Source organism: Brassica napus, chromosome A7 (genome assembly GCF_020379485.1).
Source record: "Brassica napus cultivar Da-Ae chromosome A7, Da-Ae, whole genome shotgun sequence".
NCBI classification, from domain to species: domain Eukaryota; kingdom Viridiplantae; phylum Streptophyta; class Magnoliopsida; order Brassicales; family Brassicaceae; genus Brassica; species Brassica napus.
In genome coordinates, this window is record NC_063440.1 from 16,028,916 (window position 1) to 16,150,735 (window position 121,820).

General features: G+C 36.2%; 23 protein-coding genes, 1 long non-coding RNA gene and 2 pseudogenes across 28 annotated transcripts; 19 read left to right on the plus strand and 7 right to left on the minus strand.

Moving 5' to 3' along the window:
- The first annotated feature begins 2,475 nt into the window (after positions 1–2,475).
- Positions 2,476–13,133, plus strand: LOC106352690 (nuclear pore complex protein GP210-like). Of its 2 annotated transcripts, XM_013792324.2 has the most exons (36): positions 2,476–2,831; positions 2,960–3,225; positions 3,295–3,464; positions 3,875–4,091; positions 4,345–4,691; positions 5,103–5,282; positions 5,359–5,494; positions 5,582–5,730; positions 5,888–5,999; positions 6,108–6,679; positions 6,779–6,902; positions 6,991–7,268; positions 7,353–7,463; positions 7,581–7,643; positions 7,797–7,988; positions 8,105–8,164; positions 8,268–8,336; positions 8,592–8,738; positions 8,823–8,942; positions 9,039–9,155; positions 9,283–9,438; positions 9,506–9,568; positions 9,669–9,739; positions 9,999–10,410; positions 10,519–10,621; positions 10,708–10,817; positions 10,939–11,010; positions 11,107–11,182; positions 11,264–11,371; positions 11,453–11,594; positions 11,678–11,743; positions 11,833–12,049; positions 12,123–12,177; positions 12,260–12,351; positions 12,447–12,510; positions 12,606–13,133. In XM_013792324.2, the coding sequence occupies exons 1-36, from the start codon at positions 2,656–2,658 to the stop codon at positions 12,974–12,976; spliced, it is 5,784 nt and encodes a 1,927-aa protein (XP_013647778.2). In that variant the 5' UTR covers positions 2,476–2,655; the 3' UTR covers positions 12,977–13,133. The 2 variants fall into 2 exon arrangements, with proteins under 2 accessions (XP_013647778.2, XP_013647776.2); XM_013792322.3 differs by having other exon boundaries at positions 11,107–11,371.
- Positions 13,134–13,349: 216 nt separating this feature from the next.
- LOC106356663 (probable ribosome biogenesis protein RLP24) lies at positions 13,350–14,573 on the plus strand. The gene is made up of 5 exons (XM_013796400.3): positions 13,350–13,459; positions 13,554–13,663; positions 13,795–13,908; positions 13,996–14,132; positions 14,227–14,573. Exons 2-5 carry the CDS (start codon positions 13,583–13,585, stop codon positions 14,387–14,389), a joined length of 495 nt encoding a protein of 164 aa, XP_013651854.2. The 5' UTR covers positions 13,350–13,459; positions 13,554–13,582; the 3' UTR covers positions 14,390–14,573.
- A 283-nt stretch (positions 14,574–14,856) lies between these two features.
- LOC106402457 (putative pentatricopeptide repeat-containing protein At2g01510) lies at positions 14,857–18,302 on the plus strand. Its single transcript, XM_022705135.2, has one exon. The coding sequence runs from the start codon at positions 15,864–15,866 to the stop codon at positions 18,300–18,302; it is 2,439 nt and encodes an 812-aa protein (XP_022560856.2). The 5' UTR covers positions 14,857–15,863.
- Positions 18,303–18,418: 116 nt separating this feature from the next.
- Positions 18,419–19,733, plus strand: LOC125576566. The gene is made up of 5 exons (XM_048736939.1): positions 18,419–18,725; positions 18,976–19,073; positions 19,185–19,352; positions 19,437–19,479; positions 19,581–19,733. Exons 1-5 carry the CDS (start codon positions 18,517–18,519, stop codon positions 19,663–19,665), a joined length of 603 nt encoding a protein of 200 aa, XP_048592896.1. The 5' UTR covers positions 18,419–18,516; the 3' UTR covers positions 19,666–19,733.
- A 5,955-nt stretch (positions 19,734–25,688) lies between these two features.
- On the plus strand, positions 25,689–27,819 carry LOC106356665. The gene has a single exon (XM_013796402.3). It carries the CDS (start codon positions 25,906–25,908, stop codon positions 27,514–27,516), a length of 1,611 nt encoding a protein of 536 aa, XP_013651856.2. The 5' UTR covers positions 25,689–25,905; the 3' UTR covers positions 27,517–27,819.
- A 5,817-nt stretch (positions 27,820–33,636) lies between these two features.
- Positions 33,637–37,440, minus strand: LOC106356667. The gene has a single exon (XM_048736940.1). It carries the CDS (start codon positions 36,347–36,349, stop codon positions 35,648–35,650), a length of 702 nt encoding a protein of 233 aa, XP_048592897.1. The 5' UTR covers positions 36,350–37,440; the 3' UTR covers positions 33,637–35,647.
- Positions 37,441–42,665: 5,225 nt separating this feature from the next.
- Positions 42,666–45,076, minus strand: LOC106352694 (glycerol-3-phosphate dehydrogenase [NAD(+)] 1, chloroplastic). The gene is made up of 10 exons (XM_013792327.3): positions 44,628–45,076; positions 44,484–44,560; positions 44,327–44,399; positions 44,039–44,256; positions 43,848–43,955; positions 43,675–43,776; positions 43,487–43,607; positions 43,357–43,411; positions 43,213–43,261; positions 42,666–43,120 (listed from the first exon to the last, which is right to left on the minus strand). Exons 1-10 carry the CDS (start codon positions 44,869–44,871, stop codon positions 42,974–42,976), a joined length of 1,194 nt encoding a protein of 397 aa, XP_013647781.2. The 5' UTR covers positions 44,872–45,076; the 3' UTR covers positions 42,666–42,973.
- Positions 45,077–45,196: 120 nt separating this feature from the next.
- On the plus strand, positions 45,197–53,849 carry LOC106431928. 2 transcript variants are annotated; one of them, XM_048736941.1, is made up of 8 exons: positions 45,197–48,118; positions 48,207–48,303; positions 48,418–48,542; positions 48,645–48,729; positions 48,843–49,462; positions 49,549–49,728; positions 49,799–49,852; positions 49,941–51,693. In XM_048736941.1, exons 1-5 carry the CDS (start codon positions 47,857–47,859, stop codon positions 49,033–49,035), a joined length of 762 nt encoding a protein of 253 aa, XP_048592898.1. In that variant the 5' UTR covers positions 45,197–47,856; the 3' UTR covers positions 49,036–49,462; positions 49,549–49,728; positions 49,799–49,852; positions 49,941–51,693. The 2 variants fall into 2 exon arrangements, with proteins under 2 accessions (XP_048592898.1, XP_048592899.1); XM_048736942.1 differs by lacking the exons at positions 45,197–48,118; positions 48,207–48,303; positions 48,418–48,542; positions 48,645–48,729 and adding exons at positions 52,128–52,224; positions 52,361–52,485; positions 52,588–53,405; positions 53,492–53,849 and having other exon boundaries at positions 49,045–49,462; positions 49,941–52,039.
- LOC125576151 lies at positions 49,049–50,117 on the plus strand. Its single transcript, XM_048735541.1, has 5 exons — positions 49,049–49,251; positions 49,339–49,462; positions 49,549–49,728; positions 49,799–49,852; positions 49,941–50,117. The coding sequence occupies exons 1-5, from the start codon at positions 49,049–49,051 to the stop codon at positions 50,115–50,117; spliced, it is 738 nt and encodes a 245-aa protein (XP_048591498.1).
- LOC125576152 lies at positions 52,802–54,060 on the plus strand. Its single transcript, XM_048735542.1, has 6 exons — positions 52,802–52,921; positions 53,001–53,194; positions 53,282–53,405; positions 53,492–53,671; positions 53,742–53,795; positions 53,884–54,060. The coding sequence occupies exons 1-6, from the start codon at positions 52,802–52,804 to the stop codon at positions 54,058–54,060; spliced, it is 849 nt and encodes a 282-aa protein (XP_048591499.1).
- A 1,302-nt stretch (positions 54,061–55,362) lies between these two features.
- On the plus strand, positions 55,363–60,016 carry LOC106431909. Its single transcript, XM_048735543.1, has 9 exons — positions 55,363–55,642; positions 56,075–56,350; positions 56,495–56,608; positions 56,727–56,939; positions 57,046–57,246; positions 57,343–57,484; positions 57,579–58,504; positions 58,618–59,245; positions 59,329–60,016. The coding sequence occupies exons 1-9, from the start codon at positions 55,363–55,365 to the stop codon at positions 60,014–60,016; spliced, it is 3,468 nt and encodes a 1,155-aa protein (XP_048591500.1).
- A 64-nt stretch (positions 60,017–60,080) lies between these two features.
- LOC125576567 (ATP-dependent DNA helicase PIF2-like) lies at positions 60,081–61,205 on the plus strand. The gene has a single exon (XM_048736943.1). It carries the CDS (start codon positions 60,081–60,083, stop codon positions 61,203–61,205), a length of 1,125 nt encoding a protein of 374 aa, XP_048592900.1.
- Positions 61,206–68,151: 6,946 nt separating this feature from the next.
- Positions 68,152–72,239, minus strand: LOC125576568. Its single transcript, XR_007315003.1, has 3 exons — positions 71,877–72,239; positions 71,705–71,803; positions 68,152–69,063 (listed from the first exon to the last, which is right to left on the minus strand). It is a non-coding gene; the product is annotated as an uncharacterized LOC125576568 (long non-coding RNA).
- LOC106352695 (germin-like protein subfamily 1 member 13) lies at positions 68,271–69,283 on the plus strand. Its single transcript, XM_013792330.3, has 2 exons — positions 68,271–68,422; positions 68,523–69,283. The coding sequence occupies exons 1-2, from the start codon at positions 68,308–68,310 to the stop codon at positions 69,065–69,067; spliced, it is 660 nt and encodes a 219-aa protein (XP_013647784.2). The 5' UTR covers positions 68,271–68,307; the 3' UTR covers positions 69,068–69,283.
- A 1,086-nt stretch (positions 72,240–73,325) lies between the features above and the next one.
- LOC106352696 (uncharacterized membrane protein At3g27390-like) lies at positions 73,326–76,416 on the plus strand. The gene is made up of 9 exons (XM_013792331.3): positions 73,326–73,614; positions 74,132–74,240; positions 74,314–74,506; positions 74,583–74,716; positions 74,787–75,182; positions 75,259–75,385; positions 75,463–75,658; positions 75,739–75,988; positions 76,068–76,416. Exons 1-9 carry the CDS (start codon positions 73,521–73,523, stop codon positions 76,318–76,320), a joined length of 1,752 nt encoding a protein of 583 aa, XP_013647785.2. The 5' UTR covers positions 73,326–73,520; the 3' UTR covers positions 76,321–76,416.
- Positions 76,281–77,058, minus strand: LOC106355459 (protein NOI4-like). The gene is made up of 3 exons (XM_013795405.3): positions 76,931–77,058; positions 76,639–76,827; positions 76,281–76,508 (listed from the first exon to the last, which is right to left on the minus strand). The coding sequence occupies exons 1-3, from the start codon at positions 76,937–76,939 to the stop codon at positions 76,485–76,487; spliced, it is 222 nt and encodes a 73-aa protein (XP_013650859.2). The 5' UTR covers positions 76,940–77,058; the 3' UTR covers positions 76,281–76,484.
- A 339-nt stretch (positions 77,059–77,397) lies between these two features.
- Positions 77,398–79,083, plus strand: LOC106356668 (succinate dehydrogenase [ubiquinone] iron-sulfur subunit 2, mitochondrial). The gene is made up of 2 exons (XM_013796404.3): positions 77,398–78,462; positions 78,689–79,083. Exons 1-2 carry the CDS (start codon positions 77,825–77,827, stop codon positions 78,852–78,854), a joined length of 804 nt encoding a protein of 267 aa, XP_013651858.2. The 5' UTR covers positions 77,398–77,824; the 3' UTR covers positions 78,855–79,083.
- Positions 79,084–80,036: 953 nt separating this feature from the next.
- Positions 80,037–83,139, plus strand: LOC125576569 (uncharacterized protein At2g29880-like). The gene is made up of 4 exons (XM_048736945.1): positions 80,037–81,106; positions 81,338–81,511; positions 81,977–82,332; positions 82,413–83,139. The coding sequence occupies exons 2-4, from the start codon at positions 81,472–81,474 to the stop codon at positions 82,980–82,982; spliced, it is 966 nt and encodes a 321-aa protein (XP_048592902.1). The 5' UTR covers positions 80,037–81,106; positions 81,338–81,471; the 3' UTR covers positions 82,983–83,139.
- A 618-nt stretch (positions 83,140–83,757) lies between these two features.
- On the plus strand, positions 83,758–84,879 carry LOC106355461 (putative nuclease HARBI1). Its single transcript, XM_013795407.1, has 3 exons — positions 83,758–84,006; positions 84,079–84,307; positions 84,392–84,879. The coding sequence occupies exons 1-3, from the start codon at positions 83,758–83,760 to the stop codon at positions 84,877–84,879; spliced, it is 966 nt and encodes a 321-aa protein (XP_013650861.1).
- Positions 84,880–85,623: 744 nt separating this feature from the next.
- Positions 85,624–87,423, minus strand: BNAA07G15110D (protein WVD2-like 7). Its single transcript, XM_013796408.3, has 5 exons — positions 87,145–87,423; positions 86,333–86,973; positions 86,201–86,254; positions 86,064–86,106; positions 85,624–85,970 (listed from the first exon to the last, which is right to left on the minus strand). Exons 1-5 carry the CDS (start codon positions 87,214–87,216, stop codon positions 85,863–85,865), a joined length of 918 nt encoding a protein of 305 aa, XP_013651862.1. The 5' UTR covers positions 87,217–87,423; the 3' UTR covers positions 85,624–85,862.
- A 2,488-nt stretch (positions 87,424–89,911) lies between these two features.
- LOC106356672 (uncharacterized protein At4g26485-like) lies at positions 89,912–91,008 on the plus strand. The gene is made up of 3 exons (XM_048735544.1): positions 89,912–90,062; positions 90,133–90,346; positions 90,445–91,008. Exons 1-3 carry the CDS (start codon positions 89,912–89,914, stop codon positions 90,716–90,718), a joined length of 639 nt encoding a protein of 212 aa, XP_048591501.1. The 3' UTR covers positions 90,719–91,008.
- A 484-nt stretch (positions 91,009–91,492) lies between these two features.
- On the plus strand, positions 91,493–94,204 carry LOC106352698 (annotated as a pseudogene).
- On the plus strand, positions 94,094–97,496 carry LOC106355462 (annotated as a pseudogene).
- An 817-nt stretch (positions 97,497–98,313) lies between these two features.
- Positions 98,314–102,459, minus strand: LOC106352697 (AUGMIN subunit 6-like). Of its 2 annotated transcripts, XR_007315004.1 has the most exons (14): positions 102,182–102,459; positions 102,062–102,118; positions 101,907–102,001; positions 101,671–101,821; positions 101,446–101,571; positions 101,182–101,338; positions 101,002–101,062; positions 100,603–100,918; positions 100,318–100,443; positions 99,797–99,940; positions 99,443–99,692; positions 98,857–99,321; positions 98,579–98,687; positions 98,314–98,536 (listed from the first exon to the last, which is right to left on the minus strand). XR_007315004.1 is itself a non-coding variant. In XM_048736946.1 (13 exons), the coding sequence occupies exons 1-13, from the start codon at positions 102,395–102,397 to the stop codon at positions 98,647–98,649; spliced, it is 2,205 nt and encodes a 734-aa protein (XP_048592903.1). In that variant the 5' UTR covers positions 102,398–102,459; the 3' UTR covers positions 98,314–98,646. The 2 variants fall into 2 exon arrangements, 1 of the variants encoding a protein (XP_048592903.1); XM_048736946.1 differs by having other exon boundaries at positions 98,314–98,687.
- Positions 102,460–115,129: 12,670 nt separating this feature from the next.
- LOC106352699 (glucose-6-phosphate 1-dehydrogenase 6, cytoplasmic-like) lies at positions 115,130–118,779 on the plus strand. Of its 2 annotated transcripts, none has more exons than XM_013792334.3 (15): positions 115,130–115,314; positions 115,634–115,912; positions 115,991–116,042; positions 116,111–116,297; positions 116,373–116,530; positions 116,595–116,663; positions 116,740–116,798; positions 116,880–116,916; positions 117,019–117,090; positions 117,245–117,392; positions 117,663–117,758; positions 117,860–117,930; positions 118,030–118,145; positions 118,228–118,273; positions 118,394–118,779. In XM_013792334.3, exons 2-15 carry the CDS (start codon positions 115,653–115,655, stop codon positions 118,559–118,561), a joined length of 1,539 nt encoding a protein of 512 aa, XP_013647788.2. In that variant the 5' UTR covers positions 115,130–115,314; positions 115,634–115,652; the 3' UTR covers positions 118,562–118,779. The 2 variants fall into 2 exon arrangements, with proteins under 2 accessions (XP_013647788.2, XP_022553095.2); XM_022697374.2 differs by having other exon boundaries at positions 115,146–115,314; positions 115,639–115,912.
- Positions 118,780–120,084: 1,305 nt separating this feature from the next.
- On the minus strand, positions 120,085–121,613 carry LOC106352700 (prohibitin-3, mitochondrial-like). The gene is made up of 2 exons (XM_013792337.3): positions 121,003–121,613; positions 120,085–120,776 (listed from the first exon to the last, which is right to left on the minus strand). Exons 1-2 carry the CDS (start codon positions 121,312–121,314, stop codon positions 120,255–120,257), a joined length of 834 nt encoding a protein of 277 aa, XP_013647791.2. The 5' UTR covers positions 121,315–121,613; the 3' UTR covers positions 120,085–120,254.
- Positions 121,614–121,820: the final 207 nt, after the last annotated feature.

Consider the following 121,820-nt stretch of genomic DNA (forward strand, 5'->3'; position numbering starts at 1 on the left):
ACAATGATATCCTCAGAATACAATGATATAATCAAATTTCGATCGACAAATATAGACTTTTATTATTATGTGATCAAGGTATAACATGGATTTACAAGGAATGATTGCAACAATGAACCAAATCTAAAGTGAAAATACAGAGAGAATGAGATCGAGATCGAGGTCAAATGTATTGAGTGTAGTCACGCGGATTTGACATGACATGATTTCAGAACTGGGTCAGCGGGTCGATCCGCCCCGCTTGATCCGCTATCACACAGGTCGATTCATTTTTTTTACTGAAAATTTTGACCCACATGACCCGCGAAGAAAGAATCATATTCCCGCACCTGTCCCGCTTAGATTTGCACGTAACCCGGTAATAAAAATTTATATAAAATAAATATTTTAATTATTTTATATAAAAAATTAAATAAATATTTATAATTAAAATTATATAATTTAAAATATTTTATATATTTTTACAAAATATTTTATATATTTATACGAAATATTTTTTACAGATTTTTTTTGCAGGTTGGTCGGTACCCGCGATTCAAATTCAGCCGACCTGCCCTCATCCCACTTAAAACATACTTAACCCGCATCTGCACCCGCACCCGCATGTTAAATCTTTTGAATTGGCCGATCCGCATCCACCCTGCGACAGGTCAAACGTGGCAGGACCCACGGGTTAAGAGTTAAACTCCCAGCTCTACATGACCTCCACTTCCTTATCGTGTGGATGAGAGTAACTAGGTCAAAATTCGGTCATCATTACATCTATTCGAGATCCCTTTTGAGCCGTTGGCGAGTTCTTTATAAATCGAAGCATAAGCAAAATTCAACGTGGTTAAGAGATTAGCGGTGGCGAGAACGACGGAAAAATAGAGAAAGAAAAGAGATTCGTCGTTGAAATCACCTCAAATAAAAAATGTTAGGGTTCTGTACTTTGATCAACAAATAGTGAAAAAATACTATTTATATGTCCGGTAAAAATTTTGGTTAGGTTTAACGTAATTTGGTAAACTTTAAGGTTCAGTACCATTTGGAAAGTAAAAAACAGAAGAAGACTTCCATAAAGTCTTTTAACCGATAAAATATTCTCTAACCCTTAAATAAACCATAAACTCAAGTAATTTACTAAATCACTTCATTAAACTTAAAATAACATAAAAATGTCTAATATACCCAAAACTAAACACATATAAGTCAAATTTAAATTTTTCAAAAAAAGAAGTTAAGCTTCCAAAATCTAAACCTAAAATACAAACAATACTACAACATATGTTACCAAAACCCTAAGCAAAAGAACACCATTACACACTACATTCACTCATCTATGTTGAAAACAATTCAATTTTACTAGATATTTTTTTTTTATCATTTACAAATGTTTATAATTACATGATTTCAAATTTCCCCCCATTAAAATATTTTTTATAAAACTTATAAATTATTTTTAAGATCTACTTCTCGAGAAGACTTATAAACTCGGGGTTATATTCGTAATGATGCATTCTGGATTTTTGTTTTGTCATAATGAGCTGGTTGTAATTTTACAAAGCCTTTGAATTACTTTTGTATTTGATTGAAGTTTGAGTATATTTTTGAATTTAAAATCAAGTTTTGAGTCATTTTTTGCAAATTCTCCATTTTTTATTTATTAAATACATATATTAGTTATAAGAATTTAAAAAGTAGTATTTTTATTTTGATAATAATATCTAAGATTATTTAAATTTTTTTATTTGTACGGATCAAATCAAATATTCATTTAAAACTTTAATTTTTTTCGGATATCCGAGACACCGAATATCTAGATGGCTACATATCGAATAGAACCATATTGTTGATTATTCAGACAAAATGGATCATATCTCAAATATCTCCTGAAACCCGAATATTCGATCTGTGCCTACCCTTAAATATTACTCTCTCTATTTCCAAATATAAGTAGTTTACATATTTCAATTTACCTTTTCTTTTGTGTGACCAACAAAATAATGTTAAGGTTTTTATAATTGATTGAATTAATTAATTAAATGATAATTTTTTTAAATAATAACTTTCTAAATATTTGTGCTTTTAAGTAAAACTACTTATAATTAAAAACAGAGGGAGTATCAAATATAATTTCATCAGATGACAAAAGAAAAATTTTGTTGCATCAAAAATGTAAATCAAACATAACCAAAGCGTAAAATCTCATATACCGAAGGTTGACTGGATAGTCTTGTTGTGAATCGAGAAAGCATGAGAATCTAATGACCACTCCAAAAAGATTTAAAAGTCCCAAAAGCCCAAAACGCGAAGCAGCTTTATTCAAAAAACATAAAAATAACACGATGCTTCCTCGCACGCACGTGGCACCTGAAAAAATCAAAAACCCTCTGCGCGTGACGAACACTCGCTAACGAAAATACTAACATGACAGCCAATCTTCCGTCACCACCAATATAACTCCGCCACGTATTACAATTTCGCCGTCGTCTCCCTCAACTTTCTTCCCCCTTTCCATAAACCCTCTCTTTAGGGTTTCTTCTCCAAGCTCTCTCACTCACACCATCGATTCTACTCTCACTCTTCACTATCCAAAGCACAGATTCGAATTCAGCTTAAGCTCCTTCTTCTTCAAGCTCTGCTATGCGTTGATGTAGCAAACCAAAAACAAAAATGGTTCGTATCTCATCGTGCTTCTTCGTCGTGGTTCTGATTGTGCTCTCGATTCGAGAAGCTTCTTCGCAGTTAGGTACTGGTCCGCACATTACTGATGTCAATATACTATTGCCTCCGAGGATGAAGAATCCAGTAGAGTATCGCCTTCAAGGAAGCGATGGCTGCTTCAAATGGTACTTCTTTAGCTCAGCTTAGATATGTAGTTAGTTAGCACGAACTTAGTTAAGGAATCATTGCCTTTTTTTTAGCTATGTAAGTTCACTTTGGTTAGGGATGGTGTTGATGTTGTGTTGATTTGCAGGTCATGGGATCATCATGATATACTCTCGGTTACGCCTGAGTTTAATTCGAGCAGTCACTGCTCCACCAGCGCTCGCCTAAAATCGATTTCGCCTTATAGCGGAAGGAAGGAGACTGCAGTTTACGCCACCGATATACAGACGGGGATGGTGATTCGCTGCAAGGTGTTTATTGACATCTTCTCACGGATTCAGATTTTTCATAACTCTATCAAGCTTGATCTTGATGGACTTTCCATGCTTAGAGTCCGCGCTTTTGATAATGAAGGTAAGTGGTTTATATAGATATAGACTGTGTCCTTTTTTTTTCTTCAGTTTCTGAAATCTTCTTATGCAGATAACGAGTTCTCCTCACTGGTGGGTCTACAGTTCATGTGGAAGCTAATGCCTGAAAGTGGCGGAGGAACAACGCATCATCTTGCTCATGTCCCTTTGAAGGAATCTCCGTTGACTGACTGTGGGGGACTGTGTGGCTACTTGGATATCCAGAAAAAGCTTGAGGATAGTGTACGTATGTCTATTGAGTGTGTGGATTACAAATTGTTAAACTTTCTGATACAGAGAATCTGTATTGGAGAAGATGATGAATAGTAACTTTGGAATCACGTTCATAAAACGCCAAACCAACTCTCAATGTGTGAAGAACTTAGAAGAAGAAACAGTTCTAGAACAACAATTGAGGGATTTTCCTAGAAAATTCACAGGAAAATCATAGTAACCACAGAGAAAAGGAAGAAGAAGACTCTAACAAACTTTTTGATCTTTTTCGATAATTCTCCAAGTGAAAGCTTCTTCTGTTTTTATACTTCTTGTTGCTCTCTTTCATTTAGCTGACGTGTCCAGTGACGTGTCTTACTTATAGCATTCCCTGTATCACTTTCATGGATGAGAAATCTAATGTGGCATGGTAAATGCAGGGGGTGTTTGCAGATTTGTTTGTGGTGAAGGGAACCAAAATTGGACATGAGAAGGTTTCAGTTCATCTGTTGGAGGCTCCCCTTACCCATGTAGCCGATGAAATAGTACTAACCGTAGCAGAGGCCATGTCACTTGAACCTCGTTCACCAGTCTATGTCCTAATGGGTGCTTCTTTTGGTTACACTTTAAAGGTCATGCGTGGGAATGTTCCTCAAGGTTTGTCTGCATCTTGAAGATTAATTTTATCTTTTTTATTAAGCAATGTTTGAGTTATGATTAAAAACTCAGGTTGTTTGATACACGTGTCATATGGCATACCTTAGTTCTTGCTCGTAGTTAACTATCAGGATTATTTGCTTTAGGATATCTCAGTGGTGTTGATTCATAGTCTAATATATTACTTGTCTTTGTTGCTCGAGTGGCACGCTATGTCTCGTTCTTATCGGTTTACTTTTTATTCTATTTGCAGCCGTGCATCTACCATCATCACATCACAGATGGTCTGCGTTGAACTCTTCGGTTGTTCAAGTAGATTCTTTGATAGGTCTGACTAAAGCATTAAGCTTGGGGGTAACAACAGTTGTTGTTGAAGATACCCGGGTTGCTGGCCACATTCAAGGATCATCTATTAATGTTGTCACTCCAGATACTTTTATCTTGTACATATCACCTTGGTCAACGTCAGGGGATCCTACTACAGAATCGAAATCTTTTCCGTCATCTATGCATTGGTATGTTGTCTCTGGTCGTCAATATCTGATTCAGATGAAGATTTTCTCTGGAAGACCTGATGCACATGAAATCTATATAACTGAGGTATTTCCCTTTTTCTTTACCTTCTTTGCATTGACAGGAAAAACATTGCATGCTCAATGTTTCCTTTTTACTTTCTTAACTATAGAATGTGGTGCGTAGCTTCTTTATCTCTAGGTTGTCATATTTTTATATACTTGTAGGAGTAAACCCAGTGTCTTCGGTGATTTCCTTTCCTCTGATGCGGTCATATGACTCTGTTCATGCTGAACATGCGGCTATACAGGATTATGACCTTTAAAGGAGAATTGGAAAGCTTGATAATATGACTTTTGTAGCTGTTTTTTCACTGTTTATCTTTTTGCTTTAGTTTCTCTTTCCTTTGCCCAGTCATGTCCGAATGATCTATTGTAGATAATATTCCTCATGTTCTTGGGATGTTCAACATAATAAGTTCATTTTTCTTGTCCGCAGACGGATGATATCAAACTGTACGGAGAAGAGACAGATTATTGGAAAATCGTTTCAGTGCCAGATGATCTTTCCTCTGAATATGGTTGGCGAAATTCTAGAATTTTGAAAGCATTCTCACCAGGATTAGGAGAGCTGACAGCTGCATTGACTTACTTCAATGGACATCAGAATTCAAAAGAGGTGAGAGAACTATATTTCCTCTCTTTAAAGACCTTTTTGTCTCTTTCCGTTACCTCAACAACTTCTTCTCTGACAGGTTCTCAAGGTTGTCCAAGACATTGTGGTTTGTGAAAAGGTGCAGTTCACATTGAACAGTGAAGATGACGCACCTAAGATTCTACTTCCTTGGACCCCTGCTGTATATCAAGAGATGGAGCTAATTGTGACAGGAGGTCAGCTCCCTAGCTATGGTTCTCGTGAGTTGTTCTTTTCCAGTTTAAAAACCCATGTTGACTTGACGTTTGTTCACTTCAATGTAGGTTGTGCGAAAGCATCGAGTGACTACAAGTGGTTTACTTCAGATATGAGCATTTTGTCTGTGTCAGCTTATGGAATTATCCAGGCAAAGAGGCCTGGAATAGCCACTGTAAAGGTGGTGTCGACTTTCGATTCACAAAATTTCGATGAGGTACAATTACATCTACTGATCATACAAATAGAGAAAATATATTCATTTTACATTCAAAGAGAGATGGGTCAAAATGGTCAAACTTTTTCTTGCGACTTATCATCTATGGTTCTACTCTTTATTATGGTGCTTGAAATGATTATATTATTCTTCGTAGGTTATTGTTGAAGTTTCCATTCCATCCTCTATGGTTATGTTGCAAAACTTCCCAGTAGAGACAGTGGTTGGATCACACCTGCAAGCAGCTGTCACAATGAAGGCTTTAAATGGTGCCGAAATTTTTCTTTAGTTACTTCTGGGGTTTATTAATCATCTCTTTTTATGTTTTGCTTTGTTTTCTTCTATATTTTTGTTAACTTGGAGATCTTATATATCAGGTGCCTCATTCTCTAGATGTGATGCTTTCAACTCATTGATAAAGTGGAAGACAGAGAGTGACTCTTTTGTTATAGTTAATGCAACAGCCGAGATGATGATGATGGAAGAATTAAGAAGCACGGAGTCCAGTCCTCCTTGTTCTCGGGCTTATATATATACTTCTTCTCCTGGCCGCACAGTGCTACAAGCAACTCTAGCAAAAGAGTTCCATTATTTTGATAAGTCGTTAAGCGAATCAATTGATTTGAAAGCAACTTTAAGTATCGGGGCCTATCTGCCACTTACTATCCGACAAGATAGTGATGGGAATCATCATGGTGGATATTGGTTTGATAAGACACAAGAAGAAACTGATATTGGTGTAAGTAACCTCTATCTTGTACCTGGGACATATGTTGATGTGATGCTTCTGGGGGGACCTGAAAGATGGGATGACAATGTTGAGTTCACCGAGACTGTGACTAAAGTGAATGAAGATGAGGAGGACCTTACAAATGGAGATAACATCCATCACAACTTTGACCACCATGCTAACATGTTTAGAGTTTCGTGCCAGACGCTTGGTTCTTATGTAAGTTTCAAGCGTCCTACGCGATTATTTTTGTTCTTACTTTTTGTAGCTACTGTGAAAGATAACATTGTAATCTCTTCCCCAATTGTATTCATCCAGAAACTGATATTCCAGCGTGGAAATCTGGTCGGGGTGGACCATCCTTTACCTGCAGTGGCAGAAGCTTTCTTATCTGTTCAATGCAGCTTACCATCCTCTGTTGTGCTCATTGTTGATGAACCTGGTATGTTCAATATCTCCTACAGTTTTGGATCTTTCAAAATTTCTCATTTTACAGTTAACAACTTAATGTTATACATGTTATTTTACAGTTAACAAGCTTAGTGTGATTAGAGCTGCTAGTCAAGCTGAGAGGGCACCAGGACGACTTCGTGTAACTCCTGTGACTGTAGCAAATGGGCAAATAATTCGAGTGGCTGCTGTTGGTATTAGCGACTCTGGAGAAGCTTTTTCAAACTCATCAACTCTTTCACTCAGGTGGGAACTGAGTAGTTGCGACAATTTGGCTTCTTGGGACGATGATTATAATTCAAAAATGACAAAGACTAGCTGGGAGAGATTTCTAGCTCTTCGTAATGAATCTGGATTGGTAAAGACATAAACCAATTCCTTCGTCATTATTTTATTCTTCAGATGTCGAGTCAGTTTGCTTTAATGTAAATTGTTTTGACAGTGCACTGTACGGGCTACAGTTTCTGGTATTGATCATTCTGGAAAAACCCAATACTCATCTCTGCTTCCAGAAGTGTCCGAAAGTACTCTCACAGATGCTGTACGCTTACAGGTATGCAATTACAACAATAGTTTTGTTCATTGCTTAAAAAAAGTCAATTAGTTTTCGTTTTAGTTATCTGGTAATCCTTGTTACATTTCCAATTGTTTACCATTTCTGTCATTACAGTTGGTTTCTACACTAAGAGTCACGCCAGAGTTCAACCTGGTTTTTTTCAATCCTAATGCCAAGGTAACTCCCATTCTGTAACAAGTGCGTCCTTTTAAATCATGAACGGATTGCACTGAGTATTTGCATTTTCCAATATTTTTAAGTCTCTGGTTTTACTTGGTTTGAGAGGACTAGAGCTAGATTTGCAATGTTTCAGAATTTTTTTTATTGTAGGTTAATTTGTCAATGACTGGAGGAAGCTGTTTGTGGGAAGCAGTTGTGAATGATTCTCGTGTAGCAGAAGTGATTAGACCCCCATCTGGCCTGCAATGCTCGCAAATGACCCTGTGTCCAAAAGGGTTAGGGACTACACTTGTGACGGTATATGATATTGGGGTCTCTCCTCCACTTTCAGCTCTTGCGGTGGTAAGTTGTTACGCTGAACATGTATACACTTGTGGAAATTCATAAATTTTCTTATTCACGTTGAACATGACCATGCGTTTAATGAATCACGAGTCGCTCATTCTATTTTATCACAGATTAAAGTTGCAGACATAGACTGGATAAAAATTGCATCTGGGGATGAGATAAGTATAATGGTATTTCCCTTTCTTTAGTTTATTACAAATTCTTTTTTGGTTTCGCATTGCTTTCTGTTATCTTTGGTATATGATATTATCATCCTTAATTTAAATGTGGCAGGAAGGAAGTACACACTCCTTTGATCTACTGACTGGCATTGACGATGGGACGACCTTTGATTCTTCCCAGGTTTAAGAAGAAACTTTTATAGATATTGTAATTTATACGTTCTTATTTTTGTTGTGTTATGGAAATATTCTATGAGCATTGGTTATCTAGCTTCACCAATCTAACGCACCTGAATGTTGGATATATATATATATATATATATAAAGAGGATCAACAGAACAAAATAATCTTCTGTACTACAATGTATCCTTATTACTTATTCTCTATAAGCTGTTCATACAAGTGGTTGATTTGCTGAAATGTCGATAAGTGCAGTACCCGCTAATGGATATTATGGTGCATATTGAGGATGATCTGGCGGAGCATGTTTCTGTCGATGGTAATCCACTTTCTGTTGGTGAACACGTGGCAACTTCTTCATTCAAAGTAGCTGCTAGACGCCTGGGAATCACAACACTATATGTGGGGTTTATTTCTTGACCCTTTCATTGCTATCATAATTAAGTTCTGGAACTAGATACATATGAAGCAATGATATTTTAATAGGTTAGCGCGAGACAACAATCAGGAGATAAAGTGGTGAGCCAAACTATTAAAGTGGAAGTTTATGCCCCACCAAGACTTCACCCACAAGGAATATTTCTTGTTCCTGGTGCTTCTTACGTGGTATGATGGAAATGTTATATATTTCTTGGGTAACCACAATCTTAATTATGTTTCTCTCTACATGTTTGTATTGATCACCTTATTTGTGTTATATAGCTCACTGTTGAAGGAGGCCCAACCATGAATGTTTCTGTTGACTACACCACTGTAGATAACCAAGTTGCAAAGATCGAGAAATCAGGACGCCTCTATGCAACATCACCTGGCAACACGGTGCGGACAAAATTATCTGACTATGCATTTCTCAGTGTTTAAACAAAGTAGAACAGGGTTTGGCTATTAAATTACTTAACTCTACCCTAAAGATATAGCATCTTGATCTGGATTCTCTTATGACCAGACAATCTATGCAACAATATATGGGAGTGAAGGTACTGTAGTTTGTGAAGCAGTTGGAAATGCGGAAGTTGGACTTCCTGCTGCTGCAACGCTGATAGCTCAAAGTGATACTGTGGCTGTTGGCCGTGAAATGCCTATATTTCCATCATTTTCTCAGGTGAGAATTTAAGCCACAAAAAACTCCTCTGAGTCTGTTCTATACTCACTTTTGGTTACATTATCAGGGAGATCTTTTGTCTTTCTATGAGCTCTGCAGAGCATACCGATGGACTATCGAAGATGAGGAGGTTCAATTCTGTGTTTCTTCCTATTGTGGATAATTATAATCTAGTTTCCGATTCCCATGTGGCCATGTTTGTGATAGAAAGCTATATTTTTCCATGTTAGGTGTTGAGTTTCCATGTACCGTCTATTGACGTGGAAGAGAATGCTGGCTTTGTCAATGTCGTCCATGGAAGGTAATCTGCATGAGCTCTCTAGCACATATGCAATAACGGATAACAGAATACAAACCATTGTCCAGTTATGGTAGATAAGTATTTTCAGGTCGGGGTAGCCCCTTAAGTTAGTACTCTTATAAGTTGCTTTTTAATAACTTGACCTTTTGTATTCGTATATTCTGTTCAGCTGAGGTCTATGCAGAGTAAGATTTGGTAGCACATAATATTAGACGAGTCATCAAATTTCTAATGAGCAGTTTTATCTTCTCAATTTCAGATCTGCTGGGAAAACCAGAGTCACCATTGCGTTCTCATGTGATTTCGTGTCTCCTGGCTTCTACTCCGAATCTAGAACATATGAAGCATCAATAGTTTTATCCGTTGTGCCTGATCTCCCTCTTTCTCTCGGGATTCCTATGACCTGGGTTCTTCCGCCATTTTATACGTCATCTAGTCTATTGCCATCATCTCCTGAGACACCAAAGCACAAGGATGGTCAAAGTCACAGAGGCAATGTAGTCTATTCCCTATTGAAAGACTGTAGTTCTCGGGCTGACGTCGAACGAGATACTATATCAATTAACGGCGGCAGCGTCAAAACTACAGAAATCAACAATGTTGCATGTATTCAAGCCAAAGACCGCACAAGTGGAAGGATCGAGATTGCTGCTTGTGTGAGGGTTGCAGAGGTATCCTGAACGTGGAAGTTTGTAGCCACTCAATTCGCTATTCTTTTAGTTTATTGCATCATTTATCTTCTATTTGTCTACTTTGTTGGTAACATAGAATTCTATCAGGTTGCTCAAATAAGAATGAAGAGTGAAATGATCCCTTTCCACGTGGTGGATCTTGCTGTTGGTGGTGAACTTGAACTTCCAATAAATTACTATGACACTTTAGGTAACGCTCTGTTACATTTATGTGCATGCTTCATTTTCTTGATGTATTTTTCTTGTAAATATCATTTGTTGTTCTGTGTTGAAAAGGAATCGGTTTTCTAGAAGCACATGGTGTTACTACATACAACGTTGAAACCAATCATCGTGATGTTGTGTCTATTAAGACTGTCAATGACCAAACAAGTGTCTACATTAAGGTACGTGTTCATCCTTGTAATCAACTTTTGCTGATACATGTGTTTATCTTTTGTCTATTCTGATGGTTACTAAATGTACGCTTCTCTGCTCCTCTCTAATCTCGTTCTCCTTATAATGAAGGGAATAAAACATGGTAAAGCTTTAATTCGGGTCTCCATTGGCGGTAATCTGAGGAAAGCAGACTACGTTCTGGTATGGGCTACTATCATGAATATTGTTGTCACTTTCTACTACAACATCTGTTATGATTGCTACGAGCTTATATTAAACGTGTTTCGCTTTTCTCAGGTTTCAGTTGGGGCACATATCCATCCTCAAAAACCTGTCATTCACACTGGAAATATGCTGAATTTCAGCGTTACAGGTAAAATGTCAAATCAAATCTACATGACAAATACAATTATAATGCCCGTCCTGCTAAACAGAAACTTGCAATGTGATTTAGGGGCTGATCATCAAGTCTCTGGTCAATGGGTTTCATCGAACAGGAGTGTCCTGTCCGTCAATGCAGTATCCGGCCAAGCTAAAGCAATCTGCCAAGGGTCAGCTCACGGTACTAACTGTTTATGTTTTGATGCTTTTTCTGTGATTTCTAGAGAACAACTATCACTATGAGATGTTATTTTTGTTGCAGTTACATTTGAAGGTCATGGTTTGAAGCTGCAAACAAAAGTCACAGTGCTACTTGGAAACACCATATATGTTGACTCTCCTAGAGAAACACTAACAAATGTCCACGTCCCTACAGAAGGATATAGCTTTCCTGTAAAATTCAGGTCAGTAAGCTTTTAATGTTGCATTTAAAGAAAAAAAAAGAAATATATAGGCAACAACGTAGTCATCAATGGTACTGCAACAGGGAGAATACGTTTGTGAACGGAAACAGGAACACATTCAACTGCCAAGTAGACCCTCCATTTATAGGGTATGATGGTACTTTCTTTCAGTGAATATACATGCGCGTTTATATATATGCATTAACTGGCTTTGACTCTTACATATGTTGCATTCAAGATATGCAAAGCCATGGGTGGATCTTGACAGTGGAGACACTCGTTGTCTTTTCTTCCCATACTCACCGGAGCATCTGGTTCACTCAATGTCTAGATCAAAAGACACAAAATCGCATGTGTCCTTCTCCATTAATGCTTCAGTTAAAGAAGGTCGACAGGTGTCGGGATCTGCGTCTGCACTTCTTATTGGAGGGTTTTCTGTAGCATGGCCAAACAAGGTTATTAAGTTCTTAAACAATCGCTAATCAAAGCTTTCATCTATGGGAGTTTGACTAGTTAAATATCTTGCAGTTGAATATAAACCCGGATTCAAACAAGACTACAATTTCAGTACAAGGGAACACCGGTAAGATCCATATATCAATTGTTAGTTCATTTTATTTCGTTATACAAGAAATGCAAAGGATACTTAAAACTACTCATTGCAGATGTTCAAATTCACTGGCAAAACAAAGCAAGGTTATCGATCAGCTTGATCAAGAGAGAAGATTATGGTATCGCAGGGCGTGCACTATACGAGGTGATTTTTCTCGTGAAAAACCTAATCATATTCTCGGTACGATAAAAAACCATCAACAGTTTAGTAAGCTATCAATATTCATCAACAATTTTCAGGTGAATGTGCTTAATAGATCAGAGCAATTCACAGATATAATATTCATCACTCTCCCTGCTACTGGTGAGCTTATAGAATTTGCTCTGTTTAATACTGTAGAAAAGGCTTTGTTTCTCTCACTTGCCATATTGATGCGATTATATAAACTCTTTTTTCAGGCCAAAGTGTAGAAATCGATTTCTCTTATGATACGGGTGAATCCTTAGTAGCGCCATCTGTGAGAAAAGATGGATACCTGTTTACGATACTATGGGGTGTTTTAGTGGTGATTGTATCGGTGGTCATCTTGATGAAAGTGATAGATAGACCAATTGGTCCAGCTGGGGCCACTAGAGTTGCAACAAACGGTGTTGCAGCAACAGCAGGAGCACCGGGAACACCAGAAAGAAGAAGTGGTGCAGTGATATACCATGAGGAATCTCCAAGAACACCATCACCATTTATGGAGTATGTCAAGAGGACTGTGGATGAGACTCCTTACTACAGAAGAGAAGGGAGGAGGAGGTTTAATCCTCAAAACACTATGTAGAATATGTTTGTTATGAGTAGTAAACTCTGTTTTTGTTTGTAAACCACCAAACCTTGAAAACTGTTTATATCATTTGTGCATTGTTGTTTCTTGCTCACTTCAGTTTGAACTGGATACGTTATTTTCCAAACCAGTTATTTGGGTTTTTGTTTGATCAGTTTTTATCTTATGATTTTGGATAAACTTATTTTTTTAAAAAAGTTATGATTTATCAGCTCGCTTGAATTCATGAAAAAAAATTGATTGGGGTTAACAAAAGTCTCTGAATTTTGACAATAATGGGCCAATATACACAATAAAGAGTTTGCATCACTATCGGGCCTATTAAAATGTAGTTGAACTTATATTACTACGGTCCAAATACAAAAACAGCATCGTTTTAGGCTTTTAAGTTTTAACGTAAACCCTAGTGAGAGAGTCTCTCAATCTCAATCATCATCGTCGTTTCTGAGCGAAACCCTAATAATTTACTTGCAGTTGCAGGTTTGTTTCCGTCTCGTGACGAATGCATTGAAATAGCGAAACCAATAATTAGATTAAAAATTGAAACTTTTCTCTGTCTTCCTCGGTCTTGTAGGGAACTTTTAAGGAGGAGAAGGAGACAAGATGAGATTGGTCAAGTGTTGGTTCTGCTCTTCGACGATATATCCAGGACATGGTATTCAGTTTGTCCGCAATGATGCTAAGGTACATCAAGAATCACATTACTTTTGTATTTTTCAAAATTTGATGTCTTTCTTTAGCTTTGAATTTGTCTTTTTTATTTATTTTTTGCTCATATTTGTGACTCAGTTACAAGTCTTCTTGTCCTTTTGCAGATTTTCCGGTTCTGTAGGTCTAAATGCCACAAGAACTTCAAGATGAAGAGGAACCCTCGTAAAGTCAAGTGGACTAAAGCATACAGAGCTGCACACGGAAAGGACATGACTCAGGTACTTAAAATACTCTTTCAATGAACGAAACCATAATAGATATGGTCTCTCACCCTCATCACCCTTCTCTTCCTTTCCACGAAAAAGGATAAATCTTTTGAGTTTGAGAAGAAGAGAAACAGACCTGAGAGGTATGATAGGAACGTTACTGAGGATACTCTCAAGGCCATTAAGAAGATTGATAAGATCAGAAGTTCAAGAGAAGCTCAACACATCAATAAGAGGTATATGCATTTATATTTCTCGTACATATCCTTGGGATAAATTAGACTTGTGATTTTTGATTATGATTGGTCTTAATTCTTGTGTGGGACTTAGGTTGAAGCCGAACAAACAGAAGATATTCAAGAGTGAAGTCAAAGAGATAGATCAGAACATTAGTTTGATCAAGGCACCAGGTTCTTACCAACAAGACTCAGAGAAGATGAAAGTTGCGGTCTCCACAAACAAGTCTGTTCAGAACGAAGCCATGGAAGAGTGATTCTGTGGAAGCACTTTAATAGATATTTTTTTCACTCAACTCTGATGCTGGTGTCGTTGTCCTTTCAAAACAAAGAAAAGAGAGTTTTAGAGTTGTTTACATTTTGCAATGTATTATTTATTACCTGGAATGGATCCACAAGAAGGTTTTGGTTTTCGGAGCTAAGCTTCCACATTCGCTGATTCATTTCTTACCAAGTGGAATACTATTAAAGTATAAACACCAACACTTTACTTATAAACAACTTATTTTCCGTTAGAAATTTGAATATTGCATTGATTTCCAATGGAAGTTAGAGCTGAAGTTTTGTTAAGAATTGAATCCGTTAGAAGATTTGTAGATGTATATAAAAGGAATTAAATATGGATAAAAGACTAGTTTCATTTTTTCTTGTGGCAAACGTGAAACAATCATTATTTGCAAAGTGATACATGGCTTTTGAAAAATGTGGCATGTTTTTTTTTTTTTTTTTTTTTTTGATAATCCAGGTATCCGTACTTCTCACTTAGTCCGATTATCCCACCGCGTCCAACCGGAACTGGCGAAGAAGATCCTGGAGACCAAACGGAAACCATGTTAAATCCGCTGTGACCGGGACTCGAACTCGTGATGGCGGGCACCTCAGCCGAGGTTCCTTTACCACTAGACCACTAGGCCCGGTTAACGTGGCATGTTTTACTAGATGATCTTATATATTGAGTACCTTGTATATACTAATATAGGAGAAGTGTAGTTATTATTCTTTGATACCTCAAGGATGTCCACTGTGTTGGAGCCGGATTTTACCCCGGTCCAGACCTGGTTTGAGATCTGAATACTGAAAAGTCCAAAATCCAGCACTATCAAGATCCAAGAATGAAACATAGGTTCGCGAAGATCAAAATCCACCCCGAGCTCAAGGAGTCTAACCCACTCGGCAAGTCAACACATAACGTAAATGAATCAAATAAATTAAAGAGTATTATAAAAGTACTTCTCATATAGCTAAACTATACTCTGTTGATATTTATACTCCATTATTGTCAAGCACCCTATGTACTGTTATCAAATCATCAATAAACCATATATTTTCCATGATTGATTTTAATCTAGTAGAGAAGAGCCTAAAGAGACACCCAAAAATCAAAATAACGACAAAAAATGTGATAAAAAAATCCATGTAGAATCTTTAGCTTCGTCCAAATGTTAGGAAATGTTAATGAAAATTCTCGCCGTTGCCTGTGATCGAACCCGAGTCACCCACGTGACAGGCGGGAATAAACAGAGTTTTTGTTTTTAAAAGTTAGACCGGGCTAAACCAATCTTATTACATATAAATTTGAGATGACAATTCGAATTCGTTTCAAACACACAACAGAGAAGCTTCAAACACAAAGCTTCTTCCGTCGTTAAACTTCATCAATCTGAATCCTAAGCTCTCGTCATCAAAACCAACACCTTTGATTCTTACAATTCCCTCACATTCGTTTGTGTTATGAAACTTCATCGCGTCTGCTCAAAAAGAACACTTGCTGCCTCTTTACAACACCTCCGCTTCCTCCAAACACCTCGTATCGATGCTCGCATCATCAAAACCGGTTTCAACACAGACACTTGCCGTTCCAATTTCATCCTCGAGGACTTTCTCCGTGGAGGTCAAGTTTCCTCTGCACGCAAGGTGTACGACGAAATGCCTCACAAGAACACCGTCTCCACAAACACCATGATCTCCGGCTACGTCAAGTCCGGTGACGTTTCCTCCGCTAGAGATCTCTTTGACGCCATGGTGGATCGAACCGTGGTCACTTGGACTATCTTGATGGGGCTGTACGCTAGGAACAACCGGTTCGACGAAGCCTTCGAGCTTTTCAGACAGATGTGCAGGTCTTGTACCTTGCCTGATCATGTCACCTTTACTACTCTTTTACCAGGGTGTGATGACGCGGTTGCGGTGGCGCAAGTTCATGCCTTTGCCGTCAAGTTAGGGTTTGATAGGAACCCTTTTCTCACTGTTTGCAATGTCTTTGTTAAGTCTTATTGCGAGATAGGGAGGCGTGATTTGGCACGTGTGGTGTTTGAGCAGATTAGAGATAAGGACTCTGTCACGTTCAACACGCTTATTACAGGGTACGAGAAGGATGGTTTGTACGTTGAGGCGGTTCGTCTCTTTGTCGAAATGCAGCAGTTGGGTCACAAGCCTTCGGATTTCACGTTTTCTGGTGTTCTCAAGGCCGTTGTTGGGCTTCATGATTATGTTCTTGGTCAGCAACTCCATGGTTTAGCGGTTTCTACTGGATTCTCCAGGGATGTGGCTGTTGGGAATCAGATTCTTGATTTCTACTCGAAGCATGATTGTGTTGTAGAGACTAGGAAGCTTTTCAACGAGATGCCTGAGTTGGATTTTGTTTCTTACAATGTGGTCATCTCAGGGTATTCACAGGCTGAGCAATACGAGGAATCCTTGGGACTGTTCAGAGAGATGCAGTCCATGGGGTTTGATCGGAGAAACTACCCTTTCGCGACGGTGCTGAGTATTGCAGCTAACTTGTCTTTGTTGCAGATGGGTCGACAAGTGCACTGCCAGGCCATCGTTGTGACTGCTGATTCAATCCCTCATGTCGGAAACTCTTTAGTGGATATGTACGCGAAGTGTGAGATGTTTGAGGAAGCTGAGTTGATATTCGAGAGTCTATCACAACAGAGCACTGTTTCATGGACTGCGTTGATCTCAGGTTATGTTCAGAAAGGGCTTCATGGAGATGGTCTTAAACTGTTCACCAAGATGCGAGGAGCGAACCTACGAGCAGACCAGTCCACTTTCGCTACTGTACTGAGAGCTTCGGCTGGTTTCGCTTCTTTGTCGCTGGGGAGACAACTCCACGGGTTCATAATAAGGTCAGGGAACTCAGAGAACGTCTTCTCCGGTTCTGGACTTGTTGATATGTACGCCAAGTGTGGTTCTATCAAAGACGCGGTACAAGTGTTCCAAGAGATGCCTGACAGGAATGGAGTTTCTTGGAATGCTTTGATCTCAGCTTACGCTGACAACGGAGACGGAGAAGCAGCGATTGATGCGTTTGAGAGAATGATTCACTCAGGTCTCCAGCCAGATTCAGTCAGCGTCTTGAGCGTCTTGACTGCATGTAGTCACTCTGGATTCGTTGAACAAGGAACCGAATATTTCGAAGCAATGTCTCGGATCTACGGGATCACTCCAGGAAGGAAACACTACGCCTGCATGCTGGATCTGCTGTGCAGGAACGGGAGATTTGAAGAAGCAGAGAAGCTGATGGAGGAAATGCCCTTTGAGCCAGATGAGATAATGTGGTCATCAGTGCTGAACGCATGCCGGATTCACAAGAACCAAAGCCTTGCTGAGAGAGCAGCAGAGAAGCTCTTTAGCATGGAGAAGCTCAGAGACGCTGCTGCTTACGTAAGCATGTCAAATATCTATGCAACAGCAGGGGAATGGGAAAACGTTAGTCTTGTCAAGAAAGCGATGCGTGAACGCGGCATCAAGAAAGTTACTGCGTCTAGCTGGGTTGAAGTGAGCCACAAGATTCACGACTTCTCATCGAATGACCAGAGACACCCGAGGGGAGATGAGATTGTGAGAAAGGTCAATGAACTGACAGCCGAGATTGAAAGACTAGGGTACAAGCCTGACACGAGTTGTGTAGGACAAGACGTAGATGAGCAGATGAAGATCGAGTCGCTTAAGTTCCACAGTGAGCGTTTAGCGGTTGCGTTTGCTCTTATCAGCACACCAGAAGGGTCTCCGATCCTTGTGATGAAGAACTTGAGAGCATGCAGGGATTGCCACGCTGCGATAAAACTGATATCGAAGGTTGTAAAGAGGGAGATAACTATAAGGGACTCAAGAAGATTCCATCACTTTAGAGATGGGCTCTGTTCTTGTGGGGATTACTGGTGAAACCTCAGAGAACAAATGTAAAAACATTTGAATCTTTGTTCTGATGTATGAAGTGGATTTTAGACTTAAACCGTGTCGTGTTTTACAATGTAATTTGAATTGGTTTTCTTTTTCAGTTCGGTTCAGTTCCGGTTTAAGTGAAGTAGTTACGCTTCTATGCTTTTGCTGAACCGTAGACGAGCGAGAGAGCAATTGGATCCAGAGAGGAGGAAGAATGAAGAAGGCGGAGAATCTGCTTGGCTCACCTACTTTCGTGGATCTAGGAAACGGACGGCTCAGATGCGTGGAGACTGGTCACGAAGTTGTAGCTGGAGACGAAGAAGCATACGCTCGTAACAAACGGTGTCGTCTGGGACTCATCGATCACGCTCTATCTCATGGGAAATCTCCTCTCAACATGTTCTCCCAGTGCCTAATTTCTCGGTTAGCACAAGATTGAAACCTTTGTAGTTGTATTATGCTAGCTTAAGTTGTCTATGAGGTGGTCATAGGTTAGTTTTTTTCTTTTTCTTGAAACCGTTGAGGACCATTGGTTTACTTGTTTAAGTTGTGTATTTACTGCCAGTGCAAGCTCGTGTGCATAAAAGTCTTAAAGCTTTTAAGTTATATCCTCAGCATATAAGTATGGCTAAAGTATTTACCTTTCTTCTTGTGTTTTTGGCTATGTTCTTAGTTCGAAGCTCGTGTGCAAGCTTACTGGGGATACTGTGAACAAGAACGAGCAACATATCTGGAAACACGTGAACGGGAAGAGATTTCTACTCAGATTAGGTTAGTGAACTTGATATCAGATTCATTAACATCTTGTAATGATTCTAATTTTGTCTCTTGCTTGTTATTCCTGGCTTGTATTTAATGTTTTTGTGTTGATGTATCTGATAGAGCAAGTGGAAAGAGGAGCTGGAACAAGCGGAAAGACCGAGAAAATACAAGTAAGCAAACACAGACGCGTTAAGGAAGATACTGATTCCGATGATTCAGAGTTTTGGATGCTTAAGTCAAGTTCTGGTTCAGAGTCAGAGCTGGAGAGTGATGAAGAAAACTGCAAAGGTGCCTCTTTTTGTTTTTTTTGTTGGTTCTACTTTCATCTTTGTATCGGAACTTAAACGAGATTTGCATCTGGTTTTGGTACAGATTCTCATTGTGATGCCAAAGAATCTGAGGAGCTCTCAGAAAGGTAAATGTATTCATTTAGTCTTATTTCTGTGTATTACTTATATTCAAAAAATTGCGGTTTGGTTTTGTTGTTCACCTCTAGTTATTTTGTGTCTTCAACAGAACAAAGAGAATGTCAATAGAGATTGGACCAAGTAGCTTTGCTTCGAGGAAGAAAAAGATTAGGAATAGTAATGAGTCATGTTAAGAAAATATTTGTTGCAATAAGCAGATACAGTTTTGTTTATAAAAATTAAAAAAGAAGCCTTTATCGAATGATGTTTGGTATACCTCAGGGCTTTGTCGTCAAGAAACAACACAGGCCTGCACGCAGACATCATCTCATAAGTTATGAAATGGTATGTATAGAGAGGCGAAGAGCTAATAAGAAGGAACAACAATTCATATATCATGTTTCCACCAAAAGTTTTCACAATAATTAGAGCAATCCAACTGTTACCTGAAGCTTAAATGGAGAGAGAAGCTGAGATGTTGTATATTAAAGACCAACAATTAATCGTTTTCTTTTTCTGGTATATCAAAGATTAGGCCTTAAAGCTTCTTGTTTAACTAATCATCACCAAAAGTTTGCATTTAACATCTCTGTTAAGCGCAAGAAGAATATTGTTACACAAGCAAGTAATATTGTTCCACAACTCCATCAGGGTAAAGAGAATATAAGGAGTAAGTTTTTTGATTGATTATGTCATTTTCTATGCATTTAAGATTCATCAAAACCACATTATGTCACAAGGAACTATTTTCATAGTCCTCTCAATTTGACTTATAATATAACTTGTATGATGTGAATTTTTCAAGAACATATTCTTATTTCTTGGTAAATACTCTCTCACGAGATATTATATGTAGTATCCAAACAATCATTTTATTTGGTTTCTTCTTAACCATATTTACTTTAAATCTACAATAATCATGTCAGTGTTTAATCAAAACTAGTATGAGATTCCTCATTGTTTTTGCATTGGCAATCTTTTTATGACGCGTTATATATTGACGGAATATGAATATTTTGACCAATATCAATCAACAAGCATTTTATTTTCTATGGCAAACGATTCATAGGTGGCAGAATTCTCCAAAATTTAATTTGGGGCATTGACAATCCGTTTCCATTCATTCCACTTGATCTCTTAAGGGTAATAGTGTTGTTTATAATGTTGATAGATCGGCAGACTGGAACATGCTTTAGAATCTGAATCCGAAAAAAATGGTGATGACTGATGACAGGCGAGCATGCTCCAGTCTCTGACACTGAAATTGAGGCCTGCAGCGAAGACCAGTGAAATTGGGAAAGTAAACTAAACTAATTAGTGTTTTGATTTCGGTAAAATGCAAAATATTGAAAAGCAGTTGTATATACGAAGAGGCAAAGGATAATAAAGAAGAGAAATTACATAACTAGGAGACAGCCTTTAACGTAACCATCGCCAAACCACAGCCACAATCTTCATGCGATTATTTGAGGAGAGCGAACACCAGGAGGGCCACTTCAGTGGAACCACTGGAAAACGATGGAGGCAAAAACGCAACTGAGCTGAAACGGAAGCTCCCAGCCGCAACCAAACACCCTGACACACCTAACCTCGCACCGAAAACGAAAATTATGTTAACAGCTTACAATAATATGTTCTTATAATAATTATTAACTAGATTATAACCAATTCGGGGTGAGTTTTTATATTAATGTTTGTTCGTTAAATGATTTTTAACATTTTGCAATACTACAATCTTTATTGATTGTAAAATGACGAATACAAATGTTTATCTCTTAAATGTATCATCATTTTCGAAGAGTTAACGTACTACAAATGCACAAAAGAAAATTAAGTTTTGGGCTCAGACAAACCAGTAAAACCAGATAGACAACATCAACTGTAAAATGACGAAAAGAGATTAAGTTTTCTGCTCTCGGTTTGTTTACTATTGACTCTCCATAAGTGATTTTATTTTCTACTTCTTTAAAATAGTGTTTTTTTTTCTTGTTTATGTTTCACTGATATGAGCTTTGTTTCTTTTTTAAAATTTATTACTAGATCCTGTACAGGTGGTTATTTTCATTTTTATACACATAAATATTTTTTAACATGATTAATTGTATATATATTAGTGTATACCATATTATTAATTGTTTAATATAATATTTTAAAAGACAACAATTTTATGTTTACATGCAATAATTTAATTTATTTATTTTGAATTGTCAATGATAGCATATATTCAATCATGTGATAAAAAATTCTAAACTGAAAGTCTTATTAGTTAAAGATCAAAACTTTAATTGAAAAGTATTATATTAATTTAATATCGCAATATTAATACAAAATTGCACATGAGTTTAATTATAATTACAAAATTAATTAGATATTTTAAAGGTTTGTTTTAGTTAAATTGAAGCACATATTTATTTTTAAAATAAACACGAAATTAACTTAATATTTAAAAGTTTTTTGAGTAAAAAATGAAATGTACATATATGTTATAGATAAATAAGAAATTAATTAAATATTTAAAATGTTTCTTTTAATGAAAATAAATAAATAAATAAATAAATATATATATATATATATATTTATATATCTATTTATATTGTAATAGCAATTATTTAGTTAAAATAGCTAGATAGGGTATTAGAGAGAAACAAATATTAGACGAATGATCAAATCTATCATTCTTCGAACAAACTCAAAAAGAAGTAATTGGAATAGTGTTATGATATTTCATTAAAAGTTTTTTATGAATAAAAACCAAGACTAAATATTTAATCTGAATGAAATAATATATATATTAGTGCTTCTAATATTAAAAATCATTTCATTTTGAAAAAAATGTATTTCTGAGATTGTCATGATCAAATAAAATATTAGAAATCACATATTTAAAAAATAATTTGTATACATAAATTTATATACATTAAAATAAGTACATGAATCAAAATCAATTCCTTTCATTTATTTACAACCTATGTTTTTGGTAAATAAATCAAAACAATCATTTTAATTTATTTTATATCGTATATAATTAAAATTTAGTGATATTGACATATATATATATAATATTTTAATATAAATATTTATTATTGACACTTCAAACTCATATTATTTTATTAACATTTGTATATTTGCTGTAACAAAAATTTAAACCGTTAATCACAATTTCAATATAAATTTCAAAATTAAAATATTAAGATCACAATAATTTTTCAATGAAAAATTTGAAATTAAAATCTTTATATATTTTCATATAGTAGATAATTTAATTTAAATGATATATATAATATAAATATCTATTAATGAGACTTCATATTCATACGATTTATCATCATTTGTATCTTACTTGAACAAAAAAATAAATAAACCATTGATTACAAAATTTTAATGTGGAATTTTTATCATTTTTAGTAATTTTGTAGTCGTTTTAAAAAATTCAAGATATTACATATAAGAAAAAATAATTTTTATTGTTATATGCCTAATGTGATTGTTTAATTATTTTAATAATATAAAATTAAACAAAAAAGAGAGAGGATACAAAAATTGTTATCAAATATCTATGATTCATAATCATTAATTGTCATATATATGTTAAACATATTAGGTAATTCCGTAGTTTTTTTTCAAGAAAAGAATTGAATATATTATTTTGTACACTATTAATCAATTTGATAATTAATTTAATAAAAAATATAATATATATTTATATAGACCAACTTATTTGTTTAAGGATTCTAAGAATCATCCTAGTGATGACACATGATTATAAAAACATGTTGTAAACTTCTAATGCTCCAGGATTAATATATAGAGAATGTTTGAATTTATATTATTTATTATTTTGTAAGTTATAGAGATATGATTGGAGTCCCAAAATTAAAGTTGTAATCAACAAGTTTATTTATTATTATCAAAGTAAAAGTGTACTGGATAAAGTTTATATTATAATCTTACTTTAATCTTATCAAATTATTATTGCCTTTTTAAAATATAGAATTTTACTGTATGGTTTTATAATAGGGCAATTCTCCTAAATAGATTTTTTAAGTTTTTGTCATAAAAAGATTTCTAAAAAGGAAAATGACCAAAATGTTTCATTTAAGAGGCAAAAAATACATATAGCCTAGATATATAAATACAAATAAATAAATAAAATATTTTTTATAGTTTGGAATTATATATTTTCAAATTCAAAATTTTTATAATTTTTTGTTTTGATTTTTTTTTCAAATTTTTTTTTGATATTCGAAAAATGCTTTTGAAACTGTCTTACTTTTTTTTATTTTTCAAAAGTTTAATATTTTTTGTTATTTTATAAAAAATTAAACTTCAATCCCAAAACCCAACCCTATAACCCTAAAGACCTAAACCCTAAGGTTTAAATTAGTTAATTTTAGGGGCGTAAATGTATACTAGAATTATTTGCGCCCCCGCACGGGTGTTTGATTTAACTTGTGTACAACGTAAACTCATAAATTGTTGGTTTTATTAAAAAATCTCATGTATATTTTTTTATGTTTTGTAGTTCACATATAGAGTATAATATATTATCTTATAATATAGATGTTTGATAATACTTTTTTATTTGTACGTAATATTATATTATAAATTTTGTAACTTGATGCAATTTTATGTAATATAGGAAAATGTTATCTCCATTTAATAGATGCGATTTTGTTAATATTCGTTCAATATTAGTAATGGCCAATATATGAATATCAATTTCGTTAGATAAGCTTTGAAATTTTAACTAACTAATTTAAATCAATTTTAAATGCAGTGAAAATATCTGTAAATAAAAAGAAATACAAAAAAGAAGTACTTAATTTATTTTAAATGCAATGACTAAATGTGTAAATAAAATGATGTACTAAGAATATTGATATCAATGTTTATAAACAATTTTTATTTATACTGGCTATCCAAGTTTCCAAACAGTACCCAAATGTATTTGAGTTTTAATAATATAGATTTAACTTTTAGTTGAAACATTTTGATCAATTTAATCCTTATACACTATATTTGTGACAAAAAAAAAAACTAGCGTTATCCAAAGGTATTTCTGTTTTTAATATCACGCTGCAACCCAAATTCTCTTTTGATTTCCAACTTACTGTAAGATATTTGATAATATTCTAAGGAGAAAACTTTGTTGAGTAAACTAAAAAGAAAAAGAAGAATCACAATGGAAAAAAAAAGGAAAAAGGAAACAAAAATTCAAATGTCGAATAGAAAAGGAAAATCTTTAAAGATATATTCTTATATATACTAACTAGGTGTTATGTCCGCACATGCGGACATAGTGTTTTTATAGATATTTTTTATAGATATTTATCTGTTTATAAATATTAAATCAAAACTAACATAATAAATTATTAATTATATTTTTAAAAAGATAAATCAAACATTAAACTTTATATTTTATAATAAAAAATATTATTTCAGATAAAAACACAACATATTTAAGAATTATCTTATGTTTTAAAAATATATTTTATTTTTGAGAATTTTATTATACTTACTTATAGTCAATTATCAGATATAACATATAAATAAAATATTATTAATATATATTCATTACTTTTTATCAAAAAATATATATATGCTTATTGTTGTGTTAAATTTTAAAGACATTCACATATATTTTAGAAGATATATATTTATTTGTTTGATTAGCATTTAATTATAAATTGTTTTATATCTAATTATAAATTTTAAAATAAAATATTATTTTCAGATAACAACAAAATATATCTAAGAATTATCTTATGTTTTAAAACATGTTTTAATAAAATTTTATTACCATAAATTATAAAATGAGATCTGGTCAAACAATCAACTTTTGAATTCAGTTTGTGCCACCGGCCATCGATGGGTTAGCACTCGACTTTGAAAATGTGACATGTTCTTTTCTGGTCAAGTGTCCTTGTTTTATACCATGCCCAAATCTATATATACACACATATGTGTGTATCGCTGGTGGGACAAATTATCAAATGGATCGATTTTATTAATTATTTTTGTTTTGCAAGACTGGTTTGATTCACACATGGAAATTCAAAACGGGTTAAACTAAACTCTTGTCCACTTGCTCTTTTTTAGTTCTCCGGCTCACCGAGAATTCAACATTGTCGAGCGATAATTGCATTGAAACTTTCTGGCCAATAAAAATATTAATAACTTAAGGTACGCCGCCCGAAGAGGCAGCTATATTAATAAGACCAACAATAACGAAGATGACAATAAAACAATAACAAATTTCATAAAACAAGCTTTGTATGGTTTGGGTGGATCAATGGTGCTAATCCAACAGCTCAGCTCAGACAACATGTAATAAAATATAGTATAACAAAACTATAAATACACACTTGGATAAGAATCACAATTATTCAGAAAAACGAAAACAAAACAAAACAAAAAAGAATTCTTAAGGAGCCATGGATGCATCATCTACCAAGCTACCAATTCATGAACATCCTTTGGCCTCGTCAGCTAGATTTCATGGTCATTGTCAAGGCTGCGGTAAATCGGGTAACTACTACGGAGGCTATCTCTGTAACGATCCCGAGTGCCGCATTGTCATGTTCCACAAGGAATGCGCAGAATCACCATTAGAGATCAACCATCCTTCCCACCCGGAACATCCTCTCCTACTCACACAAAATCCTCCAAGAAGTAAGTGTGATCTGTGCGGCAAATATCTCTTCGTTCACGACTTTCCCTATTTCTATCATTGTTCCATATGCGACTTCAACGTTGACACATCATGTGCCAGGAAACCACCACTTCCGCTACATCATCCTGATCCCCAAGAACCTCCATTTTTCTTAATAAAAGAGAATCAAAGTCAAAAACTGTGCAGAGTCTGTGAGCAACCAGTTTGTGGTAAATATCATTATGGACGTCCTTCTTGTGATGAGTACGTTCACTTGGAGTGCGTCGACGTCGCGGAGAAAGTAAAACATCTTCCTTTTCACCCTGATCATCCTCTTGAGTACACCACATCTACATATGGCGAAGACCACAAGTCATGCATTTTATGTGGAGTGACATTGGAAGGTGTCTTATACCATTGCTCGACATGTGACTTCAGCATGTGCCTAGGTTGTGTGATAACTCCCCCACCTCTTGTTATTGAGCATCCCAAGACTCATGAGCATCAGCTTACCCTCTCAACGAGACAGATCTCGTTTACTTGTAATGTTTGCGGTGTGCCTGACAACCGAAGCTCTTATTCATGTCTTCCATGTGGTTTTACGGTCCATCGAAGTTGTATTGATATGCCGCAAGTCATAATCATCAATCGTCACAATCATCGCCTCTCTTACACGAATCATCTTGGTCCAGGGTTTTCGGACTGCGGAGTTTGTCGTCGACCCGTGGATCAGTTACGTGGGGCTTATTCTTGCTCCATTTGTCCCACGTATGCTGTTCATTCAAAATGCGCAACAACCATCCGAGTATGGGATGGGATAAACCTCGAAGGGATACCCGAGGAAATTGAAGATCTTCCATTCAAGGTGGTTGGTGATGATAACATGATGATAAACCATTTCAGTCATGAGGAGCATAACTTAAGGCTTACTAGCGAAAACGTTATTTCTGATGAAACCACGCTATGTGCAGCATGTGTCTATCCTCTCAACGACTCTGGTCCAATATATAGTTGCGTGGAATGTGATTATTTTCTGCATGAAAAATGTGCAAATCTCCCTATGAAGATACGACACGTATCGTACAGTGGACAATTTGTCCTACATGCGAGAGGAGGTGAAGGTCCCGAAGGTGATTTGTTTGATTGTCTCGTTTGTGACAAAACATCGACTGGTTTCAGGTACACGTATGACGTTTTCAATCTCGATGTGCATTGCAGTTCAGTTTCTGAACCATTTGTCTATGATGGCCATTTACATCCCTTATATTATGAACCCGAAGCAAGCATCACCACATGTGACACATGTCAAAACACAGTGTTCTATCATGTGCTCAAGTGTGATGTTTGTGAGTTTAGTGTGGATTTTTCTTGTGCAACTTTGCCTAAAGCATAAACAAATGACAAGTAGTAAAATTGGTGTGATATATGCAAGAGACGAAAGCGGATCCAACTACATGGTTCTACATGTTTGCTGATTGCTGGGGTCACTGATGCAGCGCATCCTTATCCAGTTACGAGAACACATTGATTGTTTGTATTTAGGGGTGTTCTTCCAAGTGTTGTGTCTGTTTTCTAAATTTCATTATGTTTACGTACTGCTTTTCCTTTTTCATTTCCTTATAGGCTTTGTAATGGCTTTATACTTATGTTATGATGAATCTAATAAAAAACAAAAGAGTAAACTCAATGTTTTCCATAAGAGTTTGCATTTGCATGGCATAAAAGGAAATTGTGAAATCTGAATTTGGCATACTTAAGAAGAGAGTATGAATTCGATGGTTGGTTTAGGAGATTTTTATGTATTGAAGTCGGACTCGTCACATAGAAAAGGAAAACCTTAAAAGATATATTCTTATATATACTAATTAACCGACGGGTGCCAAAGCAAAGCAAAAAAAGAAAGAAAAAACAATCAAACGATGGAGGAGAATGGGGAGGTCGCTCTTGCTCGTCCGATTTCTCGAGTGCATTGCCGGCAGAGATACAATCTAAAACTTGAAGCAGGAAAGACAAAGTTAGGAGCGATTCTTGAGATGTCCATAGTTGAAGAGGGACGTGGATCCCGTAAGGGTTGTGTAAGGACACGGGTCTATCTCTCGATTCCTGTGATCGAAGGGCGTTCAAGACAAGTCATACTTGAAACTTTGACGACATCAAGTCATAGTATCGTCCATGAATTTGTAACACCCGTATTTTTCAAAATAAAATAAATAAATATAAAGTCCGAAATCTCCATTTATTACTTCTCTAAAGTCAACTCCAAAGTCGTAAATCCAGATAATATAATAAAACCTGAAAATATCGATAAAATCATAAAAACCGTAAGTCTGAAAAATTAAAGAGATAAAACTCCCAAAGCACCAATCCGATAGTAATCACTCCTGCTCGTCAGTCTTACCTGAAAGAGGGAAAGAAGGAGGGGTGAGTAACAGGGGAGTTACTCTGTGAGGTATGGGATGCTAAACCACAAACCACTGACTCAGTACATAGCACTACGACTATGTAGGCCTAGTTCTAGCATAAAACAAACACAGTGTCTAATACACCACATAAAACATCAAATGCGCTGATAGTGCATAACTAGATCACACACCCCGCATTCTCCTTATACGGATATAAATATATAACTCTATGCGCCGCTAGTACAAGAGTCCATCCTTGTACCCCGCAATCACCTATGCGCCGCTAGTACAAACGTCTTTGTACCCCGCAATCCCTCATACAATGCGCCGCTAGCATAGACGTCCATATGCCCCGCAATCTCCATACAATGCACCGCTAACACAAACGTCTCTGTGTCCCGCAATCTCCACACAATGCGCCGTTAGCACAACATATTTGTGCCCCGCAATCTCATAACAGACTTATGTATATACATATATAAATAACAGTTCTTAATTCATTCAATTCAATCAACCGTTGAATCCTCTATTATCCTATTTCCGGTTTAACAATCAATAATAATAATAAACAAACAAGACTCTCAAACAGACTCAATTCACAGAGACGGATCATGTTTCGAAACTAAACTTTCCATAATAGTAGTACTAAACTAGCTCGGGATTTAATGGGATAGCCCTCACCTTAGCCACAATCGAGAACCAAAGCGGACTGAGGAATAACACGAGATGACTTGATCACCAAGAAAGCTAGGGTTTCACCATGGATCTCGACTTCTCACCAAGGGTACACCAGATTGAAAAAGAACATATAGGAACAAGAGACATGATTAAATTATAATAGATTTAGAGTTTAATTATGAAACTTGCCACACAAGCAATTAATTATAACACATTAAAACCTTTGTGGTCACGTTCTCCAAATCGCATTGGATATGTGACGTCAACGGATCAGCGTCTATGGTTCTCAGACAGCACGGCTCACATCCCGTAACCAAGAGATCAAGTGTTGTGTGTTGATGGTCGGTGATGGTGGTGACACTATACGACGGCTCCGGGTACAATTGCCTCCTCTCCACGTCTAATGGCACTATGCCATTTCCGGCAACATGACTAGATCTCTGGTGGTGATGATATGGTTCTCCGGTGACAGTGGCTGACATGGATAGATGGAGAGAAAGCATACATGAGAGCTAAGGAAGAGAATGATATCGTCGATGGTTCTTTGCGGCTAGGTTAGATTGAAGAAGATGCACACGTTTTATATATACACGTATGCGGTTTAGTTAAACCAAAAAGCAATATAACTGGTTTGGTCCAAATTAATTAAAGAGAAAAATCAAGCATGATCCAGTTAAGAAAATCGGGTCGTTACAATTTTTCCCCCCTTAACCAGAATTCATCCCGAATTCCAAGACGGAACCCGAGAAGAACTTCAACGGCTACGAAAGAAATAATAACAAGAGATAAAAACAAACAATGGAAACGAACCGAACTTGGTCTTCTCCTGTAAAATAAAAGAGTTAAAAAATGCTAACAACTAACCTAGAGATGCTGGACAGAAGGTTGTTATTATTATTTTTTTTTTTGACAAATTCTCAATCCCGAAACATTGAAAATTGTTAAAATCCGAGTCCCATAAATCGCCATCCCGGGTCAGAGCCGGGACGGAACCCCGCTCTGATACCAGATTGTAACACCCGTATTTTTCAAAATAAAATAAATAAATATAAAGTCCGAAATCTCCATTTATTACTTCTCTAAAGTCAACTCCAAAGTCGTAAATCCAGATAATATAATAAAACCTGAAAATATCGATAAAATCATAAAAACCGTAAGTCTGAAAAATTAAAGAGATAAAACTCCCAAAGCACCAATCCGATAGTAATCACTCCTGCTCGTCAGTCTTACCTGAAAGAGGGAAAGAAGGAGGGGTGAGTAACAGGGGAGTTACTCTGTGAGGTATGGGATGCTAAACCACAAACCACTGACTCAGTACATAGCACTACGACTATGTAGGCCTAGTTCTAGCATAAAACAAACACAGTGTCTAATACACCACATAAAACATCAAATGCGCTGATAGTGCATAACTAGATCACACACCCCGCATTCTCCTTATACGGATATAAATATATAACTCTATGCGCCGCTAGTACAAGAGTCCATCCTTGTACCCCGCAATCACCTATGCGCCGCTAGTACAAACGTCTTTGTACCCCGCAATCCCTCATACAATGCGCCGCTAGCATAGACGTCCATATGCCCCGCAATCTCCATACAATGCACCGCTAACACAAACGTCTCTGTGTCCCGCAATCTCCACACAATGCGCCGTTAGCACAACATATTTGTGCCCCGCAATCTCATAACAGACTTATGTATATACATATATAAATAACAGTTCTTAATTCATTCAATTCAATCAACCGTTGAATCCTCTATTATCCTATTTCCGGTTTAACAATCAATAATAATAATAAACAAACAAGACTCTCAAACAGACTCAATTCACAGAGACGGATCATGTTTCGAAACTAAACTTTCCATAATAGTAGTACTAAACTAGCTCGGGATTTAATGGGATAGCCCTCACCTTAGCCACAATCGAGAACCAAAGCGGACTGAGGAATAACACGAGATGACTTGATCACCAAGAAAGCTAGGGTTTCACCATGGATCTCGACTTCTCACCAAGGGTACACCAGATTGAAAAAGAACATATAGGAACAAGAGACATGATTAAATTATAATAGATTTAGAGTTTAATTATGAAACTTGCCACACAAGCAATTAATTATAACACATTAAAACCTTTGTGGTCACGTTCTCCAAATCGCATTGGATATGTGACGTCAACGGATCAGCGTCTATGGTTCTCAGACAGCACGGCTCACATCCCGTAACCAAGAGATCAAGTGTTGTGTGTTGATGGTCGGTGATGGTGGTGACACTATACGACGGCTCCGGGTACAATTGCCTCCTCTCCACGTCTAATGGCACTATGCCATTTCCGGCAACATGACTAGATCTCTGGTGGTGATGATATGGTTCTCCGGTGACAGTGGCTGACATGGATAGATGGAGAGAAAGCATACATGAGAGCTAAGGAAGAGAATGATATCGTCGATGGTTCTTTGCGGCTAGGTTAGATTGAAGAAGATGCACACGTTTTATATATACACGTATGCGGTTTAGTTAAACCAAAAAGCAATATAACTGGTTTGGTCCAAATTAATTAAAGAGAAAAATCAAGCATGATCCAGTTAAGAAAATCGGGTCGTTACAATTTTTCCCCCCTTAACCAGAATTCATCCCGAATTCCAAGACGGAACCCGAGAAGAACTTCAACGGCTACGAAAGAAATAATAACAAGAGATAAAAACAAACAATGGAAACGAACTGAACTTGGTCTTCTCCTGTAAAATAAAAGAGTTAAAAAATGCTAACAACTAACCTAGAGATGCTGGACAGAAGGTTGTTATTATTATTTTTTTTTTTGACAAATTCTCAATCCCGAAACATTGAAAATTGTTAAAATCCGAGTCCCATAAATCGCCATCCCGGGTCAGAGCCGGGACGGAACCCCGCTCTGATACCAGATTGTAACACCCGTATTTTTCAAAATAAAATAAATAAATATAAAGTCCGAAATCTCCATTTATTACTTCTCTAAAGTCAACTCCAAAGTCGTAAATCCAGATAATATAATAAAACCTGAAAATATCGATAAAATCATAAAAACCGTAAGTCTGAAAAATTAAAGAGATAAAACTCCCAAAGCACCAATCCGATAGTAATCACTCCTGCTCGTCAGTCTTACCTGAAAGAGGGAAAGAAGGAGGGGTGAGTAACAGGGGAGTTACTCTGTGAGGTATGGGATGCTAAACCACAAACCACTGACTCAGTACATAGCACTACGACTATGTAGGCCTAGTTCTAGCATAAAACAAACACAGTGTCTAATACACCACATAAAACATCAAATGCGCTGATAGTGCATAACTAGATCACACACCCCGCATTCTCCTTATACGGATATAAATATATAACTCTATGCGCCGCTAGTACAAGAGTCCATCCTTGTACCCCGCAATCACCTATGCGCCGCTAGTACAAACGTCTTTGTACCCCGCAATCCCTCATACAATGCGCCGCTAGCATAGACGTCCATATGCCCCGCAATCTCCATACAATGCACCGCTAACACAAACGTCTCTGTGTCCCGCAATCTCCACACAATGCGCCGTTAGCACAACATATTTGTGCCCCGCAATCTCATAACAGACTTATGTATATACATATATAAATAACAGTTCTTAATTCATTCAATTCAATCAACCGTTGAATCCTCTATTATCCTATTTCCGGTTTAACAATCAATAATAATAATAAACAAACAAGACTCTCAAACAGACTCAATTCACAGAGACGGATCATGTTTCGAAACTAAACTTTCCATAATAGTAGTACTAAACTAGCTCGGGATTTAATGGGATAGCCCTCACCTTAGCCACAATCGAGAACCAAAGCGGACTGAGGAATAACACGAGATGACTTGATCACCAAGAAAGCTAGGGTTTCACCATGGATCTCGACTTCTCACCAAGGGTACACCAGATTGAAAAAGAACATATAGGAACAAGAGACATGATTAAATTATAATAGATTTAGAGTTTAATTATGAAACTTGCCACACAAGCAATTAATTATAACACATTAAAACCTTTGTGGTCACGTTCTCCAAATCGCATTGGATATGTGACGTCAACGGATCAGCGTCTATGGTTCTCAGACAGCACGGCTCACATCCCGTAACCAAGAGATCAAGTGTTGTGTGTTGATGGTCGGTGATGGTGGTGACACTATACGACGGCTCCGGGTACAATTGCCTCCTCTCCACGTCTAATGGCACTATGCCATTTCCGGCAACATGACTAGATCTCTGGTGGTGATGATATGGTTCTCCGGTGACAGTGGCTGACATGGATAGATGGAGAGAAAGCATACATGAGAGCTAAGGAAGAGAATGATATCGTCGATGGTTCTTTGCGGCTAGGTTAGATTGAAGAAGATGCACACGTTTTATATATACACGTATGCGGTTTAGTTAAACCAAAAAGCAATATAACTGGTTTGGTCCAAATTAATTAAAGAGAAAAATCAAGCATGATCCAGTTAAGAAAATCGGGTCGTTACAGAATTGTCTTTATAATGAACTCATTCTCTTCAAGTGTCGGTCAGGTGGATTGTTAACGCTGTATATGAATGTCTTGGTGAGGGTTGATCACTATCACAACATTCGCAGGGGCATCAAAATCGATCAGGACCATCGGATCATCAAGGCTGATCAATACGACGGAGTTTGGGACTCCGACTCTATCGTAGTTGATCATGAGGAGGGCTGGAAGCATGTCGCTCGGATTTTATATGGATGACGACAAAACCCTGAGGTATACCTTTCCCCGTGCTGATATTGCCATTCATCAAATACACTTTGAGCCTACGAGTGAGAGTGCAGTAAGAAGTTTAAAGATATCACGGATAGAGGAGAAGATCTGTTGCGCAATCTGTTTAGAAGACTTGCCGGTTGGATCAGCTGCCTCTACTTTGCCATGTCAGCATCACTTCCACACCGGATGCATCTTGGAATGGCTCAAGAACAGCCGCTTTTGCCCCACTTGTCGTTTAGTCTTACCTGCCGAAGAAAGAATTTTCTCAAATATATAAAACTTTTCCAAATCTAATTATTAACATAGATACACAATCATATTGAACGGGTTTATGTCAATATCTGAGCACCACACGTTTGATTGAAACAATAATAAGAGACTCTTGTATCCCTGATTCTGTGACTTAAAACTTTTTTTCCCTGTGACTTAAACTCGACGCTACATTATGAAATAAACTGTATAAGTAATTTCAAAAGAACGCAGCTCGATTAACCATGCACTCGATTAACCATGCACTAACACAAATATCAATCAAATCAGAATTTTCACTGAATCTGTTACCAGTTTTAGTTTTTTCAAATTAGAACATAAATACCATGATTAATCCCGGTCTCTTAACTGAGGTTCTTAACTTTGGATAAGAGACGTTTCTTAGCTTTTAACTAAAAAAAAGTTAAAAATCGTCTCTTAAATAAAAGATATAAGAGACGTCTTTTATATCTCTTATAAGAAACGTCTCTTAGCCGAAAAGTGTCAAATCATGAGTTAAGAACCCCAAATAAGAGATCAGGATTATTCATGCTTTAAGAACACCAGCATTGGCTACAGTTCTATCATAGTGTAGAAAGCAGATTTTTTTGGGTTGCATACTGAAACCATATCCCGAAATGCCATTGCACTGTCAGATGCACCTGTCGAATGAGACTCCAGGTTCGTTTGTTGCTAAATTGGGGCCGGTATGTGTCTTCTTTTTGTTTCCATAAGGGGACATCAGCTGTATCAGTCATCATGGACGTTTGGTCCTCCAAGACTGTCTCGATCATATTATAGATCTCCACCTGGTGTGTTCTTTTCCTATGCGCTACAGCTGAGGACACTGAAGCTATTGCTCTGATACCCATCTCAATACAACCTCTTGCTCTTACCAAGTCAGATAGGCATCCCACATCTGTCCAAGTGTCATACCAAAACGAATTTGTTGCAAAGTTCTAACCAACTGAAACTAAAGATTTTTGAAATTCAAATTTTCACTTACAAGATGGAGGATAAAAACTACAACGCTGCATAGTTATAGATGCTTTTTGACTCTTACGGCAGCTATATAAAACTGGATATGGCATATAGCCCCTAATAAAACCCTTATCTTCAAATTAATGATTTCGAAATATTAGATTATCATCATGGCATGGTTTATATAGTGTTCTAGTTTTTGAAGTATAGATATAAGTCTATGAGAAAGATATCAACATGTTATCACATGGTCAAAGGTTGAGGAAGCAACAACACTTCTCGCTTTTATTAATTTCAGATAACAATTACAAAGAAAAGGACAACAACATGAAAGCTTGGAAACACGAAATCAAGGAAAAACAAACAAGTAAAAATAAAATAAAATATTACGAGTAAATTGAGAAAGTGAAGATAATACCAAATGGATCACAAATTCTTAAAACTAGATATAACTGAGAGCTGCCTTATTCGCCTTTTTCGCGAACAAAGCACTCTGCATGGCCAAGTGAATCTCAATCTGCATATTCTCCATCTCTCTTTGAGCTTCGAGCATTGCAGCTAGCTCTTGATTCGCCGAGCTTTTGCTTCCTTCTCCTTCTCCTTTCTTTGCCTCTTCTTCCTCTTTCGCACATGAGTGTAAATGTGTACCGTAATCGCATTCCATGCAGTAATACGCCCAGAGATTATCCGGTACGGTTTCCTTACAAACATCGCAGGTGAAAACTAAACCGGGTTCGGTATAAGGAGAACTGTAAAGAAGAGTGAGCGGATGTGCGTGATCTTCACGCTTCACGGTTTCAGGCATTGAAACGCATCCGACATGTACATCGTACTGACAGATCGAACAGTTGTAAGTGAAACTTGATCCGTACTCACCGCAAGCCTGACACGTGTACGTCGACTTTGGGGAATAGAGTAAAGTCAAACAGTGGGGTTGGTGAGATTTGTGGTTGGTTTCACGTGGAAGGCTAAAACATGACTTGTGCAAGAAGTAATCGCAGTCTGATGATTTTGTGCATTTGAAAGCTGCACCAATCAGATCGAGATCGCAGCCTGAGCAGATGATTTCGTCTTTTGCTTCGCATTTGTGACTGCGCAATGGATGGTTGTGACTCGGGTGCCTAACTGATTGTCGAGAAGACATTATAACTTTGATGTTTTTGATTTGTTATTTGAGATGTTTTGTGATTGAAATTACCTTTAGGGTTTCGTACTATTTATATTGAAAGCTGGAGAAGACTTCGTGATTATGAGTCTTGGTCTTCGATTTGACTATAAGACCAAGTTGTAGTTTATAGTGATTAACATACAATTAAGAGACTAACATAACACGCAAGAGATAAAGATGGTTCATGGATTCAAAGTCAAGAGATGCATTATGCATGGAGCTATTTTCCGAACTCATTCACGCATCTTAGTGTGTTTATTACATTTTTAAGTTATTGAACTAAAGATTTTAAGTCAATTAATGGATTTATCATTATCAAGTTGTGGATAAATACAATAACGTTGACATGGTGACGGCTGTGATTAATTGCCAAATTATTTACAATCCTTCACTCTTACGACAAAGAAATAACTCAAAAATGAAGATTTCACTATAATCAAACTCTTAATTTCAAATGAAAACCCGTTTAATCCTATTTGGAGGATTCTGGAAGTAAATATTCTCAAATTAGTTAACTCTCAAATATTCAAATATTCAAAGCTGGAGAAGACTTAGTGATTATGACCAACATGGATGTGGTGGCAATATTGTCAAGGAGTTTCTCAACTTGCTGCAGCATGTTGGTAAGTTAGTCAACATTTTGAGGGTCAATTCTCTTCTTGGGACAAGCCCTGCTACTTGATTTCTATAGTAATCCAAAAATAAGTTTGGTCCAGTTCTGCTGCTATATAGTGAAGGAGGTGTTTCTCCTGCTGCTCTTTTAATCATGGACGTTGGCAATTCAATAGAGGACTCAGACACGAAGCCATAAAGAAAGAGCAACTCATCATCTGATATCAAAGCTCATGCAAATCTAAATGAGTGTAGAGAGCCTTTTGATGAGAATCACTGTCACACAACGATTGTTAAATGACAGCTTAGATGATTTGTGGCACAGAAATAATAACACATTACACCATCACACAGAGATTGAGAGCTTAGGAACCTTTTTTCTTACAAAAAAACTTAGAAACGATTGTTCGTGAATCTTTCAAATTTAATAAACGAATCCAGTACTCAGTGATTACAACATTGAACGGAAGTAGTAAAATTGGAAAACTAGTGAAGCAGAGAAACGCACCGTTTTGTTCTGGCGACTCTTTTGGCGATTTAGGGATTTGACTCTCATTCTCGGTAGGGCTTAGCGCCGCCGTCATCTGCGGTGGTTCTGATGGTCGATGAAGGTGATTCTCAAGCGGAGGCTACTGATTCTCCGGGCGCTCATGGTCCGGGAGGTTCAAAAGGCTCTTGGGTTGGCGCGGTTCAGGGTACGCGGTGTCTGAAGAAGTATGATGTGGAGATTTCTATGAAGGATGGTGTGGGTTCTATCTTGGTTCCAGAGGAGATAACAAAGGATGTGGAGCCGCTGTTGGAAGATTTTCTCATTGGGAAGTTTCTGGAGGATGCCCCTCACATAGCGAAGATTCACGCTATCGTAAACAAGATCTGGATCATTAATGATAAAAAGCAAATGATAGATGTGTTTGTAGTGAACTCGACAACTATGAAGTTTAGGGTTCCAAATCTAGCCGACAGGAAAAGGATTCTCAGGAGGGGAATGTGGAACCTGGCTGGTATTCCGGTGGTGGTGACAAAATGGTCTCCGGTCGTGGAGAAAGAGAAGGCACCAAAGCAATCTATTCCAATGTGGGTTCACCTCAAAAACGTTCCTATCAGCATGTTCTCATGGAAAGGTTTGAGCTTTGTCTCTAGTCCGATTGGTGTTCCGGTAAAACTCCACCCGGAAACTACGCAGTGCTTAGATTTGGAGGTTGCAAAGATATTTATGAAGGTGGACCTAACAACAGATCTACCAAAGAAGCTGGTTTTCAACATCCAGGGACAAGATGTTACGGTGGAGTACTTATACCCTTGGCTGCCCACAAAGTGCTCTAAGTGCGAGAAGTGGGGTCACTCCCCCAATGCGTGTTTAGAAAATAAAGGGGTGCAGAACAAGGATCAAAGAGGAAACCCAATGGAGATTTCAAGAGTTAGAGAGGAGGAAACTGAGGAAGTTGTCAATGTTATGAAAGAGCAGGATGTGGTCCATGTTACAGCTAATGTAGGCTGAGAAGCAAAACAAGGGTTCAGAAGAGATCTCTGAAGAGGTACTTGCACTAGTTACGGTCGAGAATGTAGTTGATACCACAGAGAGTTTGGTTCAGATCTTAAGGGAGGTGGAGGAAAGGGCATCTGTAGGGGTTACAGGGGAAGCAGTTACACCTAGCTCCTCTGACCAAGTCAATCCTGAGGGAGAAAAGGACAGGGAATGGCTAGATGTCTCTCCGGGGAAAGCTTGCCGTTCTCCTTCAAGAAATAAAGAACTAAAATTTGGTCAGGTGGCCATTCTCACTAACTCAAGATTTGCAGTTTTGGGCTCAGAAGAGGAAGGAGAAATAAGAGAGGATGAGGATGAAGCTGAGGGTTTAAAGGATGGTGAATCTTCTTCTGTGGCAGGAAAGGAGAAAGTTGCTCCTCGCCAGAGTCTTCCTAGAGAATCTAAGATGAAACATAAGGTTTTGGGTGATAGGTCTGTTCAGAAAGCTCAGGATGCATGCCTAAGCGATCTGAATAAAAAGAAACCCCGCCCTTTATAATGTCTGGTTTCTTTTGGAACATCAGAGGGTTTAACAAATCTACAAAACATCTGGTGGTGAAGGACTGGGTCCAAAAAGGGGGTTATCAGTTTGGTTGTTTGATTGAAACAAGGGTGAAAGAGAGCAAAGCTAAGGTAATTCAGGAGAAAGTTTTCCCTAGCTGGTCTTCTATCACAAACTATGAGTATCATCGTCTTGGCAGAATTTGGGTAATTTGGAGTCCTAAGGTGAGAGTCACTCCGTGTTTTCAGAGTGCTCAGATGATAACGGTCTCAGTGCTTCTGGAGGGAATGGAGGAGGAAGTGTTCTGTTCGTTCGTTTATGGATTTAATTTGGAGGAAAATAGGAGGGAGCTCTGGAGGGACATCAAGTCTCATCACGACTCACCTATTATCCGGAAGAAGCCTTGGTTAATTTGTGGGGATTTTAACGAAATATTGAGTGGTGTGGAGCACTCGAGATTTGATGTAAATCAAGATTCAACGGGAATGCGAGAATTTCAGGAGGTCGCCAATTATTGTTCTTTGGTGGACATGTCTTATCAGGGTCCGAGACACACATGGAGTAACAAGAGAGATAATGACATTATCTGTAAGAAGCTGGATCGAGCCTTGGTGAATGAAGAATGGCTGCGAATCTTTCCGCAGGCCTATTGTGTCTTCGAGGCTGGAGGGTGTTCGGATCACCAAAGGTGTAGACTCACTATAAAAAGAGACAGTCTGAAACCAAAGAAGCCGTTTAAGTTTGTTAATGCAGTGGCTGACATGCCGGAGTTTCTACCATTGGTTAGTGAATTCTGGTCGCAAACTGTGCCGCTGTTCAACTCTACTTCTGCTCTCTTCAGGCTGGGGAAGAAACTAAAAGCTTTAAAGCCTTTGCTGCAGAATCTGAGTAGAGAAAAAATTGGAGATATTATAAAGAGAACAAAAGAAGCTTATAACAAGTTATGCGAACTTCAGACCAAGACTCTCGATGAGCCCTCACAGGCTAACATGGTCATGGAGTCAGCAGCTCTCTCAAGATGGACGTTTTTATCAAAATTGGAGGAGAAAGTACTTAGCCAGCGGGCTAAGATTCACTGGTTGGTGATTGGAGATGGGAACAACAAGACTTTTCACAGAGCGGCAAGAGTTCGAGAAGTAAGGAACTCAATCAGAGAGATAAAACGCGAGGATGGTTCTATTGCTGACAACCAGGAGGATATCAAAAAAGAAGCGGTGGACTACTTTAGTAAATTTTTGAATCATATTCCTCAAGACTATACAGGGATCAGTACGGAAGCACTAAAATATCTGCTGGCTTATGATTGTTCCGAAGAAGATAAGAACATGCTCATGGGTGGGGTTTCAGAAGAAACGATCAAAAAAACGCTGTTTGGTATGGCTGCAGATAAATCCCCGGGCCCTGACGGGTTTTCCTCAGAGTTCTTCCGTGCTACATGGGCCATCACTGGTGGAGACTTTGTTCAAGTGGTTCAATCCTTCTTTGTTAAAGGGTTTCTCCCCAAGGGGATCAACTCAACAATCCTGTCTCTTATTCCCAAGAAGGATGAAGCAGTTTATATGAAAGATTATCGCCCTATCTCATGCTGTAACGTGATTTATAAGGTGATATCTAAGATATTGGCAAGCCGTTTGAAAAGATTGCTCCCTTCTTTCATCTCATCAAACCAATCAGCTTTTGTTAAGGACCGGCTTCTAATGGAAAATGTTCTACTAGCGTCGGAGCTTGTGAAGAATTATCATAAAACATCAGTATCAGCGAGATGTGCTCTAAAGATAGACATTTCCAAAGCCTTCGATTCTGTTCAGTGGCCGTTCCTGTTATCAGTTTTGGAAGCCATGGGTCTGCCTGAGAAATTCATCCTATGGATCAAGAAATGCATCGAGCTTGCTTCATTCTCTGTTCAGGTTAATGGAGAGCTAGCCGGTTATTTTAATAGTAAGAGGGGATTGCGTCAAGGGTGCTCTCTCTCGCCGTTTCTGTATGTTATCTGTATGCAAGTGCTGTCGAAGCTCCTGGACAAAGCTGCACTAGAAAGGCGCTTTGGGTTTCACCCGTATTGCAAAGACCTAACTCTGACCCACCTGTGCTTCGCTGATGATGTTCTGGTGTTCTCCGATGGGTCAAAAAGCTCTATAGAGGGCATATTGGAGGTGTTCAAAGAGTTTGCAAAGCAATCGGGTCTATGTATAAGCCTGGAGAAGTCGACGTTGTTTTTGGCAGGGGTTCAAGAGGATGTTAGTGACGACATTCTTCATCAGTTCCCCTTTGAAGCAGGTTCTCTCCCGGTGAGATATCTTGGCCTACCGCTGTTATCGAAGAAGATGTCAGTGGCAGACTATGCTCCTTTGCTCTCGAGAATTAAAAGCAAGATTAGTTCCTGGACGGCGAGACACCTATCTTTTGCGGGCCGTCTTCAGCTAATTGGCTCGGTACTATACAGTGTTATCAATTTTTGGCTATCAGCATTCCGCTTACCTAAACAATGTATTCGAGAGATCGACAGTCTCTGCTCTGCGTTTCTCTGGTCAGGTCCGGTTTTGTCTTCGCAAAAGGCAAAAATTGCTTGGTCAGATGTCTGCAAGCCAAAAGAAGAAGGAGGTTTAGGGTTGAGATCCTTAGAAGAAGTAAATAGAGTTTCATGTCTGAAGTTGATTTGGCGTATTCTATCCTCCAAATCCTCTCTGTGGGTTCAGTGGATTCAGCGATATCTAATAAGGAAGGGGTCCTTCTGGAGTTTCAAAGAAACAAGCTCTCTAGGGTCATGGATGTGGAAGAAGCTGCTACAGCTCAGACCCTTGGCGAGGGAGCTATCAAAAATGGAAATAAATAATGGAGTGGCGACATCTTTTTGGTTTGATAGGTGGTCTCCGTTGGGAGTTCTGATCGACCTAGCTGGAGAAAGGGGTAGCTTGAGGCTTGGCATTTCGATGAACTCAACGGTTGAGAGTGTTGTGAATACTTATCGAAGGCGAAGACACCGGAACCCTGTTCTGATCCAAATTGAGAGCGAGATTCTATCTCTTCAGGAACAAGGTCTCTGCCAAGAGGAAGATATCTGTCTCTGGATGCGTGAAAATGGGGAATTCAAACCGGGGTTTATAACTGCACAAACGTGGAATCTTACAAGAGTGTATGCTCCTCGTGTTTCTTGGTTCAAGGGGATTTGGTTTAAAGAAGCTACACCAAAATACTCCTTTCTAAGTTGGATTGCAGTTCATAATAGGCTATCTACTGGTGACAGGCTGCTCAGGTGGAATCCTCAAGCAACATCTACTTGTTGGCTTTGTAGTGCTGCCACAGAGACTCGTGATCACTTATTTTTCGAGTGCTCCTTCTCTGCCGAGGTCTGGAGAGGAACGATAAGGGGACTGGATGGCGCAGTCTCTTCTGTTCAGTGGTCTAATCTGTTGCAAAGACTGGTGATCGGATCGCGGGATTATATATCTACCTTTCTCCTACGCTATTGTTTCCAAGCAACAGTGTATGCACTCTGGTTCGAGAGGAATAAACGCAGAGTTGGAGAGTCTCCACAGTCTGTAGCTCGTCTGCTACTATTTCTGGATAAGTCAGTTCGCAATAGAATCTCTTCTTTGAGGAAGAAAGGGAGAAACAAATATGAGAAGGCCATGGAGATATGGTTTGGAAGTAGATAATCTTCTAATTTTCTTCTTAAAAACAATTCCATAGGGGTCTCTTTTTGTACAAAAATAGCATTAGGTTGTACAAAGGTTTTTTGAAGTGAATAAAATTTAAAATTCTTTCAAAAAAAAAGATTACAACATTGAACACATGACTGTGTTCGATCCAAGCAAATTAAATTTGAACTGAATAAACCGGACCCTCTAAACCAGCTAGAAGGTCCAACTCACCAGTAAACATTCTCAAAGAAACATAAACGTTAAACTTCTACATCAACACAGAAACATTCTTTGCAGATGAATGGGAACATCATGAGAGATCAGGCTTTGTGGTCACGGTAATGAACAATGGCTTCAGGTTTAAGACGACCTGTGCAGATTTGGTGAACCGTTGAAAACAGTGGAAACATCTCCAGCCATCCACAGTGGTTCAAGACCTCGTAGACCTCTCTTGCCGTGGAAACACCCTTCAATAAGCAATCAAACAAAGAGAAACCGCTTCCATATTTAGGATTAAACAAAAGAGTAAAGCTTCTTCTTTAGAATATATGGTGTTTACCTGTAGCTTTTGCCCTTGTAGCATCTCTGCTTCAAGCTCATCAAAAGACCTGTGTTGTTTACACCACAAAAACCATCAAAACACTAACTACAAGCAGTTCAACTGAACCGGAGGAGGACGATTTGATTAACAAAAGGTTTAAACCTTTTTCCTCCACTTTGGGCAAATGCTTCTGCAACTCTTCGGTTTCTTCCTCCTACTGTAATAGTCAAAAGAGCAACAATCACTTTTACAATGGACAAAAGAGAGCAAAAAGATAACTCGCAGTCCTTACAGCAAGTTGTTATGACATCTGCTACACCGCAGCTCTCAAAGAAAGTACTGTCTTTAACAGATGGAAACAGAAGCTTCGAGAGTGCTCTCATCTCTCTTAAACCAATCCTCATGATTGCAGCCTAGATAGAGGAAACTCTTTAAGTCCCTTAAAAGGAGGAGACACTAAAAACTTGATTTGAAGTTTACCTTTGTGTTATTACCCATTTCCAAACCATCAACGAACCCCGCTGCAATAGCCACTACATTCTTCAACGTCCCACACAACTCTACTCCTTCAACATCATGAACCTAACACAAGACTTACCGGCATTCAACAAGCGAGAATGACAGACACTAGGAAAATAATGAAAGTTTCATACCGGTGTGACCATAAAGTAGGGAGTGCTAAACAACTGAACCCAAGTGTCAGCTATTTCTCTACTCTCTCTATATCCAACCGTTGCTTCGCTAAACTTCTCCACAGCAATCTGTATTATCATCACAATATTAGTCACAAACCAGAATGTATTGGACCATGTAAAAGATGATAAAAAACTCAATGTCCAACAACCTCGTTGGCGATGTTTGCGCCCATAAGAACACAAGAGTTGATACCAAGTTCCTTGGAGATGAGACTAGAGATCATGCAGGGACCTTCCTTCTTGACTTCCATCCCTTTAACGAGAGATATAGCCTCAACCTCTCCCGTTACCTTTCCCTTAAGCTTCTTGCATATACCACCCATGAACTGATGCGGCGTAACAAAAACCAACATGTTTGCTTCCTTCACTAAATATCATTGAAACCCCATCAAAGAATGTTCATCATGTTAAAGGGGTAAAATCTCATTATCACAGACCTGCATTTTCAAGGTCAGGATCTGCAACAACATTTCTTCCTAACTTAATCCCAGGGAGATACTTCACATTTTCCTAATCAAGAAACCAAGAAAATAGTTACATAACCACCCAAGAACAGAACAAGAACAAGAACAAGATCATTCCTTTTTTGCTTACATTGGTTTTGTTGATTACATCAGTGAGCTTCTCACCATTTGGGAGAACTTCCTCAAACACCCACATCCTAACTTCATCTGAAACGTATTGGGTTTCAATCAAAACATGTAAAAATGCAAACTTTGTCAAAGAATGAGACAATACCATGGAAAGAAGGAAGCTTGAGGGCATTGGAAGCGATGAGCTTAGCAGCAACGCTTCCCCAGTTGCCACTGCCCACGACCGTAACCCTGGATTTGAAATCACCGTTAGCGCCTGGAGACATAGCGGAGAGAGAGGAGAAACGAGAGGAGGAGAAGAAGGAGGAGGAAGGAGAAGGAGAAGGAGAAGGAGAAGAGGAGGATGAGGAAAGGAGGAAGATAGAGAAGAATGAGGAACGGATTCGCATGGAAGATAGGAAGCGATTTGAGAGGACACGTTACAGGGAGAAGGAGGGGTACGTGTAGTAACTGTTATGCCTGCTTCAATGCTATAAGCCGCCATCTTTTGGAATTGAATGGTTGGATCTGTGGCGATCTGCTCTATGTTCCATCTTCTTCCTCTCCTTTTTTTTTTCTTTTTTTCTCTTTTTATTAATTTCCATAAGGAGCATATTTTTTTGGGATAATTTGAAAAATTGTACTCATGATTTTTAATTTGAAGAATAAATTAATTTTTCTACGGGATCCAAGTCAGATTCTATTGGGTCCGGATAGGTTCGTACGAATCTAAAAAACCTAGATAAATATCTATATATTTTAAAATATTTTTAAATAATTTATAAAAATGTAAAAACCAATTCCGCATAGGTGCGTAAATTAAGCTCTTGTTCTTTTATCAATTTTGTGTACTTTTGATGATAATGATGATAACAAATTAGACTTATTATTCATAATTTTTTTTTGAAACATATTATTCATAAATTTATAAAAAATAATGCTTGATACAAGTTCAATATAACAAAGTTCAAACATTTACACTTCTAATATCATATAATTTCAAACACAATATACATAAGTTTAAACACATTTTAACAAAATTCTTCTGCATCAGCATTATATAGTAAACTTTTGTAATAGAACCAATCTACAAAAATGACACTAAAACACAAAACATCATCTTCAAAAACTTTACTAGATCAGACTTCTTTGAGAAGTTTGCTCTCATTAGTTAAATACATAAATAAATAAGTATATTGCTAACTTCATCATTATATATGATAAAGTTATAAAGTTCATTTAGGAGGTCTGAAATTGATACACATGAACAAATAAGAAATTTTCAAAATTAGTTTTAAATTTGGAGAAAACATAAGTTTCTTAAAATTAACGTAGAAGATTCCTTGAGAAGTTTACTCACAACAAACTTCTTTAGAAATCTCATTTTGCGTTATTTCTGCAATTACAAGTTCAAGAATGAAGAATTCTCAAGAAATATGCTCTATTAGCAGACTTTTTGAGAAGTCTTGTTTTGTATATATTATTGGGTTAGTTTTGTATTTAGATAAATTTTTGATTTTACTAGAGTAAACTTCTTTAAAAGTCTTCTCTGGTAATAAAATTAGATCAAAAGTTTGCAAAATTCTAACTTTTTGTCTTATTACGTCACACGAAGTCTCCGAAATGTTGTAAGAAATCTACATAGATTAGTTATGCAATTGTCCATATTTGATTTTATAAGATAAAACGTTTAGAAAATATTTTATTATTCTTTTGTCAATTACAAAACTGATATGAGCTGATTTTTTGTGACACCTTATAAACGTCTTCTCATCTGGGAGGAGACTTCTTTGCAAGTTTACTATGAAAAGTGGAATATCTGCAAAATTTTGGTCAAAAACAAAATTAACCTCGTTTTAACATAGATTTTTGGGAAACTTACTCGATTTTTTTGTTTGATGAGAAGTCTTCGATGTGAAAAATTCATATATAATACATAAATCTAGTGAGAGGTCGTATTTAGCTTCTTTAAGTACCCAAATCCCCTTATTATTAAAAAGGAAGCAAAAAAACAGAGTAACCTCGAAATGGTAATATATTTACAGGCTTGCCATTATGGCGACGTGTCAGACAGATAGAGCTTCTCAGACCCCTTTGGAAAACAGCCACACTCACCCTAGCAATTTACTATTATTGCCATTGGACAGACATTTGATATATGCATCTCTCGACTATTAAGCTCATTTAGTCAATGCTGTGTATAATTCATATAACATTAGTTGATAATGTTCTTCTATATTAATTTGGAATAATCGCTGACCAAGTTGAACTCTATCACACATATCATCTACTATCACCATTGTGCTTAATCAAACTATGTCCGTTTGATATCCTCTGTTTCATGCTCATCAGTTTCTATGATCATTTCCAAGGATTTAAAACACAAAAAGTTAAATACGTTTATTAAGATAGAATCATAAACAAATATATGACCAGTTCAATTTGCTGGAAATTTTTTGGAGTTTTATTGTATTCTAAATAGTCTTTGTAAAATTGGAGAAACCTTTTTTTTTAATATTCAAATGTTATTATGATCATAAATGCAAAGTTACAAAAAAATGTTTTAATTTTAACATGTTTTCCGTGGCCAGTCTTTATTTTTTGAGTAAAATAAAACTCCAAAAATGTTAAATCATAATTTTGTCAAATGTTCATGTATAATATTTACTTCATCTCATCAATTCAAAATCGTAAATGGGAAGATTATGATCTTTCAAATAGTATAAAACGAATAAGATTTAGGATACAAATGAGTGCTGTTTTTGTAATATGGTGATCTCAAACGTGAATTAAGGTATTTATTTTGGTCAATATCATATTGTATATGGAAATACTGGATTGCAATCACGCATAATTTTGAATTTATGTAATAAGTGCTGATTGCCGTGAATAATATTATTTTCAATAATAGAAAATCACAAACGGAATCCTTGATTTTCAAGTTTAATAATAACCTAAAATAGTCTTCTGTGGTATCTATTAATTTCCAAAAACAAAACATTACAATATATTTTAACTGACAAATTGCCAATTAGTTTGATCAAGAATATATTTTGGGTAATATCGCATTTATGCGGAAATAAATGAAACTATTATAAATATGGAAGATGGTATTGCTTCAACGATATCGTGTTCTCTCTATTTCTTAAGCTCTAATTTTCTGTGACTATCGATTCTAATGGCAGGTTTGGACTTTGTTAGCGATTTGAAGCCGTTCAAGTCGATGTGGAAAATTCGTGTTAAGGTGATTCGTCTTTGGAAGCAATATACTTGTGCTCTGGGAGAAACAATGGAAATGGTGTTAGCTGATTCAAAAGTAAGCACGCTGTTGACAACATATATATTTGATCATTTTGAAACTCTTCTTATGTTGCTAATTTATCTTGCAGGGCGATATGATCCATGCTACTGTGAAGAAAGAATTGGTCAGCCAGTTCGTGACCTTAATCAGTCAAGGTGAATCGAAGTTGATGGTGAATTTCATCGTCACAATGGCTGCTGGATCTTATCGCCCCACAAAGCACCCTTACCGAATTGTGTTCCTCCCGACGACTCGACTAAGAATGTGTGATGCTTTGCCTTCAAACTTGACTGGTTTAGACCCGGTCAAGTTTGAGTCTATTAAGGATGGTAGTCAGAACACGGACTACTTGGTTGGTGAGTCTTACATATCAGTGATTACGTTTGTATTTGCTAGATGACTTTTTGGTTTAAACTTTGATTTTGTATTTTTCCCTTATTGCAGATGTTATCGGACAGATTGTTGAGGTTTCCCATGTGGAAGTTGTTTCTGTGAATGGAAAAGATACCCAGAAGCTGTCACTGGAATTAAGGAACCAGGAGTAAGACATTATAATTTGTCCATTGTTTTGTTGTCTTTTGCATGAAAAGGGTTCAATTTATTTTCAAATTTTTGTTGTCTAGAAGCTTAAAGATCTGTTTAAATATTTTTGCAGTGATGATCGTCTGCCGATGGTGCTATGGGGTAAATTTGCGACAGATGTCAATGATGCTATCCAGCTAAGAGGTGAACATAAGATCATCGTAGTGTTGCGTTTCGGCAAAATAAAAGTCTGGAAAGGTAAATCAAAACCTTTGTACAATATCATATTTTATTTATATCATCTCTTCATTATTAAGTTAAGTAACTATAATTACTGGTGACTTTGGTTTCATTCTTTAGATGAACGTTCCATCTCGAATGCATACAATGTTTCCGATGTTGCTTTGAATCCTAATTTGGAGGAGGTTCAGACGTTTATTGAATTGTAAGTATAAATTTGCAAATCCAGATTCCCATCATGTTCGTCTAAAATCGAAAATCATAGAGTTTGTACTATCAATATGGAAAGAGGAGTGAAATGTTTATATAATGATGTAGGTTACCTAAGGATGATATGGCCTTGGCCATTGTTGACCCTAAGCCTCTTGCATTAACTAATGGTGTTTCTGACAAGGATGATTTCTTTATCCATACTCCACGGAAAAGCATTGCTGATGTGAAGGCTTCAAGACAGGTATGCATTTTTTTAGATCTTGGATATCTTTACACTTTAGAAAACCACCGTTTATGATATCATATCGTTTATGTATCAGGTGGAGAAGTGCGTTGTTATGTGCACTATTGCCGGGATTGATTCAGACATGGGGTGGTTCTATCTGAGCTGCAAGGTGTGTTCAAAGAAAGTGCTCACAGTGCCCAGCGAGTCTGAGGATGATGGACTCGATTTGTTCAAGCACAATTACTTTTGTGTGAAATGCAATCAGCACGACCCCCGACTTATTCCTAGGTTACTAATATGAAATTTTGAATATTATACTTGATTTATTTATTTGAATTACTTTAGTTTTAAGTAAGTTAAACTTTTATGTTCCAGGTATAAGTTGCATGTGGTTGTACTCGATCATACAAGTGACACTAAGTTCCTACTGTTTGATAACCTAGCACTTCAGCTCTTACATCAGCCTTGCATTGAGCTGACTGGACCCATAACCGATGAGGTTATTATATAATCTCTTAAAACAGTTATAGTAAAACCTAGATTTTTCTTATAAGTATATGAATTGTCTTTTCTTTTTTGGTGTAGGAGGTTCAAGAACCGTATCTTTTGCCGGCTGCTATCAACAATTTGGTTGGTAAAACCTTTCTCTTCAAGATACAGATCGAGCGGGAAAACTATCTGTACAAGCATGAAACTTACAAGGTGTTGAAGATTATCACTAACACTGATATGATTTCTCAGTTTGACCTGACTCAATCCCCAACGGTTAGTAATGTTCAATATCAATTCATTTTATAATTGATGATTTACTAAATAGAAAAGTCATGAATGACAGGGAAGTGAAACTTTCAAAGCTATTGATAACAGTATTGTTTCTGATGCACCAGAGGTAATTTATATCATCAGAATCAGTGAATATTTTTGAAAGTTAAAGGTTTTGATATCTAATATATATGGTTGTAATTTCGTAATATTAGGGTTCGATGATGTTGCGTGGCTGTTCATCTCAGCAGTCTGACTCAACGAGTCTAACTCCAGCTAAAAGAATTGGGGCACCGGTTATCAATCTGGATGAAACATTTGACCAGACTTCTGTTACGCGCACTAATTGTCCAGTGAAGATCAAGAAGGAGAAGAAAGATAAAAGTGGCTAAAGCGGTTTATTTGAATTTTAAGAGAGTAGAGGTTTTATTTTCTTCAAGAACTTGCATGTTTTTCAGATTTTTTTTGGGTTTTCTGTTTTGCTTCACTTTGTTTCATTTTTAGTAACTGGGATTTTTTCCCAGCTTGCGTGTTGTCTACCTTTATTTAATATATGTACCCTCTACTCTCATTTTAATTATGTTTCAACCTCTTTTTATGTTTTTCTATATATGCAACTAATATTCCTTCCGTGAGTAGTTTGATTTTGATCAAACTTAAAGTTTCAAATAACACAGCATAAACTCGGTTGCTTTAAGAGTTGAGAAAATTAAATTTTGTTACCTTGCAAACTTGGATTCGTGTATAATTTCTATATATTTTGTCAGAAGTCTAGATTCTCCTTATTTATTACTAACATAGTTTCTAATATAAATCAAGGATGGTGAATTCATGCTAAGGGTATTTTTTTAAAATTTAGTAGGTTGACGTAGATTGTTCAACCTACTAGGATATTATACCAAATCGTGTAACTATTAATTTAAAGTTATAAACTGTAAATAAAATTTTAAATAAATGTTCTGTGTCTTACCCTTTCGCGAGATATGAACAATGAGTGCTACGTTCTTCCAAATAATAATTTGGAACGTTCTATGGACTTTATACACCGAACTGACATTTTAAATGGAATCGTTAACAAATATATGAACTGTTAAAGGGTAGAGATGTTTTTCACAATTATGATTCTAAATATCACATGTAAAATTGGAGAAAGCTCTTTTTTGTTTTTGGTGATGTTATTATGATCCTTTTTAATTACAGGTACAAACAAAATGATATTTGATTTCAAAATAATTTTATTAGTCAGTCCAAAATACTTGAATAAAATAAGTATTACCGGAATTTAAAATCATTATTTCCATATATCAAAATGTATAATATTTACTTCATCTCATCAATTCAAAATCGTAAATTGGAAGATTATGATCTTTCAATTAATATCAACCGAATAAGATTTAGGATACAAATGAGTGCTGTTTTTGTAATATGGTGATCTCAAACGTGAATTAAGGTATTTATTTTGATCTATATCATATTGTATATGGAAATACTGGATTGCAATCACGCATAATTTTGAATTTATGTAATTAGTGATGATTGCCGTGAATAATATTATTTTCACAGTCAAGGAAATCACTACCGGAATCCTTGATTTGCAAGTTTAATAATAACCTTAAATAGTCTTCTGTGGTATCTATTAACTTCCATAAACAAAACATTTCAATATATTTTAACTTGAAAATTTCCTATTAGTTTTATCAAGCATATATTTTGTGTAATATCGCATTTATGCGGAAAAAAATGAAACTTATATAAATATGGAAGATGGGATTGCTTCAACGATATCGTGTTCTCTCTAATTCTTAAGCTCTAATTTTCTGTGACTATCGATTCTAATGGCAGGTTTGGACTTTGTTAGCGATTTGAAGCCGTTCAAGTCGATGTGGAAAATTCGTGTTAAGGTGATTCGTCTTTGGAAGCAATATACTTGTGTTCTGGGAGAAACAATGGAAATGGTGTTAGCTGATTCAAAAGTAAGCACGCTGTTGACAACATATATATTTGATCATTTTGAAACTCTTCTTATGTTGCTAATTTATCTTGCAGGGCGATATGATCCATGCTACTGTGAAGAAAGAATTGGTCAGCCAGTTCGTGACCTTAATCAGTCAAGGTGAATCGAAGTTGATGGTGAATTTCATCGTCACAATGGCTGCTGGATCTTATCGCCCCACAAAGCACCCTTACCGAATTGTGTTCCTCCCGACGACTCGACTAAGAATGTGTGATGCTTTGCCTTCAAACTTGACTGGTTTAGACCCGGTCAAGTTTGAGTCTATTAAGGATGGTAGTCAGAACACGGACTACTTGGTTGGTGAGTCTTACATATCAGTGATTACGTTTGTATTTGCTAGATGACTTTTTGGTTTAAACTCTGATTTTGTACTTTTCCCTTATTGCAGATGTTATCGGACAGATTGTTGAGGTTTCCCATGTGGAAGTTGTTTCTGTGAATGGAAAAGATACCCAGAAGCTGTCACTGGAATTAAGGAACCAGGAGTAAGACATTTTAATTTGTCCATTGTTTTGTTGTCTTTTGCGTGAAAAGGGTTCAATTTATTTTCAAATATTTGTTGGCTAGGACGTTGAGGAATTTTGGGTAGAAGCTTAAAGATCTGTTTAAATATTTTTGCAGTGATGATCGTCTGCCGATGGTGCTATGGGGTAAATTTGCGACAGATGTCAATGATGCTATCCAGCTAAGAGGTGAACATAAGATCATCGTAGTGTTGCGTTTCGGCAAAATAAAAGTCTGGAAAGGTAAATCAAAACCTTTGTACAATATCATATTTTATTTATATCATCTCTTCATTATTAAGTTAAGTAACTATAATTACTGGTGACTTTGGTTTCATTCTTTAGATGAACGTTCCATCTCGAATGCATACAATGTTTCCGATGTTGCTTTGAATCCTAATTTGGAGGAGGTTCAGGCGTTTATTGAATTGTAAGTATAAATTTGCAAATCCAGATTCCCATCATGTTCGTCTAAAATCGAAAATCATAGAGTTTGTACTATCAATATGGAAAGAGGAGTGAAATGTTTATATAATGATGTAGGTTACCTAAGGATGATATGGCCTTGGCCATTGTTGACCCTAAGCCTCTTGCATTAACTAATGGTGTTTCTGACAAGGATGATTTCTTTATCCATACCCCACGGAAAAGCATTGCTGATGTGAAGGCTTCAAGACAGGTACGCATTTTTTTAGATATTGGATATCTTTACACTTTAGAAAACCACCGTTTATGAAATCATATCGTTTATGTATCAGGTGGAGAAGTGCGTTGTTATGTGCACTATTGCCGGGATTGATTCAGACATGGGGTGGTTCTATCTGAGCTGCAAGGTTTGTTCAAAGAAAGTGCTCACAGTGCCCAGCGAGTCTGAGGATGATGGACTCGATGTGTTCAAGCACAATTACTTTTGTGTGAAATGCAATCAGCACGACCCCCGACTTATTCCTAGGTTACTAATATGAAATTTTGAATATTATACTTGATTTATTTATTTGAATTACTTTAGTTTTAAGTAAGTTAAACTTTTATGTTCCAGGTATAAGTTGCATGTGGTTGTACTCGATCATACAAGTGACACTAAGTTCCTACTGTTTGATAACCTAGCACTTCAGCTCTTACATCAGCCTTGCATTGAGCTGACTGGACCCATAACCGATGAGGTTATTATATAATCTCTTAAAACAGTTATAGTAAAACCTAGATTTTAATTATAAGTATATGAATTGTCTTTTCTTTTTTGGTGTAGGAGGTTCAAGAACCGTATCTTTTGCCGGCTGCTATCAACAATTTGGTTGGTAAAACCTTTCTCTTCAAGATACAGATCGAGCGGGAAAACTATCTGTACAAGCATGAAACTTACAAGGTGTTGAAGATTATCACTAACACTGATATGATTTCTCAGTTTGACCTGACTCAATCCCCAACGGTTAGTAATGTTCAATATCAATTCATTTTATAATTGATGATTTACTAAATAGAAAAGTCATGAATGACAGGGAAGTGAAACTTTCAAAGCTATTGATAACAGTATTGTTTCTGATGCACCAGAGGTAATTTATATCATCAGAATCAGTGAATATTTTTGAAAGTTAAAGTAATTGATATCTAATATATATGGTTGTAATTTCGTAATATTAGGGTTCGATGATTTTGCGTGGCTGTTCATCTCAGCAGTCTGACTCAACGAGTCTAACTCCAGCTAAAAGAATTGGGGCACCGGTTATCAATCTGGATGAAACATTTGACCAGACTTCTGTTACGCGCACTAATTGTCCAGTGAAGATCAAGAAGGAGAAGAAAGATAAAAGTGGCTAAAGCGGTTTATTTGAATTTTAAGAGAGTAGAGGTTTTGTTTTCTTCAAGAACTTGCATGTTTTTCAGATTTTTTTTGGGTTTTCTGTTTTGCTTCACTTTGTTTCATTTTTAGTAACTGGGATTTTTTTCCCAGCTTGCGTGTTGTCTACCTTTATTTAATATATGTACCCTCTACTCTCATTTTAATTATGTTTCAACCTCTTTTTATGTTTTTCTACATATGCAACTAATATTCCTTCCGTGAGTAGTTTGATTTTGATCAAACTTAAAGTTTCAAATAACACAGCATAAACTCGGTTGCTTTAAGAGTTGAGAAAAGGTGGTTCTTTTTGTTACCTTGCAAACCTGGATCCGTGTATAATTTATATATATTTTGTCAGAAGTCTAGATTCTCCTACTTTATTACTAACATAGTTTCTAATACAAATCAAGGATGGTGAATTCATGCTAAGTGTATTTTTTAAAAATTTAGTAGATTGTTCAACCTTCTAGGATATTATACCCTTATTACAAACTGTGAATTTAAAGTTATAAACTGTAAATAAAATTTTAGATAAATGTTCTGTGTCTTACCTTTTCGCGAGATATGAACAATGAGTTATCTGTTCTCTCATATAATCAGTTGGAACGTTCCATGGACTATATAGTCTTCCTGACATTTTTAATATCAAGCACATGATTAAGTTTTATTTATTACAATTGTGTACGATTTTTTTGCAATACAGTTATAATATTTGGTGAAAATTCATTATGTTAAAATCATATTACCTTTGAGTTCATTTAATTAGCAAGGGATTAATGTCATCTGGAAGGAACAATGAATTATGTTAAACTCATATTACCTTATCAGCTATATTAAACTCATAAGGTAGAGAACTGCGGATAATTTAGAAGAATTAGTCTTACACTCAAAGACATTTAATGTGTCCATCAGAGTGAAATAAGGATTCAAAGCAATCAAATATTCTATGTGATTTTTTTCCCAAATCTGTACTAGAGTGCGCATAATTAGTAAATAAATTGTATGTAATAAAGGAGGCTATCGAAATTGATGAACAAAACTAAATATGTGGAAGAAGTCCATAGAACTGTAATGCAGCATTTCACCTAAGAACATTTGAGATGAATAAGAACAGTCGACCCCCAAGAAAAAGAGAACACAGTACAGATGAACGTCAAGTATCAAAAAAGCAGAGACAAGGTTCTCTATCTTACTTTTAATACAAACTAATCTGTTATCATGGTTAAAATCCTATTTACATGTCTAACTTATTTTGATCAACATTCATCTTCTTAAACGGTATGGAAGAGAGCAAGATGAATGTAAACACAGTGATTCCGGTCTGTAATACTCAGGGTGCTATTTTAGCTGACATTACAAATGTCGTGGCTAACGACGCCAAAAACGCCAGAACTGAAAGGAGATTACGATTGCAACAAAAGCGTAAATTTCCATTCGCAGATGACACTACTACTGTTAATCCTATGGTGGGGCAATCAGATTCAACCGTTCAAGTTTTTGTCAAACCAATAGGTATAGAACCGAAACGTATTGGTATCAATACGGGAAAACCAAGCCAAGGTAACTTTAAAATGCAAGAGTTTGAAACTCTTCTTATTTTGCTAATTGTCCATGCCTGCTTATTGTCCTATTGTTCTATGCAAGTTGACATTCGATTGAGTTCAGTCCCGAAGACATCATTTCGTATGAGAAACAAGTGTCCTAAGCTCAGCGGAGAAAGTTCCCACACACAACAAACCCAAGGTAGTTTACAAACTACTTGAGTTTTCAATGTCTATATTAGATTCAATACTAACACTTATATAATACAGATGAAAATTCAATGATGTTTCAAAGAGTTTCCAACCAATCAGGATGTCAAATCATAGGAACAGCATCCAGTTCTGTTTTCAACCCAACACAACAAAGCCAAGGTTATTTACGTTATACTCGAGTTTTCACTGTCTATGGAAAATTACAATACTAACACTTATATAATTATGAATTTGGAAGTGGCAATTGGAAAGGATTCAACACCTGAGTCAACACCTTATAGGATAAGGAAGAAGTTTCCTAACCAGTGTGATAGAAGTCAGACTCCTGGCCAAAGCAATGCTAAAATTAACTTTGGCTCGCAACAAACACCAAAGAAAGTTGCTCCACGATCTAGGTCTACTCCTATGTCAACGGTATCAGGCATTACCTCTTCTACTACTCATGGTCATACTAAAAAGAAGATGATTCCAGGTGCGCCTGATATGCCCATCTCGATAGACTCGGATTCTTCAGGTAAACGGTTTTGTAAATATATCAAATATCGGTTTAGTTTATATAGAAGTACTACATACAGCTCAAAGTGATTTACAATTTCAAAGGAACAAAACACGTTTAATACTTGGTGATATACATTTTATGGCTATAATTTGGCTTCAGATTGTGGTGATGATACGAGTGATTCGAACTTCAATGAAGGGGAGGTCAATCATTCAGGTATTTACGTGCCAGTAGCAGAAAATACTGATGAGCCGATAGATTCCGATTCCTCAGGTAACATGTCAAACCAAGTTGTTTACTATTGAAGTATTTTTATAAAAAAGAAATAATAAAGGTAAAAATTTCTAGCCTTATTTGACTTTTCCCATGACCAATAATTGCCAAATGACAGAAAGTGGTGATGATATTTGGGATTGTTCAAGCAATGAAGGTGCTGTGTTTCAATCTGACTCTGAAGATGATGTAGATGATCGAACTGAATCATTAAGACGTTATCAATACACTACACTGGTGTATGAGTCCTTAACAAAGATATTTGGTGGTTTACAAAACCAATGTCAAAAACAGCAACCCTTGACCGCAGTTATTAATAAAAAAGAGGAAGGTAAGTTGAGTCAGCCGTGGAGAAATCCGTAGACATGTTGTATTAAAACTATTTGGTAACAATACAATTCAAATTTGACAAGTTTTTCTCTTGGGAAAATTTTCAGACTACAAGGATGATGGAGATATGACATATGAATGTCCTAAATGTGGAGCTTTATTTTGGTACAATGAGAGAGTTAGTAAGTCGAGGAATCCTAAAATTCCGGTTTTCACCATGTGTTGTTTGAGAGGGAAAATCAAGCTACCTACTCTTAAGGAACCACCATCATATCTTATGGATCTTCTAACCAAGGATGACAGTATCAGTAAGCATTTTCGTGATAATATACGACCCATAAATATGATGTTTTCTTTTACATCTCTGGGTGGTAAGATTGATAACTCTGTGAATGAGGGTCAAGGTCCTAGAGTGTTTAAACTTCATGGAGAGAATTATCATATGATTGGCAGCGTGAAGCCTAAAGGAATGGACCCTGCGAAGTTTTCCCAGCTTTATATTCATGATACTGAGAATGAAGTCCAGAACCGTCTCTCTGCATTAAGGTATTTATTTTTAGTTGTGTTATATAGAAACATCAATATATATCACTCTTCAGTTTTTATTAACCTTATGGAAAAATACTTCTTATGATGGCAGTGGGAATTCAGGAAAAAATAAAATTCGAGAGGAATTGGTTGAGGGTATAATGGAGATGTTAAGGATATCTAATGTGCATGTGAAAACCTTCAGGAATGTTAAAGACAGATTTAATGACGAAGACGCCTCAGAAGAGTTATCATTAGTCTTGATTAACACTCGACTTAAAGATGGTCGTGTTTACAATCTACCAACTTCATCTGAAGTTGCGGCTCTGGTAGTTGGAGATTTTCAGGAAAACATGGACAAGAGAGATATCATTCTGGAAAAGAATAATGGTAAATTAAAGAGGATCAACGAGCTGCATCCATGCTACCTCCCATTACAATATCCTCTGCTTTTTCCATATGGAGAAGATGGATTCCGGTTGGGCATCAAAAATGGTTTTACAGGCATCAACCAAAAGAAGAAACCGAATATCAGTATGAGGGAGTATTTTTCCTATCGAATTCAAGTTCGTAACACTGGTTCTCAGGTCCTACTTCTCTCTAGACGTTTACTACAACAATTCTTGGTGGATGCTTACACAATGATTGAAGCTCATCGTCTCCGGTACATTCGCAAGAACCAGTCAAATCTGAGGACTGTGAAGTTTAGTAAATTCGTGGATGCTGCGAATAATGGGAATTCTACTGTTTCTATTGAAGGCAACCGTATTATCATCCCCTCATCCTTCACTGGCGGACCAAGGTATATGCATCAAATGTACTTGGATGCAATGTCTATATGCAAATACTTTGGATATCCGGATCTATTTATTACATTCACTTGTAATCCAAAATGGCCGGAGCTTTCAAGGTATTTACATAAATTCAACTTAAGAGCCGAGGACAGACCTGAGCTATGTTGTAGGCTATTCAAAATTAAGCTCGATAAGTTGATGGAGGATCTAACCAAGAAACATATACTCGGTAAAACAGTTTCAGGTATGTCTGACCTATTTTACATGTCTAATTAAAATTGACAAAACTCATATGTTTCTTATATGTAATCTTTTTTTAATCTCACTAATGCACATGTTGTCAATTACTGTTTGCAGCCATTTATACGGTTGAGTTTCAGAAAAGAGGTCTTCCACATGCTCATATTTTGTTGTTTATGGACTCACAACATAAATTGCCTAATGCTGAAGACATTGATCGTATCATATCGGCGGAAATTCCAGATAGGTTTGAAGAACCCAAGTTGTATGAAGTGGTGAAGGACATGATGATTCATGGCCCTTGTGGGGTTGTTAATAGAGGTTCTCCATGTATGAAGGATGGGAAATGTTCTAAGTTTTTCCCTAGAAGGCATGTTGAGAAAACTACAGTTGATGCACAAGGTTATCCTGTATACCAAAGGCGAGACAATGGTAACTTCATTGAGAAGAAAGGGATTCAATGTGATAACCGTTTTGTTGTCCCCTATAATAAAAAGCTACTGCTTGGATATAATGCACACATCAATGTTGAATGGTGCAACCAGTCACGTTCAATTAAGTACTTATTTAAGTATATAAACAAAGGCCAAGACCGTGTCACTGGTACTGTTACTGCAAAAAAGAACTTTGAGACTTCAGGAGCAGAAACAAATCAAATACCAGCTCCACCAAATGGAGTGGACATTACTGGGGCAATTGCTGTAGAACCAGAAGTTGATGAGATTAAAAAATATTTCGATGCAAGGTATGCTTTTCCTGCTATAGTTTTAAAATCGAGCTTAATATATTATACTGAATTTCATTTTATGTATGTTATATGTTATGCAGATATATATCGGCCTGTGAATCAACTTGGAGAATTTTTGGTTTCCCAACTCAATATAGATCCACACCAGTGGAGAAGCTAACCTTTCATCTAGAAGGAGAGCAACCTGTTATTTACAAAGACGGTGACACAGTGGAGAGTGTGTTGGGTCGAGTGCACTTATCTAAGACAATGTTCCTTGCTTGGTTCGACTGTTGTGAAATCTACCCTGAAGCAAGAGAGATAACGTACCCAGAACTTCCTACTAGATTCGTTTACGATGCAAAGCTGAAAGTCTGGAATCCTAGAAAAAGAGGTTTTGCTATTGGTAGACTGGAATCGGTTTCGCCTTTATCCGGACAACGATATTATTTACGAGTCTTGCTTAACAAGGTTAAGGGTCCGCGTTGCTATGACGACATTAAGACTGTCAAAGGGATTGTTCAACCGAGTTTCGAGGAAGCCTGTTATGAACTTGGTCTCCTAGATGATGATAAGGAATATATTGAAGGTCTTAAGGAATGTGCATTTTGGGCATCTGGTGCATTTGTTCGTAATCTATATGCCAATATGTTGGTATCTGGGAGTTTGTCTTTTCCTAAATTGGTCTGGGATTCTACATTTGATATACTCTCGGAGGATGTGCTTTATCTTGAAAGGAAAAAGCGTCGAAACCCAGGTATATTTTTGCTTTATGTTTTTGAGGTTTGAATTGTTCGTTAATTAACTATGTCAGTAATGTATTAGTTTACACTTATATGAAACAGGACTGGTTATGAGTGATGAAGAAGTGCTGAATGCGACATTGATTTTGATAGATAATCTTTTGCGCCGTAAGAATAGTTCCCTGGCAAATTTTGAAACAATGCCAAAACCGGTTGTTACTGAGCACACTTTTCAAGATAATCAGCTATTGCAAGATGAGTTGAACTATGACCGAGACGAATTGCGAGCTAATCACAATGACTGGATGGGTAAGTTGACAGATGAGCAAAGGTCAGTGTATGAGCAGATAATTGGTGCTGTAGAGAGTAAGAAAGGTGGAGTCTTCTTTGTTTATGGTTTTGGTGGTACAGGGAAAACATTTTTATGGAATATTCTATCAGCTGCGATCCGATCAACTGGTGATATTGTACTGAATGTTGCATCTAGCGGCATAGCTTCTTTGTTACTCCCTGGTGGAAGAACAGCTCACTCAAGGTTTGGCATTCCCATTAACCCAGACGAGTTCTCTACGTGCAATATTGAACCAGGGAGTGATAAGGCTGAAGTAATAGCTAAAGCGTCGCTAATTATTTGGGATGAAGCACCTATGATGAGCAAACATTGTTTTGAAGCTCTTGATCGTACTTTATGTGATATTATGAAGACCACAGACGAAAGACCTTTTGGTGGAAAAGTTGTTGTTTTTGGAGGAGATTTTCGACAAATTCTTCCAGTTATTCCTAAGGGGAACAGAGCTGATATTGTTATGGCTACAATGAACTCTTCTTATTTATGGAAGCATTGTAAAGTGCTAGAGCTGACCAAAAACATGAGGCTTTTCTCAGAAACAGACGTGCGTGAAGCAGAGGATATCATGGAATTTTCTAAATGGATTCTAGATTTAGGAGATGGAAAGATTAATGAGCCTAATAATGGAGAATGCATTATTGAAATTCCAAAAGATCTGTTGATTACGAAGTCCAAAGATCCGATCAAGTCTATTGTTTCAGAGGTGTATGGTGAAACCTTCATAGATTCTAAAGATCCTACATTTTTCCAAGAAAGAGCTATTTTGTGTCCTACAAACGAAAATGTTGATGTAGTCAACAACTATATGTTAGATCGTCTTACAGGTATACACATTCCCATCTATGAATTTTCCACTATCTATGTATACTTAGTTGTTTTAATTTAAATTCAGCTACCAAGCTTTTGTTTATCAATGTAGGGGAGGAAAGGATTTATCTAAGCTCTGATAGTATTGATCCGTCTGATTTTAATTCCAGAGATGATTCGATATTCTCTCCTGAATTTCTAAATAGTATCAAGTCATCTGGATTACCTTCTCATGCACTTCGGCTGAAGGTTGGGACTCCGGTAATGATACTAAGAAATCTCGAACCTAATGAAGGTTTATGCAATGGGACAAGGCTGCAGATAACTCATTTGGGTAATCATATTGTCCAAGCAAAAGTCATAACAGGAACTAAAGTTGGTCAGAAAGTATTCTTGCATCGCGTGTTGCTTACACCAACAGATACTAGGCTTCCTTTCAAGATGAGGCGTAGGCAATTTCCATTGAAAGTTGCTTTTGCTATGACCATTAACAAGAGCCAGGGCCAATCGCTAGAAAGAGTTGGTTTATTTCTACCTAGACCAGTTTTTTCACATGGACAACTATATGTGGCAGTCTCGCGAGTAAAATCAAGAAAAGGTTTGAAGATTCTTATTACTGACAGTGATGGAAAACCTGAGGAGTCAACAATGAATGTTGTATACAAGGAAATTTTCCAGAATTTGTTATCTAACAAGTTCACTAAGGAGCGTCATTGATGGTTTGTTCCTCTAGACTATTGGTTTTAACTTTGTTTATAGTAAATTACTGGTTTTTGTAATTTGTTTTCTTATTTAATGAAGGTGGTTAAGATACTCAGATCGTATTGTGTGAGTCTACACAGGAGCCAGTGATGAAATAAGGTACTTACTTATTCAGTTTTACTATACTGAAAGCAGAGACCTTATTTTATGTCTAACGAAAGCTATTGTATTCATCACTATAGTTTATATGAAACGAACATTTGTCAAAAGGTATAAACACCTGTTTGTAAATCTGTACAACACTTAACGAAATATTATATTTTCACCATTTTGCAGGGCTATGAGCATGAAATCATTAAGAAGAACTACCATAGCATGTCTACTGTTCCAAGCCTAACCAGTCTATCAAACAGTTTCTATAATATACCTAAAAACATCCTGTTGTTCTACTTAATTCTTAAGAACTGACCTTATTGGTATTTTGTGGAGATGTCACTCCCAGGCAGCAGTTTCTTTAAAGTATTCAGATATGTCTTCTCCCCTTACTATTTGACTTCATTGCAAAGACCCTTACTGTTAAAGAACTGTTTTACAAGGGCTGTGTGCTTATATATTATACGGCCTTCTTTAAGTATAGACGTACCTCACAGCTTCATCCCTTTAGTTTGAGTTCATAAAGCCAATCTTTCTCGAAGCCTGCAGTTATTTAATGCGAGATTCAAGTAAGGATGAGGTTATATGATTAAAGTACATAAAATAATTGATTCTAATCTTTGCTTAAAGGCCTTGAAAACTAAACTAATAAGGGGATTTCACAGCAATTACAATTCATCCGAACCACTATTTGGGCTTCGGATTCTACATAGTTGACCATTAAATGATTGTTTATAAACATAAAACCAAATCAATCTGTATATCATTTCTGTCCGGATTTTATTCTAATGAATTCATATAAGTAAACAATAAATTTTGATTGTTTCAATTTTAAAGCAAGAATATACTATATATTACCTTACTTAATAAACATAGTACGATTAGTATTGATTAGAGTTGCTAAATAAGGGTATGAATATATCGTGTATCCCATCCATATCCCTGTCTTGAACTAATTACGTTGACTATAGAAATGAAATATTCGGTTCAAAAGATTATATATAGTATGGAGTCAAACCACTCCACATCATCGCAAAATTTGGTCATTGTTTTTATTATTCTGTTTCCATGGAGACTCATACAGTTTTATCTCAGTTGAGTCATTCGAAACGTTTGAAATCAGTTTGTGTGAAGTTACTCATTAAGGGCAGCACAGTTGTTGGTACAACGAGAAAGACATATCAACTTATATTAGGAGATGAGCAAGTGAGTTCTATACATATTACTATTTTTTCCTCTTATTACGTCGAGTAATTCATTACTAATAGGTTTAATATCTTAATACAGGGTTCAATCATCCAAGCCACGTTTACAAAAGATTTGGATGACTCTTTTGAAATCCCTATGCAGGAAGGTGGTTGGTATGAGTTACAAAACTTCGAAGTTGCGTATGCATTTGGTGTGACAAGGGTGACAAGGAACCGACACCAAATTAACCTCAGTGACTCTTCCATCATTTTCAAGATTCCACCACTCTCCTTTTGCCACTATTATCGTTTTCAAACTTTCGAAAACATACAACGTGGCTTAGCTCACCCAAAATTCTCTATTGGTACGTTTTATGAACTTAGATTTTATTCTATTTTAAATTACCATGCTGACTGTTACTTTGGATTACTTATGCTTGCTGTCCGTTTTAACGTTTACCATTTATTATCTCATCTCCCAGATCTGTATGGAGCAATGGTAGCAGTAGGGGATATTGAAGAAGCTGAGATAGGGAACCATAGCCTCCACTTCTCTTTAGTCAATATGGAGTCTGTTTCCTTTATCTCATCTTTCTAGACTTATGGTCACTGTTTTAAGTTTGAACAAAAATGGTGTAACTTTACTCTAAATGACAGGTATGAACACATTATCTGTGTAGCATATGGAGAAGTTGCTCTGTTTTTAGATAACTACTGGAACTCAACCAATGCCCCTGTCGTCCTATGTGTGTTACAGTTTTGGGAAATTGTTTGGGGTGTTGGTAACTTTCAGTTCTAATTCGCGCAAACCTGTATTTTTTGATTTTGATATTCGTTTAGGCTGAGGTTTACTTTTTGGATCATGATCAGGTGGATTACAGCACATAAAAACGATGGATGGATTTTCGAGAATTTTATTTGAGCCTGATGATGTTCCAGAGATCCAGACTTTCAGAATGAGGTAATAATTTTTGATTGTTCAATAGACATTATATTTATGCTCACTTTTTTCTATATTTTTTTACAGGATTCCATACTATGCCTACTGAAGAAAAGAATCATTTATGAGCTGAGCTGGTTACGATCTAAGATTTAATGCTGTCGTTTAATTATGTTTTGTTGCTTTGAATTATGGTTTTTGCTTTCATATTTGGTGTTTCTACTTATGTTATCTTTTAATTTTAAACGTGAATTTATAATATATTTTTCCCTGATTTAATATATTAATCACAAAAAAACGATCCAAACTGCTAACAGCTGAGAAATTTAACGATTCAATGACTCTAACTATTCTTATGTAAACTGCCATGGACTGGATGTAAAATCATTGCAAGTGGACACATATCAAAACTGGGTAAATCATTGGAGATATGATATTACTTTCTAAATAGAGAGATAGATAAAGCAATTTGAAAAAAATTAAACATTATCCATGCTAGAACCTGAATAATTCCAACAGTTGGGATTGTAACCTTCAATCAATCCAGCTTCACGGATCAGAGTTTTGCAAGATGGTGATACTTCGATTTGACCTCCGCCTTCGGTTTATATAGAAGCCAAAAAAAAAAAAATTATTAGATGTTTCAATGAACAGAACGACAATGTCATTGAAGAATCTGAAAAACTAATTATACAACGGGATATAAACGATATGAAATTTACCGGACGATCTACTGCCAATTGCAATTCATGAGGTACCAAACCCTAACCCCCTTCCACCCCGCCTTCTCCTTTCGCCATCGTCACCGCCTATTTCTCTGTCCATTTATTTTTTGCGTTGGTAATTAAGCAAAAAAATATTACAAAATTGCAATTTTTAATTCAGTAACAATTGGGCTTATAATTTTGTCACAAAAGCCCAATATAAATCTTTTTTAAAGCCCCGAAATATTGATGTGTTTACCCGCTGGTTTCTATTTATTCGTTAAATATTGTGAAAAATTAAAAATTAGACAGCGTGTTATTTTCTTGGATACCCTTTATTACGCAACTTGAATTTTTTTTAAAGAATTCTAATTTTTCTTTTTGATTTTAGACAACTATACAATAAGGCCCAACAACATTAAATTATTCTATACATCAAAATCCACCAAATATAAACAAACAATTTTAAGAATTAATGTCTACTACATAAAGTCTACTTTATTTCATTTCTATAAAATATATGCTTTTACGTTTTATATTGTTCAATTTAAATAATACAAACCATTCAAAATACAGTTTTATAATTTTCCTTGATTATTTTTATAGATCATTTTAATACCAACCTCACCCCGCGCAGGGCGCGGGTCCAATCCTAGTTTTTTTAGTAAAAGATACCCACTCATTATTGACCAAGAATCATCAAACTTGAGTAACTTTAATAAAAATATAATATTAAAATCCAAAATTTTGAGTTTTTAGAATGAAATAAGAGAGCATATCCAAGATAAATGATTTGTGTGTGTAAGAAATGAGATGAGAAGATGTATAAATTGATTTTTAGTTGTTAATGGTTGTTGGTGATATTGAAAACAATAACATTTTCGCTAATAAACGATGAAGATAATGATCTTTAATTTAGTTAACATATTTTAAAAATAAATAAATAATAACATTTTTCTCAAAGTAGTTAAATTTATAGGTTGAATATGGCAAAACAAAATTAACAAAAAAAATTGTATTTAAAAATTTTGGTATTTCTACGTTAGTATTTAAAAATTATATTAGTTTTGTAATTGTATTTGAAAACATCTATATTTGGTATTTATACATTAAAATATAGTAAATACTTACAAAACTAGCACTTTAGTAACTCGAACTCTAGTTCGATTAACGAATATGTGAGGGTAACCAATAGACCACTTAGATTAACATGTTAACTAATATATTTTGTATATATGTATTTGATTCATATATTAAACGGGTACCCGAAATCGATCCGAAACCGAATCAAAACCGAATCGAAACCGAACTGTAACCTCATAAGTACCTATTGGGTATAAGAATGATTTATTCGATATATCCAGAATCGAATGGTTTCTACCCGGAACCGAACCGAATACTTGAATGCCATGACTAGTTTAGATCATTTTTATTAAAGTCCTAAATTGAAATGGTTGGTTTACAAGAAAACACATGTTAGAAATATTGTCAATGGTCATTGCTTTTGTCATTTTTTCTGCAGTAGTAGTTTAACTGTTTAAGATTGGATATTCACCAACTAAATGATGTCTTTTCTCCCGTAATTTGATATTATTATTATTTTTTAAACTATTATTAGGCTTATTTTCCTATATTGAATTAGTCTTTACATTATAAAGAGACAACTATTCCAGCCATCTGGATTCTGGACCAGTAAATTTATAAAAAACAGACTTATTAGTTAGAACATTTTTAAAATTTTACATAGTAGACTTGTTCATGTTTGCTGTAAATCCCATCAAATCATGCATTTAGCAAGTCTTCTGTAAATTTTCTCGTATTCATACATATTCTTTCGTCATAGCAGACTTGCAGGGTGTGCCGTAAATCAATTGAGCAAGTACGTCGTCATAACTTATGATTGATTTTTTTTTGTCTAATACCAAAAAAAAGGTATGTTTTAGTCATCGCATACTTGCATGTGATTGATTTTTTTTTTTTTTTTTTTTTTGCCATCTATCCACGGCTAGATCTAATGATTGATTTTCTATATCTGCTAAAATTGTCAAAACATCGACTAATACTAATCTACTAGGTAACTCATCGTGTATTTTTTTCCAAATTTTAGCCAAAAAAAACTCTATCATGTTTTTTTTAGAAATAGGTAACTCATCGTCTTAAAGCACAAATATAAATGTTTATAAGATTATAATATTATAAGATTTTTATTATAGATTTTAAATTGTTCCATAATTTTAGATTTATAAAAATAAATAAAAAAATTTAACCTAAATTATGTTATTATTTTAATTAAACATATGATTTAGAGATTTTATTTATGTTATCTTTTGGTATATTGATTGTAACAATGCCTCTAAATATATTTATTTCAATTCATAAATATATTTCCAAAAAAAAAATTATTGTATCCTCTAATATTTTATCATGAATTTATTTTTCTTAACCAATATTCATGCATTTGTTCAGGTCCCAACTCATCTATCATTATCAAATCCAATTTGTCATGGATCGATGGATTCTTACGACAAAATATTTTTGATGGTATTTACCATTTTCACTGGTAACTCTTTTCCTATCTTATGAAAAGCTATAGAGCAGGAACTCGAGATCTTATGATTATTTTTCAGTGTTTTTTTTTCATGATGGCATATAAATCTTAACACACTGATTTTATTTTTTTGCTAAGAAATCTTAACATACTGATGATAAGTCGAAAACACTCATATTGTTGTATTGATCCACATGGTGCCGAGGATTGAATTATAAATGGATGCTCTTCATATCTCCAAGAACTCGCTAGTTGTTTTTCTTCCATTCACTCATGTGTGTATAAACACTTAGTTGTTTGCATTTATTTGGTGAAGCCATAAAAAAAAATTCATATGATTATTTTTATAAATTATAAAATAAAATTATTGATCAAATTATGATGTAGATTTCGGAATAAGTCTTAGACGTCTTAGAAAATCTACACTTTGTAGATTTCTCTATATTAAATATAAACTTCTGAAGGATACAATTATAAAATAACTTTCTGATTTTTTTGGGGTCATAATGTGTAAATACTAATTCTGCTACTCCTTTAGGTTAGTTTTGTATTGATTTGAATATAGGATCTATTTTTTTCATTTCAAATCAAAATTTTAGGTTATTTTGGCAAATCCCCTTTCTTGTACCACACTAGAACCTAGAAGGTGATATAAGGAAAACGCTATATTACAAATCAGGAACTTACAAAATCGTGGTGCTGTGTATGTAGTCATGCAAATAATATTTTGAATAAAGATAGATTAAGTTATTAATTGACTTGTTAAACGTTTTTGAACTGCCACATTGAAACATCCGAACTACAAATGTATAGAATGACTTTGGACCACGTCAAATATGGCATACGCTCTTACCTTATAAATACTGAGCTAAAATGCTTCACAATTTACAACACAACAAACATATAAAACACACTTGAAAACATATTACAAAACCTCTTGTTTGAAAATGAGGGTTTCAATCCTGATTACCGTATTAGCTGTAGTCATTTCCTTTGCCAAAGCTTATGATCCAAGCCCACTCCAAGACTTCTGTGTCGCAATTGATGACCCCAAAAATGGAGGTGCGTATAAAGCCCGGTTTCTGTAACTCAATCTCCTTTTTCTCCTTGAGCTGATTACATTATATGATAACATATTCTTCTAAATGAAATCTACGTGCAGTTTTTGTGAATGGTAAGTTCTGTAAGGATCCAAAGCAAGCCAGGGCAGAAGATTTCTTCTACTCAGGCCTCAATAAGGCCGGAAACACCGATAATGATGTCAAATCCAACGTGACAACAGTCAATGTCGATCAGATTCCAGGGCTAAACACTATGGGAATATCCTTGGTTCGCATAGACTATGCACCATATGGCCAAAACCCACCTCACACGCACCCTCGCGCCACTGAGATCCTTGTCCTTTTGAAGGGAACATTATACGTCGGTTTCGTTTCTTCCAATCAAGATAATAATCGTCTATTCGCCAAAGTATTGCAGCCAGGTGACGTTTTTGTATTTCCCATAGGAATGATACATTTTCAGGTGAATATTGGGAAAACTCCCGCGGTAGCCTTTGCGGGACTGAGTAGTCAGAACGCTGGTGTCATCACAATCGCAGATACTGTGTTTGGGTCAAAGCCACCGATCAACCCTGAGGTTCTGGCTATGGCGTTCCAGTTGGATGTCAATGTTGTCAAAGACCTTGAGGCCAAGTTTAAGAACTGAATTTGAGTCATTAAGAGTGTATGTCTTTGTACCACTCAAGTAAACATATAATATGAATTAAAATCTACGCGTAAAATAAAAAAGGTGTATCCACCTAATTTGATATTGAATTTTAAGTTTACTTTTCCTTAATTGATTTAGTCTTACATTTTGTAAAATGTCACGGTAATAAAAGTTACTTGCATATTTGAATAAGTCTTTAAGAGTTGTTAGAAAGATCAAGGGTACTCACCTTAAGAAGATATAGTAAAACAAGCTATCAAATAAAACATATAAAATCTTGGCCAACTCCAATCGTACACCAAAACACCAAATTTGGTGTGATTTTTTTTCTCCAGTGAGACACTAAAAAAAAAACTATCCCATCAAATTTGGTGTTGAATGAATTGTCTTACATCAAATTTGGCGTAACACTATTCATCACACCAAATAGTTTATATGCATATTTTGTTTATGTTTCATTTAATAATGTAGTTCAATTATTATTATTAATTAAAATTTGTAACTAAACATAAATATACATTATTATTTGTATTTTAAAATTATTTTACATATCTGGTATATTTTTCAGAATCAGTATGATGTAATATAGTTTTATTTTCAAATATCGATAATAATCTTTATTCAATTTAATCAGTAATAAACAATTAATAATATTACTTTATTGTAAAGTTTGATTTAATAGTACTTAATTAAAATTTTATGTAGTACTATTATATTCACCAAACATTAAAATAACTTTTTTATTTTTATTTTATAATATAGTTAAATTTGTATTACTAACTAATACAGTTTTCATTAAAATAAGTATATAATTTGGTTGTGTGCATTTTATAATTAACAGTTTGTAATTTTTGATATAATATTTATATAAAACAAATAAATAAAAGTACAAAATTTAAAAATATATATATATATATATATATATATAAATATAAATAAATTTTATAAACATAAAATTACAAACATAATATCAAAGTGTTATAAAATAATTATTTATTAATTACAAGTAATATTAAAACTTAAAATATCAAATAATATATTATATTACTGTTGGTGTAATATTTTTGGTGTTATGGTTGGAGATGAGAAAAAAAAAACAATGACACCAAAACACTAAATTTGGCGTGATTTCGATGTTAAGATTGGAGATGCCCTAAGATAAAATTAGGTGGACGGCTCCGTATGTATAATTCATATATTTCATATATAACAATTATCATAATTATATAAATAGACCAACATTTTTTCTCTTTCTCACAATCATTATGTTCCTTTTTGTATCTCTCTCTTTATCATATTCATTTCATTTTCTATATTTCTTTCCCTCTCACATACTCACTCCGACTTTCTCTCTCTCTCTCTTTATCATACTCATTTTATTCATGTATCTCTTTTCCTCTCACATATGCACTCCGTCTCTCTTTTAATTTTAAACCATAAGTTGTTAATTAGAGATTTTAGATTTATTTAGTAGATTTATTTTAGCGCTCGGAGCAGCTCGAGAATGGGAAGGTGCTCAATCCTTTCACCCAAAAGCTCCGAAGGTTACCCTCAGATCGCCGTTGGAAAGAGACCCACCACCTAATACCATCACTTGCAACACAGATGCAGCCTAGATCGCATCATCAACAAAGGGGGGCTTTGGCTGGGTGTTCTTCTACCCTACGGGCATGGAGATCAACAGAGGCTCCTCAAGACAGTCATATGTCTCATCGGCTTGCATGGCCGACGCGCTGGCGGTTAGAGAGGCCCTCCTTCACGCTTCCTCCCTAAGATACACCATGATCTGGTTCCGATCAGATTCACAAGTGCTCATGAGAGAAATCAACCAGAAACGGGGACCGACAGAGCTTTTTGAAGTGTTGTCAGACATCGTTTCTCTTGCGTCTTCCTTCATTTTCTGTCGCTTTACTTTCTTCTTTAAGGCTTGTAACGGGCTAGCAGATTCAATTGCTAAAGCCCAACTATGTAACAAACTTTTTCTCTTTGGGCTTGAAGCCCTTTTAATATCAATCCATTGTTGTTCAAAAAATATTTTTTTTAGTCGATTAAATATCGATTTCTACTTTTAGATATATGCAATCTACTTTTATTGCATAATCTGTATCGATTTTGAGTAATAGTATTTGATTAATAAAAGTATATAATACATAATAGTTGTATCATTCAAAACAATTTAATTTTTAATACACTTTCCAATAACTATCTACCAATAAAATTTAGAGAAATTGCACTTCCTACACTCAACATATTGCGTATTTAGGCATATACCAATTCGAACTATTTAGTACTGTTCAACAGATGTTAAAGACCTCGCTACCCCTATCGATATCGACGCCCTAAAAGATTACGTAATCTTTATGGTGAGATTTTTCAAGATTTGCGTATCCTTCATATTTTGAAGGATTTTCGTATCCTTCAGTATCTTGTGTCAGAAAACTCAAATCTAAAAAGATTATAGAGCATGTCTTTGTGATTTCAATTTTGAAATTCGAAATTCGAAATTCGAAATCCTCATCTCTTAAAATAAGATTCCGAGGTTAACGGTTTTATTGGTGAAAAGTTTCGTATCATTTATCACATTAAATGTTAAAAAACAAGAATCTGAGGAGAGCTTTAAGTTTCGATCTATACCTTTCCAAATCCGAAGCCGCCAATCTAAGAAACACCTAGCCTTTTGGATTCTTCTTTATGACGCTTAAAGACCAAAGTTTTGAGTTGGAGTTAATGGTCCTGCAAAAATGGTTGAGGATAATGGGTTTTATAGAGTGAAGGAGAAAGAAGCTGAACCATCTCACCGGCTTACATTTTTCTGTATGTAGAGGCGGAAGATCTTTAGTTGGATAGGGAATCCAGAGCGCCGTTTGTGTCAGCTAGTAGACGGCTCAGATTTGCTTTCCTCTGGATACGAACAGTTATAACCTTCTTGGTAAAGAAAAAAAATCTACAGAAATATTTGATAAATCTAAACAAATCTTGAAATATATCCTACTCTACGAAAATCGTATATTGAGGAAAGGGCTTATCCGTATTTTGCCTTCACCTCCAGTCACTATTAGACCTATATTTAAGGTGTCCAAGATATATCTTAAATTTATGGCTACTTATGGTATTATGGACTAATTCTCTCTAAAATTTAATCAATTCAAATATTTATAATTAATGTTTCTCAAAAATATACAAAAATACATTAAAAATATATAAATTTATTTTTGTTGAACCAGAATAAATTTTAGAAAATGTTACTTTCCGAAATGGATGAATTATTATTGGTGCGGAATTTTTAGTCGTCAAAAAGACGGTTTCTTTTCTGTCTCGATTCTTTTCGTGACTTGGTGTTGTTCAGAGTGTTCTAGGGGTGTTCAATCCGGATATCGGTTCGGTTTCGGTTCGGTTTTTTTCGGTTTTCGGTATTTCGGTTAGTAAAATATAACTACCATTCTAAATCCATATTTACTTCGGTTCGGTTCGGTTTATATACCGTCGGTTTTCGGTTTATTCGGTTTTATACCAAAAAACATAATTATTTTGTTTGAGATAATATTATATGAATTTTAGAGTCATATTGTCAACACAGTCATTTATTAAAAATATATTACATGTTCAAATAAATGAACAAAAAAGTAAAAATATTTCTACCATCAAATAAAATAATCAAATCTATAACTAAAATAAAAGTTTGAAATTTTGAAAATAAAAATATGAAACAAAACAGAAACATGAAAGAAAAGTTTTTCCACTCTTTCATATTTAGTGTTCATTAAAGTCATGCTTTTTCAATTGAAATTTTTCCATTAATTATTGTCCATCAAATTTATAATCTTCATATTAATTTAGTGAAGACTAAAATAAATCAAAAAGATCAAAAAAAGACTTAGAAAATAAAATGTATGAATTGCGATGTATTGTTATTTAGTTATAGTTCAAGTGTTTTACAAATTAAGGTTTTTTATTACTATAAAATTATGGTAATAGTTATTAACACAAATTTAACTTATGTAACAAATAGATTTTCATGTATTGTTATAAAATAGATACATATTTACATGTTTCTACTTTTAATCGGTTTTATTCGGTTTATTCGGTTTAATCGGTTATATACCAAACCATATCCAAATCCTACGGTTTTTATAAAATTATATCCATTCGGTTTATATGGTATATACCAAAACCAAACCATATTGTCTATTTCGGTTCGGTTCGGTTCGGTACGGTTCGGTTTTACCATATTGAACAGCCCTAGAGTGTTCAATTTAAATTTTAAAGATATTTTCTTGAGATAGAAAGATTACTTCTTGTCGTGTCTGTGACAGTTTCTCTCATTCTACTCTCTCATTCTCTCTGCTTTACCTTTTGTTTATTTGGATTCGTTTGCTTCTCTGATTCTAGGGTCCGAAACCGATTTTATAAATGCGACATTTTGACTGAAAAGAAAAAGAAGATAAATTGAATGGAGCCTCCAACGGGAATATTGTCATCTCTGTGGCGATTCATACTCTTCATTCCTTATTTCACTGGCTTACTCCTTCTGGGTGTTCTTAAAGGTACAAACTTTCACTTAAATTTCCATCTGATGTTGCTAAAGTCATTTCATTTAAGTCCAATTTTGAATCTTTTATCAGGGCCAGGGGTTTGTTAATATATATATTTCCTGGTCCGGTCCATTCGTGGATTTGACTTAGTAACCTGATGTTGACCTCAAGTTTGGCTACTTACTTTTGTTTTAGGGTGGCCCTCTTTGGGTTGTTAGTCATTTATTGTTTCATTCAAATGTGAGCTTCTTCATTCATTCATCAAGCAGTTTTGCCCAGTTTATGGTTCTTCAATACCAAAAAGTACTTTCATTTTAATCGAATATGGCACTGTGAACTTTGTTCTGTTTATAACTAATGTTGCTCACTTGTTATGGTTCATCTCAGAGTAACTTTCATTCATTTCATTTATCAAGTCTTTCCAAATTTAGTGAAAGTGTATGAAAGTAGCATTTCTGATTTCCTCTGGTGAACTATTTAGTGCCTTTTCTATATTTTAATGTGGCAATGATCCTTTTTTTTTGCTTAGGTATCGTTTTCTGCCCGCTTATATGCCTTATTATGGCTATTGGAAACTCTGCAATCATCTTAGGCCTTTTACCAGTACATTGCATTTGGACTCTCTATTCCATATCAAGGTTAACTTTCTCTCTTCAACATTGTTGTTACCTTCTTTACTACTCAGATGTTGACAAGTGTTTTTGGTTTCAGTGCTAAACAATTAGGCCCAATCTTGAAGCTCTTTCTGTGCTTGTGCCTTCCTCTCGGCATCATTCTCTGGCTTGTGGTTAGTATCGTAGGAAGCGTCCTCGGGGGAGCTGTGTATGGCTTTCTTTCCCCAATCTTCGCCACCTTCGATGCTGTTGGTGAAGGGAAGTCTAACCCGCTTTTCCATTGCTTCTACGTAACTTTTCTACTTCCTTTTTCATGTCCTTGTGGATTATTATTACTATTCACTCACATTACTCATTTGTTTTAAGGATGGAACTTGGAGCACTGTTAAAGGCAGCTTCACTGTTGTCTGTGACTTCAGAGACGTTTGCTTTCACTCCTACTTTTCTTTTATGGATGATCTTAGAACATCTGGCACGGATCGTCACTATTATGAAATAAGGTCTACACAACTCTTATGAAGTTGAGTCAATTATTTATAAAAATGCTTTCTTACAGTTATGTAATCTCAGGCTACTTCAAATCCCAGGCGCTGTGATTGCTGCGGTTCTTGGAGTTATTGTTGATTTCCCACTGATTTCACTCATAGCCTTGTTTAAAAGCCCCTACATGCTGTTCAAAGGCTGGCGACGTTTGTTTCATGATCTCATTGGACGTGAAGGTCCTTTCTTGGAGACCATGTGTGTCCCCATCGCAGGCCTTGTGATCTTACTCTGGCCTTTAGGTGTTGTGGGTGCGGTTCTAGGTTCCCTGGTCTCTAGTGTCTTCCTTGGTGCCTACGCTGGTGTAGTCTCATATCAGGAATCTTCCTTCTTCTTTGGCCTTTGCTATGTTGTTGCTTCTTTGTCGATCTACGATGAGTATAGCAATGATGTTCTTGACATGCCTGAAGGCTCTTGCTTTCCCAGGTTTGTTTCTTTGCATTTGCTAAAAATACAAATCTCTCTCTCTCTCTCTTGACCCTAGAAACTTGGTTTCTTACAGGCCAAAGTTTAGAAGAAAGGAAGAGGAAGGTGGTACTAGTGGTCTTTCAAGACCAAGCTCTTTTAAGACAACTCCATCAAGAGGAGGATCTAACAGAGGCCCAATGGTTGACCTGAAGCCACTTGATGTACTACTCTACACTCTCTCTCCAATACCCATTTAAATCTTAATTTCTGAATGCAATCTTTTTAATGGTTTTTGCAGCTTCTAGAAGCTCTTTTTGAGGAATGTAGAAAGTACGGAGAGATTATGGTAACGAAAGGGATCATAAACTCAAAGGACATTGAAGAAGCAAAGTCTAGCAAAGGCAGTCAAGTGATCAGCATTGGCTTACCCGCTTATTCCCTTCTTAACGAGCTTCTACGCTCTATCAAATCCAACTCCACCGGTTTGTTACTCGGTACGTTGCAATATGGTTTACAAGAACCGTATCTTTTAGAGCTTCTCTGGATCATAAATGTTATTGTCTTTTCTGTGTAGGTGACGGTGTAACAGAGATAACTACAAGGAACCGCCCAAAAGATGCCTTCTTTGACTGGTTTCTGAATCCATTTCTGATCATCAAAGACCAGATTGAAGCAGCGAATCTGTCTGAACAAGAAGAAGAGTACCTTGGAAAGTTGGTTCTGCTGTTTGGAGATTCAGAGAGACTTAAAAGCTCCATTACCGAATCTGAATCTCCTCATTTGACGGAGTTAAGAAAAGCAGAACTTGACTCCTTTGCTCGCAGGTAAACCATAATAAAATAAAACAAAACACTCAAATGAACCTTGTTTTGGTTTTTAACCATTTGTGTTTTGGATGGTAAGGCTTCAAGGACTGACCAAATCAGTGTCAAGATATCCAACGTTCAGAAGACATTTTGTTGAACTAGTCAAGAAACTATCAAATGATCTAGACAAGAAACATAACCGGTTTGAAGGTGGCGGCGGTTCAAGACCGGTTAAGAAAACCGTATCTAGGATTTTCAGCCAGAAATCGTTCAAGCAAAAGACGAGTAGCAATGGGTCAGATCATCAAGATTCACCAAACCGTGGCTTAAGAGACATTGATATTGTGTAAGTAACAATGTAATGTTGTTGTTTTACTTTTTTAGCTCTGTAATGACAAGTTTTTAATATACAGATTCAGTGAATATGAAACTGTTCTTCTCCATGATCTAACAATTTCATTTTTTACAAATGTTCTGGATGAGTAGAATCCTCCTTTTCTTGATTTTTGTTTCTCTAGAAACAGCAGAACCGTTTCTTCTGCACATGAATAGGAGAAATGGGTTTCGCTTTAGTCCTTGTATTTTTGAAAAGTAACGGATAAAGGCTAATGTTTTCGTTGTGTACACTTAGTCCTAAATTTTGACAATTTGGTTTAGAGGGATGTTACCGTAGGTTCATCTTGTCCTTTGTTGTTATCACGGCGTTGAGAAGGAGCACGACCACTAGCGTTTGTCTTTTTGTCGTCTCGAGCTTTAGCGAATATAACGGTGAATCCTTCGGCTGATGCTGGATCGTTTACGTCCCATTCTCCAAATTTTGGTAATGGTCGATCTTGTTGTTGTCTTGATTGATTATTCTGCTTTTTTTTTATATATAGATATATGCCAACACACACACAAAATCAATGTACAACATACAACAAAAGAATGTGAAAACGCTTGAAATGAGAAAGATCTTACCGATGCCATTCAAAGATCGTGCGTGTTAAAAGATGAGGTCTAGGGCATGAGATGATCTTCAAACAACAAGAAACTTTTGTCTTCTGTTTGTTTCTCTTGACGCTTTTTTCTCTAACAGAAGATCAGAAACATGAGCGTTTTTCAAAGGTTTAAATATAGGTTACGTACTTACGTTTAATTTACGTGTTTTTTTATTGTTTAAGCTTGAAATTAAACGCGCAGAACAAAGCGGCACGAATTGTTTGTCTTTTTCTAAGAAACGGCACAAATTGTTATTCTTTTACTGATCGTTTTGTTACGGATGAATTTATCGAATTAGACATTGCCGCATGTTGGACTGCTTGAGCCTACCACGCGCGTTTCATAAACCGTTAGGATTGTTTTAGCTTTGATATGACGACGTAGAGTCAGCTACGCCTTATCATTTTTTTTTCTTAACTAATCCTCATTAGTAAATTTAATAATTACAGTTTATTGAAATTACATGATCCTCAAGAAGCCGACTACAGATGCGAAATAAGAACTAAGCTATAGTTTAAAACGGCACGAATGGTTTGTCGTACGAATCGAACCGGTTTACCGATTCTTTAACGATCATTCTGATGAATTATCGACTCAGACATCATCTCGCGTGTCGGATTTGTCTTGTACGCTTGAGCACGCGCGTTTCAGATCATATCCATTAAGTTTCTGATTAGCCATTTAGTTGGATATATCATAACTGTTTTAGCTTTGATCAACGGTCACGATGACCAAGTAAACGAACCTAATCCTCATTAGTAATAAACTAACCATGTTACTGAAAATAATCATTTCTAAAATAATAATTAAATAAACACACTACAGTATTTAAAACATAACTCTTCTTGCACTTGCTCTTTTTGTCCGAGCATAATGGCGTCTGGTTTGGTCGGAAGAGTTGTTGGAACGAACCCGTCGAGGGCAGCACGATTGATTCCGTCGCGTTGGACATCATCAAAAGCTGTCGTAGGAGCGAAACTGAAGACGTTCCAGATATACAGATGGAATGCAGATTCTCCCGGGAAGCCTGAGCTCCAAGACTACCAGCTCGATCTCAAAGACTGTGGCCCCATGGTTCTAGACGCGCTCATCAAGATCACAAACGAGATGGATCCGTCGCTCACTTTCCGCCGATCGTGCCGAGAAGGCATGTGCGGCTCCTGCGCGATGAACATCGACGGATGCAACGGTCTCGCTTGTTTGACGAAGATCGAGTCGGAGTCTTCGAAAGTGACGACGATCACGCCGTTGCCGCATATGTTTGTGATAAAGGATTTGGTGGTGGACATGACGAATTTTTATAATCAGTACAAGAGTATTGAGCCGTGGTTGAAGAGGAAGACTCCAGCGTCTGTTCCTGGGAAGGAGATTCTGCAGAGTAAGAAGGATAGAGCTAAGCTTGATGGGATGTATGAGTGCATTCTCTGCGCTTGTTGCAGCACTTCTTGTCCTAGCTATTGGTGGAACCCTGAGTCTTATCTTGGCCCCGCCGCTTTGCTCCATGCCAACAGGTTCACTAACTCTTGCTTCTTTCTTTTTTTTTATAGTGGAGCTTGTTTGGTTTAAGCAAATAAGATTTGATAAAAAGATTGAGATTCTGCTTAAGATTTGGGTGATTGATTATGTATGGCTAGCTGGGTTGTTTTTTCTCCTTTAGTTTGACTAAAGGAAGGTGCTAAGGACCACTCTACACCTTCCAAGGTACTGTAACAAGACATTTCTTTTTAACATATGCAGGTGGATAAGCGACAGTCGAGATGAGTATACTAAAGAAAGACTTGAAGCCATTAACGACGAGTTCAAGCTCTATCGGTGCCACACTATCTTGAACTGTGCTCGTGCCTGTCCAAAGGGATTAAACCCAGGGAAACAGATCTCACACATCAAGCAACTTCAGAAATAAGAATAACACAACAATTCAAATCGTGCAGTACTCATTGGAATCTCATTTATCAATGGGGTTTTTTTTTTTTGGAGATAATAAATCTGCAAGAAACGCTGATTTCGGAATAATTCTTGTATTGCTTTTGCAAACTTACAAATATCAGAACAGATGAGTTTGCTTTGCCTTTATATTACTTAACAAAAGAGTTTTGCTTTGTTTTATTGAATAAAAAGAAAAACAATGATGACCCTAACAGTTCTACAAACAGTGTTTGAGCAGCAGAGCAGATGAGTTTGCTCTGTTCATGTTTTTTAACCTTTGATTTTATATTCCGTAATAATGGCTCAAAAGTAAAGGCTGTACAAAGATGATATCAAATGACGTCACCTACAATATGCTAACTTGGCAGATTCCTCCTGGTGGGACAGGACCCTGTTGGAAGCTTTTCGGGTTCTCGGCTATCTGATGATCATGATTATGAATCTGACGATGATGATGATGAAGAAGAAGAATACAAAGGAAGTAAGGAAATCGTGAATATAAATGGTGATGATGGTGAAAAAAGAGAAGATGATGATGGAAGGTTCGGTTTTTGTGATGATGATGGATCATGTGGAAGAATATGATGAAGAAGGATGGTGACTGGTTTAAGAAATAATGACTTAATTACTTGCAGCCGTTTCTAACAACTTAATTGATGAACGACTATGTAAATGTGATTTAACTATTAAATAAACAACTGTGGTTTATAAACTATATAATTGTGGATATTGGTTTTTATATTTTTTATACATTGATATTTGTTTTTTATAATTCGTGTTATATATTTTAGATGAGTCATAATATAACTAATTGTATTAAAAAAACTTGGATCGAATTGAGTAATATGGTTATTTTTGATACAAATATCCGAATCTATTTCAGATATATTTGTTATTTATATATTTTTAGGTTTATATACATTAGAACATAACTAATCTTGGCTACACAACATTCCACCGATTGAAACTAAAATATAAAAAAAGTTTTAGTAAAACAAAACGAACTTTTAAGCACATGCAAAACCCTATTATTTTTTATTTTTTATTTTACAATTGACACAAAGTTAATGTTGATTAACTAATAAATCAAATAATAATATAATTATCCAGCGTTAAAAAAAATAATTCCAACTAACTAAAGTACATGTATGTGAGTAGAAATAAACCGAAAACGATAAACCGGGTTTCGGTCTGGTAAGGATGGTGAAGAAATTGATATATTGTTTAAAAAAAACTAATAAATAAAATTTGCACTATTATTATTATGAAAATATAATTAATGATATGATATATTGTTAAGATAATATAATTAATAAAATTGTTAAACTGAGTGAAATATAAAAATACAATTAATGTAATTATATTAAAAATTACTAAAAGAACAATATAACTTTTTTATACTGCTATCCATGTTTCCTAACAAATCTCATTAATATTATTATCCATATTTCCAAGCATTACGAAAAATATACTTTAATTTTAATAATATAGATGAGAATAATCTATGCAAAGCTGAAACCATTACTCAACAACTGATTCCCAATCCAAATCAGAACAGAAGTCTCAACAACTTCAGAATAATTAGGGGGGTGTATTGAATTGAGGATTTTAAAGTGTTTTGGTATTTCTTTAAAATCTCCTGTTATTCAACTAATGATTTCTATTTTTTTCTTCAAATCCTGTGTTATTGAATATGATATTTATCTAAAGTAGCTTAAAATCACTTGTAATCCACTGTTATTCAATTAACAATTTACTAAAAGTAAATCAAATCTACTGTTATTCAATGATAAACAATTTTAAAAGAAAAACTTTATGAAATGGATTTGAAACTATTTTTTTTTGTTATTTTCAGTCAAAACTATCGTTACACAAATCCCACCATTGTACCTGTTATTTGGAAATACCCAAAATCAAATAAAAAATTGACCACACCTATGAGAACAGAGAGAGAACAAGAAAGCGAGAGATCAGAGACGAAGCTTTCCAGAAAAGTACTGAACTTTTGATTCCCTCTTGTTCATGAATCAATACCCAAGTCGACAATTTTGGAAGCCAAAGATTCGATTTTGGAGTCTCTCAAACCTGAAGGGAGCCCTTTGATTGTTAGATTTGATTTCGTCTCGAGCTTTTCGTTGGATCCGAGAAAAAGGTTTTGTGCTCTGAAGAATCTGAGGTTGAGCTAAGGCACACGTCGATTGATTTGTTCCTTTGGTGTTCTATCAAAAGGTCTGTTGTCAAAATCTTCTCTGTTTTGGTTCTGTTTTTAAAATCCCATATTATACACAAGACAGAGAAGATTTTGACAACAAACCTTTTGATCCTGAAGAGTGATCTTAGTCTAGTAAAGTTTATTTGTTCTTTTCATGTTCTACTCTATGGTCAACTAATGTTTGTGAGCTTGAAAACTATGTTAGGTTTTTGATCGTGACTCTCTTTGCTTCTCTATTTTTTCTACAGCTTTGGTTCACCCAAATAATCTTTGCTTCAACTCTCCAAACTCAAAAGGTTGAGGAAGTATTCTTCTACGAGACTGCTTGCCAAGTATGAAAGCTAAGGTAGTAGATTAGAGCTTTGGTTCTGTCCTTCCAAGTATGCAAGCTAAGGTACTGCTTGACAAGTATGCAAGCCAAGGTACGCAATGCTGATTTTCTAATTTTTGTTTTGGATAAATATGTATCTTGTTGATATCTTTATGGGCTGCTCCTTAGAAAATTGAATAATATGATGGGCTTTTTTCGTTTAGTTGTTTAATTAGGGTTTAGGTAGGTATGCACATATATATAAAATCAGTAACATGGAGAAGAGCTTACAAAATTGATAGGATACGAGCATCAATCATCTCTTTTATTTGTCAAAGTGAGTATTCATTTTCATCACTTTGGCTTACTGGAATGTGTAGTTTGAGATTGGTTTCATTATTTTGTTTAGTTTTCATGAATTTGGATGATGTTTGTCTTTGAATATTGTTCCTTTTATGGGTTTGAGTCTTTTGACGATCAATATAAAACCTGTTAATTCACTATTTTAGATATGGTTTTACAAAGACTATAGATTTATTATCTTGGTTCTTATAATCTTGTGGTGTTATATGACTAGTTACCTTCCAAACAATGGGAGATCCAAAAGACGTAAAAGGTAAAGGTCAATACCACTCATGGTCTGGACCTGAGCACAAGTTGTTATTGAGGTTACTAGTGGATGCAATCAATCAAGGTTTTCGTGATGCCAGCGGCAAATTCAACAAACTGACGGTCGAATCCAGAATACTAACAACTCTACAGCAAGAAGTTGGATCTAAAAAAACCTACGGTCAGTATAAAAATAGGATGAAAATCTTGAAGGGTAGGTACCAAGTGTTTGCAGATTTTCTTCGTTGTAGTTCTGGTTTTGGGTGGGACTCTGAAACGAAAAAATTCACAGCAGATGATGAAGTATGGAAGGTCTATCTGCAGGTAAAAAATTATAATATGAAATTCATGCTTATGTTGGTGCTGTTTACATATGATTCTTATTATAGTGATTTTTTTAATAGGCTCATCCAAATAATAAATATCTGCGTGATGATTCGTTTGAAGATTTTGAAGAGCTAAGGACTATATTTGAACAGAATACTGCAACTGGGCAGAATGCTGTGGGACTAGGTGATTCTGTTGATGCAGGATCCTATCAATTTGAAGAGAACGAGAAGACAAATGATAATAATTTTGTCCACGTGATAGATGAGGGAGGAGGAATAGAACACCAGCAAACATGTGAACCTTCATCAAGAAAAAGCATTGGAGAAAAGCTTTCACATAGAAAGAAAGCTAGGACGGATTCATATAACTCGGAAAGGGTTTGTGAGGAAGTTACAGAAATCAGTAGCCAAATTTTTGACATGATTCAGAAAAGATGGGTGAAGGAAGCTGAAGAAAAAGAAGCTGAAGACAAAGCTAACAATGTTTGGGATGCTATCAAGGAAATTCCTGACTTGGATGATGATTTGCGTTATGAGGCGATGACCCTTGTTCACACCTTAGGCATGAAATCTGGTTTCGTGAATATGTCCATAACAGATCGTTGTGGATGGATTAAAAGAAATCTCCGTAAACCAAGTGGCTGAAGTAACATGATCGGAGTTCTAAAGATAGTTCGTCATCTTGGAGTTTTTATTTCTTTAAAGTTGAGTTTTTATTATTACTTTAGCTATGGTTTTGTTTCTTCTTTGCAGAATTGTTATGATTTTTGTTCTTTATATGTTATGGTTTTTGTTTTTTTTACTACAATGGTCTAGTTTTATTTATTTATATACGACACTATCTTCTTGTTTTCTCCTACAATGGTATAATTATATTTTACATAGGAAAGTAGTATATTCTGTTCAAAGTAAACATTGATTTTGGCGGCTAAATTTGGCGGCTAATTCGTTAGGATACGATTCCTTAATGATTTGTGTAACCTTATTTATTTGTCCTCTTCTTCTCTAGCTAAAGTTCATCACCGCCGCTTTATATTACGTGAGTATCTAGCATTATTTCACACTTTTTTTACCAATTAGACAGTTTCTTATGACTTGTTATTTATGTTTTTGTGCAGAGATTTCAATGGCTCATATTGTTAATGCAAATGAAGAGATACAAGTTAGGAAAAAGAGAAAAAAGATGTCAAATTTCAAGATAGACGTTGATATTCTCTTACTGGTTTTTTCTATCATTGTGAAGGTACGTAATGTCGCTTCACGTATTCCACAAATACAACGTGAAATTAGAAGATCAACTACAACACTTGGACATGAATACATACAAAATGCTTTGGTTGAAGATCCTAAACATTTTCGACATCTATATCGTATGTATCCGGATGTGTTTTTGAAGCTATGCTCTATTATAAGAGTAAAGATGGGATTAAAAGATACAAGATATGTTTCAGTTGAAGAAATGCTAGCCACCTTTTTGTTCATTGTTGGTCAAAACTCAAGGTATATTCAGGCTCAAGATAGATTCAAGAGGTCAAGATTCTCAATAAGTACGAGTTTTCATACAATTCTGAAAGTGTTAAACGCACTTGCTCCAAGTTACATGGCCAAGCCTGAAACAACAGTGCCTCCAAAGATAAGAGATAGCACACGATTCTATCCTTATTTTAAGGTACATGTAGTTCTTCTCTTATGCATTTTTTAAATACCGCAAAAAAATTTACATGTTTCTATATTTTATTAGGATTGTGTAGGAGCTATTGATGGAACACATATTCTTGCGATGATAAGTGGAAAGGATTCATCTAGCTACCGCAATCGAAAAGGACAACTATCACAAAATGTTTTAGCTGCATGCAATTTTGATTTAGAATTTATATATGTTCTTAGTGGATGGGAAGGTTCAGCTCATGATGCTAAAGTATTACAAGATGCTTTAACAAGAAATTTTAACAGATTACAAGTTCCAGAAGGTATGTCTGGTTCTTATGATTAAAATATTGATGTGTTATTTTTGTATTTTCTTAAAATTATTTGTATATGTTATATGATTTCAGGAAAATTCTATTTAGTCGACTGTGGATACGCCAATCGTCGTAATTTTCTGGCTCCATTTCGAAGTACTCGCTATCATCTTCAAGATTTTAAGGGACAAGGCAAAGATCCTGTGAATCAAAATGAGTTGTTCAATCATCGTCATTCATCCTTGCGAAATGTGATTGAGAGAATTTTTGGCATCTTTAAGTCAAGATTCCTCATCTTCAAATCTGCTCCACCATTTCCGTATAAAACACAAGCAGAGTTAGTTCTTGCATGTGTTGTTCTACATAATTATCTTCGTAAAGAATGTCGTTCAGACGTGTTTCCTGAAGAAGTTGTTGTCGCTGATGATAATGAAAGTGATGTTCAAGAAATAGGTGAAGATGAGAACATGGATGATGATGTTCAAAATGGCACTCAAGAACAACAAAGAGTGAATGCTAATAATTGGAGAGCAAATATAGCAGCAACCATGTGGACAGATGCTATGCATATGGGATCTTGATGCAGCAACAGTTTACGTTGTTTTTAGATGTTATCTCTGCTACTATGTTTTTAAATTTATCTTTCATGTTGTGGTTTATGAATTTGGTTTTTTGATAAACAATTTTGATCTATTATATTGGCTTTTAGTAAGTTCTGTAGCTTTCTTGATTATTGTCAAGAGACTGCTGTTCAAACTTGTTGCAGAGATTGAATTGGAAGAAGTACAAGACAAATTGATTATGTAATATGCCATTGGATCTTCTTGTTTTTGGGATCTCGATGAGTCAACCTCAGAAAGTTGGATATGGAAGAGTATCTGCAAACTTTGATCTATAGCTCTCTCTCTCTCGTTCCCACAAACGAAGGAAGAAGACAAAATATTGAAATTTCACGTTTTTACTCTGTTAGTAAAAATAGTGATTAATTCATGTTTTAAAATAATTGGACTTTGAAAAGTACTCTGAAATTTAAGTTCAAATGATCTCAAGTACTCTGAATTTTTTAAAAAATCCTATTCAAATCTATTTTCCTTTTTTTAAATCCCACCCATCGTTTTGGGATTTAACCCAAATCTCTTCAAACTCCAATATTTTTTCAAATCCACCCAAACTTTTAAAATCCACATTTCAATACATCCCCCTAATTAGTGTATGTTTAAATATGATTTCAAACTAAACTATCATGTAAAGTTTATTGTACCTTTATACTAAACAAACTCATCTCATTCCAAATCAGAACAGAGGTTCCTGCACTCACATCTCAATGAACAACAACACAAACAAATATATCAATATGATGAGTATGTAAAACAAACATACAACAAAACGTTCATTAGATATACAATACAGGAAAATGAAGCAAACTTTTTTTTCTTCTGGTATCTCAGCTTTTTTTGTTTTACCACTGTGCACTCAATGATTCTATTTTTCTACCATACTTGAATCTGAGGACAGATCTTTCTAAGAGCTTTGAAGCAAACAGAAAAGATTCTATCTTTTATTCTCAGAGATTCTTCCTCTGTGTTTTGGTTGGCCCTTCTGTTTCCCTCACCATCTCAGGGTTGAAGCAAAGACAGAGAAACATTTTGTTCGGTTTCTTATCAGTCTTTCTCTGCAGAAGAAACACAGCTACTTTCAGTCTTCACATTACAAATAGAAATGAGAAATGTCTTGTTCTCATGATTTGTTGAAATTGAAATCTTACCTTTGGGTTCTGATCTTGAGTTTTAGTGTTGCCCATCAAAAGCCTACATCACAAAAAAAAAACACAGTATACAATTAGGACAAGAACATAAACTCAAATGCAAACTGAGTCAAGAGTAGATAACAAATCCGGCTTACTTCAAGAAACTGAATTTGTTCTTCTTCATGGAACTGTGAGTTGCCGGTTTTTCACTGCAAATAAATTACATAGAACAAATCAGATGCAGAAAAAAAATATAGAGAAAACAATCAAAAGATGCTTTTATTTACCTTATTTTCTGTGAGACAACAAGCTCCATTGCTTTCTTTGGAGCTTCTGATTTATCCATAGACACTGGTGAGATCTTGGTAACAGATTTTCTCTCTTCTTCTTTTTCTCCAACAGAAGAGCTCTTCTTCAACAACTCTGCATCCTCTATGTGATTCTCATCAAGCACTTCAAGAAGAGCCTTTAAATCATCTGCAATCACAGAGTTATCAACCACAGTGTCTTCTTGTTCCAAGACCACAACAACACTCGTTCTTTCGGGTTCTTCTTCATCTTTCTCAATACTCAAAACCGCCTCCTCACCACCCAGGACTAACTCCGTTTCACCACTCTCTTCTTCTTCTTTAACCTCATCTTTAGTCAATGTCTCCAATGTGTTTAGCAAGACCGCAACACTTTCTGGTTGTTGTTCTTCTTGTTTTGAGTCATCTGAAGCAGCTTTTGCTTTCTTGGCTTCGGCTATTTTCTTGTAATGAGCGTCAAAGAAAGCTTTCTTCTGCGCAACAGATCCAGGTTGAGAATATTTCTCAGCTTCATCGACATACTTCTTGTGCGAGAAGCTTGACCATTTCCCCCACTCAAGATTCTCTGTCATGAATCTACCGAAGGAGACGGATTGGCTAAGCGCATGCATAGTATTATCCTGCAAATTTGTAAAACTTTCTGATGAGTCAAAAGTGTTTCCAATCAAATCATTAGCTAAACCGGAAACCCTTATTCAGAAACTTTCATACAAACACATTAAGATCAGAGAGAAAATCAAGATAATAACTATATTATTTCAAGATCACCATAGGAGGAATCACAAACAAACCTGATGAGTTTCATGACGAGAAAGAGGAGCTGCGAACGAATGTGAATGAAATAGAACTGCAGATTCTCCCATTGCGCCAATCCTCAAAACAATATTTTTCTCTCTGAATTATTGTTTTCTCTCTTTGTGTAAGCCAAACGGCTAATAGAATTCGAACGTTCGAAAACAATTCTTTTCTCAGACCAAACACATGTTTTAGAAGACGTTCTGAAACAGTTTTGTTGAAATCTGGGTCCCACGAAAAAATAAATAATTGGAAGAAAAAAAAATTGAAAGAGGTTAAATTATGAACCTAAGAAGTTTAACAAATTAGATTGTTTTTTGCTACGGTTGTTGACATGAAGTGGTTGAGAATTAAAACAAAAGGAAATTTCTGGTGAAAAAAATATTAAAATGTTATGTTCGGGAAAGAAAAATCTAAAAAGATCTGTAATCTTTAAACTGCATTCTAAGTACAATTTTGTTTTTTAGATAATAGTAACGCGTTTTAAATCTAATTTTAGTTATTATTTTACAAAACATTTGTTTTTTTATACAGTTATATTACATTTTATTTAGGGTGGGAAAGAACAAAGTGTGATTACGGTTGAGTTGAATCTGATGCATGTAACGTTTTTGTTCTTTTGGTACCAAAGAAAACAATTTTACACTACAAGTAATGCTGTTAGAATACATTTACATCACAACCATCAGAGAAAGCAACCATTTTTCTTCTTCTTTGGCATCTATTAATAAATAAACAGACAGAACTTTGGTTAGAAACTATAAACACAAACAATAAGGGAAAATTTCAATCTTCTTATAGTTATTTATTTGAAATCTTATTATTATCTGAAAGTATGCACCCTAGTCAACGTTCAAAAATCATGGTCTGATTGGTTCATTGGTTCTGTCCGCTTTTTAGTTCAAATTAAAATATACATTTTAGCTAGCAACCTCCTGCTTCAACATGAAAAAACTAATATCAAACTGGAAATAATTTTTTTTAACTATAATTGTTAGCTAAATCACTCAAATTTTTTAGTATCAAACTAAAATAAAATTGTTAGCTATATCACTATAATCACTAAATTACTAAAAAAATTTATTAAAAACTAATACCAAAGTAAAATTATTTTGGAAATTAAAATTGTTAGTAAATCGTATAAATCAGCTAAATCACTAAAATTATTTATTAAAATTAATGATTTACCTTTAATCATAAAAAATACATGACAAAACAACAAAATCACTTCTTAGATAGATAAATAGATATATTCCCAAATGAATTAAAGCTTGGTTTGATTTTTGAGATATCATATCAAACCGGTTATTTTGCAGAAGAGAAGTATGTTGTATATTATTTTTTCCATCATCACTTTGATATTGTTTCCTTTTTTTTGTTACAACTTTGTCTACTTGTGCCAAAGGTTAGAGTATTCGTTTAGCTTTTTTCAAATCTTAGAACTATTTATAGATCATGAAAAGCATCACATGAACTCATTTGTTCTTACGTTACCTGATTTGCCGAGGATCAAATAATGGTCAAGTAGGGCTGGACGCGGATCGGATATCCAGATTTTTGAAAGTATTTGTGATTTGCTTCGTATGTTACGGATATTTAATTTTTCGATTTGCTTTGCTTCGAAAAGAGACGGATATCCGAAAAATAAATAGATATTTATGGATATTTACGAATACTTACGGATATCTAATCCGCTTTGATTAATACAAATAATCTTAAAAAATTAATACAAATTTATTTTTTAATATTTATTTTTGCATGATATACAAAATAAAAACTAAAAGAAATAGTGAAACTACATATTTTGTAAATTTTAAACTTAGTTAACAATTATAGTAACACAAAACTTAAGAAAAAAATATAATTGTTTTATAATTTTTTTCTCTTCTTTTTTATGTAATTATTTTATATAAGTAATAATGTGAATATAATTTGTCAAATCATATGTTATAATAACAATTATATAAACTTATATATTTAAAACATGAAGTATAATCAAGATGTATATATATTTATATATATATCCGGATCGAAGCGGATATTCGCTTTCCGAAATTTTGATATTTGTGATTTGCTTCAATTTTAACGGATATTGATTTTTAATATTTGCTTTGCTTCGAAAATTTACGGATATCCAGAAATTTCGGATCGAATCGACACAAATAACGAATCGAATTAAATTTAACGGATAAAATGTCCAGCCCTAATCTCAAGAACTCAGTTGTGACCCTTACATGTTAGACGCAATGGTCTTAAGAAGAAATCTTAAAGTATATCAAGCTTTACCTTTACTGGTAGTCTAATAATTGATCATCTGAGAAAGAGAGAATATTTTTTTATTTGCAAGGTGATTAGAGTTAATATATATGTGATTTGCAAATCCTCCATAGCCATATTATATATATATTTTTTTAACATTTTAGTGAGTTATGCTAATATTGTTACTTAAGAGTTCAATAGTGTTTATTGCAATTTGATTTTTGGTCAAATAATAAAGTTTGCTTTTCTCTAACGAAGGCATAAAATGTGTAAAATTGACATTTATACCAACTTAATCATGACTCGCCAAAGAAGAAGTTTGACTCTTTTCTTCATAATGGTGCATAAACAAAGTTATGAATTCTCGATCAAAGCAACGTATAAATGATCACAAATTTCTAAGAGACAGGCTTAACAATAGATCTCTTAATCTGCCTAATACATCCGTGTATTTGTGTATATATAGGGGCATGATGCGATAATTGTAAACATGCAGATGGTGAAATGGAGGTTCAGGAAACTAAAACGTTAAAACAATATAGCAACAAGCAGAAAATACTGCTGGTCGGAGAAGGAGACTTTTCATTTTCTCTGTCTCTAGGCAGAGCCTTTGGTTCAGCCTCCAACATCACTACGTCTTCCCTTGACAGTCGAGGTACTAAAAATAGTATTCATCTTATATAGTATTTTGTTACATTAATAATCGAACTTGGGTTGCTAATGAGTTATTATAAATGGTGTAGTTGATGTAAATCGTAAGTACACATATGGAAAGCAGAACGTGGAAGAGTTGGAACGACTCGGAGGCACCGTTATCCATGGTGTCAACGTCCACTCCATGAGCTCAGATAATCGCTTAGCTCGATACAACCGAATTGTCTTTAATTTTCCTCATTCAGGTTTAGGTTTTGGTTCTGAGCATGAGAGCTTCTACATCATGTATGTATTGTGCAACACCCACACTTTTATCCCCTTTGGTTGTCATACTTCATGTATAATTAACATTAAAATTTGGTACATGTGTACAATATTCACAGGCAACACCAGGCGTTAGTAAGAGGATTTTTCGAGAGTGCGAGAAAGATGTTAGAAGATGAGGATGGAGAGATTCATCTGACTCATAAGACAACAAGACCATTTAGTGAGTGGGAAATAGAGACTCTAGCTCAAGAAAAGGGTTTGCGTCTAATCGGGTTGATGGTATTTGACCAATTGGCGTTTCCGGGTTATTCTAACAAGAAAGGAAGTGGAAGTAACTGTGACTCTAACTTTCCGATCCGAAGTGCAGTTACTTTCATGTTCAAGAAATAAATATTTGCTTAATGTCAAAGAACTAAATAATATGTATCTTTTAATCAGTACTCTAATAATAATGATGGATTTGTTTTCTAATCGCCAAAACTAATTCTACTATATATAAACGTATCAGCCCCATGCGCTTACAACGAACCATTTCCAATCTAAAAGAAATAGAACAACAACTAAGTAGGGAAGTTTACAAATGGGTGCCACTAAATGTTGCCTGCTTAAATCACATAAATTAGCCGAAACTAACAATCTACATTACACTCAATTCTAGATTGTGTGAATGAGGAGGTACATAACTCAGAAGCTATAATGACAGAGGTATGCAATAACTGCAAAAGGTATGGGATAATAATACAAAACATCTAAATTTAGCAAAGAAAGATTTAGCTTGTAAAAAAAGTGTTGAGTCGTCTTTTATCCGTGGCATCCATGCAACCATTGGTACAAGCATATTCAATAGATCCTCTACTGAAAATATGGTCGTGATCGAAATCTTCGACCCTCTATATAAAAAGACGGTTTATTTGTACTTACTTAACAAGCAGCTTCACACACCAAGTACGTCGCCGTTTCTAAACTCAATGCACTACTAACACCACACCATACGTCACCGTTTGGTTGATTTCATTCTCATTAAACAATAAACATTATACTCTTTTGGGCCAAACTGAATATTACAAAAAAGAATTTCACTTCCAAAAACAAAACGACGTCGTAGGATATACGTTAGATGACGATCATGACGTCCGGAAACAAACAAAAAATGGCGATAAGTGGATCCTACTTTTCCAGTATGAGTCCAATATGACTCTAAAAAGTCAATGACACTAATCGAATCATGGCCTTGTCTCTTTCAACTTTGGAGCTCAATCAATTACGAAAACAAAAATTCAAGTTGATACAGAACTGAAGCTCTAAATATATATTTAATAAATGATTTGAAATATCAAATTATCAAGTAAGGTATCTTAACTTTCTCTTTGCTTTTTTCTTCTTCTTTTTTTTTTGAACTAAAATTTATTGTTTTGCTTTTTTCTTCTTTAATTTTTTTGTTATATATTATATGGTACACTCTTCGAATGTAAACTACTAAAAACAAGAATTGTAGATACTTTATTGGGTTTAAAACGAGAAAGAGATAGATTGTCCGGTCGAACCGGCGTTGGTTTAACAATAAGCAGTCACTTTCTTGAACCTTCAACGTCAAGCTCGTAAATTTCCATGAACGTCTTTGAGCATCAGTGAAGAAAAAAAATGACAAACCCATATTTATCTGTCTTCTTTCATAATCAGAGAATAAGAACAAAAATTACAATTTGTATACGAGTAAAATAAATACATAAGCTTAATATTCTTCAGCAATAATTGATCAAACCTAAAATCTAGAAACAGAGAGAGTAAGAACAACAACGTTTTGCTTCGGTGTCCTTTTTTTTATTTGGCGGAACAACAGATGAAAAACCGTAGGAAACGCGGCGTTGGTGACGTCGTCGTTTCATGGAGAAGATTTTTCCGGTTTGTTGCTCTGTTCGTCTCCTCCTTCCTTGTCTTCTCGGCTTTGTTCATCTTCTTAGGTAATTGGTTAAGCTCTATAACGCCCGCTAATAATCACTAAACTGACTATAATTTGGATTAAACCAGAGAAATTCCGCCCGTCGATTAAGGCGGTTCATGGTGGCTCTGTACCGGCGGTTATGGTGGCCCCGGTTCATGAAGCGGTTAAGTTTCCTGACCAAACACTTATTTTCATAAAGTATTATCAATCGTCTTCTCGGTTATTAACAAAAGACGACCTCTTCTGCGTTTTCGCCCGCACAAACGACTCGTCCAAAGTGTATAAAGAGTTACCATTCGCGGTGGAAACCAGCTATTCCGGCCGTCAGATTGTACGGTGTTCCGCCCTGCCACGTCACCATACTGTATCACTCGCCGTTACGAGATGGACGGTTGATAATCGTTTCCTGGTGGGAGCCACATACCAGTGGGATAGGCTGGTTTACGACGCCGTGATCGACCACGATAACACCACGGTGGCGTTTGTCAAGGGTTTAAATCTACGGCCAGGAAAAGTTGCTGACGTGTCAAGATACGAGTGCGTGTACGGTTGGGATTTAGCGAAGCCCAAACTTTTGCTTAGGTCACAAGTTATCTCTGCGGCCCAAGAGATCGTACGGTGCAAAACGCCACTAACAGTGTTAAAGGCCCCCCGAGTGGCCCAATCTCCTGCGGTTAAAGTCTCTGTGAGAATCAAAGGAAGTGGGATGCTACCTTCCGTTGCCCACCCAATAAACCATCCGGTTCGGGTCAAAGACTTGACCTATGGTGAAAGAAAACAATTCGAGACATGTGTTTGCACCATGACACGAAACGCAGCCAACGTTTTGAGAGAATGGGTGATGTATCATGCTGAAATCGGCGTTTCACGATGGTTCATATCTACGACAATAATAGCGATGACGACATAGTTTCGGCGGTCAAGAATCTAAAAAACTGCGGTTACAACGTTTCTAGACACTTTTGGCCGTGGATCAAAACTCAAGAAGCTGGGTTTGCTAACTGCGCGATTCGAGCCAAACGCGATTGTGACTGGGTCGCGTTTATTGACGTCGACGAGTTTTTTTACATCCCGTCTGGTCAAACCTTAACCCAAGTCATAAAAAAATACACAACACCATCATCATCATCGTCTAGCAAGATTGGTGAAATACGAACGTCATGTCACAGTTTCGGACCTTCTGGTCTTAAAGATCCACCTCGTCGTGGAGTCATGGCATCTTACACGTGTCGTATGTCGCAACCGGAGAGACACAAGAGCATAGTTAGACCAGAAACGCTAAACGCGACGCTTATAAACGTTGTGCACCACTTTCAACTAAAAGAAGGGTTCACGTTTGTTGACGTTGAAAAGGATGCGATGATAATCAACCATTATAAATATCAGGTATGGGATATTTTTAAGGAGAAGTTTAAAAGAAGAGTGGCAACATATGTAGCGGATTGGCAGGACAAGGAGACTGTCGGGTCCAAAGATCGGACACCCGGGTTAGGGACACGACCCGTTGAACCGTCTGATTGGGCTGAGAGGTTCTGCGAAGTGAGAGATAATGGGCTCAAGGATTGGGTATTGGAGAATTTCGTGGACCGTAAAACGCAGCGTTTAGTGTGGGAGTAAGAAAGGAATATAATTGGTGGGTGAAGTTGTTGCTCAGATGGGTTGTGCTGATGAAATATTTGGTCGGAAGAGGAAAAAGCAATTAAAAACTCTCTTAAAAACCCAATACCTTTTTTTGTCTGAATTTTTAAAAGCGCAATACTTGCATATATTTTGTTTTGTTTCCGAATTTTCTATGGTGAAAAAATAATGTAGATACGTCCGGTATGGCAGTATGTAATTAATTGCTTCCCGGGAAAAAGAAACAAACAAGTATACTCTTTATTTAATAAATTACTAGATCTCGATCTGAGCAACCGCGCGGTTGTTTGTTTTCAGTTTTGTATACGCAGATATTTATTTTGGATTGTTAGTAGTGTACATTTTAAAAAAGTTAATCTTATATTTAAATGTTTATATAACTATTTCAGATACAATAATTTTATAATTTTATAGTTTATATGTTGTAGTTAATCAATTATTGAAAACCGTCATATATATTTTTTGCTTCTTATTATATATTTATCTTATTGTATTTGCATTTGGTTATTAAACAAATTAATATATGCATGAAACAACATATTTAAAATTATTTTGTATTTAATTTATGCTAAATTTTGACCGCCTTTCAAAGCTAAATTTCCTTTTAGCAATATTTTTTACATTTATTCATTTTAGATACTATACTATTGTATATATAAAAATCTTAACTCTATATATTTATTATATAGTTTGCAAATGTTAAGTCATTTTGTCAGCGTATTATATTTTTAATATGAATATACATATGTCTTACCAACGTATTATATTTTGTACATAGATATTCATAATTATGAAAATAAATTATATATAAATTATTAGTTTACTATGATTTTACCATATTTAGCTCAATACAATAATTTTATTTTGATACGATTGATTATGATTATATAATAGATAAAAATAGGATATAATTTTTTTTTTATTTTATAAACGATAACTAAATATATTAATGCATAACTATATTTCAAAACTAATTATGTAATTAGTGACAATATTTACATATATTTTTTGAAAATTAAGATCTTGTTAAAATCTTTTTAAACAGATTTTTTAAAATATATATTTAAAATGAAAAGATATCAAAAGATATTATGATTAAAGTAGTTTAAAGATTCTAAGTTATTAGTTTTAATAAAATACATTTAATAAAAAATTAAAAAGATTGTCCAAATTAAAAAAAAAAATCACACATGAAAGAATTATATATTTTATTACTCAAACGATAAAAGTAGATATTGCATTGATTAGTTATAACTGATTAGCACTTAATCTTGATTTAATGTGAATATTAAATAATATGTAGATATTATTGTTGCAACTGAATGATAGTTTTTTATCTTGCGTTTGAAAATTTGTAACTACTAAAATATAGCCATAGATAGATGGGTTTTAAATGATTGAGGTACAAATTCTTAATGACGTTAACAATGCACCAACTTCATCTTCTCCAAATGCTCAATGTGTTCAGTAAATTATTAACAAATGTTCAAAGCTTACAATCAAATCATCTATAGTAAATGGTAGGACAACTTAAATCAACGTAATTGTATCAAGCGAGCATAATTTCAATATTGTCAACAAAACACAATAAGTCATAGAATCTTGGAAGACGTTTGTAACAGTCAAAATTGACATGAATTTGATATTCATTTAAAATCAGCAACTAAAAAGATGATATTAGTTTACTATAGAGTAACACTTCCGAGACGTGAATGAATTATAGACGTTTATGTCTTTGACCGAAGAATAAAAGTATTCATTTAAAGTCATGAGTTGGCTCGAAGATATGAGTTCATTTGGTTATAGAGTAGATATAGAGTAGATATCCAGATGTGTTTCTAATATTGTTTCTATTTAATATTAAGATTATTAATAATTGAAAAATATAATGCGATCAATTCTAGTAGATGGTCCATTTAAAAATATCACACGTTAAAAGAGTCATGACTTCTCTTTTAATAGATTAGATTAAATAATACGCAAGACATATAGTATGTTTTTTAACTGAGAATTTTGAATTTTCATATATTTATCAAAAGAAGAAACATGATAGTGATGATATAATTATTGATTACCAATGGTCGACAAAAAACTCATTGAGTGTTGTATTTAGTGTGATAATGGACATATGGCTTTGCTCTTCTTGCTGTTCCAAACTGAGTAATATATGCCCTACATGTGCTTCACCTATAGGCCATATTCACTGCAGAGGAATGGAGACTCTGATAGAATCAGTCTTTCTACCATGCATAAACGCTAAGCTTGGTTGCACCGAGAAGGTCCCTTTTCTGAAAGAATCAACCCATAAGAAAGAATGCAGCTTCTCTCTTTGCTCCTGCCATGTACAAGACTGCAACTGCACTGGCTCATACACTGATCTCTGTGATCACTATGCTATGTATTCTCATCAGGATAGCATGGGAAGAGGGCTTGAATGTGGCACTCCGTTTTACGTCTTGATAAACATCAGCGAAAAAATATTTATTAAAAGGGAATTTGACATGAAACTATTGTTAGCAGTGCAGTGTTTTAGAGAACCTTATGGTGTGTATGTAACTGTAAGCTGCATTGCACCATCTTCTCTGGAAGTAGGACACTTCTCTTATAAATAGTTACCTTAGCTATAGCAAGGTAATTTTATCAAACTAATGTGAGAATATATAGCATATAACAAATGATTTGGATACAAATTAATGGAGATAAACAGTAATATATATATATTCAGTTATAGAATTTATTAAGTTACATATTTTAATCATAATTTTCAACATTTATAAGACGATAATATCTCGCATATGACAAAATATTTGTTGGTTTCCGATAAATCTAAATATAAATTGTGTTTTTTTTGTCGATACCTATCTTCTAAGATTGAGTGGTAGTCGGGCTTGAGTCGCTCCGAAGAGACGCTCTGTCTGGATGGGTCTGATCTATATAGGAAAAGAGAACTCCAATGTTTCTCGCCTCTTTCGCGAAAGAATCAAATTCATGATTCTGAGTATACGGTCAATGCTAAAAACTAAGAAACCCACCTTTAGGCGTTTGAATGAGATTAGCTCGGAGGCAAACACCGGCCAGTCGGTGGGGTTCACAATCATGTCCACCAATTTGGAACGACCCGTCTCTATATGAATCACAGTGCAAAGTAGGTCTTGCAAACGTGACATCGCCCATATGAGTCCTTCCATCTCAACATGGAGAGGTGATATGCTTTTCTGGCATCTTTGTAGTTAAAATCTCTCGACTCCCATTTGATCCTTGTAAAACCACCCTAGACCACTAACCGTACTCTTTTCAATCTATGACGCATTGATTTGATAGATCGGATCTTGAGGGTCCGCTGGAAGAGTTGAGCTAGTCGAAGGAGCAGTCTGTGTCTTCTCTTCCTTGTTGTCCTCAAGTAGGTTGGCTTTTCTTCAGCATTCGGCTTCAATGGAAGCTAGCTGGAGGATATCTATAGGTGATACCTTTTTTCCATTAAAAATCTTATCATTGCGTGTCTTTCAAATATATCATAAGATCCATAGAAAAGTTTCAATAAGTAGTTTTATATAAGCCATTTTTTTCTTCTTCCAAAAGAGGAAGCTCATGTTTTGATAAACAGAAGTACTCGGAAAATAATCATTGAAACACTTGTGCGAGACCGAGAGATCCATAAGCCTCTTGTTCTTAATGATCAGTGGAGCTGTTAAAGGAAAGTGAAATGTAAGTAATAAACATCATCTGTTAGAAACTACATGTTTTAATATTTGCGTTGTCCGTCCTGAGCATAAGCTATATAAGCATGTTTCCAACTTTCATTAACTTATTAATATTTCTGGCCACATTTTTACCGAAAAATTTAGTAACTCAGTTTATTAATAGCTTGCATAAGCCTCTTCAAAGAGGTGGGATGTTTCAATATTTTAATTCTCTTTCTGAGCTTTTTGTCTTTTAAAAGTTATACGTATTAATATTTTTGGCCGGACATGGGTCTATTACATAATGTGTGGTTGATTATAGTTAATTATTAGAATACTGATACACTTTAAACATAATGTGAGTCATGTGACTAATGTAATGTCAACACCATAGAGAATAGTGAACATACCTAACAAGCGATGGACGAACTGAAGAAGACTAGCCCCCTGAAGATGGTAGACGGACCTATTGAGTCTAATGTAATACATAAGTTAATTGTTAAATAAACAGATCAACTGTAGCACACCCGTTAATTGCTTGACGTCAGGGTTTGACTCCTGGCAGTGGAAATATTTTTTATTCTATTGTTCCATTTATTCTCCTAAAGGGAAATTTTGATCGCCAGTGGCAAACTTAAAAATCCATATTGTTAAAATAATTTGGAGAATTTTGCAACATATTTCCTAAATACCAAAGATATTCAGAATGAAAAGAGATTAGCAGATTCTTCACTATTTTCTTTACTTTACATCTAAATTTTTAAACAAGAACCAATCTGTATTTTTTTTACTGGAAACCCAAACATAAGAGAGCGATGCTTCTACCTGATCTGGAGGTTGTATACACACACTTGACACACAAAGTAAGTCAGATCATTCATTCATCAAGATAAATCTCATTACCAACAAATCCAAGAAAAATTAAGAAACACCCTTGTTAACTGGTAACCATAACTGAAACACCTGTCTTGAGAGACCCACATGCTTCAATCACCCCAAGAAGAATCGTTGAAGAAACAGAAGTGTCATCGTTTTGTCTGATCCATGGCTTCTTTATCCTAATGCTCCATCAAGGCTGCTTCGGTTTCTGACAAAGGAGCTGCAAAAGTAAAACAATTAGAACCTAGATGCTGTTATATTTGAGATCTACGCATTAGTTTTTACAGACCGGATATTTCTTAATGTGTTCAAAGTATTTAGAAACTGGACCGCCCTCAAACATAACGGTACTAAGGTCATGTAAACACCAAAGAGGATAATGAAGGTACCTAACAAGTCTTCGTAGGTATCTGATAATAGGGACGAGTCCATTAGTAAAGGTGGTGAAAACACTTGATCTTCAACGTCGTAAAACGATTGTTGCGGATCAGAAGTTACACTGTTTGATCCAGCAACTGAGAGAAACCCATTCCCGTTATCGTAATCTTTGAAGGAATCTAGATCATCAAACGTGTCGGGTATGTCGCTGTACTTGCTTGGCGCGAGGCTATGGGGAACATTGTGTTCAAGAAAGGAAGGCTCGCTCAGAGAGGTCTGTAACCTCGACCCTCTGAGAGGCAGGCCTTTGGTTTCTGATGGAAATCGGGAAAAGCCAGCTCCTGAAAGAGGTACGAAGTAATGCTCGGAGCCTTCATCGGATTGACTGTCCCGTGATGATCCTGCTGAAGATGGAATCAATAAAGCCGCTTCTCTAACAGATTTCTTCAGGTTCTGGACAAAATAGCTGTTGGTATCTGAAACAAACATTATAAGACAATGGTCTTAGTGAACTGGCATATCACACAATTCAAATAAATAAAAATTATGTACTATATCATATTTTATTTCAATACAGAAGGTAATTATGCAACAAACCAGTCGGCAAGTTGTCTGCTCGAGTATTTGACAATGGTTGGTCCGTAGTGTTCTTCTCAGACAAGCTTTCCATTTTGTTGATCTGAGAAGCCATTTGATGTCGCTTTTGTCCATTTCCGCCTTTACCAGAAGAAGTAGGAGTGGAGCTAAATAATTGTGGAAGCTTTAACGTAGGGCTAGCTGAGACCTTCTCAATCTGAACATTAGACATTGTCGATGTCAGCCCAGCAACATCATCGGATACACCTTCCTGTGCAACAGGGGGAAAAGTTACAGTGAGCGCCTCTGTCAAATATGCATCGGAAGAGAATAAAAGCTAACTCATCAAACTGTTACTATAATTATCCCACTCACCTGAGATTGTAGAAGTGAAGCTGTTTGCCCGTTACTTCTCGTAGCTGGAGGTAAGGTTGGGGGAAGACTATTAACCTTCTCCGTACATTCTAATATGGATTTCTGTATAGCTGGAGAAACTTCCTTTAATTGGTTGATGAGTACCTGCATATAATGTGCCATCACCAGTATGAACATAGTAGAGAAGCTGAACAGAATATTTTTGTAGGATGCTCAAAAATATCCTATAAAATAGTATGGTAATTAAACATGTAATTCTCTAAATACTTCTGATACTCTCCCAAGAGAAGCTGAACAGAATATTCACAAACATTAATGGAACTCCGGATATCACCAATCAAACATACTGCCGTTTACAAATATTACAGAATAGCAAAAAGAGGCAGACTTGTTAGTTTCTTTAGTTACTGAACGGATGCCGTCTACAAGCTATGTTTCCATGAAAATTTCCATCAAGTCCCTTAACAAAAGCATCTTATGTTTCTAATATGTGCATTTGAAACAAAAAGCAACATATTTACCTGAAAGCTAGCTAAATGTTGTTGATGTTCAGCCAAAGTTGCAGCCAATGATTCAACATGCCCACTTGTACCACCATCATTTGCAGTCCGCAAAATATCTGGACCATCCCCGTCATTTGCTTTAGCCTAAACATGTAAAAGATGAAAGATAAGTAACAAAGTCATGGAACTGAATTCCTCACAGAAAAAAAGAGTGGAGCATTAAGCAATGAAGGAAGCGCATAATAGCCAGAATGGTTAAAAGTACTTCAGTGAAACCCCATAACGAGATAGGAAAAGACATACCAGCTGAAGAGACTGTTTATGAATACGCTGTAATGCGTGTGTCCAGCGCCTTATGATTTCCGCTACATCAACTGTCTGGTTATTCCTTCCACCTCTATCATCTACTCGAGAGAGTGTTTCATCACTTGCTTGTGAGTTGGTTTCGAAACTGTCTACTAGAGAATGCTCATGCATGTTTGCGTACGATCCATCACTTAGTTCTTTGTCGTCTGTTGGTGACGCTGAATCATCTGAATGGGCAGAGAGTAATTCTGCGCGAGGAACTTGAGAACTCTGATCCATCGCTGCAAGTAGGGCCGATCCTGAAATTCGGTATCTACAGATCAAAAGAAACCAGACGTCACGTCAGTATATTGGTAAGTAGAATTCAGACCGTGTGTTTCACAAGAGGCCAGTTACCTATGCTCCCTGTGAGCTATCAAATCCTCAATGGGACCAGACGCAAGAACTTCATGCTGACCTGAACATAATGACAAACATCAAATTCGTACCCTATATAACTCTTGCATAATACTACATTTAAGTACCTTTTCTCAGTATTTAACTCCTAAAAATAAACAGAACAGCACAAAACCTTACCTTTACGAGCCATTATAGAATCCCATAACCGAGTGGACTTTGAAACTAGATGAGAATTCAGACTGGAGCTAGAAACAAGGTCATCCCACACTTCTCCTTCCTGCTTTACTTTGTTTCTTAAGTCGTTAAGTTTTTCCAGTTCCTGCTGCAGATATGCCTTATACCAACAAAACAGAAAATGAAATGAATCAATAAATTAACCAGTACTATCAAGCAAAAGCAAATCAGTACCTCTCACCAAAAAAAGAACATGTAACCTCCTACCTCTTCAGCACATAGACCACGGAACTCTGCAGTCATCTCATGGGCTAAATTAGACCACATGGCCTGTCTCTGAACAGCAGTTTCTGCGTCTTTAAGAAATCGACGGCGCTCAACCGCTATTCGGGCCTGCAAACATAGAAACGAGCATTTCTACATTATCCCGCTCACTACTCAAAAGGTTCTACATAGACCAGTGTAAAGTACAGCACACAATATGGATACTACCTTGGTTACAGGAAGCAAAGTAGCTGCATGTGAGAAGGACACGTCTGTAAGAGAAGAAGGCAGAGGATTGGAAGCCACATCAGCAGGAAAAGTCCTTCTATGAACTTCTCTTAAAGCATGCAGTGAGAGCTGCCATAAGAGCTCCACAAATCTGCAATCAAAAACAAAAGGTTCCACATCTACATACACCATACAATCATCTAATGCTGCACAATATAAATGACGTAAACATCAACCTAGGTCCACAACAAGTAGCAAGCGATGAAACCCTCGAGTTACTCCTTGGTAATGCTCCTTGTGACTCGAGCTCGCTTATAATCCCTTGAACAACCTTCAGAAACTAATAATTAAACCTTTGCTCCTATACAAAACTCGCAGTATTCAGATTTACCTTGCGGAAATCGCGAGACTGAGCCGAATCGAAAATTGGCCAGACCTTATCGAAATCCTGAGAGATCGAGAAATCCGTTAGTGATTCGGAGAGAGAGAGGCAGGTGGAGAGGAAGCGTACCTTTGAAGACTGAGCGGGTCCTCGGAGAGAAGAGAGGATGAAGTAGAGAAGCTGTTCTCCGAGCTTCGGGTTTGAATGGCGGAATAACCCGACCCGAGGAGTGCCGTTGGAGGATCCGAGTCCGATCACGTTCGGATCCAAACCTAAGAGTAAGCAGTTGGTGTACATTGCACTCTCGAGCTCGAGTTCTCTCTCCTTCTCTCTGTCCATTGTCATCACCGTCGTCTCCGATCTTCCTCTCTCCTCTTTTTTTTTTTGATTTTTTTTCCCTTTTAAATTGAATCTCGATCGAAATGTGTTCTTTCCGGCGACTTTTTAAAAATGAATCCCTCAACTTCAATAATTTATGGAATGTGTCCCTAGTTTCTTGTAGAGTTTAAACTGAGCAAATAAAGTATTTTAAAATTTTAAAATAAAATGAAAATAGGAAATCAGAATTGTATTTTAACTTTTTTTAAGAATGAATTTTTACCCTGAATGATCATTAGAAAGACTAATTATATTCGTATATAGTTTAATATAATGAATTTATGTATGAATTAAATCATGATATTTTAAAATATTTTTAATTAAAAAATTGAGAAAATCAGATAATCAATGATAAATTACATTTTACTTTGGATGTTATCATTCATAAAAAATAGAACTAAACTCAAATTAAAATATGGATTGTATATCTACTGATTTCTGATTTTAAACAGTATACTATAATTTGTTAATTTAATTATCTATAAAATGATACTATAAATATGTGATATGTGAAAATCACACATAAGTGACAAGTATATGAATGTTCAATTTTCATTTTATAGGCCATAAAATCTTGTATTCATACATAAAATAGAAATCTTAAAAAATAAGATAATATTTTTTTGTCAATTTTCGGGTTCATTAAAACCATGCCCAATGGGACAGTGCATTGGTATCATTACAAAAAGCTCATGATACAAATAAAATAAACCTCAGATCATGAACCGGTAATGAGTTCAGTGTCCCTCCACGCATTAGCTTCTAAGGCATTTCAATACATGCGTTCTCCCACGTGTTCATCATGTCAGAAGCAACACCTAAGATCGTGAGAAAGCTTCTACCACCATGGACTTCCAGACTTGCCTCCTATCATTGTTGTCTCTTTTCACGGGATTTCGTTGACACCAATGAAGGATGCCTTCTACTTCAACTGCGCCTATTTGATTAGAAAACCTTTTTCACCAGAATTAAAACAGAGGAATTGAGAGTTAAATTGAAGCAAAATCATTTCTCAGGCTTTATACAACACCAACTCTTGTTATTTACTCCAAAACTGACCGAGAGAATTCATCAAACACAATATAATCTCAGTCAGAGATGTTTTATTTACGCCATAGAAGGCAAATAAACATGGAAGGCTGGTTCTCCTATAGATAAATTAAAGTGAACACAGTTAAAAAAAAAGAACTGAACCAAATAAATAACGAGATTAGAATGAAGATCTAGTGGAGAACTGATTATTTTAATCTCCGACGAATATAAAGTTAAAGACTTGAAGATCAGCTTTTAAGAGAGATTGAGAAACACTCAAAAAAAAAACTGTTCATGCGAAACTGGAAATCGCTTTACAGCAAAAGAAAGTTTCTTTTCTTCTAGAAAATTCATCTTCTGCTAAAGATAGAGATGAAAGAACACAAGAGAATTCTCTCTTTCTAAGGAGAGGTGAGAGAGAACCTATAAAATAACTATTTAAAATTGTATCTATTGTTTTAGAAAACATAACATATTTCAATGATAAGTTGTATTGTGGTATATTTTTAAACATATTTCGATAATGCTACGGAAGTACGGATTTGATAGAAAAATGATTTCAGGCCGCTACATTACTCAAAAACATATATAAAATGTACAACTAATATTTTTTCTTTTTTTTTTGATTAACCTGGGGGTATCCCAAACCCATGGAAAGGCCCAGACTAATCCCCAAGGGGAGGTGCAGCCCACGGATAGACCTTCTCTCCGGGTATTCAAATGGGTCCTAAAGCATGGGCTCATATCCGTGTTGGGTGACCAGGATAATTGTGACTTAGTTTCGCGCAACAGGTGGATCGAACCTGAAACATGTTGGTGTCTCAGCCCCGTCTCCTTACCACTCGACCACAATCACCCGGTCAATGTACAACTAATATGGATCGTTGAAAACCCTTTCTCAAGAAAATAAAACTAATATGGATCGTTTGACAATAAAATAGTCATGGTTATAACATGATATAATATAGAGTTATGGGTAATAACGTGGATATAAAAGACTAGAGTACTCGTTTTGTAAACTATTTTGGAATTAATTAATCCTGTCGACAGGAAAATTAAAAATCATAGGCATTTTTCAAAAACAAAGACGGGCCTATGCTAATGTGCACCTACGAACAATCGTCTACACGTCCAGTGGTATAAAAACATATTTTTCGAATTGAAACGAACTAACATTATGATTATTTTAAGAATTGCAGTTTTTATGATGCTTTTGCAAATTAAAGTAGTGAGCTGATATAGTTATACGACAATAGTACATGTTATATGTTATTGGATTTAGTAATAATGCCAATGGTAAAATAAGATATTTTTGTATTGGTACAACAGAAGAAGCTGGTGGTGGGTTTCAATAGATAATGTACGTAATTTGTTGCTATTAAAATTCATCATCGGTCCAACGGTCGGTTTTTAGGATTTTTGTGGCATATTTACATATTGGATCCGTATTATTCTTTGAATTTGAACAAAAGCAACACACTTGTAGGACCACTGCTTGAATTTTCATTGTCGTGAGTCTTTTAAAAAACATTATCGTGAATCTTCTTCCTATATACGCCAACAAATAAGATAATGTATTAGATTAAGCAACAAAATATGGCGCACTATATTAACTATGATAATTATATATACTAGTTCTAGTTTATAAATATATGTATATACACTAATAACAATGCTGTTGAATTTGCATTCAGCCTATATAACTATGTCGAATTCGATGACACGTTAGCGTTTAACCGGAATTCAACACGTAATAGATATATAGACGAATTTGATGGTGAATTATTTGAAAAACGTTGATTAAATAGATCAAAACACGATTACAAAAAAATAAGCGAAGATTTTATGCGGTAAAACAAGGCGAATAGTGAAAATTCTAATCTTATAATGAAAAGTGTAGAAGTTTGTGAATATCTTTTCTCGGTCATCTATCTCTTTATAGTTGATCCTCTCTTTTTTTCAAATCGGTGTAACTTCATACCATCTTTTGGATTAAAATGGATAGATTTCGTTATCTAATGGATCTTATCGAAGGATATAATCTATCTCTAACCGTATGTCAAAAATTATCTCTATTTATTTTTACTAACATGAGATATTATAGGTATAAGGGCTTATACTAGTTCACAAAGGAAAGTTTAACTCATAGAAATATTTTGTCTACGAATATATTCAAATGAACTGTAAGCAATAAATTCATATCTGTGTGACTACATGATAAAGTGCAGTGAGGTGTTTTTGCAATCCATAACTCGTATGCCATTATACTACTATCACTTGTTTTTTTTAGAAAAAAATATTTGAAATAGAATTCCACGATTACAAAGAATATGAATCGGTAAATAGAAACTTATAACGTCGGGAGATATTTCTAGGTTATGAAAACGGTTGTAAAGACAGTTTGCTAAGAAAACTTTAGTTCCTCTATATTCTCATGTTCTATATGACGTTGAATGCTTCTTGACGACTTCTTTATGTATTTATACTACTTCTGTTTTCATATTACAATTTCAAATGTGTTAAGATTGTTTTAACCGTCTGCTAGAATTTGATCTGCACGTCCGTGCAGATATTTATTTTATTTTATAAATGTATAATTTTGATATTTCATAAATATTTAAAATATACAATTTACACTTTAGTGTTATATATGGTGTAACTCTATAGTATTTATGTTTAAGTTTCTTTTTCAAAATTATTAATATATAATGATATGTTTTATGCATTTTAATTTATTATTAACTGTTATTACATACAATAAAATTTTCAAATTATTTAGTTAATACTTTCGAAAGAATATTTGTTTAGGATAATTTATGTTTCTATGATATGTTTAAAAAATACACTTTAACATCTACTATTTTAGTATTTTTGGGGATTTTAAATTAAATACATTTTTCTATTTAAAAATCTCCATATTATTTTAGTAAATTTTATACATATTAACATCTATCATATTATTTTAGTAAATTTTATCTATATGTGATATTTTTGGATGTTATGGTATTAAGTTTTATGATTTTTATATTAAATTAAGATTTCAAAATATTATATTACTTTTGATTTTTACAACATATTTTTTTTTGTATTGCATTTCAAAAATTATACTTAAGCATCTATGGCAATGATTGTAAATAACAATGATTATTTTGATTTATATATCTGCACCAATTTAGTTATATATGTAATAGTTACTGACATCTCACTAATTCAATATAAGTAAAAAAAACACAAATAATAATAATACATAAAATTGTATGTATATTCAACATTCATCCCACAGCAAGGCGAAAAATCTTAATCTAGTAATTTGTATAGTAAAATAAGGAGCCTTGTTAAACATTCAAATGAAATGGGGTGTAATAGAAGTTGCGAAATGATATATTATTTAATTATGTTAAGCATAAATGTAGGAGTGACATTGCTTATAACTTGTAACTATAAAAGTAAATCAAGGGCAAGATATTATAAATAATTTTGTTTTAATAATTTAGATAAAGAGTGTATGTTTATATTTAGTCACAACATGTTCAATAGATCTAAATTTAAAACATACTGTGGTAAATTTCAAATAAGACGCTAAACTAATAGATTAGATTACGTAAACATGACCATGTATTCTATTTATGTTGAAACAAAAGACTTGGCAAGAAAAGCAAAAAAAAAATGGTAAAAGATGGATAGGATTTTGAATATAGATCTTCTTCTTACACTACTTTTTTATTTTACTTTTAGGTATCATAACTTCACAACCACCAGTTTATGAATAATGTACAGTGTAACTTAGAAGCAAACCAAGGACACACGTAAGAAAATGTCAATATTATCAAATATCAGTTAGACGAAAAGAGAAGAAAATATATTGCTTCAGTTTTGTTAAAATATTAGAGCTAGTCGACCGAAAGTTAGTAACTAGATGATACATCCAAATCTGACATGGTTATATTTGGGCTTGTCTTGTCACTTTTGTCCAGAAAAAGAATGTCCGGCTGGAGGAAAGCCCAGCTGACACTTTTAATTAACAGGCCCGTCTCAAGAAGACCATAGATGAGAGAATCGAAGATTGAGGGTATGACTGGTTTTCCCGCTACCACCCGCAAACGCAGCTTTTGCGGTTGGTAGCGGTGGTTGGCGTTTTGCAACAATCGCTCAAATCGCTCCAAACCGCTCCAAATCGTTCTGAACCTCATAAATTCAAAAGCTGGTTCCAGTTAGCGTTTGCGGTTGCGGGCGGTTGCGGGAGGATAAAAAAAATTTCTTTTTTTTCCAAAACAATATAAATACAAAAATAAAAATATTCAATAAAAAAAATAAATTAGAATTATAAAAATGCTAAAATATATCTATTATATTTTAATTAATATTATAAAACTTTTAAATAAAAATATTTTCTATAATTTTTAAAAAATTTAAAGTATAACTTTCTAAATATAACTTTTATATTTATTATAATATTATTATTTTTGATATTTTTATAATTGTATAAAATGTAAATATTGTTAATTTATTATTTAACCGCTGCTGCATTTGGTAGTTAACCAGTCATAAGTATCCCGCAAACGCACCAATTTCTAACCGCAGAACCAGTCGTACAAATCTCTTAAAACCGCTAGAAACCGCAACCACCCGCATCCGCAAACTCCCGCAACCGCAACCGCAACCGCTGCGGTTGAACCAGTCAGACCCTGAGTGTGAACTGGGGTGGGGGATTGCATATTATTAATTCGTGGATGGGAGGGAATAACCAGTGTGAATTGATCAAGAAAACAACAAATTGGCTTCGGAGTCCAAAAAGTATTTCAACAAAACATCTGAAAAGGCCCAAAAAAAAAAAAAAAAAAAAAAAAAAAAAAAAAAAAAAAAAAAAAAAAAAAGGGTTAGAAATTATTTCCCACAATTGTAGGTGCTCAGGGAGCGGCGCTAGGGTTTTGGCGATTTTGAGGCGACGTCAGATCTGAGCTCACTTCGTCGAAGACGCCGGATCTAACGTTCTCCAGTGGTTACAGGAGAGAGGGAGACTACACCACACTCCTCTCTTCCTGTGCTTTTCCTGCCCCCTGCAGTGTTTCATTAGTTTTACAGCGTTAGCAATCCTTTACCGGTTCCGTGTTCCTCAAGGCAAAACAGATATCACGTTTCAGAGAAATCTCATTCCCCTTTATTAGGGTGTTTCACCGAGATCTCAGTGAACACGATGTACCGTCAAAGGTATGATCGTTCTAGGGCGGAAAGCTCTCAACAAACCCGAACAGTACGTCACACCCGGCGAAGCTCGAGAGACGACGAGGAAATCATCAAAGTTCCTGAGTTTGACTTTACGGACCTTGTGGAAAAATACAAACTCTCTTTGGTGGGAAGAATGTTCCATCAAGATGGAAGAAGCGTGGATGCATTGATAAAACATATGCCAAAACGTAAGATTTGGGACGTTGAAGGTCGTGTTCGGGGAGTTAACCTAGGGAACAATAAGTTCCAGTTCGACTTTGATAGAGAGGAGGATCTACAAAAAGTTCTTCTCCGTCGCCCTTGTCATTTCAATAAATGGAGTTTCTCACTGGAACGTTGGACCCCAACAATCGAGGTAGACTTCCCAAACTCTATGCTCCTGTGGGTCACGATCACTGGTGTACCGACGCATTACAAGAAAGATGAATCCTTTAGGAGTATTGGGTTGGCCCTTGGAGAGGTGGACTCTGTTGATGTCGATAATGGAAGGGTCAGGGTACGGATAAACGTTGATGAACCTCTGCAATTTAAACGGAAGGCTGGGTATGCTAATGGGGACGTGATTAACGTAACCCTGTATTACGAGGAACTTCATCGTTACTGCTACACTTGCAAGAGAATCTCACATGAAGAAGGTACTTGTCCTGAGCTCTCACTGGAACAGAGAGAAACTAATAGAATTGCTCGTCTTAAACAAAAAGAGAAGGATGAGCTGGCTGCTAGAGAAGCTTTCTCTGTTCCGATAAGAGGTCTCGAAGCACACGCGAGGAATGATCCCCAAGCAAGGATTTATCGAACCTATGATGTAGACAAGAAACCTCTGGACTCTCACAGGCATAGAAGTGACAGCTACTTAACAGAGCACAAACAAAACCCAGTACATGATGATCTGCGATTCAGAATCTCAGATAAAAGAGAAAGCCTTGCGAGAACTGTCTGGAATAGACTTGATCATAACTCTGCTGGAAAAGTTCCCCGAGATCGGGAGAGATATCATCCGTACCAGAAGGACTTACGCGAAGACTCTAGATATTCTAAGAGAACCACAGAGACCCCCATCAAACAAGGCCGATACGGGGACTCGGCTTCATCCTCCAGTTGGAGAGTAAAGGGCTCTAGCCCCCAGAAACAGAACCGTGTTCAAGAAAGATCTAGGGAATGGAGACGTCCTGATCCCCCATCACGCTCAAACCGATCGCCTGATTCTCAGAGAACTATCTCGGAATCACACCATATACAGAGAAGTGATTCCTACAGGCGAAGAACTGGGCAACACTCAAGGTATGAGCCAAGATTGGAATGGCAACCAGTCCGTATCGCTACAAGGAGTCGGGAGGAACAACACCGTGATGTCAATGAGCAAACAAATCAGCAAGAGATGGAGCGTGAAACAGAAACAGAAGAAGATAGACGACGAAGAATCAAAGGAAAAGCCATCGCAAGGAACGCAGGTGACAAGGAAGGTAATGGGAATTTTGGGGGGGAAGCGAGCGGGACTCTTAAAACAAATGATCCTTTACCAGACAGTGTGACAGTACTAAAGGAGATCCCTGTGACTCAGGAGAACACAATCCAGAATATACAGTCTACTCAACCTCAAGAGAACGGCGCAGATGTTCAAAAGATCCCATCGCTTAGTTCTCCTGAACAGGCTGAGAAGTGCGATAGTCAGATCCCGATGAGTGAGAGGCTAAAGATAGGACTGATGGGAAAACAATCTTCAGCACAGGATACTGATCTCCTAACTGAGGAGGAGATTAACCAGATGGCGGATCAGTATGCTAGTGTGGATCTAGAGATGGATGAGGACATGTTGAATGAAGATGATCTGCTAGACGAAGAATTGGAGGAGAACACAGTGATACCAGAGACGCAGGAGCTTGGAGTGCAGCCTATTCTACCACAACATGAGGAAGCCAGAGCTGGGAGAGATGTGGGAAAAGAGAAAGAAAAGGAGAAGTTAATGACAAAGACACTGCGTCCTGAATCCAGTAAAGAGCAGGAAATAAGTAAGAAGGCTCAGAAGGACATGATGCCACCGATAAGTATCAACAAACGTCGGGGAGCTCGAAGCCCTGACAAAAAAGGTGTTGCAGCGTCAAAGAAACTAGCTATCAGAGGACGTGCCTCACCAAAAGGCAAACTGGTCAGACATGGACGGCTCAGTTCGTTGAAAGTCTCAGACCCGATGCCAATCCCTCGCTTTGAGGTGTATCCTTCGGCTGCTAAAGGCCGGAAATCTACTGCTGTATCAGGTTCGGTGGGGTCCCAGAAACCACCCAGTACTCAGATATGAGTGCAATCGCCTGGAATTGTCAGGGGGCAGGAGCCTACCTGACAAAGCAACACCTACGGGAGTTGCACCGCTGTTTTCATCCTAATTTTCTTTTCCTTTCAGAAACAAAAAACAATTTCTCTTTTATGCAAGATTTTAAGTTTGAATTTGGTTATGATAATTTGTTCACCGTAGATCCTGTTGGTAGGAGCGGTGGACTGGCTTTATTTTATATGAATGATGCTGAGGTCGATATTGGTTTTTCCAATAATCGTATGATAGATGTGGAGGCAAAGATAGAAGGACAGAAAGTGTATATTACCTTTTTGTATGGAGATCCGGTGATAGAATACCGTGAGAATGTTTGGGAACGCCTAATGAGGATGAGTATGAACAGATCAGGAGCTTGGCTGATCATGGGAGATTTCAACGAGATCACAAACAATGGTGAAAAGAAAGGAGGACGAAAGAGATCGGATGCATCTTTTTTACCCTTTAAAAATATGTTGACATGTTGTGGTATGATTGATTTTCCTTTTGTTGGTAATTCCCTGTCATGGGCAGGTCGGACGAGAGCAGGGAGAGTTCAATGCCGCCTAGACCGTGCGGTTGGAAATGAAGATTGGCACCAACTGTTTTCCCACACGTATGTGGAGTATTTGATGCGCTGGGGTTCTGATCATAGACCTATACTTGCGAGATTTCAGTCGAGAGAGAACAGGCACAAGAAGGGCTTTAAATTCGATAAACGGTGGATAGGAAAAGCTGGTTTTAATCAAGCGGTTCAGGGAGCCTGGGATGCTGCAAACTTTGACAGAGACGCCACCCTGTGTGACAAGATCAAGGAGAGCCGAACAGCCATCTCCCGGTGGAAGAGGAGGAATGTCACAAACAACGCAAAGCTCATCGAAAAGCTCAAGAAGGAACTGGACAGGGTGCAGGCAGACGACACTATATCAAGTGAGGAAGAACTGGAAATTAAATGGAAGTTATGTGCTGCCTATAGAGATGAGGAGCTTTACTGGAAACAAAAAAGCCGCGCACTCTGGTTACGAGCAGGAGACAGGAATACTAAATATTTCCATGCCAAGACGAAACAACGCCGAGCTCGAAACAGAATCACAAGGCTAAAAGATTCGATGGGCCAGTGGGTTGAATCCGAGGAAGGTATCGAAAGGGTGGCGACGGAATATTTCGATCAACTCTTCTCTTCGTCTAATCCGACTAATATCGAAGATTCCCTCCGGTATGTTACCGCGACAGTTAGCAATGATATGAATCAGCAACTCTTAAGAATCCCTCATGATGAGGAGATAAGGGAAGCAACTTTTGCTATAAACCCGGAGAAAGCACCAGGCCCAGATGGGATGACGAGTCTTTTCTATCAACGCTTCTGGAACAAAATCGGACATGACGTATGCAGCATGGTCCGGACGTTTTTCGAGACAGGAGAACTAGATGAACGCCTAAACCAGACAAACATCTGTCTTATTCCGAAGACAGATAGGCCGGCAACCATGGCAGAGTTTAGACCGATCAGCCTGTGCAATGTAGGATACAAGATCATCTCGAAAATCATATCTACGAGATTGAAACGTATCCTTCCGGAACTGATTTCCGAGACCCAATCAGCTTTTGTGGCGAAAAGGCTGATCACAGATAATATCTTGGTTGCGCAGGAGATGTTCCACGCCCTCCGTACGAACCCCAGCTGTAAAGGAAAATATATAGCTGTGAAAACAGATATGAGTAAAGCTTATGATAGAGTGGAATGGAGTTTCATGGAGGCCTTACTTCTAAAACTTGGATTCGAGCAGCAATGGGTCGCGAGAGTCATGAAATGTATAACATCAGTTTCGTATCAAGTACTGATAAATGGTGAAGCAAAAGGGAATATCGTACCCTCGCGAGGACTACGGCAAGGCGACCCGCTCTCACCCTTCCTGTTTATCCTGTGTACTGAAGTTTTGATCTCACACATAAAGAACGCTGAAGCTACAGCTACCTTAACCGGCATTAAGATTGCACGAGAATGCCCCCCGATCTCACATCTCTTATTCGCGGACGATAGTCTGTTCTTCTGTCGAGCAGATGCACCTCAATGCGAGGAACTGATGCGAATAATTGACGTCTACGGTAAAGCCTCAGGACAACAACTGAATAAATCCAAATCTTCAGTTCTGTTCGGTTCTCAGGTCGTAACGTCCTCAAAACTTGATCTGAAAAGATCTCTAGGGATTATGAAAGAAGGGGGCATGGGAATGTATCTAGGAATGCCAGAAAAGATTTGTGGCTCCAAGACTCAAGTGTTTGCTTTTGTCCAAGAAAGAATGAATGGAAGGATCAACAACTGGTCCGGGAAACTGTTATCACGAGGAGGGAAAGAGGTACAAATTAAATCAGTGGCACAAGCGATCCCCTCCTTTGTTATGTCCTGTTATCTTGTTCCTCAGGGAATTTGTAAAAAGCTTTCCGCCGCAGTGGCGAGATTTTGGTGGAGTACAAGAGATAATAACCGTGGGATTCATTGGATCGCCTGGGATAAAATATGTGTTCCCCTGGAGAAAGGAGGTCTGGGATTTAGAGATTTCAGAGATTTTAATCTGGCTTTGCTGGCGAAACAGGTGTGGAGGCTGCTGGTGTTCCCGAATTCTCTCCTGGCACGCGTCCTCAAAGGAAGATATTATCGACATTCGAACCCTTTGCGAACGGGTAAGGCCTCATCTCCATCGTATGGATGGAGAAGCTTGATGGCGGCAAAACAGGTTCTTGAAGATAATATATGTAGAACGATTGGGACAGGGGCGGAAACTAAAGTGTGGGACGATGCTTGGATCCCCGGAGAAGTAGCAAGGCCGGCGAAAAGTGCACATGCGGTTGTTGATCCAGAGCTAAGGGTTCATCATCTGATAAACTTCGAAACAAATGAATGGGATGAGGGCTTCATCTCTGAGGTGATTCACGCTGAGGACATACCGCGTATCATGGCAATTAAGATAAGTAAAACAGGGAGATCAGATGGGTACTGCTGGAAACATACGAAGTCCGGACACTACACGGTCAGATCAGGTTACGATGTTGCAGTCGAACAGAGGAGATACCAAAGCTTCAATCCGTTAGTCGAACCAAGCATAACACCTTTGAAGAAACTAGTGTGGAAACTAAAAACGGCAAGAAAGATCAAACATTTTCTTTGGCAAGCCCTTTCAGGCTGTGTGTCCTCGGCAAGTAAGCTGGTCGAAAGGCATTGTGGGACAGATACTACCTGTCAACGATGTGGAGCTGAGATGGAGAGTATAAATCATATACTGTTTGAATGCCCACCTGCCTTTCAATGCTGGATTCTTTCGCCGATACCAACACCTCCGGGGCTTTTCCCGTGTACTTCCCTATATGCGAATTTTGAATATCTCTTGCAACAGGTGGCTACAGCAGAAGGAGAGAATGGCTTCTCAATGTTTCCCTGGCTGATTTGGTATGTGTGGAAGGCAAGGAATGAGAAGTGCTTCAATGCAAAAGATATATCCCCTCTTGATTCCCTTCAAATGGCGCAACAAGAAGCTGTAACATGGAAGGTCGCCCAGCTGGGAGACGAGATTACAGAAGAAGAAGAACCCCCAGCACAAAGAAACCAATCCCTATCGCCGTCATATACTAGAACGGATCGTCGGTACACTTGCCAAGTAGATGGCTCGTGGGCAGCGAGTGACGAACGGATGGGAATGGGTTTTGTTATCTTAGTGGCGGGGGAAGAGATCCTTCAAGGACAGAGTTGTACTCACAGAGTTCAGTCACCTATACATGCCGAAGCGGAGGGAATCATCTGGGCCATGAAAGAAGCTCGAGCTCGAAGTCTTGATGATATCACCTTCGCCTCAGACTGTCAACAACTGGTGAACCTAGTGAACAGAGATGAAGTATGGCCTGCGCTATCAACAGAGTTGGATGAAATTAAATACTTGTTGTCTAAGTTTCAGAGTGTTGGATTAATCTTTTTACCGCGTTCTTGTAATATCCGTGCGGACTCCTTGGCTAAAGGAGGACGTTCACGTGCGTACTGCTTTGCGGCTGTAAACTCCCTGGTCCCCTTCTTGCCTGCTCTAGAAGCTCGCCATGAAGAACCAGTATGATTCTATATATTTAAGCTAGTTTGATGCCAAAAAAAAAAAAAAAAAAGGGTTAGAAATTGAAAAATATCTGACGAAAGCGGAAAGTGAAACCAACATCCACCAACAACCCCCCCTTCTCTGCCGTTCTTGTAGTAGTTGAGTTGAGCTTCTCCTTCTTCTTCTTCTTCTTCTACACCTAATCCTCTATCTCTCTTCGAAATCTGATTCCTCATTCTTCCAAGGTTCATGATTTCTCCCACTCAGATCTCATTTTCGTTTTTTTTCTTCTTCCTTGTGATCGTAATTATGCAGTATTAACTCTACTGAGATTGTTCGGTGATCCGTTTGATTTTGGCTTCTTCTACTCAACTTCGATCTCTCTGTTGGCTTAGATCACTGAGATTCTCACTTCATGCAAATGATTATTAGATTTTGATCTCCAGTTTCTCTGATGAGATTTTTCCACTAGAAATTCAATCTGTGTTACTGAAGTTCGATTCGTTGCAATCAATTCGTTTGCATGCTGACTAACGTTTTCTTTTGTGTGTGTGTGTGTGGAAGTTAAGCGTTTGAGTGTAAGATGGGATCAGGTCAGTGGCACGTAGAGAAAAGGTCTACTCTAAGGAACGATTCGTTTGTTAAGGAGTCCGGTTCAGCTCCAGAGACTGGTTGCCTCTCCATCGTCGTCCTTGGCGCCTCCGGTGATCTTGCCAAGAAGAAGACTTTTCCTGCCCTTTTCAACCTTTACCGCCAGGGGTTTCTCAACCCTGATGAAGTTCACATCTTTGGGTATGCCAGGACTCAGCTCTCTGATGAGGAGCTTCGAGATCGGATCCGTGGGTGAGTGGATGCCTTTTCCATTGTTTTCTCCTCCTCCTCCTCCTCAACAGTTATTGAATCAACTTTTTTTATATGCAGATACCTTGTTGATCAGAAGAACGCAGATGCCTTGTCAAAGTTTCTACAGCTGGTTAGTTCATTCTTTTTGGGGTTTTAATAGATCAGTCTTTCTCGGTACTGAAAAGTATGAGTATGTAGATCAAGTATGTGAGTGGCCCTTATGACTCTGAGGAGGGGTTCCAGAGACTAGACAGGGCCATTTCGGAGCACGAAATCTCCAAAAGGAGTTCTGAAGGATCCTCCAGGAGGCTTTTTTACCTAGCACTTCCACCGTCTGTTTATCCTTCTGTGTGCAAGATGATCAAGACATGCTGCATGAACAAATGTAGTGTTCCCTTTCAGCTCTACAGTTTTTTTTCTTATGTTGTTTGGCATTTTCATGAATTTTTTGTATTTGCAGCTGACCTTGGTGGATGGACACGGATTGTTGTTGAGAAGCCATTTGGAAAGGACCTGGAGTCTGCTGAGCAACTCAGTTCTCAGATTGGAGAGTTGTTTGATGAATCGCAGATTTATCGTATTGATCATTATCTTGGCAAGGAATTGGTCCAAAACATGGTAAGTAACATGCTTAGAGTCTAGTGCTTTGGACAATCAGTAACCATTGCCATCACTTGTGTAGTTGGTCCTCCGATTTGCCAATCGCTTTTTCCTGCCACTTTGGAACCGTGACAATATCGAGAACGTCCAGGTGAGAGCTGTGACAGAAATTGTTAGACTGTTATTTAGAGTTAAACGCACATTATGTTGAAATGCTTTTCTTGCAGATTGTTTTCAGGGAAGATTTTGGAACTGAAGGGCGCGGCGGATATTTTGATGAATACGGGTACTTTCTTCTTCTTGTTATTCATTTAGGACCCTTGACACCAGTGCGTATCTGATGAAATGTACACTTGCTGTTTTACAGAATCATCCGCGATATTATCCAAAACCATCTGCTCCAGGCAAGTATACCTGACATAATTTTCATGTGATTGTTTCCCTCAGAGTTTCTCTGTAAGTGCAAATGCTTTCATGTGTTTACTGATTTTTAGAGATACCTGCAGGTTCTTTGCCTTGTTGCCATGGAGAAACCAATATCTCTTAAGCCGGAGCACATTCGGGATGAGAAAGTGAAGGTGACTAGTTATTTGGGACCTAATAGCCATTTTAATGAGTGTTATTTGCCTCTATTCTCTGGATTAAATATGCTTTTGGAACATTTCTTTGGAACCTAGTTACATTTTCATCTGCAATCTCATTAAGTTAATTCAAATTTACTGTTGATTTCAGGTGCTTCAGTCAGTGGTTCCAATAACAGATGAAGAGGTGGTTCTTGGACAATATGAAGGGTATAGAGATGATCCTACTGTTCCAGACGACTCAAATACTCCAACGTTTGCCACAACAATTCTTCGCATTCACAACGAAAGATGGGAAGGTAACATGTCCCCACTTTACTCTTTTAAGTTTTCAATTATATCATGGCTGATCATCTTTTCACTAAACGGATATAATTCATTCATAAGAGTGCATATTAATCAGCACGAAGATGAGAAAAGTTGTAGGTTTCATGAAAAGTTGTATGTGGCTTTACTCCATTGTGTATGCTCAAAACTAACTCTTCCTTACCTAAAAAACAAAATACATTAGTTTAGGTCATGTTATGATTATCCATCAACTATATAAAAAGTACATCTTTGTCTTTCAGGTGTACCCTTTATACTGAAGGCTGGAAAAGCGTTGAATTCAAGGAAGGCAGAAATTCGAATTCAGTTCAAGGATGTTCCAGGCGACATATTTAGATGTATTGTTTTACTCTGACATGTTCTTTTAGATGTGGCTTAAGCTCTTCTTATAGCTTCTCCAATTCAAATTTATGTGCTGAAACTCTTGCGCATGCAACAGGTCAGAAGCAAGGGAGGAACGAGTTTGTGATACGCCTGCAACCTTCAGAGGCAATGTACATGAAGCTAACTGTAAGTATACGATGAACAAACCAACATAACTTAACTAACTATTGGAAGGAGAGATTCACTCTGACCTATGACTCTCTTGGCTGTGCTTTTGCTACACAGGTTAAGCAACCGGGTCTGGAGATGCAAACCGTGCAAAGTGAACTAGACTTGTCATACGGGCAACGTTATCAAGGTGTCTCGATCCCAGAGGCATACGAGCGCTTAATTCTTGACACGTAAGAAACCATTTCCAGTTGCTTTCTTCTGTTCATCCATATCGCTGTTATATTCAGTTTTTTTTTTCCCATGTTTCTGCAGAATCAAAGGTGATCAACAGCATTTCGTTCGCAGAGACGAACTAAAGGTAGACACATTTCCTTTCTCCACCCTTGAACTGAATCAATCTCAGAGATCTCTCTTGACACAATCAAAACATAGATACAGTTTTAGAAGCTGACTTTGGTGTCAATTTTGATGGTCACAGGTTGCGTGGGAGATCTTTACGCCGTTGCTGCACAGGATTGACAAAGGAGAAGTGAAGTCAATCCCATACAAACCAGGAAGCCGAGGGCCAAAAGAAGCTGATCAGTTACTGGAGAAAGCTGGTTACCTTCAAACTCATGGCTACATCTGGATCCCTCCTACACTATAATCCACACATATATATATATATATATATATGTATGTATACGGTAAGTAAACAACTAGACATCTCTTTCCCTGAATGGTCTATCTCTGAGTTTGGTCACTGTATGTGAACCTATGTAACTTCTGTTGTTCCCTTTGAGATTTTGTCTTGTGTCTTGCTTTGTTGTATTAAAAACATAATAAGAGTTGTTTTCCTGGTGGAAATTCTATCCCGTTAGTGCATTTTGCCCATTTATACCTGAGATGGGCGCTGACTCCACATGGACGTAAGATTAGCCTTTTCCACAAAAAAAAAAATCATATATTATTAATTTGTAAGTCGTATTAATTAACAAAGCACCTAATTTTACCGAATCCAAAAACCAAACTGAACCTGGAATGATAAAAATGAATTCAAATCTATCTAAATCCTACATAAATACCGAGTGGAATTTATTTTATAATATTTTGAGTTATGGGGTTTATTCAAACCGGATTCGAACTCGAATAGATATAAAAAGAAACCTGAAAATTAGAAACCTGAAAATTTCAAAATTCTGGAAAATATTCATACCAAACCTGAACTTAATCCGAAATAAGTACTAAAAACACTGTAAGATTTTATTGAGTATTTCAAATAAGTATATATTGTATGAGTAATTAACTCAAATACTTATTTAACATACTTGGTATTTGGTGTTTTTCCTTATATAGTCGGGTTTATTGAGTTCGTTGGGTTTTCATTTCGGGTTTATCAGATATGATGTGTTTGTTGTTCTCTAATTTCATTGTCTTTACTCTTTTCACTTGTAGAAAATCACACCAAAACCAAAAAGAATGTGATAAGAGCATTTTTCATTTCACATTTCAATTTTTTTTGTTTTTTGTTGTCTTGTTTCACTAGATGTTTATTTGGTTTTGGGTTTAACTAAGTACAAAACAGTATTTTGGAACCTGAAATCTAACTACGATTTGAAACCCAAAACTATAACGGGTTCAACCGATTTTTAGAAATGTTACTAAACCTGAACCGAATACGAATCAAACTTTTATAATATCCGAATGAAGCTGAAATTCATAAATTTGAAAACCCGATTGAATTCGAACCGAAACTGGTCCCGACTGACTAGCCCTAGCATATATTTTCAGTTTACTCGTAACAAACAGAAATTTTACTAATAATTCCCATTCCTTCTTGAACTCAATTTTTTTTTAAAATAGAGTTGCTTGCCATTTAACATTTTACCCCAAAAGAAATTGATTGCTCGGTCTAAGTCAACAAATCCAATAAATTCCCGACTGAAATTGATTCGAACCTGATCCGTGGACGGCCTAGTTAAATTGATTGATGATGAATAGACATGGCCAGGTTTGGCTTCAAAATGGTATATGTTAATGTCAACCTTTTTCGCCAAAATAACGCCCATGCACAAGTTTCTAAATTTTCTCATATAAACAAATATGATTTCTCTTTGGTTAGCTCCACAAGCTAAACTTTTTGAATCAATTTACTAAAACATGGAGTTTAATGTAAAATAAAAAATCATATAACAAACAGAGATTTATTGATGAAAATAAGATGTCTCAAACAAGGTCAATATATAATTCAGAGAGCTCTTTGATTCAATCCAGATTCACAACCCGTAGGATTTCACAAGACGAAAGTATCACAACAAAATCTCACAGCAACAAGTTCTTCCATCCATGCCTGACCAAGATCAACGGTTCAGAGAAAAGAGCATGCTCTGCCCGCCGGGCAAGTAAGCCACATTCGGAGATCTAGCAAGAGTAGCTGCGACCTCCCTCGAAGCCTCAATCCTCCTAAGTTCGATAAGTCCCATACCAGCCTTAGCCGTAGCATCAGAGATCAACTGTGCAGCTTCGCTCTCACCTTCAGCTCTTATAACCGCGGCTCTCCTCTCTTGATCAGCCTTCATCACCACAAACTTAGACCTCTCTGCCTCTTGCTGAGCCACTTGTTTCTGCTCAACAGCCTTCGAGAACTCGTAACCGTAAGACAAGTGCGTGATTGCAACGTCGTCGAGGACAATGTTGAAGTCTTTGGCACGTTTGATTAGCGATTCACGAACAAGCGCTGAGACGTGAGGACGCTCTGTGAGGAGCTGGTCAGCGTTGAACTGTGCAACTACAGCCTTTAAAACCTCGTTTCCAATCGAAGGAAGAACCTTCTCGTCATACTCTAGACCCAACGTTTGGAATATGTATGGGAGACGCATAACCTTGAGGTATGATGTTAAATATATTAGTTGGTTCTGTTCGGTTAAATAACCGGTTGTATAACTGAACTTAACCAACTAATTTAGTCAACTCCACTAATCTGCTTAACCGGGACTTAACCAACTAATCTAGTCCACTCCACTAATCAGCTTAACCGGGACTTAACCAACTAGTCTACTTCACATAATCTGTTTAACCGAACTTAACCAACTAATCTAGTTCACATACCTCGGGGCGAGAGAGAACACGAAGGGTGAGATTAACCATCTGAAGATCCTTCGTACCGGAGATTGAAGAGAAGGTGTGAGGCTTCGTGCGGATGTCGAAGATGTGAGGCTTCTGGAGAATCGGGATCAGGAAGTGAGTTCCTTCGCCGACGGTTTGATCCATCACTCCTCTGAATCGATCGAAGATCACAGCTCTCTCTCCGCCGTCTACTGTGTATAGCGACGTGTTCAGCACCGTCGCCGCCGTTCCCAGACCGAAAGCCGCCTTTGCTATATTCGAAAGGAGCGAAACCGCCGCTTGTTGGCTTCCCATTTTTATTCCTGAGACGAGAAGAAGATCGAAGAGAGAGAGAGAGAGACGATGAGAGTTTTGTTAGGGTTTATGAGATGGTGATTCGGGAAGCTACGGACGGGGAAGGCTTTAATGGGCCAAGTAAATTGCCTAATATCACGAACTGTAGCCCATTCAGATTTCTTCTGAATTTTAATATTTGTGATTTTTCTGCTTATATTATTTGTGGAAGCATAGTAGCCTATTGCTTACTGTTTAAATGCTTCTATATCTAGGTCTAGGATGTGAACCCCAAATTATGCAAATTCTTATATATTACAGGAAATTCAGATTTTAAGTCCCGGAGAATAGCGATTTATTAATGCAGACTATAAAAAAAAGATTTGCAAGAAAGATTTGCAAGAAAGCTTTAACATGGTACAAGTAAATCTGGTACATAAATAGATCTTAATAGAACGGCTCAAATGATGCAGTTAGACATATATCTTCAGAAGACATGTAGTATTGTTGGTTGTCGATTGTCTATG

What these genes read in the sequence shown, in the direction of transcription:
- LOC106402457 (XM_022705135.2), top strand. Translation starts at nt 15,864, where the DNA reads ATGAAACTTCATCGCGTCTGCTCAAAAAGAACACTTGCTGCCTCTTTA.
- LOC106355459 (XM_013795405.3), bottom strand. An exon ending in AAGGACAAGATGAACCTACG is followed by an intron (nt 76,509 to 76,638) that starts GTAACATCCCTC and finishes ATTCATGTGCAG; the next exon opens with AAGAAACGGTTCTGCTGTTT.
- LOC106356668 (XM_013796404.3), top strand. Translation starts at nt 77,825, where the DNA reads ATGGCGTCTGGTTTGGTCGGAAGAGTTGTTGGAACGAACCCGTCGAGG. An exon ending in GCTTTGCTCCATGCCAACAG is followed by an intron (nt 78,463 to 78,688) that starts GTTCACTAACTC and finishes TAACATATGCAG; the next exon opens with GTGGATAAGCGACAGTCGAG.
- LOC106356667 (XM_048736940.1), bottom strand. Translation starts at nt 36,349, where the DNA reads ATGTCTTCTCGACAATCAGTTAGGCACCCGAGTCACAACCATCCATTG.
- LOC106356663 (XM_013796400.3), top strand. Translation starts at nt 13,583, where the DNA reads ATGAGATTGGTCAAGTGTTGGTTCTGCTCTTCGACGATATATCCAGGA. An exon ending in TTGTCCGCAATGATGCTAAG is followed by an intron (nt 13,664 to 13,794) that starts GTACATCAAGAA and finishes GTCCTTTTGCAG; the next exon opens with ATTTTCCGGTTCTGTAGGTC. An exon ending in ACGGAAAGGACATGACTCAG is followed by an intron (nt 13,909 to 13,995) that starts GTACTTAAAATA and finishes TCCACGAAAAAG; the next exon opens with GATAAATCTTTTGAGTTTGA.
- LOC106352695 (XM_013792330.3), top strand. Translation starts at nt 68,308, where the DNA reads ATGAGGGTTTCAATCCTGATTACCGTATTAGCTGTAGTCATTTCCTTT. An exon ending in TGATGACCCCAAAAATGGAG is followed by an intron (nt 68,423 to 68,522) that starts GTGCGTATAAAG and finishes ATCTACGTGCAG; the next exon opens with TTTTTGTGAATGGTAAGTTC.
- LOC106352694 (XM_013792327.3), bottom strand. Translation starts at nt 44,871, where the DNA reads ATGCGAATCCGTTCCTCATTCTTCTCTATCTTCCTCCTTTCCTCATCC. An exon ending in CAAGCTTCCTTCTTTCCATG is followed by an intron (nt 44,561 to 44,627) that starts GTATTGTCTCAT and finishes AATACGTTTCAG; the next exon opens with ATGAAGTTAGGATGTGGGTG. An exon ending in TACAAGGGCAAAAGCTACAG is followed by an intron (nt 43,121 to 43,212) that starts GTAAACACCATA and finishes TGCTTATTGAAG; the next exon opens with GGTGTTTCCACGGCAAGAGA.
- LOC106356672 (XM_048735544.1), top strand. Translation starts at nt 89,912, where the DNA reads ATGGAGGTTCAGGAAACTAAAACGTTAAAACAATATAGCAACAAGCAG. An exon ending in GTCTTCCCTTGACAGTCGAG is followed by an intron (nt 90,063 to 90,132) that starts GTACTAAAAATA and finishes GTTGCTAATGAG; the next exon opens with TTATTATAAATGGTGTAGTT. An exon ending in CATGAGAGCTTCTACATCAT is followed by an intron (nt 90,347 to 90,444) that starts GTATGTATTGTG and finishes CAATATTCACAG; the next exon opens with GCAACACCAGGCGTTAGTAA.
- LOC125576151 (XM_048735541.1), top strand. Translation starts at nt 49,049, where the DNA reads ATGTATCAGGTGGAGAAGTGCGTTGTTATGTGCACTATTGCCGGGATT. An exon ending in GACCCCCGACTTATTCCTAG is followed by an intron (nt 49,252 to 49,338) that starts GTTACTAATATG and finishes TTTATGTTCCAG; the next exon opens with GTATAAGTTGCATGTGGTTG. An exon ending in CTGGACCCATAACCGATGAG is followed by an intron (nt 49,463 to 49,548) that starts GTTATTATATAA and finishes TTTTTGGTGTAG; the next exon opens with GAGGTTCAAGAACCGTATCT.
- LOC106352690 (XM_013792322.3), top strand. Translation starts at nt 2,656, where the DNA reads ATGGTTCGTATCTCATCGTGCTTCTTCGTCGTGGTTCTGATTGTGCTC. An exon ending in CAACATCACCTGGCAACACG is followed by an intron (nt 9,156 to 9,282) that starts GTGCGGACAAAA and finishes TCTTATGACCAG; the next exon opens with ACAATCTATGCAACAATATA. An exon ending in CATCACTCTCCCTGCTACTG is followed by an intron (nt 12,511 to 12,605) that starts GTGAGCTTATAG and finishes CTCTTTTTTCAG; the next exon opens with GCCAAAGTGTAGAAATCGAT.
- LOC125576566 (XM_048736939.1), top strand. Translation starts at nt 18,517, where the DNA reads ATGAAGAAGGCGGAGAATCTGCTTGGCTCACCTACTTTCGTGGATCTA. An exon ending in TGATGAAGAAAACTGCAAAG is followed by an intron (nt 19,353 to 19,436) that starts GTGCCTCTTTTT and finishes GTTTTGGTACAG; the next exon opens with ATTCTCATTGTGATGCCAAA. An exon ending in TCTGAGGAGCTCTCAGAAAG is followed by an intron (nt 19,480 to 19,580) that starts GTAAATGTATTC and finishes TGTCTTCAACAG; the next exon opens with AACAAAGAGAATGTCAATAG.
- LOC106352697 (XM_048736946.1), bottom strand. Translation starts at nt 102,397, where the DNA reads ATGACAATGGACAGAGAGAAGGAGAGAGAACTCGAGCTCGAGAGTGCA. An exon ending in GCTACTTGTTGTGGACCTAG is followed by an intron (nt 101,822 to 101,906) that starts GTTGATGTTTAC and finishes TTTTGATTGCAG; the next exon opens with ATTTGTGGAGCTCTTATGGC. An exon ending in GTGGTCTATGTGCTGAAGAG is followed by an intron (nt 101,339 to 101,445) that starts GTAGGAGGTTAC and finishes TGTTGGTATAAG; the next exon opens with GCATATCTGCAGCAGGAACT.
- LOC106431928 (XM_048736941.1), top strand. Translation starts at nt 47,857, where the DNA reads ATGATCCATGCTACTGTGAAGAAAGAATTGGTCAGCCAGTTCGTGACC. An exon ending in CTGGAATTAAGGAACCAGGA is followed by an intron (nt 48,304 to 48,417) that starts GTAAGACATTAT and finishes ATATTTTTGCAG; the next exon opens with TGATGATCGTCTGCCGATGG. An exon ending in GTTCAGACGTTTATTGAATT is followed by an intron (nt 48,730 to 48,842) that starts GTAAGTATAAAT and finishes ATAATGATGTAG; the next exon opens with GTTACCTAAGGATGATATGG.
- BNAA07G15110D (XM_013796408.3), bottom strand. Translation starts at nt 87,216, where the DNA reads ATGGGAGAATCTGCAGTTCTATTTCATTCACATTCGTTCGCAGCTCCT. An exon ending in GTTGTCTCACAGAAAATAAG is followed by an intron (nt 86,255 to 86,332) that starts GTAAATAAAAGC and finishes ATTTATTTGCAG; the next exon opens with TGAAAAACCGGCAACTCACA. An exon ending in CTCAAGATCAGAACCCAAAG is followed by an intron (nt 85,971 to 86,063) that starts GTAAGATTTCAA and finishes TTTCTTCTGCAG; the next exon opens with AGAAAGACTGATAAGAAACC.
- LOC106431909 (XM_048735543.1), top strand. Translation starts at nt 55,363, where the DNA reads ATGGAAGAGAGCAAGATGAATGTAAACACAGTGATTCCGGTCTGTAAT. An exon ending in AACCAAGGATGACAGTATCA is followed by an intron (nt 57,247 to 57,342) that starts GTAAGCATTTTC and finishes ATGAGGGTCAAG; the next exon opens with GTCCTAGAGTGTTTAAACTT. An exon ending in ACTCGGTAAAACAGTTTCAG is followed by an intron (nt 58,505 to 58,617) that starts GTATGTCTGACC and finishes TACTGTTTGCAG; the next exon opens with CCATTTATACGGTTGAGTTT.
- LOC106352700 (XM_013792337.3), bottom strand. Translation starts at nt 121,314, where the DNA reads ATGGGAAGCCAACAAGCGGCGGTTTCGCTCCTTTCGAATATAGCAAAG. An exon ending in GTGTTCTCTCTCGCCCCGAG is followed by an intron (nt 120,777 to 121,002) that starts GTATGTGAACTA and finishes TCATACCTCAAG; the next exon opens with GTTATGCGTCTCCCATACAT.
- LOC106352696 (XM_013792331.3), top strand. Translation starts at nt 73,521, where the DNA reads ATGGAGCCTCCAACGGGAATATTGTCATCTCTGTGGCGATTCATACTC. An exon ending in CCTTCTGGGTGTTCTTAAAG is followed by an intron (nt 73,615 to 74,131) that starts GTACAAACTTTC and finishes TTTTTTGCTTAG; the next exon opens with GTATCGTTTTCTGCCCGCTT. An exon ending in CGCTTTTCCATTGCTTCTAC is followed by an intron (nt 74,507 to 74,582) that starts GTAACTTTTCTA and finishes ATTTGTTTTAAG; the next exon opens with GATGGAACTTGGAGCACTGT.
- LOC125576152 (XM_048735542.1), top strand. Translation starts at nt 52,802, where the DNA reads ATGGCCTTGGCCATTGTTGACCCTAAGCCTCTTGCATTAACTAATGGT. An exon ending in GACCCCCGACTTATTCCTAG is followed by an intron (nt 53,195 to 53,281) that starts GTTACTAATATG and finishes TTTATGTTCCAG; the next exon opens with GTATAAGTTGCATGTGGTTG. An exon ending in ACCTGACTCAATCCCCAACG is followed by an intron (nt 53,672 to 53,741) that starts GTTAGTAATGTT and finishes CATGAATGACAG; the next exon opens with GGAAGTGAAACTTTCAAAGC.
- LOC106355461 (XM_013795407.1), top strand. Translation starts at nt 83,758, where the DNA reads ATGGGATTAAAAGATACAAGATATGTTTCAGTTGAAGAAATGCTAGCC. An exon ending in GATTCTATCCTTATTTTAAG is followed by an intron (nt 84,007 to 84,078) that starts GTACATGTAGTT and finishes ATATTTTATTAG; the next exon opens with GATTGTGTAGGAGCTATTGA. An exon ending in CAGATTACAAGTTCCAGAAG is followed by an intron (nt 84,308 to 84,391) that starts GTATGTCTGGTT and finishes ATATGATTTCAG; the next exon opens with GAAAATTCTATTTAGTCGAC.
- LOC125576567 (XM_048736943.1), top strand. Translation starts at nt 60,081, where the DNA reads ATGAGTGATGAAGAAGTGCTGAATGCGACATTGATTTTGATAGATAAT.
- LOC106352699 (XM_013792334.3), top strand. Translation starts at nt 115,653, where the DNA reads ATGGGATCAGGTCAGTGGCACGTAGAGAAAAGGTCTACTCTAAGGAAC. An exon ending in TGTCAAAGTTTCTACAGCTG is followed by an intron (nt 116,043 to 116,110) that starts GTTAGTTCATTC and finishes ATGAGTATGTAG; the next exon opens with ATCAAGTATGTGAGTGGCCC. An exon ending in CAATGTACATGAAGCTAACT is followed by an intron (nt 117,931 to 118,029) that starts GTAAGTATACGA and finishes TTTGCTACACAG; the next exon opens with GTTAAGCAACCGGGTCTGGA.
- LOC125576569 (XM_048736945.1), top strand. Translation starts at nt 81,472, where the DNA reads ATGCAAGCTAAGGTACTGCTTGACAAGTATGCAAGCCAAG. An exon ending in TGACAAGTATGCAAGCCAAG is followed by an intron (nt 81,512 to 81,976) that starts GTACGCAATGCT and finishes TTATATGACTAG; the next exon opens with TTACCTTCCAAACAATGGGA. An exon ending in TATGGAAGGTCTATCTGCAG is followed by an intron (nt 82,333 to 82,412) that starts GTAAAAAATTAT and finishes TTTTTTTAATAG; the next exon opens with GCTCATCCAAATAATAAATA.
- LOC106356665 (XM_013796402.3), top strand. Translation starts at nt 25,906, where the DNA reads ATGGATGCATCATCTACCAAGCTACCAATTCATGAACATCCTTTGGCC.